This window comes from Pyrgilauda ruficollis, unplaced genomic scaffold (genome assembly GCF_017590135.1).
Source record: "Pyrgilauda ruficollis isolate IOZ18807 unplaced genomic scaffold, ASM1759013v1 scaffold9, whole genome shotgun sequence".
NCBI lineage: Eukaryota > Metazoa > Chordata > Aves > Passeriformes > Passeridae > Pyrgilauda > Pyrgilauda ruficollis.
Genome location: NW_024531043.1, coordinates 5305059 through 5419439, shown reverse-complemented (window position 1 = coordinate 5419439; position 114381 = coordinate 5305059). Strand labels below are relative to the sequence as shown.

Sequence of the window (114381 nt, the reverse complement as noted above, 5' to 3'; positions counted from 1 at the left end):
GGCCGCCGCCGCCGTGGCCGCCGTGGCCGCAGCAGCCGCTGCCGCCGCCACCGCCGCGGCCGCCATGTTGTGCGGGAACGGCGCCGGCCAGCTCGACCCGCCCCCGCCCGCGAGATCAGCGCCTCCCGCGGGAGCACGGGCCACCAATCACGCCACAAAGATGGCAGCGCCCAGCGCGGCTTCACTTCCGCCCGGTGGCCCGCCCTCCCTGCCCGTGCCCCTCCCTGCGCAGCCATCCCTCCACATATTTCCCCCCACCCACCTCCCCCCGGTCGCAATTGTTTCCTTAATGTCAATAAATACTATCTAGAAAGGCCCTCCATAATAAATAACTATGTTTGACTCACCTATGTTTGAATGCCAAGTCACTTCCTATTTAGATAACTCTCTGAACATCCCACCTCGAAATTCCTAAAGCAAGAAACATCCCTAGAGGATTAGAAAAACTGACTGGATGCTCAGTGGAATAGAAGGTTCTGGCCCTTCAACTGCCAGACCTCCTAATTTCAAGACCTGCAGGTAATCCTCTTGCTCACTATAAAATACAGCAGAGGAAATATGAACTTTGGAAGACGACTGCTGATACATGTGTTCCACATCAGATTACATGTGCAATAACATGAGTGAGCAACTCTGGCTAGATATGAGCTGTTACTATAACTGAACTGCTGTATTCTGCCAAATTGGGAAAAAAAATAAAATCCCTGGATATTTGTGAACCAACAGCAGGGCACAGAAAAATTATTCACCGTTGGCTGCCACACCAGCGGAACATTTCCAGAGCAAGAAATAAGAAAAGAAGGCTGCGACAGCGGGCCCAGAACAAGCACTATAGTTTTCAACAGCACAGAGCAGTGCTTTTTTCAGCTATTTAGTCACGATTGCTGCCTGATACAATCCGGACACGCTGGCACTTGGTGCCCAGTCCCAGCACACCCGGCTTCATCCCTGCGGCGGGCAGCAGCACGGCCCGGGGAGCGGGGCAGCCCCCGGGGGCACTGCCCACACTCGGATCGCCGCGCTTCTCCCTTCAGCTCACCCACAGCTTTATTTCACCCGGCACTGACTGCCTCGCCTGGATTTAACCAGATACGTGGAGGAAAGCCAGCCCTAATTAGGTTGCGACTAATTATTCCCACAAGACTTTATTCCACAGATTTGAGGGAGACGCAGCAAGACCCGGTTCCTTGCACCGAGGGTGCGCTGCTGACAGGGATTTTTGGGTCAAGCTGGCCCACACGAGCATCCCCGAGGCCCAGCTGCCCCGAAGGCAGGGCCGGACAAAGCGGGCTGACAGAACCCCCTCAGAGCCCACAGACAGCCCCGCCCAGGCACAGCCGCAGCCCCTGGGGCATCTCCCGGCCCGCGGGCACGCTCGCTGCCCCCACCCCGCTTCCCACGCGTGACAGTGCCAAGGCGGCGGCCGGACACCCCCACACGGCACGACCAGCGCGCAGGAGGGGCACAAACGGCGCCGAGCGGGCTGCTGCGAGCCCTCGCACACGGCGGCCACTCCTCCCGCGGCACGGCCCCCCCGCCACACGCGGATCCACGCGTGACAGCCCCGCAGCCTGCACGCACGCAGCGCCCCACGCGTGACGGCCGCTCCCCACAAACGCCCCTCACCTTCTCCAGAGGCGCCGGGTTCTGCACCGCCAGCGACCGTGCCAGTGACAGTACCGTGTTGAAGTAGAAGCCGCGCGCGGTGGCCGCGCTGCTCCCGCGCCCCGCAGGGCCCGCGGAGGGAGCCGCGGCGGTCCCGGCCGTGGCAGCCGCCGTCCCGGCGCCATCCCCCCACATATTTCCCCCCACCCACCTCCCCCCGGTCGCAGTGGTTCCGCCCAGCAGCCGCCTGTCTACCAGCGGCGCTGCGGCGCGCTCACTCCACCCCGCGGGGGGGAAGGCGGTCGGTGGCTGCGCCCAGCGCTTCCGCCCGGCGCTCGGTGCCGTGGGCGGAAGCAGCGGAGCGGCCGCGGCCCGAGGCGGGGGTGAGGGGCGTTCCGTGAGGGGCGAGGAGTCCCCGCGGACACTGTCGCGTCGGCGGGGCCATGTCGGCGCTGCCGAGGAGCTACAACCCGTTCGCGGAGGACGAGGAGGAGGATGTGGCGCCGGCGGGTCCCGGCGGGGCGGGCGGCGCGGACCGGCAGCGGTACCTGCAGCAGGAGGTGCTGCGCCGCACCGCCGCCACCGCCGACAGCACCACGCGCTCCCTGTCGCTGCTCTACGAGTCCGAGCGCATCGGCGTGGCCGCCTCCGAGGTGGGTCGGGCCGGAGCGGAGCGTTCGCCCCGGGGAGGAGCGGCCGCGGGCCCGAGCGCTGCCCCTGCGCTCACCCCCCGGGAGGGGAGCTGCTCTCCCTGTCCCCCGGACAGTGTCCTGGAAAGTCCCCCTTTCCTCGGGGTTTTCCAGCCAACCTGTCCCTGTGTTTTGTGGGTGGTGGCGTGTGGGTTTTGAGGGAAAAATCCCATTTACAGCCTGTGTGCCTGAATAGTACTGAGGCTGGGACTCGGCCGTGTTTCAGCTGCTTTCAGCAGTTCTTACTAATTTTTAGCGGACTAAAAAGTTTTCAGTAGTTCCCTTGGTTAGATGAAGGGCTTCTCTGTTAGTTGTTTATGATGTGCTTCGGTTCACCCTGATTAATCATTTCCTTCATTCCTCGGGCTCTGTTTCAGCACTTTGTGCTCGGGCTCAGTCTTGTCCATTGTGTCACCTGCAATAATGGGATGTTCCTTGGGTGATGTGGTTGCCTAAATTAACCCCAGAGCATCCCCAAGCTGCAGCCAGTCCTTATGCTCAGAGGGTTCTCGGTGGGACTTCTGTGAACTTTCAGACTCGTGATTTGTTTGTCCTGGAAATCACAAGTGAGGAATCAAGAATTCAGGCTTGACACACAGCCTGTGGTAAAACTTGAAGTCTGTGCATTTGTACTTTATTGAGAGGGGGAAAAAAAGAATATTCAACTAAAATTTTCCAGACTTTAGCAAGAATATGAACAAAAGTTCTTTGTTTTGCACTGTTGGTAGCTGCAGGCAACTTTCCTGCCAGCATTAATCTTTGGATTACTTTAGAATAGTGCTTGTGCTGCTGAATTAGAAAAATTCCTAAATCCTGCACTGCTAAAATATTTCTGAAGACTGAAGAAATAATTCTATTTGTGTTTATTTCCTTTGGTTATTTCTAATATATCAGAAGCATCGCACTAAGGTGAAGATAGAACCCCTTCCCTATGAAGGTGCCATTCCTAACTAGGAGTTGTCCTGCTTGCTCATTCCCTTGCCATAAACCTGTGCATTTCCACCACATCACCCATCTGGTGGTCAGCCATAGATGAAAATGTCAGCTTGACAAAAGTACAGAAAACCATAAAACTCCTGGATTGTTTGTGGTAGGTGCCAGGAACCCAGCATGTCACAGGGATGAGGATTTTAGAGCTGCTTCGTGCAGTGGCTGAGGAGCAGCTGTTGATGGAAATGCCCTGGAGGAAGAGGAGCGAGGGAAAAAGCTGTTTGCCCTCAGAAATAATCTGCACAGATGAAGGAATGCCAATATTTCCTCAGTGTCCCCTTCAGTGCCCGTTGTGTGGTGTCTCAGTTTATCCTGGCTGTGTGACCTGTTTTCTGTCACTGCCCCTCAGGAGCTCGTCCGTCAGGGAGAGGCTCTGAAGCGCACGGAGCAGATGGTGGATAAGATGGACCAGGACTTGAAAACCAGTCAAAGGCACATCAACAGCATCAAGAGTGTTTGGGGGGGCTTGGTAAACTACTTCAAAGCCAAACCACCAGAGAGCAAGCCAGAGCAGAATGGAGCCCCTGAATATTACGCTAACAGCAGGTAAATAATGTAGACTTTTTATTTGGGACTTGTCTCCCACAGCATCTCTGAAATGTCATCAGAAAATCAGAAAACAAAACATCTGTTGGTTCTTTCAAACTCCTGTAAACTCCTGAGGTGGTCTAGCTACCCTTTTTCTTTAATGCTGAGGTCAACAGCAATACTTTCTTTTTTTTAATTTTTTTTTTTTAACTAGGTTAAAAGAAGCAATGATGTCTAGTAAAGAACAAGAGTCAAAATACCAGGAAAGCCATCCAAATTTAAGGAAGCTAGATGATTCAGGTTTGTTAACTTTATTTTACACTGAATGCCTGTCATCTATGTGGGGCTAACTTGCAGAGTGGTGAAGGCAGAGCCCCTTCAGCCTGCCCAGCTGCTGACTTACCTTGCTGCCTAACATCTGGAATTTTGTATTCCAGCTTTCATGCTTTGAATTCTAAGGAATTGTTTCCATTAAACTCTTTATCTCCATAGTGAGGATGTTATACCTGCTAGAGACTAAAAGCACCCAGTGCTTATATTTGCAGAGAATGCACACAGTGTGCAGACAGGGTTTCACTAAGTTTGCCAAAATGTTGCATGCGCATGGGGTCTCCTTTTAACCACTGTTTGTCATAGTTTTCAGATACATTGTCCTTGTTATTTCAGACATGGATTCTAACCCTTCATACTGAAGCTATTTATTGATTCTCAGGAGGTGGTGTATGCAGTTTGGCCTCATTCCTCCTCCTCTCAATCTGTTAACTTCTGTGAGGGCTTTTCCGTACTAAATAACTGTTTCGTTATCAAGTGAGCCTGGGCTATCTCACACAGTCAGAGCGGGAAGCCAGCGGGATGTGGATGATGAGGATGATGATGTGTGAGTAGGGGAGTGAAGGCTCTGGGGGCTCGGTCGCAGCCCCTGCGTGTGGTGCCGGGCTCTGTCCAGCAGAGGGCAGAGCGGCTCCCGCCCAGCCCTTGGTCCCGCTGGGGGCTCGCTTGGCTTTTCTCTCCCCGCTCCTGCAAGCGGCAGCCCAAAGCAGCATAATTGTAGCTTAAGTGTTCATCTTGGGAGCTCCTATAGACAGTGGTCTCGGACTACTCCCATTACTCTGGGTATGTGATTACCTGGCAGCTGTGTGCAAACTGATTTTTAACAGCCTTAGTAACACCTCAAAACCTCTTCTCACATGCTTTTTCGTTATATAATATTCTGTACTCTGTACTCTTGACAGACAATGACTTCAACAAAGCAGATTTAGTTTCTTCAGTGCAAAGGGATGCCTACCCAAAGAACCAACAGCTGCGAGCTTACCACCAGAAAATTGATACCAACTTAGGTGAGTGAGGAAACTGAAGCTGTTTGATATTATACAATTGGGAATTTTTGATTCCTAAGCAGATAGAATTATTAAGTGATACATTGCCAACACTTTTTTGTTTAGTTAATGTGTAAAATTTGATGATAATTTAAAAAGTCATTTGCTTCTATTTGCATTTCAAAACTATCTACATGGTGCATCGGTTTAGACCTAAGTAATTTAAAACAATGCACAGCTTTTGAAACACATGTTTTGCTAAAAATTGCTAAGAATTGAAAGGCACTAAATATTTAATTTGTAGATTTGCTGCATTTCTTTTATTACTCCTCAAAATCATTCAGCTGAGTTTGCCTTCCTTTGTTCTGTAGCATATAGACAAAGTGCCTGTTTGCTTACATGTGTCACTGTGTTGCTGACCTAGAAAGAAGAGGTTGGGAAAAAATCAGAAAGGAATAAATCAAAGAGAAATAGTTGGTCATAAGAGCTAGTGGAAGCCCATTTTTTCTGTTCACAAGCTATGGAAAACTTACTAACTTCAAGAAGCATTTATACCAATCAATCATGCAATGAGATTGTCACCTTTTGGTCAGTTACAAAATCTAGAAATGGGAATTTTTCATATATGATAAATAACTGCTTTAATCTTCAGTGCACTGGTATAATCTCTGCATGAAATTTAAAGAAAAACAGTTGAGGTAGTGAGCATACTGTGTATGCTGAGCAGAGATAATATGTACCAAATTTTCTATGTGTTACATTTTTTAAAAATGTAAAAAAGGTAAAAACTACATTAGAGGGTATGTCATTTGATAAAGACCCAATTTGGTGTTAAGCAAATGTTTAACACCAAATGTAAAATGTGAAAAAGGAGGAAGTGACTTTTTCTGGTAGTAACAGTACAACTATGAACGTACCAGTGCTTCCTCTATTTCAGAGGAATGCTCACACTTGAGGAATTGTATCTAACGTTTTCTAGCCCAGGCTTTTGGAGAAGAAGGAATCCTGATAGTGTCCATTTAGATAATCTGTGTTACAGCACTGTGATTCCTTATGGTCCCTCTCTGCCTGACAGATGAGATGTCTTCTGGGCTGAGTCGCCTGAAGAGCCTTGCTCTTGGCCTGCAGACGGAAATAGAAGAGCAGGATGATATGTTGGATCGGCTCACAAAGAAAGTAGAGACACTGGATGTCAACATTAAAAACACTGATAGGAAAGTCCGGCAGCTTTGAAGGATTTTTAGAATTTCTTTTGTTCAGTTTTGGTTCATCCTGAATGCCTCATCTCAACCGATCTCTTAAAAAAAATCTTGGGCGGTATCTGTTTCTCCTTTTTTTCTGCTCTGTTACTGGTTTTGTTGTCATTAAAATTACACAGCCTTAAGTCAGCACAATACATTTCCTCTTAGTGTACATGGGAAAAGTGCATGTGGAGTGGAATCCCTCAGCGCTTGGTCAGGACGCCCTGCTCAGTTGTGTAACTGCATCGTGTGCGTGGAGGAATTCTCACTCCACAGAGCTGCAGTGCCCTTGGCCTGGGAGCTGTGATGAGAAAAGGAGCTGCATTTTTGCCTCTGTTTTGGGGAGGGGGCAGGGGGAACAGAATGTGCTGCTTTGTTCAAAAGAAATGTTGCCAATTCTGTTTACCTACAGATACGTTGAATTCAGAAAAAATGCTGATTTCCAGCTGTAAAAATATTTTTAAGTGACTGTTCTGCAGCATTTCTGGGGCTTAAGGAATGAACTGTTCCATGGAAGTTGTAAAATATCAAGGGTGTCATGCAGTAATGGTAATATCCTGTGTGTGTTCTGTTTCCTAAGATGACTTTGCCCAAATGGTGCATCCACAAATTGTGGTTTTTATGTTTGGGTAACTAAATACTTTTGCCTTTACAGTCTTGTCAGTAAAGATCTCTAAGGGTATCTTATGGTCTGTAAGAAATGTTCATTGACAGTGACCCAAAATGTTTGGGTAACAAAATCAGGATTTAAATGTGTGTGCTCTTAAAGATTCTTTTGCAGAAGTGGTCACCATCTGTTTTTAATTTTCTGCTCTTTCTCAGCTTATTCATTTAGGTGGTTATTTGAAAAAACAGCTTCCATTTTAGAAATGGAGAGTTGATCTGATAGTGCACAAACAGATTGTAGAAGACTGTTCTTTAGCATTTATTTCAGATGTGATTACAGATGGAGCAGATGCTGGGCTTTGCTAGGTAATGTGACTGTTAAGAAACTCCACTATGGTTCACATGCATCTGCATTGGCTTAGCAGGTATGAATAATTCCAAATGAAGAAAAGCCCAAACCATTTTTGAGTCTTCCAGATAGAAAGTGGGCTTTCACTTTGTTTTGTTCTTTTGTGAGGGTCACTGTAGAACAAAATCACAGTTCTTCTCCAGCCTGAAGACATGACAGTGAGAGCTTGCTGTCTGTCATGAAAGCAAGCAAGGTGCTCCTGTTTGGAGAGGCCAAGGGACCTGTGTCACTATTGGGACATCACAGGTGACAGCGTGTGGCTAGGAAGAGATTTACTTCTTTTGAACTAGTGCCACCTTGCCTTAGGAATTAAAGAAAGACTTTGGTGTTCAGGGCTGTCAGGCTTGTCCCCTTCACAGATGTCACATTCACACCCCACTCATTCCTGTTTCAAGGGATGTGTTACCTTGAGCTCACTTGCCACAAGGTGCATCCAGTTGTTAAGGATATAAGAGAAACTGAGCCTTTCTTGTTTTACTGTCTCCAGAAAGTTCACTTGTAGAAAAATAAATCACTAAAAAAGCTACACTTATTGGACATAGTATTATGGAAAAAATACTATTTCTGGCCTACTGGCAGGGTTGAGTTGTGAATTAGATTTAAGGTGAGCCTCTGTTCCCTTTGTTACTGATGGCATTGATTTTAGTCCCCCCTCCCAAAAAAAAAATCTCTTGGAGGGACATAAAAATTAAAGAGCAATTAACCACCTTTAATTGCTTTTTAATTTTTCAGTTTGTATCATTTATGCACATAAAGAATTATAAATATCCTATTAATATTAATATATCATTTTACTATTTGGGTTTATACCATGATTAATTATCTTACTCTGTTAGAATATTTATTAATTATATAATTTGATGCCTCAAGACAGCTGATACATTTATTTTGTAAATTATACCGTTGTTAGTGTTCATATGTTAAGTACCTCAGTGAAGGAAGGTCGAAATTTTGATTATACCTGGTTTAGTTTCTTATTTGTTGAAATAACACTCCTTTTAGTGTAAAATCTGCCTTCACCTGTAAGCAGCTGTGTCACAACTCAGTGTTTGCTCTGATAACAAGGATGGGCACTGAGTGAGATTTTCTTGACTAAGTTATGGCAAATGGAGCAAAAATGTCACTGGAGAATCTGGTTCTGTCATGTGTAGTAAGAAATCTGGAGCTTGAATCCAAGCAAAAATTTTTGATTTAAGGGTGAACTCTGCTGCCTTTTAATGTTAAGCTATTCCATTTTTAGTCTAAATTGCTTCACAGAATTAACTTTTATTTTTGAGCAAATGTTTCATTGTTTTGGCCTTATGAAATAATCAGTGCATCCTGGATATCTTTGATGCTTTAAAAACACAGGCAGGGAAGGGAAATAAAAAATAAATCCCTGGTTTTACTTTGGGAATAAGAAACAAATCCATATTTTTTCTTTGAGAATGCCCTGATCCAAGCAGAGTAGAAACCCAGGATCTCAGCCATGTGGAATCTATACAGAGGTCTAACTCCTCCTAACAATCCCATCCACTGCCTCAGTAATGTATGCCTGCCTTTGCTTAGGTTTTCTTGTTTTATTGATTTTTTTTTTGTTTGGTTTTAATGGCCTTGTTTTAAAGGATCATTTCCCACACTGGGTTTCCTTTGCAGGGGGAAAAAGATGGTGCATGGGTATAAAAGACTTTGTGCTACAACTGAATTGCTTGTCTTTGCTTTCATATTGATTTTTGCTGATAACAAACTTAAGTCTAACTGACATGAGGAGACACCACTATTTTATAATAGTGATGATGTTTTTTATCTCTTAGAATAATTTTCCATCCTACAGGAAAAGGAAATTTAAAGGAAAATAATCACATGATTTTTGCTTTTCCAGGAAATGCCATTTTGCATGTATAGTGAAGGATTTACTTCAGTAGCTTTTCTTACTGTTTCCTCCAATGGACTTTTATTTCTTCTTGGATACTGTTGAAAAACTTAAACTGTGTAGAGTCCAGGACTTTCAGAAGAAGTTTAATTTGCACTCATGTGCTGATTTTTGATAAAATAAACTATTTTGCCTACATATTCATGTTGGCATATAAGCTGGTGTTCTTGCAGCAAAATAGCTCTGGTTAATTTTATTGGCTTGGATAGAAGCTTAATAAAGTCAGAAGAAGATAGCAAGAAAAACCCAACCATTTTTATTTATAAAATTCTTTATAAAAAGCAGTTTTCCAGTTTCTCAAAAAGTTTGCTAATCAGTTTTGAAGAGATCTTAAACATTGGGAAGTAGCTTATGCCCTTCATAACACAGACATAAAATTCTAAAAACAGCAAGGAAAAAGAATGGGAATAACCAGTATCTGATGACTGGACTCTTAGGTGATTTGATTTTTAAATTTCATGAGCATTGAATTAAATCTTGTAACAAATGATATGTAGCTGAATTTTAGACTGTACTACACAGATTTTTTTTGCTGTGCTGAGCTGAATGGGCCCTACTGAAATCATTGGGACATGCTGATGTCAGGGGTTCTTTTAATGTGTGAAATTCACCTGAAATATTTTGCTGCCTAGTAGTTCTTGTGAAGTGATGTCATTTGTTAAATGGTGGAATAGAAAATACTTTCCAACCAGTCTGCCTTCTGAACAAACATTTTTGTAGGCATTTTTACAAGCATAACATCATATGGAGGATATGTGTTAATTTTTACTTTGAAATACATAGGACTTAATTTTCAAATCACAGGTGGTGATTATTTGTTTATTGTCTATGGCTTTTTTAAATAGAACTTCAATTCTGTGCCACCCAGGTATAACACTTTTTGTACAAGTCAAATTGCATTATCTTTTATTTAAATGCTAAACTGGACTGCAGTTCATCAGTTGAAGAGATTGAATGGAATGAGTGTTGAATGGTAAGACAGTCAATAAAGGTGCTTATTGTTAATGAAGAGTTGTTGCATTTATTTCCCAAATTTTTTTTATTACAACTTCATTGATCCTCTTCCCCCATAATATCTGTTAAAACAGAGGACCTACTCTGTTAAGTTTGTACCATTATTATGGACATAATTTTGCAGCTGGTGGGTTTTGTTTTCTGAGAATGAGTGTGTGACATTTCTGTGTTATTCTTGAGTAGATTCTCTTAGATCCTGAGAGAGGAATGTAAACCAGCATTTATTTTTGCAAAATAATTTATTTGTGATGATAAAATAATTCCAGATGTTGCTTAAAAAGTAACCTTGCCATAGTATTTGGTATTATCAGGAATATCAATAACTGGATATATGCATGAACATGGGATAGGTGAAACAGGAGTAAGGCGAAAGAAGATACCAAGCTTTTTGAAAACCTTCTTGCGGTACTTGTGTGGTCCCAAATTTGGTAATGGTAGAAAACTTGTGAATGTCTCGACCTTCAGGTAGGTTCTTACATGTATGTGAAGGGAGGAACTTGGCTTCTGAGGTTTTTTTACAGTAGAGTTTAATTTTTGTTTGATACTGTAATGTAGAGATTCAGAAGTGCTATTGATTACTAAAAGTTCTGAAAAGGGAAGGTTAATAGAGAGACTGACAGATTTAATTTTTTTGAAATTCACATAACTTTGGTTTGCTGCCTTTTTGCTGAGAGTTCTTCAACAAATGAGAATTGAGAATGCTTCCATCTCTGCACTTAATTGTTGCGTATAGAGAAATCAAAATAGTACAAAGAGCACAGTAGGAGATGACAGAGAATAGAGCAGTGCAGTGGATTCTGGATCTCTGCTAGGAATATTAATAGTTTGCTTGCTCTGCTGGCATGAGAATCACTTTCAGAGTCTTAAGGATATTTCTCACATAGCTGTTTGTTTATGGCTGGTCAGGCATTTCAACCCTTTGTGTTCTCTCAAGGACTTCCTTGCTTACAGTGCAGTCCCTGCCCTCCTTGGGAATGAGTGAGGAAGGGGAGGTGAAGGACGCTCATCCAAGTGCGTAACACCAGGCAGGGCAGGGGCTGTTGGAATGCAGGACCCCATCGTTCTGCCTGCCCCTCTCCCTGCTTCTGAAAAGAGGTTTGGCTTTAAGAGGGAGTTCTGCAATTTTCATTTCATTTTGGTAGGTTGCTTGGTTTGTTTGCTTCCAAATAAATTTATTACAAATTCTCAAACTGGGAAGATATGAAGCCCAGCCCCACTGGGGCTAGAACTGAAGGACTGGTAGGGTTTAGTGGAAAGCAAGCAGGGAGGTGCCCCAGAATAACCAGGCTGCCAAAACAGGGAGATCCCCAAATGCCATGCACGGTTTACTAAGTACAGTGACTGTGCAGCCCTGCCTGCACTATAAAAACTCTAGATGGACTGTGACTTTGCTGTTGGCAAGTCAGAACCTTCTAGAAAATGGGCTTCCAGCTCTAGCTGTTGCTATTTTGTGGGAAGCAGAGGGCCTCCTTGGCATGTCTATGCAGGATGACTCCTTTTTCCTCCCCATTAACTGTAAATCTGCTCTCTCTGTTAATGACAGCAGTCATGGCCAGTGCTGAGCTCTGCCCCAGGCCAGCACTCTGAGGAGCTGCTGAATTTCTGTCACTTAAACAAACCTTTGGCCAGCCCTGGGGTGTCCCACAGCCTGCCAGGGTCAGTGAGGGCAGCAAGAGCATGGAGTGTGCCACCAAGGCCATGCACATGTGCCACCCTCCATGTGGGCATTAACCCTCCAGTGTAGAAAAATGAGAGTTAGGAATGGGTATGTCAGGTGCTGACAGCCCTAGAGTGGGAGCCACTGCCCAAAAGAGTTTATAATTTCAGATCTAACGTGTTAGGCCAGTTGGGAAGAATTACAGTTTGTCTTCTTTTGATTTTATTTCACAAAATTTCTTACTCACATTACGTAAACTGGTTTCTTTATTCCTGCCTTCTAATCTCTCCCTACATTTAGACAAGTTATTAAATCAGTTATCACTGAACATTTCCAATGTCTTTCCCAATTTCTTCCTTGCTCTTTCATCCTTTAAATTCACCTATGGGAAAGATAGCTTAGGGAGGAGTTTTCCTTCAGTATGCCCTCATTGGTGTATTGATTTTGCCAGTTCTAATTGAGTTTGAATTATGTAGGTAGTAAAATCTGAGCTGCTTGCCCTACAATTTGAGCCCTAAATTTCTCTTAGAATTTCTGTGCTGTTTGTTTGCATGTAGTGTTTGTTGACTGGGTACCTTTGAAGAAAAATTCCTGCAGGGATTGCCTTGTGTGAAGCAACTTCAAAGGGTGGTGATGCAGTCTGCTCTTGGCTCCCAGTAAGATCCATGGTAAGTTACAAGGATCCAGTGCTGGGTTACTGCATAGCAGTGCTCCCAACCTCAGCTCTTGACAGTCTGAACTTTATGGCTCTATTTCCACCATTTCCTTGTGCCTGGATTGGCCAACCTGTTTACATCTCAGCCCACTGATCCTCTTGGATGATGATGACAGGATGCTCCTTCCCTCTCTGAGTGAAGACTGGGCAGAGAAGCAGACAAAAAAATCCAGCAGTTTGATATATATGGGTCATGTAATAAAGCAAAGGTTGAAACCCACTTGCATCCACTGACCATGGAGAAAGCTTTGTGAGGAACGACATCAGCTTGTATTTTTTTCTCCTAGAATAATGCAAGTAGGATGACCAGGACTGAATGCCCAAAGACTTACTACTTATAAAATTTGACTTTTAGGGAAAGCCAAGAACTCTTGAAAGGCAGGATTTTGATGGAGACTCAGACAATTCCAGATTATTTTCTGCCCTGAAAATATATAGGCTGCTAACAGCACTGCAGAGAAGACCTGTGAGTCATTTTATCTGCTTCACTGTACATTGTTGTTATAGGCTGTTGATGTTTTTGGCATTTATTTTTGTTCCCAAAGCTCCACACAGTCACACAGCATGGACAGGAGCTAGCAGGGTTTGTGGGTGCCTTTGAGATCTTCCCTGCACGAGCTCAGAATGCAAGGCAGGCACAGTCAGTGACAATGCAGAGCCCACTTTGCTGCAGCCAAACTGCCACTGCTACCTCCCAGCTCTTCTCCACATGTTGCTCCCTGTGCAGGTGTGACTGAGACAGGTAGAAAATATTCATCAGTACATACTGTATCACCATATGGAGAGAAAGGTGTTTTTAAATAAATGACACAGCTGCAATAATTCAGTGATGGGTCAATTTTTGTTGAATGACCTAAAACTGAATTGCAACATTAAGCAAAGTGCAGGTGAGAAAACAAGCTCGTGAGGGGCCTCTTACGAAGGCACCAGCCTTGTTGAGACACAGAACAACTCTGACATGGCCTGAACTGGCATTTGTGGCACTGCAAATGCAGCCTTCTTCACAAAAAATTTAAATGGCCTTCTAGATACAGAAGTGCTTTAGCAGCTCTGATTTGTCCCTCTTCTAATTAGGTGTCAGTCTTCCCTGTTAAACCAAAATATCACTGGGAACCTTTGTGCTGAATGACAGCAGAACATATCGAACAAGGATCCCTCTGTTTCTTATGCACATGCCTCCTCTTAATGCTCACTTGGATTAATTTGAAGAATATCCTCCCATACCAGTGCTATTTTCAAAAGTCCATATAAATTGTAGTCCTGCTCATCTATCTGATCTTTCATCACTGACTTTGGAAAGTTATTTTCCTTAAGCCATATCCCTCAGCAATTTTCCATGCCATCCAAGCAATACATTCATTACTGAAACTTGTGTGATTTAATAATTTCCTGGCACAATAATTCCAAAACATGGGAGGAAAAATGAAGAAAGATTTTTCCATCTCCAGGTATTTATTTTACTACATGAATCCTTGCTCTTGACCCTTTTGAATGGCTTTCTGTTGAGCTGGATTTCAGCTGCTTGTTGAGCACTTGTCTGAGGAATACTTTCATCCTTGCAGCCAAAGGTGGTGGGAGGGAAGCTCATTCAGAGGAACCCCATGTACATGACTGCTGTAGCATTTCCAGCTTTGGATTTCTGGAGCTGTTTTCTTTTCCACAATCTCCATAAGCTAAACAAACACCTTTTTTTTAAAATCACCTGCTTTACTGATCAGTGTTTCAAATGCAATATTGAGGCTTTACTCTCCACTCAAGCCAGCTGTGCTGGGTTTACAGTGGCAGCCTGCCAGGAGCCCGAGGGCTTCACCTGTGCCCAAGTGAGGTAGGGTGAAGAGCACAACCACAGCAGCTCTTCCGTGGGACACAGCCCCACATTGCTGGTTTCCATGTGTTACTGGACACCAGCAGCTACTGGCAATGACAGAGCAGTGGGGTCTGGGTGCATTAAATTAGGAAGCCTTAAATTAGGAATGTACTTATTTAGGAAATAGGTGTGTATTCATGTTGAGCACCACATTAAAACCATTAAGCTTCCTTGTGTCTTTGCAGTTGGGCACATGCAGATGTACTGCTGAGTCAGCCTGGCTGTGTTAATGACCCCAGTAGATCTCCAGGGAATGTCTCTGCTTCCCCACGTGTCTCAAGTGTCAGGGTTATGAAGCTGATTCCTGTGAGAACAATTTTCGTTCGTTACTTGAGAGAATCATTAATTCCAACATATTCTTTCCTGGAGTAGTGATAAATAAAGGCATTAGATAACATTTCAAGATACATTTGTTAAGCCTCTACCACCTTTTTTTGTACCTGCCCAAAAGTATAAAATGAAAAATCAAGAGAAGGAAGAGAACTTCTGATGAGTCTCGGACGCTCTGTTGCCCAATTGCTCAGTCATCTGTAGGCCATGTAGTACAACATAATGTAGTTTTATTTTAACTCTCATCAACTGCTCTGCTGTTTTAGTACCTCTATAGTATGGAATGACTGGAAGATTGCCAAGGAAGGGGAAGTCTGTGTGTGAACAGCCGGGAGGGATAATACATAAATCTGCTGGAAAGAGGCAATTAAAGGCAGCATTGAGATATAATGAAAAATAGACAATATTGAGCCTCATCAGAAATAGCAACATAAACAGCAGCTACTGTACTGTGAAGTGAACTTTGCTGTAAATAACTGCATTTTACAGAAAACAGATGGATTATGAAGTCTGTGAGCAGACTTAGAGAAAGCAGTTTGGTCTTCAGGAACACATCCACACTGATGTTTGGCATGTCCTCCTGGCCCAAAGGGGACAAAAGGTGGCTTCTTCCTGCTGTTGCATTTACAGAGTGCAGAGGGGAGCTGCAAAGTTGGATTACATGCAAGCCAAGTAGAGCTGAAAATAATTCTGCATGTCATATGTAACTATGAACGGAGATGACAGAGGAAGTGATATCTGAGATCAGCAGTGTAATAGACGCTGCCTTGTTGTTTTGTAACCCAGCAGCTGAGGAGGTAACACACTAGTGAAAAGGTCTAACACAGTCTCTGGTTAGGCAGGACATCAGAAAGCCCTGCCTAACCAGAGACCATGCCCACAGCTGACCATCACCAGCACATCCAACCACATCATTTTTTGACATGAGTGGGTGGACTGGGAAAGGACAGACCATTCCAAAATGTTTATGTCACAAATGAGAGTGGATTCAGGCTGTGTTTTAATCCTATGGCCTAGATTTGACTACCCTTGTTCTAGAATAATTGATCAAAAAGCTCAAGAGTTCCCTGTATTCTACTATGTATTCTGCTATTTTGCTGTCTTTGCGAAAGAGTAAGACCAGTCCCAGCCCAGCTATATCAAATCAAGCTCCTGTTTGCAGACACAGACTTGGCAATATGCATTAACTGAACATAGTTCTTGCATCAGGCACATATCATGTGCTGTCTCAGTCACATTCTGAGCCAGAAGAGAAATATGCACATATTTAAAGATCTTTGGGGCCCCGTGAAAGTTTTTAACACCAAACTTGTTTCTTTCAATTCTTTAGTTTGCCTCTTCCAGCATGACCAAAGAAACAAAAGAAGAGCTGCTTGTTATTAACATGTTTCAGTCTTCATAAAATGGGTAGAAACACACAAAGATTACTCATTTTTGGTGTGCTGTAGCTTGAGCCTTACTCCATCCAGAATTTTAAGCACTAGACTCTGGTTGAGTTGGAGCAAATGACTTGTGGAGAGCTAAGATGAAAGAGGGAAAATTCTGGCACTGGGGGTACAAACCATCCCTTTGCTTCCTGGATGCAGTATGGCTTGGTATAGAAAGGAGACAACTAAAAGCTACTCCATAACAACCATCATATATTCTTTTTGAAATTAGTACTTAATTAGACCACATTTTCTCCATTATAAGGACCAAACATCTGCAAAGAAACATGACAACAAAATGCTAAATAAATCATTTAGCTAGCACTTTGTATGCTTGCCCTTTTATTTTTTGTGTTTGCTTAAGATACACTACATGTCTGGAATAGCACAGTTTGCCAAAAGTATGATGTAATTGTTTATGTTTCAGGGCATCCCTCGGGCCTTTAGAAAAGTAGAAAGTACCAAATACTCTTTAAATTCAGGAAGATCTTTCTAAAAAGATTAATTATACCCTAAAAAGACAGCATTGTAAATTCCCTCTGGTGCTTGTTAAGGCCTCTGCACAGATTTTCTCCCCTTTTTCAACATTCCTCACACAAGCAGCATCAGTTACACTGAAAGCTCTGGCAGAAAGGGGCACGGCTGTCTTTATCCTGTGTCATCTAAATTCATTCTAGTGGCAGGGTTGCACAGTGCTTCTGCCTTGTAGGCACTGAGCATAAGTAGGATTTTTTTTTTTTAGGTAGACATTTCATTATGAGGACTTTCAGTTTGTAAGCCTGTGCTTGCCTACATTTTATTCCAGCTCAGCCATCTTGCTTTTTGTCAATAATCTAAAAGACAGTAAATGTGTGATTTTCCAACCTCACTGGGAAATATCTTTGTGTTGTGTTTGTATCTTGAATATTCTAGTTAAGACTGAAGTTCCAGAAAAGCCAGTCTGTTACATTCAGAATGTATATGTCATTAAGAAGCAAGAAATGCAGAGAATATCCATTAAAACCTGTTCCACAAACAACTCCAGACAGAGAAAGCCAGGAGTAAATAAAAAAATGAGTGACTTTTATCTTCAGCAACCTGAAGTCCTACAAGCTGATAGAAAAAAAAACCCATGGCCTTTGTGTTACATAAAATAACATTACATGGCCTAACAAAAACCTGCTTTTGAAGGGGAAAACACAGCTCAGACAATAATGGTGGTTTTGGGAGAGGATTTTTGAACCTATATTTAAAACTGATGCAAAGGTACAGATTCTTATAAAAGCAAGAATTTGGGCATAAGGAAAGGGAACAAAAATATTTCATGGACAGTAAAACTAATTCAAGAAGGTACTGTCCTTGGAAACAGATTTTTTTTTCATGATTTGCACTGTCTGCTTCATAAATTTGCCAATAAAAGCTGAACTCCCACTTCAGCCATTCCTTCTAAACAAAAGTCTCTCCATTGTGGCCGCCTGTTTTCATGAAACTTGCTGGAATCCAGTATCTTTGAGCTTATTCCTCTCTATCACATTGGTTGAATTTGGCCAATGGTCACAAAACTGACTGTGTGGGGAAAAAGAAACAGGCAAACATAATGAAAGCACACTCATGAAGACGTGCTTCCTTCTGAGGATGAGGGAAATTCACAGATGATGAATTTAGACAGTACTTCTCTCCAGGAGTAGGAGAATGGGAAATATATTGTAAATACCCTTTAGAAAATAAAAGCTCTGTTTACCATCCCTACGGTTTACCAGTATATTCTCAAATGTAACTCAGTTTCTGCTTTTCTTTGCTTCATCCTCTTTCCTGGATAATATAATAATAAGAAAATGAACATTGAGGTTTTCCCTCTTGAGGGTCTATTTCAAAGGAAATAGCTAAAAGGCCCTAACAGTCAATATATTCAGCATTTCTCAAATCACCCTATTAATCTGCAATTGTACAATATTGGCCTGGCTGTAGGACACTCGTGACAACCAGCAGACCCCTCCAGGTCCTTTCCAGCCCTTTCTCATTCCCTGTTTATGCACACTGACTAGTTCTGCTCCTAAATAGTAATTAAGGATCAGATCCTTTAGGCTAAAATTTTACTTGGTATGTATACACACATAGCTTGGTTTCTGTTGTTCCAAACCTAGTGAAATTAGCAATATTGGATTTATACAGGCTACCTCATCTCCTGCCATTACTTGTATTTTCAAAGAACACATTCACTTTCTTCCCACCTGATGAATGAGCTACCAGACAAAACACTCTGGAGGAATCCAGCTTCTAAAAAGGTTGATATAGGATGCAGCCCTGATCCATCTCTCAGGATTTTGAAGACAGATGTTGACTCCCCTGGCCTTTATCCAGCTTTGTATCACTGACCACTATACCCCTGTTTTTACAAGGCTGGGCTGAAGGAGTTGCAATTTCAGCTAAGAAACTGCCATGCAAGGAATTCAGCACCTGTGTTGCACAGCCTGAAGAACACCAGTGTCCAGGGAGGAGCAAACAACTCTACGAATGCACAGAGAGCATCAGTGCTGCTGTCCTGTTCATGAACAGAAACGGTTCCTTCAAATGGAAACGCTCCTGGAAGGCAAGACAAGCATATTGTTTGCACATTGCAGATAAATTGTGTATCACCATGGCATTCTCTGTGGGGAACCTAAAGATCTCCAGCCTGCACTGCTTTAGACACTCTGTTCATTTTGACATTAAATGCTATCAGACTGATGGAGATGTTGAAGAGATAGAGATGATAATCTCCAGCAGAGCTTTCATGTGCAGGGAATACAGGATGGGATCTCACATACAGAAGTAAACTCATAAAGTGACCTTTATGAAGAACACGCCAGGACTAAAATCCACCACAACAGGACTGTCTTGAAATGCTAAGTGTGTACAACACCATTCTCCTGGCAAAGAATGAATTAGACATTAAACAATTACATATTAAACAACTCTGCAACATAATCTTTACATTTCAAATAACTTCTTCAAAAACATTACAATTTTTACCAGCTTACTCTCAGGAGCTTGCACAATTACTAACAAAAACCACAGAAGAAACTCATCCAGAGCCTCAGAGTGCTTTGTATGACCCAGAGTTATGCATTCAGTAGGAACAGATGGAAAGGGATAACTGAATTCCAGATGAAAAGAGCATTATTTGAATGGAACTTTGCAGTAAAATGAAGGACTGTGGGACATGTACAAGGAGTCAGTTCTGGATGGGAGATAGTGATAGAAGTTCTTGTCTCAGCAGCAAGAAGTTTGCTGGAAGGAGAGAGAAGAGACAGGGAAGGAAAGGGGCAGGCTCCGCCGTCTCCAGGAGACAAGCTGGAAAGAAGTCCAAGGAGCGAGGGTGTGGTTTGAAAAACAAGGAGTACAATTTCAAACTGGATTCTCAAGCAAACAGGGCAGTCAGTGAGGGCCTTGAGATGCATGAAATGCAAATTTTCTCCACGAGAGACCGAATCAGAACTTTTTGAGTTGTTGTGACACTCTGTCACTGCTGCACCAAAACATCTTTGTGCTGTAACTGCTGATCCAGCATTCCTAAGGTTTGCATTTATCTGTTAGGCAAAATGTTGATGCTCTGACAGTGCCAGGCAGCACTCAGCTGAGAACAGATGTGGATCAACATCCTGCCTTCAGTGCTTTGCCACATGCAGCAGCTCTCCAGCAGTTTGCAGTGATCATGCACCAGGATGTGCAAGTCCAACCCACAGATTCCTTGTTTCCTGGAGCTGCAATCTGAGGAACACTCCAAGTGTTTGGGTGTTCCCACTCAAGCAGGTCTCCTGTAGTGGATGCTTTCTCATACAGGCCAGATGTGCCAGTGACTTTTTTACTTTCTTGAATCAAAAGAGGAAAGTAGCCAAACATTTGGAAATTGAGCACTTTGTGTAGTTAACCAGTGATTTGAATGGATGTTGTTGAGCAAGAACCCGAGAGAAACATTTAAGAGAAATGCACATCGCTTTTTCAGTGAGACTTCCTTGGCTGATTCTGTGGGAAGAGGACTGGGAACATACATACAACATTTTTCCATGTAAATAACAGTCCCTCCAAGACAAGAATGTAGCTCTTCTCAAACACTGGAAAAAGAGCATCAGGCTGCCATCCATAGGATGAGCCAGAAACCCAAATATTTGGATGAGAGCAACTTCTGAAAAAAATAGAGAAACATTTACCAGGAGCTTTTCCATTTGCATTGTTAAAGGATTGCTAGGGATTACACCCTTCTGAGCAGCTGAGTGCTGTGGCTCTGCCTTGTATAAAGGAGCAGGGGAGTAGCAGACAGCTAATCACTGGGGCACTAACACAGCAAAGCATTAGAGACCTTTTACATTCCCTTTTAACAGACTATAGACTGTAGGAAAAATACCTTAAATAAGGCCAGTAGTGCCTTTTCATTGAGAGACCCCAAACCAAATATAGAAGACGAGGTTAAAAGACTCAGTTAAAACATCCATGCACACAGCTGACAGTACAGAGGTCAGTTTCTTTAGCTGTGGAAGCTCAGCAGGCTGCAGAGTGGAGAAAAGATGGCAAAACACTTTTCCTATTTTTTTGATTTGTGCCAAAATGTCCAACATTTTCAGCTCACTCAGAGCCAATCACGCTTGCAAAGAATCCAACCCTTGGGATCAGCAAAGCCAGGTCTTATAAAGGACAGATATTTAAACAGAGCAGTGCAAAGAAGGTACAAGTGAGAAAGACATCAGCAGACAGAAGTGTGGCAAAGCACTTTTACATAAAGTGAGATACTTTTTTTACTACAGAAATTATGGGATGTTGTAATTAGGATTTGGCCAGCTGGGAGTGGGCATGAAGGATTATATTATTAAAATTGGAGTGAAGAAATATCACAGACCTTTAATTTTAATTACACTTTAAAAGAGCCTCAGCTTCCTTAGCCAGTGATCTTTCTAGTTCATGGCAGCAGCCTAGTGCCAGACTACTGAGATTGCACACAGTACACAGTGACTTTTGTGCATTTGTAATTCTTAATAATAAAAATATTTCAGAGACAAATCTGTTGCTTCTTTGTCACAATTTTCTTTAAAATATTAATGATATAAAAATATATCTCTTGTAACTATGTACACTACTTAAGAGGTACTACTTAATTTGTACAATAAGTGATGAAAATATGTGGTTTGGTTTTTTGGATTTTTTTAAAGAAATATATATAAATTAGCAAAAATAGAAGCTCTAGATGTAATTAATTAGCATCTATAAAGTGAATGTGAGGGAGGGAAGTTGACAGAACACGCTCACTGTACCAAAATGGGCTGGTGACAGATATGTCCTGATGTCCCACTGGTAGTCTGTCTCTGCAGCACTGCTCACTTGCCCTCATTTAGAAACTCATAACCCACCAAAATTAAACTGCAACTAACAAACCTACAGAGCAGATGCTACTCAAACCCCTTTGGACCACATAAAGAAAAAGTTGTCTCCACTTTACCTCCAGTTTTTCTTTGTTCTTTTGAGAAACCAGACCATGGTGCATAATCCCAATCCTGAGTCCTCTGGGGAGAGCTACAGATCCCAGATTTCTGCAGGGATGGGGCTTTAGCAGCATCTCATTCCTATCTACCAGTTCAGTGGGCTGTTCAGTGTCTCCTCAGTCCCAGTGCAGACCATTCTGCACCAAGGGATCCCCATGGCTGCAGCCTGTGACCGTGTGTGCCAGTAGGAACCCAGGTGTCTCAGCAAGCCATGCCTATTATCCCTTTGGAAACTTAACCCAGTTTTGGTAATTCCCATGTATTAAAAATGAATGAGGTTAAGTGAAAATAATGAGGCTTTAAATTGTAATGTACATGAAATTGTTTTAATCTGCCTCTGGTTTTGAGTCTTTGGGGGACCTTTGTTCAGCTTTGTATTAGAGATTCTCCTATATAATCTTATGTTTCCCAGAGCTGAGCTCTCTGGGAAAATGTGAACAATACAATGCTCTGGATAAAAGTGCTGGAGCCAGCACCACTGCAGCTTTTTCCACCTCAAAGGATTACTGTAATTTAGGAGAAGTATAATAGCACTAACATTAACTTCACCTCCCTCATCTAATGCTAACAGGCTGACTAGGAGTGAGAGTGAAAAAAAACGTGTTGATGAATCCCTTGCATGTTGGACCCTTCACTTCTAAGTTATTGAATGGCTTCCAACTCACAGTATCAACTCTTGGGGAAGGAGCCCGATTTCTATTTAGAAATTGAACAGGGCAGAACAGTTGGATGCCTTCCATAGCTGGCAACTGGTCACAGACCCCCTCACCTACCTTTGGGCATGACTGCAGGGAGCAAAGCCCGCATGGTGCTAGGATAAGTCGGTGGATGGTGGGGCCGAGAGCAACATCTGACCCAGCCAGAACCCAGCGCCTCTGGGGGTTCTGGGGCTGCCAAGGAGGAGAAGGAGAAGTGTCACACTTCGGCACAGCCAGCCACTACGGCAGGTGCCAGGCAGGCGGCTCCCGGCTTCCAGTGCCCACCAGGCAGGTCCTGGATGCTCCCCGTCTTAGTCCTCACCTCCGGGGGGGAGCATCGCCCCGGCACCGCCGCGCGGCTGTGGGGAAGGGAAGGGAGAAGCCCTGAGGGTCGGTGCGAGGGTGGGTCGGGAGGAGCCCCGGGGGATCGGGTGGGTCAGGGGGCAGCCCCGGGGGACCGGGGTGAGGGTGGGTCAGGAGGAGCCCCGGCCCGCGGCGAGGGTCGGCCGGGGGCAGCGCCGGAGGGAGCCGGGGAGGGGGCCACGTCACGTGAGCGTGTGTGGCAGCAGCGGAAGGATACCTGGACTCTGACAACCCTTCCCGCCCCTCTCCGCTGGCCGTAGCCTCAGCGGCGACCACACTCTCCTCACAGCCCCATGCCCAGCCCGTACCCTCAGTGGGAGTGAGGGATAACGGGGCAGAGGAAGGCGGGAGGGTGAGGGCGGGCGAGAGGCGGCGGCGATGGGCGGAGGAAGAAGCGCGGCAGGGAGGGACTATTTGAGGAGACCCTGGCAGGCTGGTGAGGTGCGGAGTGATCCCAGCGAGTGAGCGGCCCCGCACTGAGGCCGGGGAGGGCGGCGGGCGCGCCGGGCGCCATCCCAGCGAGGGCTCCGCGCCTGCGCCGCTTCCGCCGCCGTGAGGGGAGCACCGGCGGCTGCCCCCTTTCACCGCCCGCCCCTGCCCCGCGCCCCTGCCCCGGGGTAGCTCGCCCCCAGCCATGGCCCAGATACTGCCCATTCGCTTCCAGGAGCACTTCCAGGTGAGCGCAGGGGGCAGCAGAAAAGGCGCGGGGTTGGGGTCCCCCTCTTCTGCTTCACCCCGTCTTTAGCAGAGGGGGAGGCCGCGGCCTAGCGGCGGGGGAGCGCTGAGGGCGGGGAGAAGGGGCCAGGCCTCGGGGGGACATTCTCTGTCCCCTCCTTCCTTCCCTGGGGAGCGCGGCCGCCGTCCCGCTGGGCGCCGCGGGAAGGCGTGCGGGGCCGAGCCCGCCCGCGATGCGGACTCTGCGCTACCGCTTCTGTTCATCCGTCCGTCCGTCCGTCCATCCTTCCATCCCCGGAGCTGCGTCCCCGCGGCGTGCGGAGCGGCCGCGATTTGTGCAGAGTCACTCGTCGCCTGAGGGACCTCCCGCTCCGGGGAGGGGGCGGCGCCGCGCCGGAGCCGCGCTGCTCGCCCCGGGCACCGCGGGCGCTCCCGCCTCGGCTCGGGTGGACGCCGCAGTCTTGCAGGCGGATTGTGGTTTTTCCCTTTCACCTAAACGACCATCAACCTCTGAATCGGGAAGGTTCCTGGGAACCTCTTTTTGTGCAGCTGTGAGGAAATTGGTGAGATGAGGTGCAAGAAACCATTTGGACTTGGAAGCTGCACAGCCACCGTCCCTCCTTCCAAACATAACAATATTAAAAACACTCCTCCCCCCAAATGACATGGTTCTGTTCCTAATATCCTGTGAAAACCATAATGCCAGCATTGGAAAAGATCCATAGCTAATGGATGCAGCACAGACAAACCGGTTTATGTGTTTCCTTGTGACCTGGTGGTGAGGGAGGGTTGTAAATGGAGTCAGAGAACAGCAGTCTCTGAACGTGCAGTTTGAGGCAGGAATTAAAGGAATTTGCTAAATGAATGAGAGAACAGGAAATGGACTTGGCAAGTCATCTTTCTGTCGCTGTACCGCCCCTTTCTGTCAAATCAGGCATCCATTTCAAAATACGAACTAGATACCATCCCCCAGTGTGGACTGCATCCACTGAGCATTTCAGCTTGGGAAATGGTTATGGCCACTTCCAGCTCCCTTTAGTAAGTATTTTTTTTTTGCTTAACTGGAAGAACTGTCCCGGTGACCCTAGAAGGAGCTCTGCTTGGGGAAAAAACAGTAATTGGAGTGAATTCCAGAAATGCCTAATTTCTCTGTCCAAGGGAGGAGACAAACCTGTGTCCTCTGAGTTTTCATGGGTTAGGAGAGTTTAACATGGTAAAGAATTCTACCACCCCTCGCTGCCAGTGTTCACTATAGGAGTGATTATAGTAATCTCAGATAGGTTTGTAAGAGCTGCGGAACAGCTGTCTGAGTGAGAAACTTGGGATCAAAGGGATTTTGATGTCAAACTCTTTTTAGAGAGCATAGAGTTTTTACCATTTAAAACTGGCAAGCATAACCAATCCTGCTGATTGTGTTTGATCTATACAATGACCATGAGAGGACATCACACTTAATATGCAGGAGGTGTCTGTGCTGCTGTGCATGTTAAATGACCGTTTCTGTGATTGCCAGTGTTGTGCATCTTGCAACACTGCCAATGCCAGCATTGTGCTACCTCACGTTTGGGTGAGGGGGCTGCCCACCTGCTTTTCAAGGGTTTTGTACTGAATCATACTCTATTTTTTGCTCTTAAGCAATTTGATCTTATTGAAAAGGCTAAACCTGTGCTTGAGTTACTTTTTCTCAGCATGAAAGCTGCATGGAGGAGCAGGGAGAACCCTGGGATGTCCGTTGCTAACATGTAGGAACAAACTTCTTCAGCATTCACTGTTTCCTGTTTCTCCTCCAGGCTGAATGCAGAAGCCCTAAAGCAGTACTCTGGTAAAGCGAGAGTGAAATCAGTAGTAGCTGGGAGTAGGCATGCAGTAGCCTCCTCTGCTTCTGCAGTTGTCCCTGCATGGTGGGATAAATAGGGAGGGAAAATGGAAGGAATGTAGGAACAAACTTCTTCAGCATTCACTGTTTCTTGCTTCTCCAGGCTGAATGCAGAAGCCCTAAAGCAGTACTCTGCTAAAGCAAGAGTGAAATCAGTAGTAGCTGGGAGTAGGCATGCAGTAGCCTCCTCATGCTGCTTCTGCAGTTGTCCCTGCATGGTGGGATAAATAGGGAGGGAAAATGGAAGGAATGTAGGAACTCATAGTCTTTGCTCTGGCTGGATATCTGCAGTACAGTTATATTAGCTCTAAGTCACTGTATGTTGTAAACTGTGACTCTAGAATCAGGAGTCATGAATTAATGGGACTTCTTGTTGTCTGGTAGAGAATTTGTGAAAACATCAGGCCTTCTCTTCATAATACTACACTGTCTCACATATTTAGCCTTATCAGATTAATCTCTCTTCCTCCCCTCACATTCCTTCCAAGTAATTGTCTTGACTATGCTTAAATTATCATATTTTAAATTAATATGGTAAATCTACTGTGCTGCTTTATGATAAAGCCAAAAAAGTTACAATTCCATGTAATTGTTGTATGTTTCAGTGAGCCCAAGTTGTAAGATCTTTCTGTGCCTTAATTCAATCTGTGTACTGTTTCTACCTGTAGCCTTTTTAATTAACAGAGCTGTAAGTGATTAGAATATCAGTGCTATAAATAATTCCAAGTTCACCCTGTTGATGATGGAACATTATTTCCCTCAAGTTCAGTGTCTTCCCGAGGTAGTTGTATGTACTTTCCTAAAAGAAGAACTGAACCGTGCAGAAAGTGCTCTCCGGAGAAGCTAAACATAAGCTGCAGTGCTAAATACTGAACTCTTCTCTCCCACTCTCTCTTGCTGGAAGTGGATAAATGGTAGTGTGAAGTGAAACTGATCTTGGTCCATGCAGAATTGGAGGAGTGCTAGGGATAAAGCAGACTGTTTACATTCTTTGTGCAGCTCATTTTGTCTTATGTTCATCATCCTTCTGACTGTAGTAGCTCCAAGCCTGTGCAGGAGGAGTGACTGCCAGTCACAGGGCATGTTAAATTTGAAGTTGTTACAGCTTATGTGTTCAAGTCCTGTGTGAGCTGAAGGATAGAGAATAGTTGCAGTGAAAAAAAGATATCCAGGTCTTGATGTGGTAGAAGGAATTCAGTCTGTTTAGCTCCATTTAATGCAATTGAACAGTTATTTTTAGATATGAACTCTGTCACTGTGAGTCTTCACAAATTCATAAAGAACTTTCATCTTGCTCATTTTTTCCCCAGAGGATATTGAAGGTTTAAGTTCCATAGCAAGGGAGGGGAATAAGACAAGGACTTAGTTTTTATCCGTCTGGTGACTGCCCAGCTGCAGCAGGGCAAACTATGCCAAGTCCTGCTGCAGTGAGTTACTCATGCATACTGCTTAAGATAATGTGATTTAATCAGGTTCTTAGCTCCAGCATTTCAGTTGGAGCAGTGAAATATCAATTATTTACCAGATTGAACTCTTCCAAGGGAATTGTAGTTTACAATGGAAGTGCAGTAAAAGACTAAATACACTGATAGATAGACTGGAAGCAGTACTACTGGAATCCAGTGTACAAAGTGTTCCTGATCTAAAATTAAACTTTTCCTTCACTTAGTCATTGCTTTTGTCTTAAAAGCATCTCTTTGTGCCTCTTTTAGCTTTTTTCTCACTAGCAAAAATCTTCACTTGTCTATGGGGAAAACTGTTGCTTAAGCAAGATCTCGGGTTCCAAGATTGGAGCCATCATCCCTTCGATGCACAGACGCATAGTTCTGCTGCCTGTTGAGTAACTGATACAGCCTCTTGAGCACAGCCAGCTACTGTGAGAAACTTGTGTGCATGACATGCTCTCAGTATGTAAGTGCTGCACATCTTGGTGCAGCACTGACAAGCTAAAATGTCCTGGTTTAAGCATAAAGGATGTAGATTGATTTCCATCATTTTCAAGACAAAACCACTTTCTGTTTGGATAGTCTGACTTGTCTTAAGAATTACTATCTATTGTGCAATAGGTGTGACTGAGCTGGATGTTTTTCATAAGTTTGCTTTGGCTGGACATGTGCACTTAAGAAGCACTCAGGATATTTGCAAGCTGTAAGTGACTTTTTAGATTTGTATTCAAATGGTAGGGCTAAATATTATGGCTTGATTCAGCTATTCAGTGATGAAGAGCCTAAGAGCTCAGTGGATTCAGAAGTGCCCTGTACATGATAGTGATAACTCATTTGATAGATGATCCAATCCTCATCACAAACATACAGAAATAGATTTTTGTGTAGGGAGTAAGTGTCACTGTCGATGAAAGCCTAACTGCAGCTGCAGCTCAGACCAGTAGTCTTGCATGTTTTAGGTCTTATATACTTCCTTGGTGTCCCTCAGCTGTCAAAATGGGAACTATAACAGGAGATGAGGTGAGGGTGAGCAGTTGAGCAGCAATGTCCAACAATTACATGCACATCCTTACTGGGGATGATTAGAGCTTTATGTAGTCACATGAGTAAGAGTTATGGGAAACTATTACTGCATTCTTGGTTTGTATTATGTTTAAAAAGATGTGTGCTTACAGGGCTTTTAGCAGGCAGTTTTTATTTGGGTGCAAACAGCCTCTGTCCAAGCCTTACTCTTTTCTAATGGCCTTAGAAACAATAGTTGATCACCTCTAACAAGAATTTATACTAGAATTATGTGGCATGAAGCTGAAATGGGATACTTACACTAAACTCTGGAGAGATATGAAATTCACGGTGTTCTGACTCCAGCATTTAACTGATGGTAGGTCCCAATTACTGGAGTGTCAGTATTAGACAGTAAGGCTTAATTATTTCCCATTAGAGAAACAGACTTAATTTGAAGACTAGAGGTATCAGTATCTGAGTTGGTCTCTGCTGCTCAGACTGGATTGCTGTACTCCACAGTAAGGGAAATGCATTAGAAAGCTCAATATTTAGTAGAGTTCTTGTGTAAAAGACATCTTGACTTCATTTCTTAGCAAATGGTACAATGCTTGTAAAGAACAGGGAAAGACTAAATATCAGAATAATAATGGTCTTTATTCTTGAATATCTTTGTGTCTTCATTCATGTTGAGAAACAAATACTACATCTTAGTTTAATCTTTACCTTGTCAGTAAGTTCTCAATATCCATAAAATGCTTAAAGGTCTTACAGTATCTAATCCACTCTGTAGTAGTACTAGATATCTGTGAAGCAAAAATCTTTGTTTATCTGCTTCATTCAGGTTGGTAGTGAAAATGGTTCTACGCTGTGTGTGTAGCTAATGGGTGTTAGGGCAGGAGAGGCTGTTACCTGTGGAACAGAATGTTACCCTTTCCCCTACAGCAAGGCTTGCTGTAACCTACCTGGGGATTAACTGGATTACCCAAAAGTAAGGTGTGGGTGAAATAATGGAGATGATGGTAAATGGAATCATGGAAATCATAGTAAATACCTCTGGAATGACTGTATAATGCTGAATCTTTATTTTCAGAAGAAAACAACCTTAGTTTGAGAGAGGGTACTGCTTGCCTAAGAAGCATAATAAAAAAGGAAAATTTATTGGTAGTTGAGAGGCCTGTTCTTCACTCTGTTATGAAAATAAACAGAAAAATTGCTAATTAATATATATAAACCTCAGTAATGACCTGTAGCATCTTCACCTGAGGCCTTTTAAGATAAATAGCTAAATGCTTGCTACCTCCTGTAATAAAGTTATACTAATTTTATTCTTGAGAAATCAGGGGAAGGTGCTTTAGAGCTACGTTGTTCAGATCATCATGGAAGATTTGTCCCATCCACGGTAAAAGTAGTGCTGGCTGAAGTCCTTTATTTAATGGTAGAGTGATTCTGCTCATATTCTTCTGATGAGTTAGTAAGAAATATGCCTCTTGCACTGCCTCACATATCTCAGGAGGATACATACCACTCCCCTAATGGTAGGAACAGTCTTCAGTGTTTTGAGACTGTGAAACTGTGAAGTGTTGTCGTCGTTGACTGAGGCTTGCAGTATTCACATGACCATCGTTTAGGGAGTACTGGCATTTAGCCTTTGAAAGATGTGCCGAGTTTCCCTAATAATGATGGCAGTGATACTTGAGCAGAATTTATTATTACCTTTTCTGAAGCCTTTGCTAGATTTTTTAATAGGTTAAAGCAGGAAATTTTAATACCAGAGTGTGATGCAAGTCATACTTGTCTTAGTGAAGATACCCAAAATGTTTTCTTCAACAGGGACCAGACTTTGAAGTGAATAATGGTGGGTTTAAAGCTGAACTTCAGGGAAATGCCTCAAGGTTCTCACTTTGCAAAATGAGTGGCCAGGGGCTGTCTCTTGGAGTAGGTCAGACTGAAGCACACTAATTGAGAAGAGACCTTTAAAAAGCTGTGCTTCTGCTTCAATACTCTGGAAATATATCTGAATTTGGATTAATTAAATAAAATTAGGAATTTAGCTGTGCTGCAGTTAAATCTCTTGACTACTCTTGTTACACTTAATGAGTCTCTTATAATGGACTGTACTCTGTTGGCAGATGGACTCGGAACATACTCAACATCAAAGTGCTTAAGTGTCAAATATGAGAGCATGTAATTTGTGGCAATATGTGGACATTGTCTAGTGTAGAGCAAGCTAAAAAGAACAGTGGAATTAAGAGCCTATCTGTTATTCTTCTGTTGTTAAGTTCACAAAAGCTGATGGAGCTACAACTTGCGTGTTTATTGGATGCGAAAATATTGTGTGTTACATATGAAAAGTATGCAAGTTGTCTTGGCATGAAAATTTCTTTCCTTACTGACACAGAAGCTTTAACAGACACCTACCTGGCAGATTTGTTTTCAAAACTCTGGGTGCAAGCATGATCTGATGACCTTCTGCCTAAACTTTGATTCTGTTTTGGAATGAATGGCACCTGCTGAAGTTTACTGTTGTGTATTAAGTATTTACTCCTGAAGTGAGGTGTTAGCTGAATAGCTCTCAATTCTGCTGAGAAACACTTACGGGAATGAGTAAATGTCTTTTTATGCATTCGTACATTTGGCTTATATTACATTACTGAAACTTGAGTCTGTTGAGATTAGCAATTACTAACTGAATAGCTCTTCATTAGTCAGCTCGACAGAAAACAAAAAATTCCTGAGGCATTCTTGGGCACAGTCCCGACACATCACACTTAGAGGTATCTCTGTTACATGCCCAATTTACAATTTAGTGAGTAGCATTACGGAAGCTGTAACAAGCCATGATCAGCCAGCTCAAACACACTAAAGCAGTGTCTGTGACACCATCATGGGACTTCTTGCCCAAGGGATTTAGTCTGTTGTGTGAAGCTCCTGGTGGTATGTATCAAAGGAGCATAATGACTCAGTGATGCTGGTGGTAGATTCTATCCTGTCTTCTTGGGGGCAGTAATTTTTCACTTGCAGTGCACTGAAAAGCAGTATAGGTTAATCCTTTGAGAAGCCTCAGTGAAGCTGATGCAGTTCCTGTGCTTGAAAAGCATCACTCTGGGGCATAAAGCAGGTGCTCAGGCTTGTCACAGTTACTGTTATACAAAATGCAGCTTACAGATGTACCAAACCAGCCTGTGCTGCATAGGTAAGTCTGATTTACTGTGGACCAATGGAACAGTGATGTTTGTTCACTACCACCTCCTCCTGTTAACTGAGATTGAGAGTGAATGGAAATAAAGTTAACACAAAAGCATGAAAATATTATATTTTTATATATATATATATTTCCGTCTTGTGGGGGTGTCTGTTTGGCATCTCAAAATGACTCCATGTTACATTTAGAGTAACTACTTTGTTTTTACTGTTGTGTGGTTGAGCAGAAGTTATGTTTTTAGGACTGGACATACAGCTGGAAGGGGTCTGCATTACAACCCCTGCCTTTGTTGTTGAGCCTAATGGCATGACATCTTGGGCAAGGAGAGATGAAATGATTGTTTATTTTAACACATCTTTCTTACCTTTCACTGGTAAGAGTTAGATGTTTTGTGAAGTAAGATGACAAGTCCACTTGTAGGCTAATTGAGACCTGTTGTGTAGACTTCCTTCTACACTGTTGCTAGGAGTGGGTTGCATAAGGGTAATTGATTCTTTCTGTACTACCTCTGGTGCTGAACGTTGTCATTCTGCCACTTAAGTTTTGAACATCAAGTTTGCTGAAACTGGAATAGTGGTGCTAATGCTGGTGTAGTCTTATCATGTTACTAGAGCCCAGTTAAGTAAAAAACACATAAGTTAAAACTCTTTTAGTTTGCATCAATAATACAACTTCAGAATGTCTTTAGGACCTGAATGCTGACAATTGTGTAGTTCTTTACCTGTGGAACAAAGAGTCTCAGAAGATAAATCAGAGTTCAGTAGTGTACACTCTAGTCAGAGAAACTTGTCAGTCTTTCATTTCCATCTGGAGGAGATGTTAGACATACAGGCTTGAGATAGACCTTCAACATGGGAAGGATAATAAAGTACCCTTTTTTGTCTTTCTAGCTCCAAAATTTGGGCATTAATCCAGCAAACATTGGATTCAGCACGCTAACAATGGAGTCTGACAAGTTCATCTGCATAAGGGAGAAAGTAGGAGAGCAGGCACAAGTAGTGATAATTGACATGAGTGATCCAACAACACCCATCAGACGTCCGATTTCTGCAGAAAGTGCCATCATGAATCCAGCCTCTAAAGTAATAGCGCTCAAAGGTGAGTCACCCTTTATGTTTAGCTGTTCTACTTATTAGTACTTCTAAAATTTATGTAAACTTTCTGAGAAGAATATATATAGGATAAGAATTCTCGCCTGATCTTGCATGCTGTATTTTTGGTAGTAGATCTTTCAGTAATCTTTGGATGATTTGCCTCCAAGTGGGTGTGAGATGCTTGGACCTGGCACTGCAGCCTCCTATCCTCACTGAGGACCAGGTCAGCATCTGGCATACTTTCTCTTTAAACAGGTATTGTAAACATAATGGACACTTGTATAAATGAAGAGGGGTGTAAAGCCATATTTTCTGCCCTGTCCTGGCTTTTTCTTGTAGCTCTGAAGTGTTTACTATATAGTGACAAAAATGTCCTAAGGATGGCCAGGAAGTGTAAAAGTCTGAACATAACAAACTTGTTAAGTTTGATAATCATGAGGTCTTGCAACTAGAAGACCTCTGCTTACTGCTACCTGTGGTGTTGTTACTGCCTTTAAGTAGCACTCTGAGCTCAAAGAAGCAATTTTTAATTCATGTCTGGCTCTTTTCTCAAATGACCAGCATCTGGTATTTAATCTCAATAACTGTTACTGACTGTGTACTTTTCTTCCTGCATCTTATCTAAACAGATGGTGAGTGAACTTTGTCCTGACATTGTATGTTTGGTAGTACAGAATGGTCCCATCTCATAAAAAGTACTGAACTTTAAGGTAGCCATTTGACAGTTCACTTCATGGCCAGGTGGGGGAATCTTAATCCTCAGCTGGTATTACAATGATCATGTTCTCCATTGGCTTGTTTCTAACCATTTGGCTGTTTTGACTATTGACTGTACCGAGTGAAGGAGAGTGTGCTTTTAATGTTTGTGTGTGTATGTGATGGAAGTACAGTTGATAGACAAAATGAAGTTGCAATATTTTTATGAGAGACCTGCTAGCATGTCCTGTGTGCTATTCATTTCTGCCTAAGTGTGGTTTTTATTGTGAAAAATCATGGTGAAGTTACTTGGGGGTCCAAGAAACTGTCCTCAGAACTGGTGCAAAACCTTTAACTTCTCTTCTTTGATCTCAGGCTTATACTGACATCACATGAGAACTAGAGTGAATGTTTGACTTCAGCTGAATCTGTGATTCAGCTGAGAGAGTTATGCATCCTGCAAAGGACTGCCTTACCCTGGGTATGGGTAAAGGTAATAATGAAAAAAAATTCAGATCTGTTAAGAGCTTACTGTCCCTTATCTTGGACCCCTTTAAACAAACTGTATTGGCAAGGAAAGCGCCTTCTCTACTCTAGCAGAGTTTCATCTACCTCTTAAAATGAAACTGCATATTCAGGTTTGAAAACTGATATGCTAACTAAATGGATTGTCATCAGCTTCAAAGAATATATCTTTATTCTTGCCAGTTAAGATTTGTTCAAACGGAATATTGTTCTGTCCATTCAGAGTGAATAAATCTGTCCTCTGAACCAACAAGGTTGAGTTAAAGGTGTTATGTTGACGTGCAGAGTTGTGTTGTCAAGTGTTGCAAACTTGATGATCTCTTCTATAAGTAATCTAGTGATCAGAAGGTTGGGTAGAAAAGAGGGTTGATAGAGCTACCTAACCTATACCTTATCCATGATAACCTGAAGACATGGATTAAGTCAGGCACTCCAGATTTTTCCCTGCTGATCGAGTGAGGCTTCAATAGTCAAAATGGTTACATATTGTGACTCAGTGTGCCATGATGGGGAGTTGCTCGTAATCCCAGGATTATTGAGCAATAAATGTAGAAACCCACCCTCAGAAAAAGAAATGAAATGGTTCTTGATTTTAGCTGATGTACAGTATGCACAATTTCATTTCTGGATTGCATGTGGCATTCTCCTGGTGTACCAAGATTTATGCATTGTCTTTGTGTTCTTGGTCCTCTTGTACTGCTCTGTACTGGGGGTGCTCAGCAGTGGGTGTAAGTGGAGAATGCAGCACTTGAGGGTGCTTCCATTCTTTGTGTAATGGAGAAATGTCATGCTCCAGTCACTGTAATGTAAGTTCTTGTGCTGATGTTCAAAAATCGAATCTGCTTACTTGATTACACCTGTATAGTCTAAATAGATTCACCAGGCTGGTAGTTTGATCAGAAAAACCTTAAGTCTTTTTGTCTTGAATCTTGGCCTAATAAAATGTTCAAGTAGACATAAAACTCAAAAGCACACTTGCCCTCATTATGACTGTATAGCAAGTCCTGCTTTCTCAATCCAAATAACATAATTTTTTTATAGTTTAATTACAGTTTAAGGCTGTGAAGTTTGAATATATGTTGCCACACTTAGGGAGTTGTAAAGCAGGGGTTTCTGCAGCTCCCAGCATCCAGGGCTAAACTGCCTAGTGAAGCTTGTAGAAGCCATTTCCAGCTGTGACATAACAGTCAAATTTAGTCTAGAAAATAGACAAACATGAGCTCTTAGCTGTTTGTCAGTTTCTCCTATGTTCTTAAACATAGGAAAGACATACTGTTTCCTACTCAGGAAGACTGTCCTTGAGAGCAGTTTTTCTGTATGCATATACTGGGATTGTTTTTTAAATGGTGACCAGAGCCCTTCCAGAACTACTTGTCTCCTGATTGCATGTGAGGCTGACATTGTGGGAGTTCAAAATCTATCTTTTGATAGCACCAGGCTGTTACTGGACAAATTGTTGTCCTAGAGAGCTCCAGCTATCAGTTTACAGGCCTGGGCTTACTGCATCTGTCTAACACAGTAAGTGCCTGTGCAGAGCAAAGTGTTCATTAGCAGGCTGCTTTTGGTCCCAGGGAAGCTAGCAAGCTCTCTCTCCTAGGATGTTGTTGATCAGGTTGACAGTTCTCAATGCTGTTAAACCAGGCAGCAAATGCTGCATGTGATAGCTCTTAAGTCTTGCATTGTCTCTTGGCATTGCATTAAACTAACATGATCAATTTGTGTATAAATTATGCTAAAACATTACAGAGTAGTTCAAGATATGTATTAACTTGGGATTAGTAACTCCTGAATATGATTTCTCCGTGGCCAGCAGCCTTTATCTATCAGCAAACCTCTCCCAGTTTGGCAATCACAAGTGTTACTAGCAGGAAACACTTCTGAAATGGGATAGAAATAATGGCATTACAAGCCAATATTCCAACAGTCTGAGTGGGTGTCTTGTGAACAGAAAAGAATATTCCTGGAGCTGGGTTGTCTCATCTGCGGTAAAATAAAACAGCACTTTGACTTCATGAAAGGAAAGGATTCCCTTGTTCTTTATAGTTTTATAGGTTCAATTAGCATTGGTTTTAAGCCTGCTTAGCAGGGTAAGGCTTCTGGTTGTTTAAAAGGACTACTAAAATCAAGCCTAAACCTGCAGTATAGTTTCCTAAATCACCAAGAAGTAATCTTAACTGGACCTAAAGCTCCAAACCTTCCTATAGTCTTTCTGAACTTTTGACTGTCCTCTTCAGTAGGTACTTGTAGCCCATCTAGTTGTAGCCCATCTAGTTCAGTGTGCAGTTCATCCAACAGGAAAACAAAATGGGAGCTGTGATCTTTGGCTGTCTGAAGCTGTTTCTAGTCTTACGCTGTTTGACTCAGTCCAGGTCATCTACAGCAGCTACTAAATTGACATAAACTGGAGCCATTCTTTCTGTTAATTATACTGAGTGACATCTACTAGACATCTGTAACTTGTACCAGTGCTGCCAACTGGGAGCACAAGAGTTTACACAAGCCCTGTAGCTTAGACTGTCTTTTTACCACAGCTTATAGTAAATTGAAGTGTCCGTGCTTGTCAGTTGTTGGAATGTCTGTGTGAGTGTCCGTAAGGAGATCTTTTTTTTTGGTTGTGGGATGGTACAAGTGTTGGGGGTGGAGAGGGGATTCTGTTAAGAGTCAAGTGTCAAAGGAGACTGAGATGTGACAGGACACTATAACCCTGTCTGTAACACCACTGGAAGAGTGGGTTAAACTGGGTGCTTGTAAATGGGCAAACTACAGGATGGCCATTGTGGTAATTGATCTGTGATGTTTCTTGGATTTTGTCATACTAGCCGGGAAAACACTTCAGATCTTTAACATTGAGATGAAAAGTAAAATGAAAGCCCACACAATGGCAGAGGAAGTGATCTTCTGGAAATGGATATCTGTGAATACAGTTGCCTTGGTGACAGAGACAGCAGTGTACCACTGGAGCATGGAGGGAGAATCACAACCCCAAAAGATGTTTGATAGACATGCTAGTCTTGCAGGCTGCCAAATCATCAATTACAGAACAGATGAACACCAAAAATGGCTGCTGCTAATAGGAATTTCAGCTCAGGTAAGTTCCTGGCAGCGGTATGTTATGAAGATAATTGGGAGAGCCCTCGCCCCTCTTCACTTAATAGCTGTTGTAGTTTAACTTTGGTTTCTGTAAATAAAAAATTCAAAACTATCTTTTGTGTAGAAATAGCCTGATTTCTAGTTCGGTTCAAGTTTTGGAGGAGGGGATGAGAGGCATCTGCTTTTTAGTTTACTGTCCCAAAGGTCTTGCTACAAACATTTGAAATCTTATGTCTAAAAGCTGACCTTTCTTTTTTTCTAGCAAAATCGTGTGGTTGGTGCAATGCAGTTGTACTCGGTTGATAGAAAAGTCTCCCAGCCTATAGAAGGCCATGCAGCAGCTTTTGCAGAATTCAAAATAGAGGGAAATGCCAAACCTTCTACCCTCTTCTGTTTTGCTGTGAGGAGTCCCGCAGGAGGCAAGGTAAAGTCTACAGCTACGTTCCTGTAGTGCCATACATAGGTTGTTTGCATCAGACTGAATGTGGAATTCAGTAGCATTGGATATGCTACAACTGCTGAGCAGTCTGTGCAGGGCTGAGGTAACGCCACAGTAAATACCTTGGTCTTGCTAGTCTTGTCCTCCAAAACTGATGAATTGACAAGGGTGACTCAAAACATCTTGAATGGGTTGTCTTGAGTAGGAATAGTCACTTTCATAAAAAGAGTGGTTGTTTTGGGTTTTTTTATTCTTCTCCCAGGTTTTAATTTATCAGGTTCCAGAAAATTTAACATTCTGAATATGTGGAGCACAGCTCCCCAGACTGTGTAGGCCAAATGTGGCAGATGACTTCAGTAGCATATCTGAGGAAAGGAACTTCTTTCATGTGGCTGTACTTGCAGGCAATCTTGTGACATGAACTCTTTTCTTCCTAGCTGCACATAATCGAAGTAGGTCAGCCAGCTACTGGAAATCAGCCATTTGTTAAGAAAGCTGTTGATGTGTTTTTCCCACCTGAGGCACAGACAGACTTTCCTGTGGCAATGCAGGTAAATGTTTGACCCCCCTAAAAAGTGAGCTTTATAGCCTGGCAAGGAGCTGACGTCTGTTGCAAAGATTGCTTTCTATAGTGCTTTGCTGTCATTCTTCCTAGTTCTGGGAGGGGTGTTAATCGGTTTATGGGAGGTGCATGGACATTAAAACAGTAACTTAAATATATAGACTGTTCCTGTATTTTAAAAAATAATTAACAAAAAGCCCCAACAAAACTTCTACAAAAAATGAACCAAACCAATGAAACAGACCACAAAAAAAAAAACAAACCAATGAGAGTGTCTTCAGGGAGAATGTATAAGACACTTTGTCTATTCAGCTTCCTACTAATGTTCCAAGTTCTAGATAAGAACATTAGCATACCTCCTGTAGTAGCAGCACAGAAAAGGCAATTTTGGGCATTATTGGGAAATTCTTGAGGAAAGAACAGAGCTGGTTGCTATCACAGACCAAATTTCGCTTAGCATGTCTCTAGGACTAGAAATGTGTCATGAAATCAGACTATCAGGAGCATAATACTGCTGACAAGTCTGATAGACCAGCTTTGATAGACCAAGAGATGCCCATAACTAAGATGCATGTGTGGCAGGTTTCATATGGCTCTGTACTTCAACTTAAGGCTTAATTAAAAAAACATCAAAAGACTTGTTCCAAGGGGAGAGTACTTCTATGTCTGAAGACCCTTTTGGCTTGAAAGCCTCCCCAGTTTCAGTGACTTGACAGATATGCTGGAGTACTCAGTCGATGAGTTTGGTTTAGATTCTGCTGGTGCTTTGGGTTGGCTTTGTTCGAAGAGAATGGGATTATCTCATTAGTATTTCTGAACATATCTAGACTAGAATGCTAATTATGCCCAAACTTTTCTCCTCAGCTTGGCTTATTAGGATGAGGAGTATGTTCTTTGCTGCAGATGAATTTTAATTTCCCTTCAACCTCAGTTCACTGGAGCTATGCCTGCAAATGGCCAGCAAAGCTGTTCATTGCTTTTGAGACTGAAAGGAAGAAGCCCGAAGCTATATTTGTTCTTAGTGTCAGTACAAAGGCATGTCACTGCAGTACTTTCTTGTGACTAGGCTAAAGGCAGCTGTCTTAAGTGTTACAATCTTACTAGTGTTTACTAATAAAAACCTGTCTTTTGGCAGATTGGAATTAAGCATGGTGTGATTTATCTGATCACGAAATATGGATATATCCACATGTATGATTTGGAGTCTGGAGTGTGCATCTACATGAACCGTATTAGTGCTGATACTATCTTTGTCACAGCTCCTCATGAACCTACCTCAGGCATTATTGGTGTGAACAAAAAAGGACAGGTAAAAAATCCACCATTCTGTTTCTGAGCCTTCTAAAGTTCTAATGGAATGTAACAAACTGAAGGAGTGACTTGATGCAACAAATGTCATGGAAGAGAGCAAGTGACTATTAGATTAATCAGTTTTTTATTTCTCCTAGTGCAGAGCTGCTTGAAGAACTTGTTTTTTTACTAATCTACTCCTTCACTGATGAGCTGCATAGCCATTTTGTTGTTGTATTTCATAGCAGTTGTGGAAAGGACAGTACTCCTCAATATGCCTCTTGTCCTTTCCAGGTGCTTTCTGTATGTGTTGAGGAAGACAACATTGTGAACTATGCGACGAACGTTCTTCAGAATCCTGACTTGGGACTGCGCATGGCTATACGTAGTAACCTAGCGGGGGCAGAGGAGTTATTTGCCAGAAAGTTCAACACACTGTTTGCTCAAGGAAACTATGCAGATGCTGCTAAAGTAGCTGCATCTGCACCAAAGGTAAGTAACTCCAAAGGTAAAGCTTAAAAATCATGGAAACTTGTCTAGGCTTAGTGGATTGCTTAGGTCACTTGCATTTCAGAGCTTGACATTTAAAACATAAATGCAGTGTTCGTTCTCTGCAGTCTGGTAGTGGTTCTCACTAATACACTCCCCTGTGTCCCTAAAGGAGCATCTGCTATCCATTTCTAACCAGACTGGACTTTCTGTGGCCACTGACTTCATGCTAGAAGGCCATTGATTTGATGGTCTCTATCCTGAAGGTTTAACAGTAGTTGCTTCAGTTTATCCTTCAACCTGCTTTTTTCACTAATGCTATTCAGTCTTCACTAAATAAACACTGCTTCTCTCTATCTTGTGCCTGTTCAGGGAATTCTACGTACCAGTGATACAATTAGGAAGTTCCAGAGTGTACCAGCTCAGCCTGGGCAGGCCTCTCCCCTGCTCCAGTACTTTGGAATATTGCTTGACCAGGGGCAGCTGAACAAGTTTGAATCTCTGGAGCTCTGTCGCCCTGTCCTGCAGCAGGGCCGCAAACAGCTTCTGGAGAAGTGGCTGAAGGAAGACAAGGTAGGCTTGATCATGGCATTAGCCTATTTCTGTTGCCTTCCAACAGTTGAGTGTGAACAACACTTTTGTTGGTGCTGCAACTCTGAATGCTTCTGCTTGACAAAATACCACTTCTGACTTCAGCTGGAGTGCTCAGAGGAGCTGGGAGATTTGGTGAAGACGGCTGACCCAACCCTTGCACTCAGCGTCTACCTTCGAGCTAATGTGCCAAACAAAGTGATTCAGTGCTTCGCTGAAACTGGCCAATTCCAGAAAATAGTGCTGTATGCTAAGAAGGTAAATCGTTTATCACAAACTGCAGGCTCTGTCTTATGTTCAGTGTGTCCATTGTGCAAATCATAGTGTATTATTACGGTCTAAAATGTCTGCAAAAAATAAACTTCAAAACATCCAGAATTTTATGAAGCATTAATTTAATGGACTGGCATAAGCTTATTCTACAGAATAAAGATAAGAGTCTTCCTGAATTCCTCAAACTTAGTTTTGTAATCCATAAAAAAAAAAAAAATTGCGTAATGCCTACTTTTAAGTTTAGGACTTGATAAATAGGGCTTTAGGACTGTTGAAAAATTTATTCCAGGCAGTTTTCTTACATAGCCAGAGAATTGCCCGGGCACAAGTTCAGTTACTAAGTAGGTGAATACTGATTTTCTGTGTCAACAGACAAGAAATGCTTTTGTCTGAGAATTCCTGGAAGATGGGGGATGGGCACTGCAAGCTCACAAAAGTTTATAGTCACTGTGCTTAAGAATCTGAAGCCTTACAGAAGTGTGAAGCTTCCTGAATATGTGACTGCTTCTGTAATAGGTTGGCTATACCCCAGACTGGATCTTCCTACTGAGAAGTGTGATGAGAGTCAGTCCAGAACAAGGTCTGCAGTTCTCTCAGATGCTGGTACAGGATGAGGAGCCACTGGCTAACATTAACCAGGTGATGCCTACAACAAGGGTACTGGTCTCTTTCTTGACAGAGGGAATAGTGTAGTACCATTCTGGGGACTGGTAAGGCTGGTTCACATCTCTTGTCATCTTGATTAGAGGAGTGACTAAATAGTCTAGTTAAGTTTGGTTATCGTTGAGTCTTTAGAGGCAAGTGTGTTCTCAAGTTCTTGTGGAAGATTTCTGGTTTATTTTTTTTTAATTTTCTGGATAGTAAACTTGCCACAATCTTAGTCTAAGCAATAAAGTGTTACTATCCTACTGTTTGCTTTAATGAAGCATCTATCTCCTCATGCAGAGAATTTACAGGAAGATGAACAAATAAACCTAAGTTCAGTTCTGGTTGCCATTGGTCACTTCTTATTAAATGGGTGGAGAAATAAGGGAATATTTTGCATTATTAAATAACTGAAGCTGCTTGGAAAAAGTCCTGGCTTTTCTTCTAGCAACTATCCCAGTGGGAGAAGGGATGAACTTTGCATGTTGTGTTGGAACTAAGTAAGAGTAGGTGGTAAAGTCTGGCATAATAGCTCAGAGTAATGCACTTCTTCCATTCTAGAGAAAAAGGAAATGTGAAACTTGTCTCTCTATTACCATGATAGTAATACTATGAAAACAAGGGAATGCAGCATGGTAGGTTGTGTGACAGCCTGTTCTCTCAGTTTGAGACAAGTTAGGATCTTGGTATAAAGCAGACAATAGGGGATGCAGTACCGTAACAGCACCCCAGGACACCTGTCTAGCCAGGCTTTTTGTATACACAGAAAAATGTTCATGTGTGTTTATAGACCCCCTCTTCTGTAACTTGTCCAATCTCAACAGATTGTGGATGTGTTCATGGAGCACAGTCTTCTGCAGCAGTGCACATCCTTTTTGTTGGATGCCCTGAAGAATAACCGCCCTGCAGAGGGCCACCTTCAGACCCGCCTCCTGGAAATGAATTTGATTCATGCCCCGCAGGTACGACCCAGTTCCTCCAGAAAGGGAGAGACAGTACTGGACTTGCACAAGAATAGGATGTCTGATACTGTTATCTGTAAGCCGTTTAGTAACATGAAAGTCTACTAAGTAAGTCACTGCTGTGACTTCTCAACAACTTGTAGGCTAAGCTGCTGTGATTCTCTTGACAGTCTTGGTTTCTTGACAGTGAATATGAAATGTAACCTCCTAGGTTGCAGATGCCATTCTCGGAAACCAAATGTTTACACACTATGATCGTGCTCATGTTGCCCAGCTGTGTGAAAAGGCAGGCTTGCTCCAGCGAGCTTTGGAACACTACACAGATCTCTACGATATTAAACGTGCAGTTGTTCATACTCACCTCTTGAATCCTGAGGTAAGTGTTGTCCAGAGTAAGACAGTAATGTGAACAGTCTTTAGCACTTCTGCAGCTGCTGTAAAATGGGTTGTACGTAGTGAAGTAACATGAGTAGCTGTGATTCAAGAACATTTGTCCAGCTAATGATTAAATTGTAATCTGTACTTTCAGTGGCTTAAGTCTGACCTCAGTTTCCCAGGTGGGCATTTCAAATATTGTTTCCAAACTGCACTTTTGTGATTGTAAATACAGTGAGTGTTTGTTTTTATATCTTTGGTCTCTGTTCATGGAAGGCTTCTCTCCAGTGGCTGTGGTAGTAACTGTCTAGTTGCCCCATCTTAGACATCAGTCAAATCCTGTGTGAGTTACTGAGTAAAATTTCTGTCTCTTTGCAGTGGCTTGTGAACTTCTTTGGCTCTCTCTCAGTTGAAGACTCTGTGGAGTGTTTGCGTGCCATGCTGTCAGCCAACATCCGGCAAAACCTACAGCTCTGTGTGCAAGTTGCTTCTAAATACCATGAGCAGCTTGGTACCCAGTCTCTTGTGGAGCTTTTTGAATCTTTCAAAAGCTATGAAGGTACAGTATTAGAGGGAAGCAGCTTACTTGGAAGCGGTGACTGATTGAAGCTAATAGTAAGGATTGTAGCTTTTGTGGGAAAGGTACTTTTCACATGGCTGGATCTTAGGATACATTTATGAAAGTGAGCTCATCACAGTGAGTTCTAGGGGTAGTTTTGTTCTAGATAGTTTCTTAACTCTCTTGAGTAAAGATCAGAAAGAAAGATGAAACCTGAAAGAAGGAAAAAGAATCCTTCTGATACTCCCTGCACTTGACTGAAAGCTGCTCTAAGTCACAAGCTGAGGCTCATACAGCCTTCACTTGCTTCACTTCTAACAATGTTAAACACTTGTGACTCTTTCCAGGACTGTTCTATTTCTTGGGTTCCATTGTAAACTTTAGCCAGGATCCAGATGTTCACTTCAAGTACATCCAGGCTGCTTGCAAGACTGGTCAGATAAAGGAAGTGGAAAGAATCTGCCGTGAAAGTAACTGCTATAACCCAGAACGAGTGAAGAACTTCCTGAAGGTAAATATTCCACCCAGGGGACTGAAGGGTCTTCTGTATATTTTGCTTAGCAGCAGAACTACAGCTTTCTAATGGAGGGAAACACAAAGAAAGTTTAGTTGGCGTGGCCATGAATAATCTTTCGTCACTTTTTTCTCTTTCACACAAAATACAGGAGGCAAAGCTCACAGATCAGCTTCCTCTCATCATTGTCTGCGATCGGTTTGACTTTGTTCATGACCTGGTGCTCTATTTATATCGCAATAATCTGCAGAAATATATCGAGATCTATGTACAGAAGGTAAGGACTTGCTCTTTACTTCTTTATAAGGAACCGCAGCATAATGTGCTGCCTCTTTTTTGCTGACTCTCCCAGTGCAGAGGCTCTTCATTAAGCCTTTTATCTATCACAAAAACATTATTCCTGGAATATATATACGAATGTTAGTTACTTGAAGTCCTCTGAAGCATTATTGAAATTGTTAACTAGAACTGGAAGACTAGGGGTGCATTACTAGTAATGCTCATAACTAATTTCAGTGATGGTGGCTTATTGTAGGTGAATCCTAGCCGTATACCAGCAGTGGTTGGAGGGCTTCTTGATGTAGATTGTTCTGAAGATGTCATCAAGAACTTGATCATGGTGGTGAGAGGGCAGTTCTCCACAGATGAGCTGGTGGCTGAAGTGGAAAAAAGAAATCGGTAATGAAAATGCATCTGTAGGCACCAGTGTCGGGCTTCCCTGACCCTGCTATACACAAATTGAATTGCATGCAGTTTTGTTAAATGATAAAGTACTGATATTGTTTTGTGTTTCTCTATAGAAAAGCAGTTCAAATTTCCTAGTTGGTCTTTTGATTGTTTGGGTCATGTAGGAATGCCTGGCAGCAGTGCATCATGTGTAATAACATGGCTTTTGAGCACTGCCATACAGCCAGCCATGGGATGTGCCTTCGGAGTAAATTTGGATCAAACTGTCTTGACAATCTAGCTGCAGGCCTACAGCGGCTTCTGTAATTAGTTTCTAACTACCTGTAAAGTGAACAAATGGCTTTAAGCGTGAACTGCCAGCTAATACAATAGGATTTGAGAGATTGTAAAACTAGGGGTATCTGCAACCTTCCCTGATGCTCTGCAGATCTGTCTTCCACTCATTGAAGACTCACTAAAAAATAACTGGCTGGTCTGTGTTTGCTTTTAAGTTTGACCAGCAGACTTGTTCGAAGGGAAGGCCAGGTACTGAATGGTAGCTGTAAAACATACCTCAGTCTGACTTACAAACCTAAAATGTTTGCTTCTTCAAAGGCTTAAGTTGCTGTTGCCATGGCTTGAATCAAGGATTCATGAAGGCTGTGAAGAACCTGCAACTCACAATGCTTTGGCCAAAATCTACATTGACAGTAATAATAATCCAGAGCGCTTCCTTCGTGAGAATCCTTACTATGACAGCCGTGTAGTTGGCAAATATTGTGAAAAGAGGGATCCTCATCTGGCCTGCGTTGCTTATGAGAGGGGGCAGTGTGATCTGGAGCTCATAAAGGTTAGCAAAACTGCATTTATAAGCATGCTGTATAGAACTACTTGCTGCCTGAAGTGGAAGCCTGTCTGGCTATTAGTCTAACGCTTGCAGAATCCTGTCTTGCAGTCTCACTCAGGAGTTGAGGCAGGTGGGATTCTTCTATATGGAGACAGTAATTTTTATGCTGAGAAGAAGAACTTATGCTGTATGTCCAAACTGGAATTGTAGAACTGGAACTTTGAAGTAGAATCCATGTCTTTCATCCACTGATTCTGCTTGAAATTCATTTGTTTATTAGGTCCAGATAATGAATATGCCTACCATTAAAGCTTTGTTAATTTGATTTTTTTTGAGCCTTAGGCTCAACAGGAGGAGCAGACTGTCATCTAGCCTGACCCCCTACAGTGAAAGAGTTTCCCTGAAACTAAAACAGAGCTTGTAATTTTACTTGTTGTGATTGACCTATAGATTTGCTCCAATACTTAACCAGAAATGAGGAAAATAAGTGTTGACAGTTTAACTACAAGGACTTACTCCAATAGCATTCCTCTCCTGTCTTTAAGCTTGTTTTTCTTAGAACATCACTCAGAATTTCAAGGGCAGGTGAAATTCTCAGGGTTCTCAAACACTTTCTGGTCTTGATGTGAACACCAGAGCTTAGTGTCAGATTAAGCCAGTAGTGCTTGTGGTTGCTGAGAAAAACATTCTCCCCCTACCTGCATTTCCATATTGGTATATGCAGAGAATGTCAGCTATGAACATTAGAATGGTAGTATAATCTAGGCTTGCTACTGGATTAAAGTGGATGGCTTTCCAGCCTGAAGTGTTTAAGTAATAGTTCCACTGTAGCTGTCAAAAAAGGGCTGGCTGCATTTTTCTCCTTTATTTCAGGATATGAAGGTGGCTTTGAGTTGTTGTTTGCTAGGAGACTGCTAGGATAAACTTCACGATTCTAGTTAGCCATTAAAGACTGTCTGTACCAGTTTCTTCCCTGAACTGATGTTCTGAGAAGGTGTTTCTGGTTGTGGAATAAAGATCTTCCTGTAAGAATGAATAAAGATCTTCTTCCTGTAAGAATTATTCTTGAGACACTTTTGTCTCCTGGAAGAAGGGTCAACTCCTGCAACTGATTAATGTAAAACATAAAGCAAAATTGTGCTAGTACTGATTTGCTTACAGCACAGTAATTGAGATTCCATGGTCTTATTTGGATATAAGCAATGTGAGCTGTTGCTGCAAGATGACTTAGGCCTTCAGATTTTCTACTCTTTTAGCTGGAAGTTGAAGCTAGTGGTATGAATAGGATCACAACTTGTAACTCTCCCATGGTGCACTTCTATAAGGAATTTCACATTTGTTGTGTACCCTTAACACCTTAACAAGAGAATCCAAGGCACTTGCTATTCTGAACACTCGTAAACACGTGTAAAGCTAATGACACCAAACACGTAACCTACTTCTAGCTTTAACAACTGCACCATTCCTCAGTTCACTGCTTAGCACTGCCCAGCCAAGTGGCTCCCCTTTTTAGATTTAAAACTTAAGTTCTTCAGGCTTCTGCAGGTCTTCACTTCAACCAGAAGCAAATAGTTACTGTGAGGCCACAGTCAGAGTGTTTGTGTTGGGCAAAACCAAGAGAAGCCATAGAAATTCTGCTTTTCCAGAGACCTTCTCCATGAGCCTTCCAGATCAGAGGTTGGGTAAGAGCTTGTCTGTGGCATTTAGCATTGGTCAGAAATTAGTTCTAGTCAGTCTTCTAGACTGTCTGGTTCATAGCTAGCTAAACCTGTCTTGTGGTACTGAGCCTTAACAGTAATGCCAATAATTGTAACTTCTCCTTCAGGTGTGCAATGAGAACTCCCTGTTTAAGAGCGAGGCTCGCTATCTGGTGCGCAGGAAGGACCCTGAGCTCTGGGCAAATGTACTGGAAGAAAACAACCCATTCAGGCGGCAGCTTATTGACCAGGTACAGCAAAAGGCTCAATTTCCAGTATGTGGAGACCTCAGGATGTCACAGAAACATTATGGAGCATTAAAGTAGCATTCTTCCCCCACAAGGTCCCTTAAAGCCCCCTCTCACCATATAGAAGTTTGTAAGAATTGACAGGTATTAATTCTGACCTTCGTGGTCAGAAGATTTAGCTACCAGTAAGATACTTTTTCTGTCCTGGAGAATGACCTTCCTCTACTGAATTTGTTTCCCATACAGATGTAAGATGTGATTTTACTTCTGTATAAAATACAGCTAATAGCGGTTTCTTGCTGTCTTTATTAAAATGCTCTCAAAATTCTGAAGCTTTAATTTGTAGTTCAGTGGACAAATAACTTGACAAATGGACAAATAGTTAATTTGGGGAAAACACTTAATAGTTTCCTGCCTTTGAATCTAGGTTGTCCAAACAGCTTTATCAGAGACACAAGATCCAGAGGAAGTTTCTGTAACTGTGAAAGCTTTCATGACTGCTGATCTGCCAAATGAACTGATTGAGTTATTGGAAAAAATTGTCTTGGATAATTCTGTATTCAGTGAACACAGGTAAGAGAAGAGCTTTGTCCTCAAGTTTAGCCTATTCAGTACCTTTGTTTAGGTTGTGAATGATCCAGGTTATCATGGGCCTCTTGGTTGCAAGACCTAAACACTCTTCAGTGTTTATAATAAGGTGAAAAGCTAGAATTTGGAGTGCTTTGTACTTGAAGAACAGAGCTAGTTCACACTGTGCAATTTGCAGTGATGTGTTGAGACCAGAGAACACTAATACTGGTAAGCAAATTCTTTTTGAAGCTAAGTGTCAGTGGTTCTCAATTTGGGGATGAAATGTTGTTTCTAGTGGCAATAAGTGGGTTTATTTTTTCACATGTACAATCCATGTCACTTAAGCAGGTGTTGCTGTGCACTGCTTATAGCCTATGCCTTCTGTTAACCAAAGGAATCTCCAGAATCTGCTGATCCTGACTGCCATTAAGGCTGACCGCACCCGAGTGATGGAATACATTAATCGGCTGGATAACTATGATGCCCCAGATATTGCAAACATTGCCATCAGTAATGAGCTATATGAGGAAGCCTTTGCTATATTCAGAAAATTTGATGTCAATACTTCAGCAATTCAGGTGAGTTGTGGTTCCTGCATGGTGGTGTAGAATGCTTCCCTGGACAGAAATGGCCGTTCTAAGAGCAGTTAGCTTCATATTGCTTACACAAAGCAGTGTATACACTTGAAGAAAGAGTTCTGTTGGAAGAGACAGTGTTACAAAACTTAGATTTTTAACTTGGAACTTCAATTTCAAACAGGTGCTGATTGAGCACATTGGCAACTTAGACCGTGCTTATGAATTTGCAGAGAGATGTAATGAACCAGCAGTGTGGAGCCAACTGGCCAGAGCGCAGCTCCAGAAGGACTTGGTGAAGGAAGCCATTGACTCCTATATAAAGGCAGATGATCCATCTGCCTACATGGAAGTTGTTCAGGCAGCTAATAGAAATGGTAAGGCAAAGCATCTTCAACTTCAGATTGCTTGGATGTGAGCTAGGTTATTGTATTTACATGGAGCATCAGGGACTATTGAGGCTTAGGAATTCTGTTTCAGAGAAAATGGAAACAGTCAGTACATGGAATGGATGAGTCAATGTTAAGTGAGATTCCTGTCAACAAGATTGTCTTGCTACACCAAACATAGACCTCTCAGTGGAGATAATTTGGACTGTTATCTAAAGTGTCACTAAGTGTAATGTATTTATTTAGCTGTACGTGGCAGAATTGTTTGCCAGTTGGATTGCAGAATGGTAGCAAGAAGTCTAGTTTTACCTGAAGGTGACTTGGTGTTGACAGGGAATTCCATAACTCAAGTGCAAATGGCTTATTGTCATGGTAGAGGAGAGATTTGAGCCTGCTAGTGAAAACTGTCCCTAAGGTGGGTAAGGTAAACAATATGGAATGACTAAACATAGGATCTTACATATCTCTGCTCTCTTCCAGATAATTGGGAGGACCTAGTCAAGTTCTTACAGATGGCCAGGAAGAAGGCTAGAGAGTCTTATGTAGAGACAGAACTTATTTTTGCTTTGGCAAAAACTAATCGTCTGTCAGAACTGGAGGAGTTTATTAGTGGCCCTAATAATGCCCATATACAACAGGTACGTCTTGATCCACAGTTTCCAGGTGTGACTTGCTGCTTAGCTGACCCCTCATTCTTGCTGCTGCCTTTGTTTACCTTGGACTCCTCATTCAGGTTGGTGATCGCTGTTATGAAGAGGGGATGTATGAAGCAGCAAAACTTCTCTACAACAACGTATCAAACTTTGCTCGCCTGGCATCTACCTTGGTGCACCTTGGGGAGTATCAGGCAGCAGTGGACAGTGGCCGCAAAGCCAATAGCACAAGGACTTGGAAGGAGGTAACTTAAACTTGTTGGTTTTAGTAGATTTTAATTCTAGAAAAAATATTATGGAAATACCTATTTGGAACTCTTAGTAAACCTCAAGTTTGATAAAGCTTTGTACTGTTAACTATTTGCTGACTGTCATGGCAGGTCTGCTTTGCCTGTGTGGATGGAAAAGAATTCCGCTTGGCACAAATCTGTGGCTTACACATAGTCATCCATGCTGATGAACTTGAAGAGCTGATCAGTTACTATCAGGTAACTGTTAATATTCTAGAAGACTTGTACAGCATACTAATAAAATGCTAATAAAATGGCCATAGAAAATAAAATATACCCTGGGAGCTAATATTTAAATTCATTTTTCCTCTATCTTCATTTCTTAGTTGCAACGTGTATTTTTTCTGTAGTAAATGGAGGTAATAGTTTCCATTTGTGCCTTCTTTTATAATTCTCTGACCTCATTGGAATCAAAATCTAAGCACTTTCAATGTAGAGAAAGTCAAATCATGTTGTATTTAAGTAAATAGGTGTTTTAGCAATCTTTTTAATCCTTATTTTCCTATCATCCAGGATCGTGGCTACTTTGAAGACCTCATTGCCCTTTTGGAAGCTGCTCTGGGCCTAGAGCGTGCTCACATGGGGATGTTTACTGAACTTGCCATCTTATACTCCAAATTCAAGCCTCAGAAAATGAGGGAACATCTGGAGCTTTTCTGGTCTAGAGTTAATATTCCAAAGGTATGCAGTAAGGTAGCTGCAAGTGAAGGTGGGAAGCTGCCAGGGAATCAAACCTGGTGCATTTTTTTGTTTTTCTTATTAGGTGCTCAGAGCTGCAGAACAGGCTCATCTCTGGGCAGAACTTGTATTCCTGTATGACAAGTATGAGGAGTATGACAATGCAATAATTACTATGATGAATCATCCCACTGATGCCTGGAAAGAAGGCCAGTTTAAAGACATAATTGCTAAGGTAAGTAACTTGGTAACTGAAGCAAAGTTCTGAAAGCTTCTTTCAGGACAGAGGCAAAAATGCACAACAGAATTGCTGTTTAGAAAACAGTTTGCTTAAGCTACTACTCAGTTTTTCTGCTGTACTTAAAACAACTTCCAATCAGTTTAACACAATTAATTTGATCTTACACTATTTCTTTTATGCTGTGCAGCACATTCTGTTGAGTGGCAGCAGCTAGCACAGAATGTTTTCAGAGGCTGTGCAGGATCATAGGTCACAAACAAGAGGCCTAACCTCCTTAATACCTTTGAGCTGACTGCTGTTTTAGTCTGAGGCTGTAACTGTTCTTGGAAGATTTCTGCATATGTTTCCAGCTGTTTTGGTGTGAGAAGTGTGGTGGGCAGTCCCATGAGTACAGCAGAGAATAGTGAGTTGAGGAATAGTTTAAACAAGATTTAAGACTGAGTGCACCCTTACTGCTCCTGGGGGTTTCAAGGAAACAATTTTAAGACTTTTTAAGGCTATAGTCTTCACTGGCTTCAGAAGTCGGCAAATGGTCATATTAACTGTCGTGGCTGCCTGTGCCAGAAGCTCTTCAGTGGATGGATTAGAATTGGTTACTAATGCCCCTGGTAGCCCGTGATTTCACTGTCTGGAAGCAGTCACAAGATTGAACAAGAATTCTGTGTAAGTGTGAAACTTCTGACCTCTGGAAGGAAACAGGCTGTTGTTTAGTAGGAGTCGCATAAACTTTGTGCTGAGTTAAGGGGTCTGAACTAAGCACCTTAGGCTTACTTCTGTTTATAGTACTAACTAGTATCTGATCATGCAGGTGGCCAATGTGGAGCTGTACTACAAAGCCTTGCAGTTCTACTTAGACTACAAACCTCTGCTGATCAATGATCTCCTGCTTGTATTATCTCCGCGACTGGACCACACCAGGACAGTCAACTTTTTCTCAAAGGTGAGTTTGGGAGAGCGTCGATCAACAGAGTCCTCTTGCTCAAGTTAAGATACTCCAGACTCTGGCTGAAAAACAGAGTTGACATCTGTTGGGTAGCTTTGCCATCGGTATAAAGGACCGAGGAGCAGCCCAGTCCTGGCTTGATAGGGGAAATGCAGAAGAGTTGCATAACTGGCCTTGGAGACTCATATTTTACTCCTGGCAATGCAAGATACCTTGTCTGAAGAGTTTTAACAATAAGCACAAACTCTTGTAGTAACAAATGCAGTGTCAGGATTGCTATACTTAATCTTGTATTGGAAACATCTTCTTTCCAGGTTAATCAGCTCTTTCTAGTAAAGCCGTACCTGCGTTCAGTCCAGAACCACAACAACAAAGGAGTTAACGAAGCTCTAAACAACCTTTTAACAGAAGAGGAAGATTTCCAGGTGAGCCCCAGAAAACAGATTGCTAAGCCTGAGGGATGGTCCTGTTCACAAAAAAGCTGCTGACACAGTAATGTCCTTGAGAAGAAGATAACAATTCTCCAGTACAACAGAGAGAGGGTGTGCAGTCAGGTCCTTAGCAGGCAGGAGTCTTGAGATGTCAATGATTTGCAAAAAAGCAGGTGCCACAGATGTTTTTCTCAGAGCGGACCTCACAAAGGTCAGTATCAGGTGTGTACTCAGTGGGACAGCACTTCTGTAAATAAATTTACTTCTGGCCCCATTGGCTGCTATTTGAAGACATTCTTTGTCTTTTTATGGTAACTAGTTCTTCTGTCTGGAGCTGGTGTGGCCAAGTTAACGTCTTGCTTTGTTAGAAAGTATCCTTTGGGGAGGTGCATGAAACACTCAGGTAAATCAGTTGTTGCCACAGTATCAACATCCAGCTGGCAGAACTGAAACACTTGTGCACTATGATTAGATGCTTCTCTACTCTAGTTCTCACCAACTGCCATCTGGAAGCACGTGTAACAACTCTCTCTCAAACAGGGTTTGAGAGCTTCCATTGATGCCTATGACAACTTTGATAACATAACATTGGCTCAGCGTCTGGAAAAGCATGAACTAATTGAGTTTAGGCGTATTGCAGCATACTTGTACAAGGGTAACAACCGCTGGAAACAGAGTGTGGAGCTGTGCAAGAAAGACCGTCTGTATAAGGTGAGTTAATGGCACTGCATAAATCTCCTGGATACTGAATGTTTGTTAGTTTCAAATCTGAAGTTTTAATTAGTAGTCCTTCACTTGAAGGAAAGACTCCTAAAGCAGAAGTTGTTGCAATTTCAAATGCATGTCTTAAATCTAATTTCATAATGTTGTCCTAATGTTGTCATAATGTATGTGGGGATGTGTCTCTATCAATCACTGATGTCTGTACAGTTACCTATATCAGTGTGGAACATTCTCCATAGGCCTCAACTCACAGGCTTTTGTAAGGGTACAGATGAAATGCCATTATGGTGGTATGCTCTTCGAGCCTGTAGTGAGTTCTCACAGGCCAGTTTGTGCATAGTCTGTAGGAAGCTTGTTGGATGTTAATAAAGTATCTGACTTACCTCCGAGTTGTTGTGTGTGGTGTCTTGCCTCCTACAGGACATGCCTGGTGTTGTTAAAGACTAACTTCATGGTATGGCAAGTACTCAGCTTATCTGGCTAGCAGTAACATGCATGGATGTAAGATGTAGGGCAAGATGTTGACAGGCAAAGGTCAAGCTTAACTGTTCTTTTCTGTAGGATGCTATGCAGTATGCTGCAGAGTCCAAAGATGCAGAGCTGGCTGAGAAACTGCTCCAGTGGTTCTTGGAAGAAGGCAAGCAGGAGTGCTTTGCAGCCTGCCTTTTCACATGCTATGACTTGCTGCACCCAGATGTAGTCCTTGAGTTGGCATGGAGACATAATATCATGGACTTTGCAATGCCTTATTTCATCCAAGTGATGAGAGAGTACCTTACCAAAGTGAGTATTGCATAGTCTAAAAAGCTAAGACTTCAGTCTGCTGTATGATTAGCATTATGTAAACCAGAGCTCTTTGCATATATTTGGATTACCATTCCTTATAGAGGAAGTCGTGTTTAAGTTCTGTAGGTTCCATCACTCCAGGCTAGCTAGCAAAGTTAATGAATAGATGCTTTGGCACTTGAAGAGGTCTAGTTAAACTTCTGCTTTTAACAGTAGACATGAGCAACTGTGCTTCTCACAACAGCTCCATAGCTGATAAACTGAAAACTTGGTGAGGACAGCACATATATCACTTTTATCTTTGTGTGACTATGAAAGTAAAGTCCCCTTATTTCCTAGATTAAAAAGAGCATAGGGCTTTTGAGTAACTAATAGTGCACATTTTTCCTATATCAGCCATAGGAGTAGACTGCTGAAGGTGTTTGGTTTTTTTAAATGGAAAACGGAACTTTAGATTCATAAGTCTGTTTGCAGAATAGTGATACTAAGAGCTGGTCCTCAAGTGAGGGAGAAGAGATTCTGATCATGTGTGGTCCTGAAATGCTTGTCTCAAATAGCTCAAAGATACTAAGCTAAGGTTCTGCCTTGGAAGGCTGTAGGATTGCATAGGACATCATAGTAAAGAACTTCATTAAAATGAGGAATGTAAAAGTGACTGCTTCAGGTTGCTTCTAATAAGTCATGTTAAGTATTCCCCTCTGAATTTTCTTGCAGGTTGATGGACTGTTCTATAAGGTGACACTCTGATTTCAAACTCTCTGTGTTTATTTGTGTCCCTCAATATCCTAGGTTTCTTTTACAGGAATCTAGCTGTAGCTTCTGCCAGAAGAGCAGTGTAATTTAGCTCTAACTCATTTCCTGTTCACTTTCTAATGCTAAAAGGATAACTATTCACAAGCGACTTGAAAATCCAACCAGACTCTTCTCCTCTTCATGGGACACAAAAACAAGTGCTTGAGGAGGCTTTACTTTGGGCTCCTTTTCACTGTATTAGATATTTTGTGGCAGGGAGGATGCTGTTCATGAACAAAGACAAGCAGTTGCCATGTAACAGGATGTGTTCCAAGGGCAGATTGCTTTTTACACTGTAAATTACTAAAGTGTGCAGTAATTCAGGCATGATGGTGAGTTTGTATAGTGCCATGAAGCTTCTGTAAACTTCTTGCCTGTTGGTATGATGAAAGTACTTGCACAGATCTTAAACATCTCCAGCTCATATTTCACTCAGGAGAAACTTGCCACACAAGTTTACCTGAACTCTTCCATGTGAGGTTTAGGTCTTAAATCATTTATCTTAAACTGCTGGTTGGATTTACAAGTAATCATGTGTACTAAATATGGGATAACTTGCCAGAAGGAAAATCTGCATGGTGAAAGTGGTTTACAGTGAAACTAATTTAGTCTGTTGAATTAACTGCAAAACATGAAATTGGAGAATGGGCTTTATAAATGTGGTATGTCTAAAATTGTCATGTAACTAACTTCAAAAGCACAAAAGAATAGACTAGTTTTGGTGGGGTGTGTACATCTTCCAGAGCTTATCTGTCTTTTCTGCATAAAAAAAATGTTAAAGCACAGAACAGCCTCTGTCCCAGAAGGAGTCAGGCACACAGAGTATAATGACACTCACCTGGAAACCTTTTGAACCAATTCTAGGCAGCAGAGCCAATGTGATCTGGCTTTCCCTTGTTGGGGATGGCTGCCTTAGGCATTCCCGCTGTTTGCCCAGCTGAGGGCAGGACTGTGCTGCTGGCCAGAGTCACTGTAGGACAGCCCCAGGGCAAGGCAAACCCAAGGGAGCCGAGGCTGGGGATAAATAGAGCAGGACAGATAGTTGGAAATGGGTAGCTGTCAGTTGCTTTGATCCATAGTAATTTGGATAGCATTTTTAACACCAATATTTAGTGTTATGCTGGAGAGCTCTTAGGCTGACAGCTGTAAATGAACCAGTAAAAGACCTGCTTGCCACTCACGTTTTCAATTTGAGTTGCAAACTTCACAATGTTGAGGAAACTGTTAAACACCATATCTGGATAACATCTCTAAAGTTTAACAGAGATCCCTGTTGAAGCAGTTCTCAGACACGATGTGATTCTTGCAGTGGGAAAGGAGGATGAGGAACAGCTGAAATACAGCATTGGGCTAAATGTAGATTTGCCCAGAATGTTAGTACTGCCTGTACCAGCACGTGAAGTTGTGTGACCTTTATGCCTTGTAGTCTTCAGTCTCAGTGGTTCTCTTCTGGAAGATACAACTTGTTAAACCTGAGAAGGAAAGTACTGTTGCTTGTCAGATTGCCCTCCATACCCACAATCTGAAGTTGTGCTTGGGGCTCCTGCATTACTGTGGTGCTTCCACAAATTTGTTTAGCATGAACAGAGCTTTATGTGGCACAGCACTGAGATCTGTATAAAGCTGATACTACTAGGCCACTTTCCATGATGGTTCTAGAGTTTCCGCTAGAAGTCTCTGTGAATACCACTACAGTTAAACCAGTATCTTGCAGCCAGGTTAGACTGTAGTCTTAGATGAGATCAAACTTCACGGGCCTGGAATATTTGCAAATATCTGTGAAGTGTCACTGAAGGGGAGAGGAATTGCAGTTTAATAGGTAAATGTAGATTAGGCCTATTTGAGATGATGGATGCTCTGTTGGGTTTGAGTTCTGGGTCATAGTTAGCAGTGACTAGAATAAGGCCCCAAAAAAATGCTTCCTTTGAAGGTAATGAGTACCTCATCTGCATTTGAGAGCTGCTGCTTACTGCAATACACCTAAAAGATTTGGGAAGTCAGTTTTACAACAGAGCTTGCTGGGAATAGGCAGACTTCAGTAGTCTCCAACTTGGACTAAAAAGGAGCACTTGATAGCTGAAGTGCCAGGCATGTAAAGCTTCACACAATGGTGCAATTCCTAGACAAGGCCTTCATAAATCTCCTGTTCACTTCAATGTAGGTGGATAAACTTGATGCTTCTGAAAGCCTAAGAAAAGAAGAGGAACAAGTAGCTGAACCCACTCCAATAGTATTTGGTAGGTTTTAATTGATTACCTGTTGTCACTCTGGTCTGTCTCTGTGGAGGCAGCTTACATGATTACGTTGTATCCAAGAAAACTGGTTTCAACTAGATAGTAATTGAAATGGTTGTCTCTGCTCAATGAACTGTGTAAGTTGTTGAAGTGACATCTCACTCTTACAGTACTTCTACTCTTCACATTAAAGTGTTGCTCCTCTTACTTGGCTCAGATCTCTACTTTAGGAATCATGTTTCAGTATGGTAATAGGACAGGGGATACCAGAGTGTTGCCAATCCCAGGAATAACTTATAGAGCATGAAAATTCCTCTTCTGATTCCTGTCTGAGGAATGTGTCTGCTTTCTGCTCTTCCAAGTAGAAAGGCAGACTGTCTTTTTAGCTCACGCATTTTAAGACATGTACAGCCACCATGGCTGTCTTCAAGTGTGATGCTATTTTAGAAGCCCTTCTGAAGAGGCATTCTGCTAACAAGCACCTAGAAGTGGCTGGTAAGGGAAGGATGTGACTGGTTCACTGTCTGATATAAATGTTAACCTGAATTTAACAGATGCATGAGGCATGTGTGGGCCTAGTGATGAAAACAAATATGTCAAGGTGTATTCAGACCTTTTGCAGCACCCTCCAGACTGTGAGACCTAACAGACCTTACTATTTGCTTGACTTGCTTTATTCTCTAGATTTGACCATGCATGGGTTAAATAGTACCAGTTTGGCTTTCAGTATGGTCTCTTCAAAACAAGATGTGTTTATTATGACCTCAAGATCAGTAGATATTAATCTTCCCCCTGCATCCTGCCTTGCTGTTTGTAGCTTCCTAGCAGCAAGAGCAGATGGCATGGGTGCCTTCTCCATGGCACATGCTGGGGAATAGTGTGACTTGCTGGTGTGTGCTTGCACAGGGGCTGATTTTTAGCTAAAGCTTAATAGTCTTATCACACTGTACAGCTAGCATTAGGGAAAGTTGGGATCTTAAACTAACTTTCTTTTTGTCTCATACTTTCCTAGGCCAGCAGTTGATGTTAACAGCAGGCCCCAGTGCAGTACCTCCCCAGGCAAACTTCCCATATGGATACACAGCACCAGGATTCACCCAGCCACCTGTTTATGGTTTCAATATGTAACTAGCTCTCTGACAGACCTTCACTGTCTCTGTTCTCTTTCTTCCCGTCCCTTTTTAACTTCTCCAAGAAGTGTACAAGGCACAGATGACCTTCTGTTGGCTGAACACACTTGCTGCCCAGCTCAGTGAGGAGACTTCAGCAGGATGCCTGTTACTGTTATTTATTGATTATTGTCCGGTTACATTTCAACCTCTGAAAGGCAGCTTTTGTTAATGACATTGTGAGACTCTTGTCTGAAGTTAAGGCACTATTTCACTTACTCATATAGCAATAACTACTTGAGGCCAGGGGAAGAGAGCATAATTTTCTTTCTTTTGAAAAGCCCATTGAAGGCAGCTGGGAAATTGCCTGGCACCAAGTTGTTAAAGCTTTAGCTGAAGCTACTGAGGTAGCAGGGTTGTTAACAATTCAGTGAAACATCTCTTTAATAATGAATTGTTGAAAGCTTGTGTACATCTGACCACCCCATTTTATTTGCATTCTTATGTGCAAAAGAAAATGGGCTTTTCTAATATTTGTGCTCTGAATGTTTAGAGGAATATTGGGAAAGTTTCCTTTTCTGGACAATAATGCTGTTGGAGTTGAATGCTGTTGGGGTTCAATACTGTTGGAGTCTGTTCTCTATTTTCTGGAGTAGATCTGAGACTTGAAGAAAATAAATCTTCTCATGCTAGAGAGCAAATACTTCCCAGATCCTTTTTGTTTAACAAGAAGAGAGCATGTTACTTATTGACGTTAAATGGTACTAAAACAAACCTCAGCTGTGTGTGGCAAGAGAACATGGGAGTGTGCATGGGCTGCCAAAGCACTGGAGATGCAAGAGCACAGCGTCAGGGTTGGGGACGGGGACGTACTGCTACCATATTGAGGCAGTTGGGAGGGCCATAATCCTGACTTTTTATTTGCACCTTTAACTGATTCTGGCATTGGCTTCCTGCCACACCATGTTCTGACCCTGTCTGGTGGGCAGAGTCAGCACCACCTGAGTGACCAGGGTGCACTGACTCAGTTCTGCTATGCTGCAGTAGGATCAACAGCGTGTCCATCACCCACCTCTTCCTTTGAGAATGCCAACAGGGATATATTATTATTTTGTGCCACTTCAAATACATGTATCATTAACGTTTTATGTACTTAGATAACAATGTATAATTTATGGTTATGAATCTTGTGCTAATCTTGAATATTATAAAAGTTCAATTATAAATGTAAAACTGCAGTATCCACCGTGTGGTTCTAGTCTTACTGTCTTGGGTGTGGGGACTGGCTGGTAGTAACACACTGCCACTCATAGCATCAGGTTTCTTAATCTGACAACTGAGCATGCCAGGCAGGAAAAGGGAGACTTGTGCCAAGGCACGTACCAGGGAAGGCCTAGTAAGTAACTTAAAGGGAGTTGTGGTCTCTTCACCAGACACATCAGCAGACGCTGTCACATGGGGACAGCGTGCTGCAGGAGGCAGTCACATGTTCTCATGCTTTCATTCATGGGGCTGGGAAAGTTTCAGTCCTCTGTGGAGTGAGGTGCTGCAATGAGAGAGTGAGTCTTCTCTGCTGAGATTCATCTGCATAGCAGTGGTTTTTGTAAGCTGTACCCTTTCATACAGTCCCACTTTGAACAGGGCAAAACACCTTTTAATGCAAACCAGTGGAGATTGTCAGGGTTGTGGAATCAGTAACAGCAGACTGCTTTGGCACAATTTTAATTGTGTGTGTTTAATTTTAATTGAGTGTATTGTCTCCTTGGTCACCACACCATGACAGCACTGGCAAGGGATGCAGCCCTCCTTCCTGATAGATGCCAGAATACCCCAAGTGTTGCTGTAATGTGCTAACCTCAACTTTGTACTGATCAGCACTCACAGCTCAGCTTGAAATGCTGAGCAGCTAATGAGTTCAGGCAAATCTCCGCTCTGTCCAGACTTACTCATTGCAGGAATTAGCCAGGTAGCTTGCCATTTTCCAGGAAAATAGTACTTGTATTTTGTAACCAGTTCCTTTTCAGTTGAAATAAATTGGGGTAAGTCAGCTGGAACTGAAGACCAGCTCTAGGATTAATATGACTTTCCAACCTGTCAACTTAAAAATGGGTTCTTACTTTATAGCAGCAAGTGCAAGCCAATGGTGGAACACAGTGAAGTGCTAGATCAAATACTGGAACAGCTCCTGACTAAGAGAATTGAGGTAGCCTGGGGATCCTTAATAGCCTCAGTCTAGAAATCTAATTACAGGAGTGACTGAGCTCTCAAGGAAAGCAAAGCTGCCAGCTCTGATCAACAGTCTTGCTTTAGTTACTCTCTTGGTATTTAAGCTCTTGCTAAGTAAAATGGCTTTTATAAATTTTGTGATCTTGCATTCAAAACAGACTCCCTGCCAATACAGTGCAGCTGTATCTAAAATGTGGAACAAAGCCTTGTATACCAAGGTACTTCACTGCTTCTCTGAAAGTGAAGTCATTCACAGCAGGAAATAACTCCTCTTTTAGGGGTTAGGTGAAGGATTTACTTCATTTCATGAATTTGTGATGTCCAAGTTTTTGAAAACTTGGATAAGCTTGTTTTGCTGAGAATCTGCTTTAAAGCTAAGCTTCTTGCTAATTCCCACCCCAGTGACAGAGGGCTGGTGCTGTCCTGTAGAATGATCTGCTCATGCAGAACTTGCTGCAGCCTGCAGCATCTGGAGACCAACTTCCAGGCTTACGTCAGAGGGTAACTTGCTTGAGACCACATACAGGCTTTTGCTGCCTCGTGCTTTCACTGTGAGAAACAGAGTATGGATCTCCTTCTGTGTAATGGCTCGTGGTATTTGTCAGACCTTAGGGGAATCTTCCCTGGTCTGTCAGACTTTGGGCATATACAGATCTGGCATCAGAAGAGACAAGCAATTCACAAGAGGAGTTCAGGAGGAATGCGTTGCTGGGGTAAGTCCTGTTTCTTATTTCATGTAATGGTGTGGTATTTTACAAGACTTATTTCCCTTCCCCCCTTTTTAGGACTCTATACTTAAATGGTAGGATAGCAGAAGGAAATTATCTGGAGTAACTTAGCTCCTTAAAAAATAAAAATTCTAGGCAGATGAAGTCTGTTGAAGTTTGTGCAAATAATAGGCATGATACAGTAAAGACAGTAGTAACTGCAGGGTCAAAAACCTAATTCTGATTTAATAGTCTTTTAGCAGATGCAGTGCTGAGAGCTGGCACTTCCAGCACAACAAGATCCTTAATTGGGCTGTGGGAAACAAGGAACAACTTTTTTTTTTTTCCCCTTTAGCAAATCTAGCAGCAGTTACTCAAAATCCAAGAAATTTCCTTGATTTATTGAACTCTAAAACTGATAAACAAACCTCAGATGCCTACTCAAATGAGTGTGAGTAACTTTAGTACTTTGGCAAAGCTAACTGTCAACTGCTTGTAATTAATGCTTATGCTTGGATGTGTGATATCCTAATTGGCAGGCTAGGACTTGGCCTCTGAGAAATTCTTAGTGTGACTGAATCAGCATGACAGCTTTTCAATCTGCTGAAAAAAAATGAGGCCAGAACTCTTGCAAATCTTGGGACAGGTACCCACTGTATGTTCCAGGTTCTCATAACAAGCAGTTTATCAAGTGTATGCATTACCTTACGACAGTGTTATTTCTCATCTGTAAAGCTTCTTGCAGTCTTTCTGGGTCCCTTCTGTTCTGCTGTAAACGGTTTGGCTTTGCACTTGGTTCTAAGCTGACGGTATTTCCTTTTTTGCTTTACAGAGTACCCCAAGGCTGCTTCAATCTCATTTGTTTCCACATAAGGACATACAGCTGGAAAATGCTTGACAATACCAGAGTGCTCTGTGACGGTGGTGTGTACTTAGGTTGTGGTTTGCCAAGTGAATGAGCCTTGCTATAGCAACCTGCAGGTGCACCAGTCCAGTTTAATGGATCTGGAGCCATTATTGTGCACCATCTACTTCAGCAGGTGTCCAACCTCCAGAGAGTTTGTCACTAGTCTAGCTTTCTCATTTTTCAATACTGTGCATTTTCTGTGGGCACCTTTCCAAAGGTACAGACAGATCCTGACTCATGTTTTACCAATACAACACTGCAAAATTCTTAGCGTAGGTGTGTGGTTCAGTTTGTCTGGAGCCTTTGCAATCCTTCAAAAAGGCAACAGCATGCATCTGTTTTCTTCCAAGCTAATATAAAATTGACAGGTTTTAAGCTTAAGATGAATTTGAAATACAATCAGTGAAGTCCTGTCTTTTATGTGTCAGAATTTAAAAGTCCTGAGTCAGGTTCTGAGCTTACTCAGTTATGCATTTCCTGCGTGGTTCAATGACTCAAGATTTTTTTTTTGTCTGTTGTTTTTAATCAAGATTGTAAAATTTGTTTGCCTAAAAATCTCCATTTTTCCTTTCCCCCCAGTGGTTATGAAAGGAAGGAATTACAAAGTCTTCTGGTATGTTGTTTTCCACAGTAGTAAGTTCTCCAATATTATGCAGAGCACAAATTCCCCAAGCACTGGTTACCCAGATGGGGAGCTAGGAGTGAGTTTGGGTGGGAAACGGTGCTTAATAAATCTTTGAATTGCTCTCCTTTTGTAAGGTACTTTTTTTTTTTTCCACTTAGGGGGTGGGGAAATGGCCTCATCAACTGCTAATAGAGTTTGTCGACTGGAGTTGCTTTGTTGAGTAATACATCCTGCTGTGAGGGATTCACGACCGTGGCAGGGCAGCAGAATGATAATCAGTACATGCTGTACATGGCTTTACTCTCTTCTGAGATGAGTCAGGCCCACGCAGATGTGAACATAACAGGGACTTCTGTGGTGCTTATGAGAGGCTCAGTCCTGGTAATCTCAGTGAATAATCTTGTGTAGCAACAGGAGCTCTTTCTGCATGTGTGCTCAAGTGGGAATCGTGTTCCTTGTTTGGAATAGCATCATCTTGCTTATAATCACAGTAGCTCCTGCAGCACACACTTCAAAGCTGGGGAAATGTTGACTCAAATCTGCAGTATTTTCATTTCTTGAAGCCAGTTATATGCAGGATCTGTTTTGCATAAAGGAATTGTTTTGTCTCGATAGGGAACCTGAGAGAAAATGAGTTTTTTTATTTTATCATAAGACCACAAGTGATAGGGATTAATAATGCATGGAAAGGTTTGTAGTAGTTGATGAGTTGTAACAATTGTGATAATACATCTGTTAATTCAGTGAAATGAAGAGGTTCTTTGATCCCAGAATATATAATAGGAAATTATGTGCCCCATACTGACCACTCATGGTCTCTGAAACCATGGTGTGCTATCTAATGCCAATTAAATAAAAGTAATAATAAATAATTTTAGGGAGGGGCAAGGGAGGAATAAGTTGGAACTAAGAGTTGTCCTGTAAGCATGTGCTTCTGAGGATCCAGAAAACTCTGTCTGCAATTGCTGCTTGTGTTTGAAAAAATAAATTGTGAAAGTTGCATTCATTTTCAGTAGCTCTTTTCAATTCTCATTGTTAGGGCCTGGAGAGGTGCCATGAGACACACAGGCTGCAGTAGCACCTGACTACGTATTTCACAATTCTTGTGTCTTTGTATGCCAGCAGAAACAAGCACCAGCCACCAGCAAGGGAAATGAGTTCAGATTGTCACAGGGTTGTTTCCATGAAAATTCCTGAAGCAAGAGCAGTAACATGGTGGGTTTGATATTGCTCTTCTATGCTTTGACCATGCATTTCTTTGGAGATGCTCTTGACTATGTGAGCCTGGTCAAGTATTTATTTTCACATAACTAATGGGATTTAAAACATCCTCTTGCAGCCCCTGGTATTTCAGGGATTGTTTATCTTGTTTCACTGTTTCTCCTTCAGGCTTTCTGCTGACAAGTGGTGTTAGCAGCTTCTTGGAGGTCAGGTCCTTGCAGGAGATGGCTTGCAATCTGCATGTGATTAAATATGAATAATCCTTTCCCTGTTCAGCAAGGTAAGCACTGCTGAGAATCCCATTGAGTCTGATTTGAATTAAGCATGTGGTGTGGTATTTTCTTGGACAGGATGAGGTTGTGCACAGGCCTTGGTGATTGGGGAATCTGTAAGAGCCAGTGTTTGTTGTGAAGGTAATCATGGCCTCACAGCACAGGGTGTACGTGTCTGCAGGCAGATGTGAAAGCCACGATGATTTGATGAAAAGGTATGAGGAGTTACAGAGGTTAATCAGAAATCCAAATGCATTTGTTTGTTTGCTGTGTTTGAAAGAATTTATCTTATCTTTACCATTCTAATAATGCTAATCTGGACATGAGCAGCATTTGTGACCAGGACTATGACTGTTTCTTCCTTCCCTTCACATGTTAATTCCTCTCCCTCCTTTACTGCCCTGTCTTAAAGGAGGGGGGCCTTAGACTTGGCATGAGACCACTCTATGCCTATTTTAACTCTGTTGTGAAACCACATACAGTTCTGATCTCACCTGGGGGTGAGTTTTGCAATGCAAGTATGTTTGCTTTTAACCCTGTCAGAATAAAGATGCTTCAGTTTCCCAAAGAGTTCTGCTGGTGGTTCAGCCACGAGGCCAGGGCTGTGTAGCTGCAGAGTGAGCTCTTGGATGGGGCTGGCAGCTGCCAGATTGCTGAGTCTCGTTAAGCAAAAACCATGTCACAAAGCACACAGAGAGCAAGTCTGGACAGGAGCATGTTTTATGCATAGCTGGAGGTGACTCCTTGCACAAAATATTCGTTCTTTTGAGTAATGTGGCTGCTCCAGATGTAAGAGGGAGCACAGTTCTGGAGTACAGCTCCAGTGGTCCCTGGTTTCTGCGAAATCCTGGATGGAAATGAAAACAGTGTTGGTTTCTTTCCCTGCATCCTGTAAATACAGCTTTTGGACATAAACTAAAGGAGTGCATCTTCCTCTGTCTGTAGATAGAGCAAAAAAAAAAAAAAATTCTAGTGCAATCTGTACAGCCCAGTCATTGAGGAGCAATAGATAATACACCCATCTCGCCCCCCCCCCAAAAAAAAAAAAACCAAAACAAACAAAAAAAACCCCAAAAAACAACAACAACAAAAAAAAAACCCCCAAAAAAAAAAAAATACCCCAAAGCACCAACCCACCTCGGCTCAGCCCGGAGTGTCATGCACTCACAGCAGCCTTTTAATTTGAGAATGTTTTTGTTTCTCTTCCGCCTGCGCTGGGCGTTCACATGCGCTTCCTACCCCGGGAGTTCCTGGTCAGAAAGGATTCAAGCCAAGGGCCCGAGATGAGCAAACCCTCCCCCTTCCCTCCCCTCGGACGGTCGTCTCCGCGCAGGAGCGCACTCTTGTGAATCCTCGCTGACCGAGGGCTTTGGGGTGGTTCAGAGCTAGTCCTGGCCTAAGCGTGCCCGGAGGTGCGGATGCTGCTCAGGAGAGGGGGCACTGCTGCCCACGACCCTCCTGCCGGGCCGGCATCTCTCCGTACCCACGCGGAGGCTTTTCCCGTGGATTCCTGAGAGCGGGCTGAGCAGCCCCCATTCCCGGAGCACCGAAGGCCGGGCGGGGTCACGCCGCTGCTCTGCTGCCGTTCAGCCCCTGCCCCGCTCCCCCCAGAGCCGCTCCCCACGTCCCCACGGGCCGCCCCCGCCCCGCCCCACGAGGATGTGACGCCGCCGGGGCCGCCCCTCGCGGGCGCGGCTCTGAAATAGGGCTCGGCCGCCGCCGCCGGGCAGCCGGAGCCGCGGAGCAGCGCGGCCATGCCCGCCCCCGCCGCGCCCCGCAGCCTGGCCGCCGCCGCCCCCGCCGGCAAGGCCAAGCTCACGCATCCCGGCAAGGCCATCCTCGCAGGTAAGGGGCTCCCGGGGCTCTCCTGGGGACGGGGCTCGCCCCGCCGCTGCCAGCGTGGGCATCTGGCTGGGCGGAGGCTGCCGGGCCCGCCCCGGGGCGGTGGCGCTCCCGCAGGTGCTGCTCCATCCCGGGACTGCCGCCTCTCCCGCTGCCCGCGGAAGGCGACCTCGCTGCACCGGGGTTTCCCTTCAGCCACAGCCAAAGAGCTCCCGCAGCTGCATCCCGAGCCTGGACGCTGGCTGCGAGCTCCTGCTATCCGCGGAGACCCCTGGCAGCGTCTTGCCAGGCTGTTTCTGCACCGGTGGTCCAGCCGGGAAGGTGCTGGTGGGCTCGGACATGACGCGCGGCGAGCGGCACTCGGGGGTCCAGCGGTGTTCAGCAGGAGGGAGCGGAACTGATGGGAGAGGCTGGTGGCAGCAAGGGCCCCACATGCTCCCCCGAGGGTGTTGAGGGAAGAAGCAGCAGCAGTCGGTTGTCCCTACCCTAGCTGTGTCCCACAGGCTGCGCTGATACAGCTCCTCCAAAGGCTGCTTGGTCCCTCCTTTGTGCCTGAGCATCAGTGTCTTGGATCAGGGCGTGTTTTCCCGTCCAGTTCTGACCACTTCCATGGGATCAAAAGAGTAACTGCACCGAGTGCAGCAGTAGCTGCAGAGTTAACGCTCTGCCTCCTGCTTGTGGCTGTTTCGAGCTCTGAGCTGAATGGAGTCCAAGACAGTCGCAGGCTTGTTAGACTCCTTTGTAGCTGTTCATTAGCTCCCTGGTTTCTCCTGCCAGTCGCAGGACAATTCCCAGAGTGGAGATTAGCGTCTTTGTTTTGAAATGAGCCATCGCAGCCTCGACATGATTGGCATGTTTAGAGCTTTTGTGTTTTCCAGCCAATTCCCCCTCCTACGATTGTGCCTTTGTTTGTCTGTCCAACTCCCTGCTCCCCTCCAAGGGCAGAGCTCCAGCCTCCAGTAGCGGGACCGGGGAGCAGCGGGGCTGTGCCCGCACGGGGAGCTCTGCCCACCGGCCCTGCCCCCGCCCCGGCCTCCCTCGCAGCGCCGGGAGAACTGTCGGAAGTGGATGCGACCGCTGGAGCGTGCAGAGGGTGCCGAAGCCTCCCAGTGTCACGTCTCCGGGAAGGGACTTTGCCATCACTCGGCTGCCTGGCCAAAGGGCTGGGGCACAAGGAGGAGGCAGCCTCCAACGAGAGGGTGACTTTTCACTCAAGTGAGCCCTTCGGTGAGACCGGGTTCCTCCAGAGCTCTGTGCCCCTCTCTGCTGCCCCATATCAAAATGGGTTGGTTTTTTCATGCCGCTTGACTTAAGGTGTTTTAAATAGGATTTAGTCCAATTTTAGGATGGAAAGGACAGGATGTTTCCTTCTTGTCCACCCTTTCCAGTCTTTCCCAACTTGCTGTCCATGTGCAATGAAAGCCTCAGGTTGTCACTGCCTGGACCAGCGTACCAGGATACTTTCATAGATCTTGTGTAGATCTGTGATCAGGGTCATCAGCTTACCAGAATCAGCCTCCTGCAAGAGAGGTTGCAGCAGACTTGCAGAGGTAGAAGAAGAACCCAATTGAGATGCTGGTCTTCTCCTCACAGGCTGTAATCAGAGTAATTGGTTAATGGGCAGAAGTCCAGCCGAGCCTCTGTGGCATCTAATTGTATTAAAGAACCACAGAAATGGGAGAAAGCTGCTGTTAACTCCCTGTGCTCTGGTCTGCTCAGCCCTCCAGCCCCTTGCCGGGGGATGCAGTGCTGTTTGTGGCTGTCTCTGCTGACTTTAAGGGATTTGCTGATGCTCTCAAGAGTTTCTCATCTGACATCTGTCTGCACAACAGGGATGTGTGCTCCATGTTCTGGTGAGCTGGAGGTGTTAAGATGGAACATTCCTGCTGTGCTTCATCAGCCTGTGCTGGTGGAGTTAAATAAGCCATCATCCCTCCCTGGGTGCATATCTGCTCCCAGACCCTTTGTGTAATTGGGATCCTCTGCCAGGGAGGCACAGCTCCCTCGGCTGTCCAGACCTCAACAGGCTGGGGTTGGCTCTTTTCTGAAGAGATGCAAGTAAAGCTCTGTCTGCCAAGAGCTCTTCTTCAATTTTCGCAACAGACAAAACGCAAGGTTAAAAATTAATTTGCTAATGGGCCCTCCTTTGTCCAAGCAGCTGCTGTGTGCCAAGGCAGCACTTCACCTTGCAGTGACAATGCTGCTGGTGCTGCTGTGGCCACGTGTGGCCTGAGCACATGAAGGCAGCTCGGCCTCTTCTGCTGGATAACAACCTGTTAGCAGGTGGGCCAGGAGCCCAGCCCTGTCTCTGGCCTCCCACAGCCAGCCTTCCTGTTTTGTGCTGTGGTTTCCAAACAGCCCACCAGACTCCTGTCCCTCCCTCCAGCATCCTGAAGGGCTGGGTGCTGCTGGTCTACTGTGCTCCCAATGCAGGGCCATACTTGAAATAAAGGCAGTTAAGTGGTGAGACAGGCATGCTGGTGGCAGTCATCAGTCACCTCTGAGAATCCTGAGAGTGCTCCTTCACTGGGTTTTTGGATGCCACGTTGGCAGCTCGTTTTGGTGCTGTTGGGTCAGCTCAAGTCAGCCTGCAGTGTGGGCTATTTCCAGCCCAGCACAAATGGTCTTTGCCATTTGCAGGCAAAGCCTCCCACCCTTGCCCTCCTCTTGAGAACTTTGCTCGTGATTATCAGTGCTCATTTGATGAAAGGCCCTGCCTGCCCTCGCCAGAGTTAAGTACAGCCTTACTCTGTTTCTAGCCAGCTTTGAAGCCTGGGGTCTGCTCCCTCCCACGGAGAAGCTCCAAGCTGCCTTGCTCTCTGCATGGTATCTCTGCTCACCCGGGGGCCGTTGCACAGTTGCTGTTTCTACCTACACCTAATCCTGCCTGGCCAGGGGGCAGGATGCCTGGATGTTATCCTACACAGTGCTGGATTTGGAAAGAGCTCACGGGGGTTGTGGCTGCTACCCTGGTGTTGAGTACCACTGGCAAATAACAGTGATGTGCACCAGGGTCCTAGGGGGAGCATGGGCTGGGGAGGGGGACTGCAGGGAGAGGGTAGGGCATGAAGCAGGGTTCAGCTAGGGAGCCCAGGCTCCTGAACAAAGCAGTAATTGGAGCTTCACTTTCCTCTTCTTTGTTAATCCTTGATATTATCTTTCTTAGGGAATGCTGTACCTGCAGAGGAAACGCGTCAGGGACTGGGTGTGAAAGCTGAGACTTGCCTTTTGCAGAGCAGGTCTCCTTTCCCAAAAGTCCCAAGTCCATCTGGATTTCCAGGGCCGTTGCTCTCCGGAGAGGGTGTGAGTGAGGGAGGTTGTGCTGCTGTGAATGGCTGTGGTCCAGCACACTCCCTGGTTTTGAGATAATTGCCTGGTGCTCACAGCAGAGTAGGGGATGTTTCTCCCTTCATGCTGAGCCGAGTGGAGGCCAAGTGCAACCAGGGGGAAAGATTGGAGAGTGTGGAGGAAGCCAGTCCTGCCAGGTCTGCTGGCCCTCAGTACATCACTCCTGCCTGTGTCTTCTCCCTGCAGGTGCCTCCTGTGGCTATCATCTCTTTGGGGAGTGGGCACAAGGACCATGCTTGTGAGTCCCTAGGGTCTTGAGTGAGTCCCTGGCTGCCTGGGAACCCTCATGGGCTGCAGTGGAAACCTATAAGAGCCCCAAGGCTCCTGGTGGGACAAGGATGTCAGCCCCAGGGCTGGGAAAACGTATTGGGGTGTCCCTTCGGTCTGAATGGATTCTGTATGAGCTGGGGTTAACCCTGGGCTCTGAAGTGTGAGTTTCTAAGATTTTCACATGCCTGATGTTCTGCTTGACATTCTGCAGGCAACCATTTTTTCTGGGTTGATGTAAATGATCGGAAGGAGTCGTCCGTCTTCCCGAGACGATGAGCACCATGAGCTGACAGCTTGGGGATGTTGCAGCGTCTCTCAGCTCTGATGGTGCTGTGTGGTGCATGTCAATGCAGCCTCCCTGCTCCTGCTTGTGCCCTGAGGTCTCAGGTCATCTCTTGACAGCAGGGATTGGTTTTTTTGGCCACCTCTTCTCCCTCTGTGCTCCATTGCTTTGTACAGCAGTCACTCCCCTGTGTTGGGGGCTAGGAGATCAGAGCCTGTCCCCAGGGAAGTCTCGGTCCTGGCAGTGGCTCCTTCATCCAGCTGTGCTGTGGGAGTCATCCAACAGACCTGAGCTCCAACATCAGCTCCCTGTTGCATGTCATAAGAGAGTTTTTGACACTTTGAAGGTTGGTGTCTGAAGTTGAGTGGTGGGATGGCCAGGAGGCAGCTCATGGTGACAAAACTGGGGCCTTGAGGTGTGCAGGGCAATGAGGAAAAGGTGACTTGAGCAGGACAAAGAACCTGGCAGTCCCCGAAGGTGGAATCAGCATCAAAGGCAGAGGCTGCTGTGACTGCGAGCGTGGGGAAATGGCTTCTGCCATCATACTCGCAGCTGAGAAGTTTAAATTGTTATAATGATTAATGGTCATATTGAGAAGTAAATGCAAAGAGGTGATGAATGAGCGAGTTGTGAAAGGACAGCCTGTTCAAACAGAACAGTTCCAGTAAGATTCAGGGCAAATGGTTTCATCCCATCCGTAGCGTTATCTGCAGCACTGTTTGCACGGGGCTGTTTACCCACAGTGGCACAGGGTACAGAGGGGCACCTCTCATGTTTGCCATCCTGTTTCATTGGGGGTTCAGACTGTCACCAGCCTGCCTGTAGCACGCTCCCATGACCAAAACAGCTGTGAATGTCTGCTTACTGCTGGGCATGCTGAACCCCTGTGCTCCCCACTGGTCTTGCCCCTGTCAGATGGGAGGGAGACCTGAGCCTCAGCATGGGGACAGACACTCTCTGAGGCTGCTGACCTGTTGCAGGACATGTTTTTTCTCTTTTAACCAAAGCACTTGTAAACTTCTGGCAGTCTGGTTTGGGGAAGCAGCCTTTTCCATCTCAGCACTGAGTCAGACTTTTGGTGGCGGAGCTGCCCCCGTGGTGGTTTTCCACAAGGATGTGGCTGTGGATGGGTGGTGAAGGACTGTCCGTGGCTGGAGGAGGTGCCCGGGTGAGGACAGCAGTGCTGGAGCTCTGCCAAGAGACAGCTGTCCTGGAGAGCTGCAACCCCAGCCAGGCTCCTGCCTGCTCCTGAGCCCCCAGTTTCACAAGATGGCCCGAGCTGGGAAGTGCCGGGAGGGTGGAGCTGTTAAACCCGTTTCACCGCTGCAGGCAGGCAGGGCAGGATTGCTCCATGGCAGTGGATGGGTGAAGAGCAGCCTGGATGGCTTCCGGGGGGGTTGGCCCCTCGGTGAGGGGAGCAGGCGGCAGTCTGGCTGGTTCGTAGCAGCCTGATGGTCTTTGGTTCTTGGGTTTTTTTCTTCCTTGTTTCCCCAGCTCCAAAAGCGGTGTTGGCTAATTAAAAGGACACCAAGTCCCCTTGTGAGAGTGCTGCATACTGTAAGCACAGCATCCAGGAGCTGGGCTGGATTGCACCCTGTGCCCGTAGTGTGCAGTCCGTGTCACCCATGTCACCCACTCAGCTGACCCTATCCAGCTGCACCTTCTGCACGTGGGCTGGGAGCACCCAAAATGGGGAACCTGGAGCTCAGCCTGCACTGAGAGCCTGTTTGTGCCTTCCCACCATCCTCAGCCACCTGGCTGACAGAATGGAGAAGCTCCAGGCATGGGCCCTGCGAGAGCTCTGCTGCTTTGCTTCCAGACCCTTAGGAATAGTTTCCTCTGGCCTGAAAGGATCCTAACGAATCTGAAGTTAAAAGGTGCTTTTTATATGGAAATCAGTTGCTGGTATGTCAGCATGCGAAATTATTCTTAAAATGGAGAGAGTGAAATTGCTCCCTAGGTGCTCACTTCTCATCAGAGCTGCACAGACACCTGCTGCTCCATCACTCTGCAGGAGCAGGATGCTTTTGCAGGCAGAGCCACTTGCAGGAGTGGCAGAGGGGCCAGTGCCACCCCTGCCCCTCTGTGTCTCCCAGACAGGGCAGTGGGTGTTCACTGGGGCACTTGCCTCTGGGTAGGAGTTTGCAGAGGGTGACACTGCCAGTCCTGGCTGTGCAGCCTTGGTTTGTGTCAGTCCTGGGGCTCTGCTTGTCTTCCCCATCGCAGCTGCATCCTCCCACCTTCCGTGCTGCCCTGGGTCTGGAGCTGGGGTCCCTGGGTCGGGGTGGCCAGTGGTGTTCCAGAAGCTGCTCATGGACAGTATGTGGAGCTGAACCTGCGTGTGCTGATGCCATCACGTGTTGTGTGAGCATTGCAGGGGCAGCACCCTCCCACTGTCCCCAAAAAACCCTCTTTTCCCTTCTGCCGGCTCTCCCCAGCCATGCCCAAGGGCTGCAGGCGTGTCCTCAAAGGACGGCCTCTTTGGGCCTCTCTGCTGGGGAAAACTAAACTTTTTCTAGGAAAACTATGCCAGGGTATTTTTCCCTTCTCTCCCTTCCCACTGAGCCTGCAATGTCAGGATAGCTGGCAGCTGAAGCACTTGCAGGCTTGCTGCAGGCAGGGAGCCATTCCTGGTGCTGGGAGTGGGATCCCCCTGCCGGGGGCACCTTCCCTGGGGCCGGGCAGAGCGACCTTCCCTGAAGGACATTCCCTGTCCTCTGGCTCCGCTGCATCCAGCGAGCAGCCAGAGCCTTGGCCCGGCATCCCAGCTGCCCCGCTGCTCTTTCACCTCCTGAGTGCTGCTGTTCCTGCTGACTACGCTGTGTTGCAAGAGCTGGAGCTGCTGTGTAAAGTCCGGGTAAACAGGTTGCAAATTCCCTGCAGCCCTGGAGAGGAAGGGGATTGGACAAAGCTGCTGCTCTTGAGCAGTGGGGTGATTTATTTGCATAGAATGAGGCTTCTGCTGGGGTAAAACTGTGTGGGGAGAGGAGATGACAGCAGAGCAGGACCTCTGGTCTTGCTTCCAGGGGGCTGCAGGGCAGGTGGCCTGTGCCACCCTGTCTCTCTGTGGGCAAAAGAAAATGGATTAAAATTGCCACAAGGCATGGAGTGTGTCCAGAGTGCCTGCTCTCTGTGCACCTTCCCATGGGATTTTAGGTCAGAACAACACTGGGGAACAGGGAGGGGACCTGGCAGCATGGGTGCCCTGTTCCTTCATCCTTGGCTAGGGCACCCTCATTGCCCCAGAGACTGCCAGTTCCCAGGAACAACATGCTGTTCCTTTGCTGGGCTCTGGTGGATGGCTTTGCCCTTGGGATGCTGAGCAGAGCCTCTGCCTCCCCTGCACGCAAGTGTGACCACTGAGGCTGTGAGCAGGTTGCAGGAGGTGCAGCACCTCTCCCTGTAGCATTTGGTGTGGCTGCCATGAGCTGAGGTGCTGGTTGCCCCTGGACTGCTGCTTGTCCTGGGTGCTCCCCTCCTGTCTGGCTTCTGGGTGTGCTGGGGGAGGAGCTGGTGCTGGGGGACTGAGAGAGAACAAATATTTATGGTGCTTAAAACATCCAGCACTTCAATTCTGCAGTGTGGGAGGGAGGAAAGTGGCCTTGGCAGCACTCGGGGTGTGCGTGTGGCTGTGGTGGCACAAGGCTGGTGGCACGGTGGTGTGTGGCAGTGCGGAGCGGTGCCAGCTGGTGCTCAGCTTTTTGGGGACTGTTGCACCCGACTGGAGAACATTGCTCCTCATCGAGCTGCTCTCTGGGGCCTGCCAGCTGCTCCTGCAGGAGCTGTTTGTCTTTGCAGGAGAAATGAGCGTTCGGCCACCCCCCTGCCACGGGACCAGCAGTGTCTGCCACTCTGACGGACACGCCAAGGGCAGGAGAGGGTTGAGGGGGCAGCAGGGGTGTGCTGGGGACCCTGGGGATGGTGGCTGTCCTCCTGTGATGCCCCAGGGGAGCTGCTGGCTGGCTGCAGTGCCGTGAGCTGGCCCTGTGTTTCCTGCCATGCCCCCAGAGCAGCGGGAGCCGCGGAGGCGTCAGGGCTGGCAGTGGTCACCCAGCACCGCCTCCTGAGAAGCGCCTGCCTGGGCTGGGCTGGGCTGGGCAGCTCCAGCCCCCCTGGGAACACAGTGGGAAACAAGGAGCCTTTGTTTGCTGTGGCAGAGCTGGGCTGGCCTCATGCCCTTGTCCCCACGGGGCCGGGATGCTGCCCAGCTGGGCTGGCGTGTCCTGCCTTGGGTACTCATTGCCACGGTGTCCCCGTCTCTGCCGTGCCTGTGGGAGGAGTGGGATGCTCTGTGAGCACGAAGCTGAGCTTTGCATTGCCCCAGCTGTTTTGAGGCTGGCCTGGCTTCTTGGCTCCCTGGGTAAGAGGTGCAGCCTGGTGCTTTTTGTGCCTGGGAGGAAAAACAAGCATAAGGCTGTTTTAAGATGGGTTCTGCTCCGCTGCTGGAAGGAATGTGGGGAGGCTGCTTTTCCCTTCCCTCTAGAAGGACTGGGCTGAGAGGAGGCAGCAGTGCTCCTGGGGATGCCAGTTGCCAGTGGCACTGACAGGGGGAAGCTGGCAACACCAGAGAGATCTCTTGCATATGTGGGGGCCATGCAGAAGAAATACGACTTTGTGAGAAAGTCTGCTGGTCCAAGGAGCAGGTGCTGCCTGCTGTTGTCACAGGGAGCAGCCATGGGCTGTGGTGGCCCCTATCAGCATCCCTTCATGGGGGTACTTTGGGGGTGCTGATAAGCAGAACTGTGCCACGTGGCACCAGCCTTTGCTTCACTGCAGAGCAGGATAACAACCACTGCACCCAGTCCCAGCCTCTCCTACAGAGGCAATGTGTTCCCTGCTGGGGTGTCCCCTGGGCTGTGGGGCTCAAGCCTGGCAGTGGGGGCCACAGCCCTGCTGAGTCACACCAAGGCCATGGCCAGACTGGAGGAACCACTGGAGGCTGTATAGGAGACAGGGAGCTGGCAGCCCCTCTGACCACACGCTGTGCCCCAGCCTGTGGGCTGGAGCATGATTCACCTTCCCTGGGCAAAGAGCAGGGAGATCCTCAGGCTGCTCAGGGTGGTGTTGACCCCAGTGGCAGCACCCTGTGCCCTGTCCTGGGTAGAGCAGGGTTGGCCCTGTGAGACCTGAGGGAGCTCAGCCCTGTGCTTCCTCCCGGTGTCCTGTGAGACCTGAGAGAGCTCAGGGTTGGCCCTGTGAGACCTGAGGGAGCTCAGCCCTGTGCCTCTTCCCAGTGCCGCCGGCACCCAGGGCTCCTGCTGCTCGGCGGGACCTGGCCACACTTTGATGCTGTGTGATCCATCGTGGCTGGATGGGCTGAGCCCAGCTCCCCCAGCACAGCTAGGTCCAGCTGCAAAGGCTCCATCCCTTTTGAGGGGAGCCCCAGAGCTGAGAGCCAGCATCCCTTGCTGCCCAGGCCATCAGGAAAGGCTGCAGCCAGTGTAATCAGTGCCCAGCAGCCGCCTCTGCAGGAGCCCAGGGCAGCCAGACAGGCTTGATGATAATTGTGCTTCCTGCCAGCACAGCCAGGTCTGCAGATGGGCTCCTGCTGGTGTGGGGAGTGGTGTGGGCAGCACCACAGTGTTTGTACATCCCAGTGCTGGCAGCTCACCTGGAGGTGCGAGGCTCTGGAGAGGGAGAGGTGTCTTTGAGGGGTAACACACCAAATAGGCAGCCATGGGTGCAGTGTTTTGCCCTGTTTTCCCACCCCTTTGCCCAGTCTCCTCAACAGCTCTTGCCATGGCAGGGCAGTGATGCCCATTCAAAGAACCAGGTTGGCACAGGGCCGGGCCCTGGCACGGAGTCCTCAGGGTTTTGGTGAGGACAGGGATATCATGTCCCAGCCCAGACCTGGCTGCCAGAGGTCCCAGGCTCAGCCATCATGGACCTGGGACCAGCCATGTGGCAGTGAACGGGCACAATGCTGCTCCTGCTACAGTGTCCCTTCCTCTCCCGTGCAGGTGGCCTGGCTGGAGGGATCGAGATCTGCATCACATTCCCCACCGAGTATGTGAAGACGCAGCTGCAGCTGGACGAGAAGGCAAACCCTCCCCGCTACAAGGGCATTGGTGAGCAGCCCCTCTCTGGGTTTGGGGCTGCTGGGGAGCCTGGCTGGTGCTGGGGGGGTTTGGCAGGGCGGTGGTGGGTGGTGACAGCGGCCCCGCTGTGCTCTGCCGCAGGGGACTGTGTGAAGCAGACTGTCCGTGACCATGGCATCCGGGGGCTGTACCGGGGGCTCAGCTCGCTGTTGTATGGCTCCATCCCCAAGGCTGCTGTCAGGTATGTGCCCCCGTGGCAAGGGGTGAGTGGGGAGGACCCCCAACAGCAGCAAACAAGGGGGTGGCTTTGCCCTTGGTGTCTCTGTTGGTGTTTTACCAAAGCCATGTGGTCTCCCAGGCACGGAGGGTCCTCTCACAGGGTGTGCAGCTGCTCCTGGACCCAGAGCAGGGGGATGCAGACCCCTGTCCGGGTGCCTGGGGATTGGCACGGTGGCTCCTTTGCAGGTTTGGGATGTTTGAGTTCCTCAGCAACCAGATGAGAGACGAGCAGGGGCGGCTGGACAGCACGCGGGGCCTCATCTGCGGGCTGGGGGCTGGCGTGGCTGAGGCTGTGGCCGTGGTCTGCCCCATGGAGACTGTGAAGGTGGGTGGGTGTGGCTGCCACTGTCCCCTGCCTTGGCACCCCTTGCTGGGCTGGGAGGGGGAAAAACCCAGGGATGCCCAACTTTTGGGAACCTGAGGGCTGCATGCATTTGCCCAAGAGAGTTTTGTAGGGGTGGATCTGATGCTGGAAAGCCCTGTGGAGGTAAAGTCAGGTGGCCCTGGCCCCTTCCCCACTCCAGGGAGGAGCCCCACACCCAGGAGCCATCTTGTCACCCACCCATTTTATGAGTGTAAGGCCCACATGGCTGCTTGCAGCAGCAGTTTCCCACGTTTGCCTCTGCAAAATGCACTGCTGGCCATGGGCACAGGCTTCCCCCGTGATCTCTCCCAGAGCTGCCTGGCTGCGTGGGTTGGCTCTGGTCTTGGGACTGTACCTGGAACAAGGCAGGAGGTGGCCGCCAGTCCTTGGGGCCATCACATCTGCATTACCTCAGCCAGGACAAGCACATCATCTCCTTGTAGGTGAAGTTTATCCATGACCAGACCTCTCCCAACCCCAAATACCGTGGTTTCTTCCATGGCGTCCGGGAGATCGTTCGGGAACAGGGTGAGTCCCAGGAAAGTGGCACCCTGACTCCCTGAGTACTGCCATGCTATGGGGACAGGGTGGGAGGTGGTGGATGGGCACAGGCTGGAACAGGTGGCCTGGGGAGATTTTTCTCTGCCACTTGAGGCTGGTCTCCCCTCCAACACCCTCTTCTTGCAGGACTGAAGGGGACCTACCAGGGCTTAACTGCAACCGTCCTGAAGCAAGGATCAAACCAGGCCATCCGCTTCTTCGTCATGACCTCCCTCAGGAACTGGTACAAAGGTATGGTGCCCTTGGCCCCCAGGCTACCCTGGCTGTTCCTCTGGCTCCCTGGCCACCCTTGGGAGCTGGGATGGTTTTTCCTTCCACACACCCCCTGTTTCTCATGGTTCAGTCACTTGGAATGCAGGAAAATAAATACTGGGATGGGGTGGCACCAGCTTGTGGGGCTGATGGGTCCTAGTGCTGGAGTATCACTTTCACACCCACCCTGAACCCCACAGTGTGGTGTGGGCTCTGTGGGGAAGGTGCTCCTGAACAGTGCCCAGCTCAGCACTGCCTCCTGACTACAAGCAGCCAGACCTGGGGCCTTCCTTGCAGGCTCCTTCAGGAATGTATGTGGGAATCCCACCACCACTCCGCCCTGACCCTCTCTTCCTTCCCAGGGGACAATCCCAACAAGGTCATGAACCCCTTCGTAACAGGGGTGTTTGGAGCCCTTGCTGGAGCTGCGAGTGTCTTCGGCAACACCCCCTTGGATGTGGTGAAGACGAGGATGCAGGTACAGTGCCAGGGCCTGGTGTGGGACTGCTCTGCCTGCAGCAGGCCGGGGGCACCCACTGCCTGGGAGCTGTTTGCTGCAGTCCCTGGGGCAGGCACACAATGCCGGCAAGGTTTGGTTTGGGAGATGTCTGGGATTGCTCCTGAGCCATGGGGAGTGTTTGCATGGAGGTGGGGACATCCCTGTGGGGTGTGATGTCCTGCAGCAGTGGAGAGAGATCAGTTCCTCATGGCACACCCTGGGCTCTCTGCTTTGCCCCCGAAATCCCCCAGATGCAGATGTCTCTGGCCTCTGATCCTGGCTCTCCCTTCCCACAGGGGCTGGAAGCGCACAAGTACAAGAACACCTGGGACTGTGCCTACCAGATCATGAAACACGAAGGGCCCCTGGCGTAAGCTCTGCAGTGGGGGTGGCTGGTGGGGAGATGGGCAGGGAAGGGGCTGTGAGGGGACCCAGCCCCACGGTCCCCCTCTCTATTCCTGGCAGGTTTTACAAGGGTACAGTGCCTCGCTTGGGCCGTGTGTGTCTTGACGTGGCCATCGTCTTCATCATCTACGATGAGGTGGTCAAATTCCTCAACAAGGTGTGGAAAACGGACTGAGGGGCCGGGCCAGGCAGCCCCCGCCTCCTGTGCCCCACAGGGCTTCAGCTGGAGAACAGAGACCAAACCCACACCCACCTGCGGCACTGCTGGGGCCAGGTCTGCCCTGCACACCCCAAACCTGGCCACCTTTATCTTTAGGAGCAGGCTCTGGAGCAGGTTAAATTACTAGTTGTGTGCTGAAAGGAGCAGGGAGGGAGCTGCATCCCACCATCCCTACCCCCAGCATCCCGGTCATGCCCACCCCAGTCTCCTGGTGACACTTTCCCCCAGCCCCACATCAGCTATGTGTACTGGTTAACCAGGCTGAGATGTCCCTTGGACGGTGGCCTTGGGGCTCCCAGCAGCCAGGAGCTCCTGACTGCCTCAGGAGCAGCTCTTTTGGGGGTGCTGAAAGCCCCCTCGAGCCATGTGGGTGCAATGCCAAACTGTGCATCACAAGCTGACAGTGGGGCTGATACCACGGCAGGGTCACAGCAGCTCTTGGAGGGGGCCCAGCAGCCCTGCACCCCCTGGGATGGGAGAGCAGTGACCCCCTGGTGTGACCCCAAGCTCCCTCCTCCCTCCCTGGCAGCTCCAAGACCACCGGCGTGCAACATCCCATCCCATCCCATCCCGGGGATCCTGCTCAGCCCCGGGCTGCTGAGCAGCAGTTGCCCAAAATTGCACATACAGCCAGGCCTTTAGTTCTGCTCACTGTGGGCTGGGGTTGGGGTGAGCCGGGTGCCCCTCACCTGCCGTTTACAGCCGAGTCGTGCGTGCGAGCCAGGCCGAGGAGGTGCAGCCCCAGGCTGCAGGCTTGGCCCCTCGGCCAGGGGTGCAAACCCCTTTCTTCTGCCACATTCCCCGCATCTGCCCTCCCGCCGCGTTCCTGTGGTGCCGTAGGTGATCCCGTAGCTTTTGGAGCTTTAGAGCTTCATGCTGACTCACTAACACCCATGGCCGTGGGGCTGGAGCCCTGCCCTGCCCGTGCCAGGCTGGCCCCACTATATTTGTGCCAAATTTCTCCCTGAGGGAGCTGGGGGTGCAAGAGCCAGGGCTCAACCCATCCCTCCTCCCTCTTGTAGCCAGCGATGAGCTCAGCCTTAACACTGGAGGGTGAAGGAGGAAAGCCTGGGCACGGTTTACCTGTGGCTTTTGGCTCTGTAGCCAGTGAGGGTTGCATTAGTTTTTTTTTTATTGTTATTCTGTTTTACATTCGCAATCTGAATAAAATCAGTCTGGCTTTAGCGGCTGCGTTGGCGTCCAGCTGTGCTGAATGGGCAGTGAGTGGCTCCTGCCCTGTGGGTGGGGGACGGGGCTCCCCATCATGCCAAGATGGTGCTCCTGGGGGAGCATCTGCTCCAACCCAGCAGTGCCCAATCACAGATGCTCCCAGGCAGGGTTGTGTTGTCTCGTGCACGGTGCTTTATTAATAACCCTGGTTAATTGTATGAAGTCCTTGCCCTGCCGTGGAGCCGAGGGGCGGTGGAGCAGAAGGGAACGGGCTTTGTCCCCCCGCCCAGCCCGGGGGCGGTGCGGCACGGCCGGAGCTCCCACCCGCACAGCCCTCGCTGCTCATCGGTGTCCGCTGGAGCGGGGCACAGCCGTCATCCCGCGGGGCTCGCAGGCTCCCGGGGCCATGCGGGGCCCGCTGCTCTGGGCGGGCTGGCTGCTGGCCACGGGCTGCCTGCTAGGAGCCGCGGGCAGCTGCCGGCACCGCTGCTGCCCCGGCAGGAACAACGCCTGCTGGGCCCCCGGCGCCCGCCGGGCCCGCTGCTACTGCGACTCGTACTGCCAGCGGACGGGAGACTGCTGCCAGGACTACCTGGCCGCGTGCCGCCGTGCCGGTGAGTGCCGGAGGGGATGGCGCTGGCCGGACCGCGGCTGGGGACACCGGCCTGTGCTGCTGTGCTCGGTGCGAGTGTTTGCTGTTACCTGTTAGCCCCGTACTCTGAGTGATAACAGGTGTGTCTGTGGATGCTGGCTGGGCTGGATTTGTAACAATGTCCCAGCTGTTCCCTTTTTTCCACGCTGAATGTCTCTGGCTGGCCCCAGTGCAGTGAGAGAGCTCGAAGGGGTGGTCTTTGGTCTGCAGCTGATGGTAGCGCTGTCACTGCAAGCCTGAGAGGTCAGTGTGGGACCCAGCGGGACAAGCCCCGGTGTCACCTCTGCTACTATCACGGGCAGTGCCTTGCACAGGGACAGGGGGAGCAGGGGCTGTACTGAGGGTGCCAAACAGGGCTCATGGGCTTGGGGAGTGCAGAACCAGCCTGCCCTGGGGACCCAAATCAGGGTAGGCAGGCGCTGGCCGTGGCCCCCTGGACAATTGCAGCAGTCAGCCCTTCCTAATCTCCGGGGGGATTAGCAGGGTCCCAGCTCAGCGCGATGCACACAGGGATAAAGTCCTGCGGAAGCAGCTGACAAAGCCCCTGCACTGGCAGGGGTCAGGGGAGAGGGGCTGTTGGGGTCACTCTGGCCTTCCTCCCCTCTCCCCATCCCCTGTGCTGCATCTCCCCTGCTCTGCCCTTTCCATTGTTCATGACACTGAAACACTTTCTTTCCCCTCTCCTCCATCCCTGGCAGCGGTGGGCTGTGCTGTGGGGCCCTGGGGGCCGTGGAGCGGGTGCAGCTCCCCGTGCGGGGTTGGCAGCAGGGCCCGCAGCCGCCAGGTCACCGTGCCGCCCCGGCACGGCGGGGATCCCTGTCCCGACCTCAAGCAGCGCCGCGGCTGCCTGGGGCAGCACCCGACCTGCGGCACGGCCAAAGGTAACCGGGCTGCCTGCTGCCCTCCTGCGTGCTCGTCCCCGTGTGCTGCCGTCCCGGGGTGTCTTTAATCATCCCCTGCCCCTCACAGCTGCTCTTCTGCCAGAGGTAGCCAAGATACTCCCCAGCTCCTTCAGCCAGGACTTCAGAGATCCCTGGCGAAGAGCGGGGCTGCCACTGCCGGAGGAGCCCTCTGGGTATGTGTGGAGTCGGGGCCCCTCTGTAACCCCCGTCCCCAAAGCCGGGACCCCTCCTGCCCTCGCTGCAGTGATGGCATCTTTGCACCCCCAGACCCAGGGCCTTTCTGCTTCCCCCACAATTACTTTTCTCCCTGCCCCAAACCATGGCCCCGTTGCACCCCCATACAAAACCGTGGCCCTCTGCATGCCCCACAGAACCACCATCCTTCCTGCCCTCCAAACTAGGATCCCTCTGCACCCCACGGAGCCATTGCCCTTCTCACTTCCCCCACCCAGGCCCCTCTGCCACTCCCCAAACCCATATCCCCTTTATACCCCAATCCACCAACAAACCACCACAACCTCTGCCCTACCTTCCGACCATCATTTTCCCTCTTTTCTCCTCCCATGTTCCCCCCTCCCCAGCTCCTGCGGCTATTTCCGCCTGGCGCAGGTGGGACCCCCGTGCCGCGGGCGCGCCTGGAGCCGCCGGCTGCAGCGGGACAAGCAGGTGTGCGTGCAGTGCTGGGGGAATCCGTCCCACCGCCGTCCCCACTGCACTGGACACGGCCTGCAAGGAGCCAGGTGGGTGCTGATCTGTGCCATCCGCACCGTGGGATCTCTCCTAAGGAACATCTCTCCCTGTCTCTGACATTCGCCTTTTATATTCTAATTATATTTGTATACAAAGCTGTAATTATGTTAAAATATGCCACAATGTTATAGTATGCCATAATATTATTAAATGAATCAATAATATGTCCTATAAGCAGAGATTATAATATAAACATATTTAAATAGGATAGAATATCTCTGTTGGAAGGGACAATGATCATCTAGTCTGCCATTATTATATATATAATATAAATGCATATATAAAATTATATTTGATTTTTTAAAATTGTATATATTAATGGTGCATGCTAGTTCTCACTGATTTTCCTTTCTAGGACATTTTGGGTGGCAGCTTCTGTGGTGGGGTGCCAGGGCTCATGGGTGCAGGAAGGCCTGCAGGAGGGCTGTGTCTGCTCCCCACCAGCTCTCATCTTCGTGTAGGATGCCCCTGGGAAGGTGAGCTGAGCCTCCCCATGGCACCACTCCTTGCTGGGGAGGTAAGGAATTAAATTAAAATGTGCTCTCTTTCATAATTTCACCTTCCTGCAGGTTTGCTGTTCACCCTTGGTGCCTGCTCCCTGTTTTCCATTAAATATTTTGCTGAAGAATGGAGAAACCCTTCTTATAAAAACTAAAAATAAGGGAATTGCTGAAGTGTGGTGATTAATGGCAGAAGAACAGCATGATGAGGTTAAGGCTGGGTGACATGATGTGATGATGTTATGCTCAGCCATGACATCATACTTTCAAAGAGCTGCAACTGGCAAGAAACGTGAGGATGGAGGCAGCATCCCTCCCCTCTGAGCTCACTCACTGCAGTAGCAGGTGAGCCGTGCAGGCAGTTCAGCCCTGCTTTGCAGAGAGGAACTAAAGACACCCAAAGTCTGCGCACAGGCGATGGTGCCAGCGCCCAGTTCCAGCCGTGGGGCTCAGCAGCTCCCACTGGAAGGAGTGAGGCTGGGCTGGGTGCTGCTGCTGCCCTTCCCCAGTCCTTGCCCAGCATTGCATGAGCTTGCTGGTGGGGTCCCTGCTCTAGCTGTGGGTGGTGCTACCACAGCACATGCCGTGCCAGGGCTGGATCTTGCTCCACTGTAGGCAGGGGCTGTTGTCTGTTTGCTGCCCCAGGACATGTTTGGCTCCTGCAGCCCGCTCTCACACCACCCTCCTGGGCAGGGGAATTAAAAGTCTTGAACACTAGGAATGTTCTTGGCCTCTTTATTTGGGATAAAAGCCCAGGTCGGCCAAGGACCAAAGTGCTGGTTAAAAAAACAGGTGGTGGCAGGTGAGCATGAGGGGGTGTGAGAGTTCTGGAGCACAGGTCCCCTCCTGCCAGCCAGAGCTGAGGGCAAGGAAACCAAGGACATAGGCCAAGGCATTACTGCACTGGAGTCCTTAGCTGCAGAGTTAGAAACTGGGAACAAAAGTGAGTGTGTCCCACACTGTGAGCGGGTTCCCCTGAGTTACACCACCAAACCTCCAGGCCTGGCTGCTGGTCAGAGCGAACATCCAGGAAATGGAGGGAGATGGCTGCAGGATTTTGTGTCATACTGCTGCATGCCTGGAGCTGTCAGTCCCCAACAGTGGTCCCAGCTCTCCTGGTGCATTGTCCTCCTTTGGCACAGGGGCCAGCCCGTGCTGCACCAGCAGCCCCTGTACCAGCTCCAGCTCCTGCTCCAACTCCTGAGAGCCACAGTCCAGGCCTGGCATGGTGGTGGCACCTTCCCCCAGCACCTGCAGCACCCGTGCCACCAGCCGGGCCCTCACCAGCAGCACGGCCAGGGCTGTGTGGAGTTTGGCACAGCCCAGCGCCTTCATCCTCCAGTGGACAGCAGTCCCTGTGGAGAGAGCAGGGAAGGAGCCATGAGTGTGGCAGGGTCTCCCTGGCAGAGCTGGCCTGGGGAACAAGGACACTGTTTGCTTGTCCCAGGCACTCCATACTCGCCATACCTTGGCTCCAGCAGTGTTTGCAGTACTGCAGGTCCCTCAGCACATCGGGGCCTGTGGCTTCCAGCCACTGCAGAGCCGAGGCATGGACTGGGCTGCCAGTGGGAGCCTTCTCCAGGAGCTGCACCAGGACAGGGAGCAGCTGCCGTGCCAGGACAGCTGGCTCTGCAAAAACATTGGGTTCATCCTCCTTGTACAGGCTGGCAGCTCTGGGGGGAAAGCAGAGGTGTGAGTGAAGCCAAGGGCTGGCCCCGTGGTACCCCACACTCCCTCATGGCAGTCCACAGGTCCAGCAACTCACTTGTTGGCCTGCAGCTCCTCCACAACACTCCTGAGATCTAAGATGGGGATATGTTGAAGTAGTGAGTCAAAGGTCTCAGGGTGCTCCCTGAACTCTCCCAGAAGGAGCTCTAGGAGGCTCTGGAGCCCCACGTTGTCCTGCACAAAGATGCAGCCATCTTGGAGCAGCTCCCCTGGGCTCTGCCGCAGGAGGCTGGCGAAACCTGAGGCCTCATGCCGGACCTCCCGCTCCTCATCTTGCAGAAGATGAATGGCCATGTTTATCAGCCTGAGGAAAGGGAAGAGAAGCATACTGCATGCCCCAAAGCATCCCAGCCTGCTTGGAGGGGAGGATGAGACCTCAGAATGCTTCTCTGAGGGGCTTTCCTGGACCGTGAAAGACAGAGCCACCACCCAAGAGCTTGGGAGGGTAGGGGCTGTGCTGGGGATTGAGGGACTCAGCAATGCCATCTGCTGCTCATAAGGGGCTCGCTGCTTGTATTAAAATGCCACCCACAAGTTTTTTGTAGGGTGTGAGCTCGAGTGCCACTGATTTTTGAACGAGTGGGGTTTTCTTCAACACCCTTCAGTTTTTGCAAGGGACGCCTTTTACAGAGTCCATTAACCTGCAGCAGGCTGGGGCTGCAGGGAGCAGTGCTGCAAGCACAGCCATGTGCTGAGTGACCTACCGCAGAGCCACGGGGACGAGGCGGGGCCGGGCAGCACGCAGGGATGGCCGCAGCACGTCAGCCCCTGCCAGCCGCAGGGAGCGGGCGGCCGCCAGCCGCAGCAGCTCGGAGCAGGCGGACCGGCTGCACTCCTCCAGCGCCGCACACCAGCGCTCCACCAGCGCAACGTCCTCGTCCCCACACCTGCCAAGGCCACGGAAGGAGAGAGAATTCAAGCACACCTTGCTGCTCCATTAGGGGACCAAAGGCTACTGGCTGCCCTGAGATTGCAGGAGCCAGGTGCAATGCTGTGATTTATGGGAGAGAAGTCATGGCTGTTTCTAGTAAGGACTAAGGAAGAATCTGCTGGAAGAGTTGGGCAGCAACCCAGCAGCAGCAAGGACCTACTGGTAGGCAAGCAGCAGGCTGGCAGCACACAGTGCCTGGAAGAGGAGATCAGGCCCAGGACACTCAGCCTCCACCATGTGCAGCAGCATCTCCAGGCATGATCTTGAGGAGCCCTGGAGCTTACTGGAAGCTTCCTGGGACCATAACGAGGGATCTCTGTAAAGATGCAGCAAAGCCTCAAGGTACAATCTCAGGAACTCTTTGTCCCTTCTCTCTTGCAGCACCGACTGCAAGCTCTCCTAGTTGACAATGGGAAAGAAGGTACATGGTTAGTGGTCCTAGCACTGCAGGACCAGGCAAGTGCCCTGCACCCTCAGCCTGGGGAGCTCCAAGCTTCTCAGCAATGGAATCTCAGGGGTCCCATCTGCGTGGTGCACTGGGGCCCCCCTGCTTTACTTGGTGACTTTTGAGCCCCATCATACCAGCAATGTCAGCCCAAGAGCGTTCTCCACTTCCTTGCACGTTCCTCCCTCCCCAGCAATCACCCAGCTCAGGATGGCAAGCTGGATGTCGGGGTTGGGCTGCTGGAGAAGTGAGCAGACAGCAGCAATCTGCTCACTGTCTGCCAGCCGGGCTGCCTCGCTGCACATGAAGTGGGCCATGGTTTGGTGGAGGATGGCTGAGCCCACCTGCAGGAAAAAAACAGGATTCCCCTTCCAGTGCTCAGCCTGGAGCAACGGCTCCCCCTCTGTCCCTGCCCAGGCTCACTGCCTGTCAGACATGCCCATGACTTTCCTGGCAGGAAGCAGTACCTGTGGCTCGGCACAGCCTGACTTTCCCCCCTGCAGGAGGCTGCCCAGCTCGGTGCTGATGGTGTCATGGATGTACAGGGCGAAGCCAGGACTGAAGGATGTGGGCAGGAGGCTGAGGACCTGGAGGAAGGCGGCACGGACGAGGGGGCAGCGCTGGGCAGGGGTGAGCAGCCAGCCCCGCGCCTCCAGCTGCAGAGCCACGGGGTGCAGTGCCTCAGCTGACAGCCTGCATGGAGACACAGCCTTACCACGGGGCAAGCACCGAGGCAGGCGCCCTTCTGTGGCCAAAAGGCTGCGTTTGGCACAGAGTGACCCCAGCTGGGGAGACAGCGTGGCAACACTCACCCCGCGGTGCCCGTGGCGGAGCCCAGCAGTGCCTGCATCTGCAGCAGGTGCCCGTGGACAGCGTTGTGTGAGCGGATCTGCCCGGGTGCTGCAGGGAGCTGCTGGGCCAGCTGCAGGAGGAGCCTGCAGCGCTGGGGAGGGGCGACAACAGGCACCAGAGCCTTGGCAGCCATCGCTCGTACGGCGTAGATGGGGCTCTCTGCCAGCCCCAGCAGTGGCCCCAGGAATGGAGCAGAGGGACTGTGGAGCAAAAAGGGCACCATGTGGTGATGCTCTGGCTGGAGTAAAGTCTCACAAGAACCAGGGCCAGTCTCAGCACCATGGGAGCCCTTCCCACTGCAGGAGCCCTTGGCTAAGTCACAGCATCCCCACTGCCTTCATACCTGTCGGGACTGTCAGTGCCAGGCTGCAGCTGGGCCAAGAGGGTGAGGATGGCGTGGAGTGCAGGGTGCAGGCGGGGCCCCCCTGATGTGGGTGCTGTGGCCACCTTGAGCTCTCCGAGCAGCACAGCGCCCAGCTTTGGGTGCTGCCCCAGGAAGGCGTGCAGGCTCAGCCCCTCCGATGGGCAGCCGTCCCTGTGGCTCCACGGCTGTCCCAGCAGCCGGGATGTGAGGGCACCTGCAGGGACAGAGAAGGCAGTGTCAGGTCCCATCCAACCCTGACAATCCCCTGCACTTCACCCCACACAGGCTCCGAACCCTGGGGGCTGTGGGATCTCTCAGTACTCACTGAAGAGCTGGATGGCCGCGTTCCTCATGGCCCAGCAGGGCGAGCCCAGGCCCCGCAGTGCCAGGGCCATCATGGGTGTGGCGTGGCACAGCACTGCTCCACCCAGCCCTGCCCCACGGACCAGCGTCTGCAGCACGTGGAGGGCACACACCTGGGGAGAGCACACGGGGCTCAGTGGCACCATGTCACAAGGGGGCTCATGCTACCATGTCAGGGGAAGGGGGTGGGAAAAGACAGGGGAGCCAAAAGGCCATCAGCTCCCAGCCTGCCAGGCTGGACAGCGCGACCAGAACTGTGGGTTTTTGCTCACTCAGAGTTCTCATGGTCTCACACTGGGTACCTGGCAGAGCTCAGGGGACCCAGCACAGATCACCGTGTCCCCAAAGGGGCTCCAGCAGCCAGGAGCACCACACTGACCTGCGGGAGGTCGAGGGTCTGGTCCCAGTCCTGTGGCAGTGCCGTGGCAGCCAAGGTCAGCAGTGTCTGGATGCAGCGGGTCAGGAGCGGCCGTGCCAGCGCCGGGGCCTCCCCGCTGACGATGCAGAGGAAGAGCATGGGGAAGCCAGCAGCACGGCGCGTGATCGAGCTGCTCCGGGGCCCACTCAGTGCTTCCAAGCCCTGACAGAGAAACAAAATCCACCTGAGATGTGGCTGGAAACCTGTCACCTGGAACCTGCAGCTGCCCTGCCAGGAGGGCACCAGCTTGCACCAGCATCTCAGCTGCCAGGAGGGTGCTTGGCCAAGGGAGTGCAGAAATGCCTCTGGAGCTCCCTGGGGCACACGGGAAACAAGAGGCACAGTGAGTACTGTACCTGCTCCAGCACAGCCCGTGGGATGGCCTGCAGCTCCGGATCCGGGTGGTTCAGCAGCGCAGCACAGAACTTGGTGAAGCCCATGCTGCAGCCCTCCACTGCTCCCTGGGGCAGAGCAGTGTCAGGACGAGCACCCCAAAGGCTGCACCCACCAGCCCCCCATGGCCCCAGACAATTCTTTGTGAAGGGGAAGAGCAAGTGAGAAGACATGATAGTGTGGGGATGTGATAGGGTCTGGCACTGGGGTCCCAGCCATCCCCACGTCCTGCCCCAGAGCAGACCCTGCCCCACTGCACTCACCCTCCCTCCAGCCCAGCATGCCAGGGCAGGGACAGGGCTGCAGGGATGACCAAGGGCCCAGATACACCCTTACCCAGTGCCGGCACCGCAGCAGGATTTCCTGGAACACCTTGGTGGCCATCTGCAGGGTGGGGAGTGGTAGGAGGGGCCCCACTTCAGCAGGCAGTGCTGGGGATAGCAGCAGCTCAGCCAGGCCACCCAGGAGCAGCCCGATCTCCTGGGAAGAAGAGGAAGGTCAGCAAGAGTGTCCATGAGGAGAATCTGGGATGGGTGGCAGCAGGGCTGCAAGCCAGGTAGCCTGGCTCTGCCACAGCAGGGGACTGTCAGTGTCTGGGAAGAAGCTGGGCTCCATAAGGACAGGGAGGGGGCTGCTTTTGGGGAGCCTGCTATCTGCATCCTTCATGGAAGGGGGTGAGGACATCTGTGAGAGCACTGAAGTAAGGACAGAAATTGTCCTGTGCTCATCCCAGTGAATGCCCTGCAGGGAGGTGAAGCAGCAGCTGGGGCAGGCTGGATGATGGGTGCCATGCTGGGCTGCCCCTCTCCCAGTGCCATGAGGAGGAGTCCCCACCTTCACTGACACCCAGCAGCACGTCAGGATCAGGCTGTGCTCCTCCGACAGCAGGACTGAGTCACCCTCCTCTTCCTCTTGCCCCTGGCCCTTCCCCAGCATGATGAGGGAGCCAATGGCATTCCCCATTTCTGCAAATGATGGGGCAGCAGCTGCAAAAGGAAAAGCCAGGTCTGAGCAGGGTGCTGTAGGGCAGTGGGAGGGGGATGTTGCTGGGGTTTGGGAAAACCTGCTATCCTGTCAGAATGCACACAAATGGCAATGGTTCTTGACCTGCCATGTGCCCCACTCAGGAATGCACCTGAATTTTTCCCACTGCTCTTTCCAAGGCCAGTAAGGGCTCTGCCAGCCCCTCCTTTCCCAACTGTTTTCACCTGGCAGGTGCCTTACTGCTCCTGGAAGGCTTTTGCCTCTAGTGCTCCTGTTCTCCCATGGAGCTGAGAAAGGGACTCAAAGCCAGACCCAGCCCCATCATGGTCCCCTGCTAGAGGAACTGAGCCCAAAGCAAGTGCATTCCCCTGGGGCTGGAGGGCTGCTGGCCCAGGAATGACTGTGATGGAGTAGTCAGTGGCCCCCAGGGAGGGATCCCAGGGCTGGTTCTGCTCCCACGGGGACACGCTCACCTTGCTCATCAGCACCGGGGCCTTGCTGGCTCTGCAGAGCCCCCAGGAGGAGGGAGGTGATGTCTCTCACTGTGGTCACCAGGCAGGTGAGGAGCTCCTGCCAGCTCTGCACCAACTCTGCTGCCTGCATGGAGACGGCCACCTCTGGCACGTGGAGCAGGCACCTGCGCAGGGCTGCGATGGCTCCTGCAAACACGCACCTCTGCTCACTGCGCTGTCAGCACAGCCCTGGCTCTCCTGCCTGAGCCCACAGCTGACATGGCTGGGGGGCAGGGGAGTCAACAGGGCCCTGGGTAAGGGCTGTGCAAGGCAGGGGCAGTGCCAAAACAGGGAAACCAAGGCAAGGATGTGGCACCAGCACCGAGCTGTGGCTGGAGTCCTGCCATGATTCTGGCCTGCTCCAGGTCCCAGGCAGCTGCTGCTGGAGCTGCTCCCTGCCCTGCCCTGCCCAGCTGGGGCCATACCATGCATCGGTGCGGTGGCTGCTGCCCGCAGCAGGTCCTGGCATGCCACCTTGTACTGGGCTTGCAGCATGTGGAGAAGGTGCTGTGCAAAGCACAGCCCTCGGCTGGGCAGCGTCAGGGCTGCTTCAGCCTCCAGGCACAGGCTCTTCATGGTGCCACTGTCTGACCTGGGGCAACAGGCAGATCCTACTGTGAGTACCAGGGAATTTCTTGCCCACCTTGTGCTACACAGCTCCTTCCTCCCCCAGTGCAGATTCCTGCACCTCAGCCCTCCCCAGCTTCCCACTGCAAGGCTATTGCAAACTCCACCCATGACCAGAGACTGGTGAAGCACCAGTGCTGCCAACACACTCTTGGAGGGTCCTGTGCCACTACAGGGAGAGGGAGGGGCATGCCAGGAGCTCATACTTCTGCAGGATGGTCTTCATCAGCACAGCTCCAGCTTCAGCCTCCTGCACTCGGGGGCTGCCCAGGGTGTCCTGGGCCAGCTGGAAGAGAGCCAGGGCAATGGGCTCAGGGAATGTGGTAGGGAAGTAGCGGACAAGCAGCTCCGAGGCCAAGTCTCTGATCTGCCAGGACAGAGAAGACATGGGGAAAAGTGGGACATGGGAGAAGGGAACCATGGTGGGCTTCTCCTCTGAACCTGCCTGAGGCCAAGGCAGGCATCTTTATGACCTCCCCTTGGCTTTACAAGGCTCACCTCGTTAGTGCTGTCCTGCAGGCAGCTCAGCAGGGCCAACAAATTGGGCTGGGAGAAGAAGTCCCAGCAGCTGCTCTGCCTGGCGTAGCTCAGCAGTGTGGCCATGGTCCCTGTGACGGGGACAGGGGCCGGTGGGGTGGGATTGGCTGGGAGTATCCCCACAGCTGCAGGTGATACTCCAGGTAGCTTGCCTGTACTCACGTGGGGGCTGGCCTTTCTTCCTGTCAGGGCTCCAAGTGTCTGTGCAGGTCTCCAAAACAGCGGCCAGCAGGAGCAGAGCTGTCTTCTTCCTCTGGTAGTTGGAGCCTGGGCTGAGTGAGGCGATGCTGAGCTGCAGCAGCCATTCCACAAAGCCTGTGGGCAGAGAGCATGGCAGCAAGGGATGCTGAGCACACGTGAATCTCCCAGGGCTGTGGTGAAGGTGCTCAGTGGCCGCCTCACCTACTGCCTGGGCAAGCTGCTCAGCTCCCTCTGCCAGCCCAGAGCGTCGCGGCGCCTTCCCCCGCAGCCGGGCCAGCGAGCTGTCCCGCAGCCGGACCAGCGCCTTCCTCACCGCTGCCTGCAGCAGCTGCCGGAACGAGGAGGAGTCGCAGCTGAGGTTGAGGGGCAGGAACTCCCGCAGCAGCTGCATCTCAGTGCCCGAGAGGGGCTGGTTGGTGTTGGGGCTGCAGCAGAGCAGACCCAGCGCTGCCAGCCGAACGCCCTCCTCGCGGGTGCCCAGGCAGCGGGAGAGCCGCTCCAGCGCCTCAGCCCCCAGCGGCAGGGCCCCTGCCACACTCTTCTGTGCCTTCAGCACTGACACCCATGCCCGGAGTGACATCGTGTCCTGGCCACCAAACTGGGCGGCCAGCAGTGCCTGGGTGGCCGGGAGCTGCCGCAGGGTCCAGGTGAGAAGGTGGTTGGCACAGTTGCTCTGCAGGATGGGCAGGGGAGAGCAGAGGGCCTGGGAGAGCAGGGGGAGCCAGCACAGTGCCCACTGCTCTGCCAGGGCCACCTCTGTGCCCCGCTGCCCCTCCCGCCACTCGCTGCACTGCTGCCGCACCAGGACCTTGTAGACCTCGGCAGCGGCGGGACACAGGTGGTTGGTGGAGAGGCAGCTCAGGAGATGCTGTGGCAGGTCTGGGTAGGCATCCAGCACCTGGGAGAAAGGCAGGTGATTCTCATTTCCCTGTCAGGCTGAAAGCTGCATTTGGGGGAAGACAGATGGATACAGGCCACACTGCTGTCACCCCTGGCACTGAGCATCTCTGGTACCTCAAAGCTGCTTTTGGCGAGCTTTTGGAGGGCACTGACAGGCAAAACTTCCCTTCCCACTGGCACTCCCCAGGGATGCACTGCTGTAGCTCACTACCCCAGGGATGCTAAAATAGCCCCTCTGGGTGGGAAGGCTCCCTGCCCACACAGCTGAACTGGGTAGAAGGTGACAGGTAGTGGACAGAGGCTGTGCCACCTCAGCAGCAGAGCCAGCTGACACCAAGACCCCCCACAGCCCTGCCTTCCCTACCTGCTGACTGCCCATGTAGGGGACGATGGCACACAGGGGCACGTATCTTGCTTTGATCTGCCATGGCATTGAGACCACCCTCTGCAGCATCTGTTGGTAGAGGGGTCTCTCCTGGTCCTGGAAGTGCTGGCATTCCAGGTGGTAGATCTCCAGGAGCAACCGGAAGGAGTTGTGGATGAACTCAGACACACCTTCCACCTGTGGAAGAACAACAACAAACGGGGGTTAGGGTGGGCTCCCTCTCATGTCTTGCTGTCCTGTGGCAGGTGAAGCACTGGGACTTGGCCCTTTAGAGCCTGTGTGTGACAAATGCCACACCCTCAGCAGTGTGACTGCCCCTGCCCTGGCAGCTGCAAGCAAGGGAGTGTATTTGGCTGGGAGTGAAACAGGCAGGGATGTGTTATGGGCTGGGAACAGCAGCTGAGCCAGGTGAAGGAAGAGCTGTTCCCAGCTGCCACATTTGGTGTGCTTTGGCACTGTGTCCTTACCGGGGTCTCTGCGTTGTTCCACAGCAGCTGGGTGACCTCCTGGAGGAGCTCAGAGTCCTGGGTCAGGATGCGGGTCCCCATCAGGTGCCACAGAACAGCCAGACTCTCCCGCAGGCGCTGCAGCCACAGTGCACAGGCTGCCAAAACAGAGAGCTCTGCTGCAGCCCTCGCCCAGACTCACCTGCACCAGAGCCAGCACAGGCTGTGGCCTTAAGAACCCTGTGTGCAGGGACAGCAGTTTCCCTGTTAGGTACACAAGACCCCAAGAGGGCAAGTGTCCATTGGGCAGGAACAGAAATTAACAGCAGTTTCCAAACCAGCTACCAAGACCCAGAAAAGCATCTTCCCTGGGAAGCACAGTCCCAGCCCTCTCTGCATGGCAGGGTCACTGTCTCCTACCTTGGAAGCAGTAGTAGTGGCAGTCCTTCTGCTCCCTGGTCAGGGCACACACAGCAGGAAAGACCATGTCCAGCAGCAGGCAGGCCTGCAGGGGCACAGTGGCTCAGGGAGAGGGCAGGCACAGAATTTCCAGGGAGAAAACCCTGCCGTGAGACAGGCAAGGAGAGTGCTGCCTGGTTCTCCCGCTCCTACAGAGTGCACCTCTGCTCCCTGCCTGGAAGTCCTCAGCTGGTGAGGATGCGGGAGAGGCTAGAGGTGGGCAGAGATGAGGCTGTGCTCTGCAGGGACAGCCCCATGTTCATGCCATGGGAACACAGGGTGAACACTGCTTTGCTTGTGTAGGGGCTTTTGGCACCTCTTTGTTTCCCAGCCCCCCAGGAAAGAGAAATCCCTGCTTGGCTGTCTTTGGAAAAAGCTCTTAGCTTAGGAGGATGCATGGAGCTGCTGGTGTGGAGGGGTGCAGCGTGGCTTCATCCCCCAAGGATCTGCAGGCACCACAGGCAGCTGCCAGCCCTCTCCAAGGGCTCCCTCAAGCCCTGTCCACCAGGTTTGAGCTCTCCTACCTTGTGGGAGAGGCCCTCCAGCTGGCAGCTGAGGATGTCCATCTTGCAGCACGTCAGCAAACCTCTGGTAAGCACCAGCTTCTCCAGCCCGTCTGGTTCCAGGACAGGGGACACTTCCACCACCAGCTCCCCAAACTTCAGCTCCCCAGTGCCTGCTGGAAAATGGCTGCGCTGGATGGAAGGAAGGTGGCAAACCCAAATGTTGCTCTGAGAGCAACTGCCTTGGCTCATTCCAGAACTTCCATGGGAGGTGGCTGGAGACAGCTGGAGCTCCCAGACCCCGAGAGACACGCACAGCAGCAGAGTACAGCTTGGCACCAGCCTCTGTCCCCTCACACCCAGACAGGCCTGTCACCTGTGCCAGAGGCCCTGCTCAGCTCAGGATGGAGCACGCACCTCGGCTGGGGAGCTGGAACAGGGTCAGCACAGTGCTGGCCCCATAGTGGGGCTGGGGGGCCGTGTTCACCAACATGCTCAGGGCTGTGCCTGCCAGCAGCCTCGTGTCCTTGTTCAGGGCCTGGACTCACAGGGAGACAAAGGCACAACTCAAAACATCCTTTAAACCCCGAACACATTTAACTGCCCCTGCAAACAGCTACATGGGGTCTCTCAGACATGCCAGACACTGGGCTGTCTCTGCAGGCTTGCCTTGGGGAGGGGAATGGGAAAAGCACGCGGGAAGGACAGCACTGCTCTGTCCTTGAGACAGGCAACTCCATCCCTCCCAGGGCTGTACGCACCTTCCCCCAAGCCACCTCGAGCAGCAGACCCAAGAGGCTCTGCAGGGTCTCACTCTTTCCTGAAGTGCTCCACACCAGGGGAGCCACGTCCTTTGGCAGCACCTGGAAGACCTGGAGGCAGGCCTGGAGGAGCAGGAGGTGCCACAGGGATGATCAGTATTCCTTACCTCTGAAAAAGCAGCAGTGCCCCAGGAACGGCCATTCAAAGCAGCTCGATGCGTTACATCCCTCTGGACACTGCTGCCGGTGCCCAGCCTGTCCTTGCAGGTACTGATCCTTCCCGCTGCCCAGTCTGGCTCTTACCTTGATGACCAGGTAGCCCCACGTGCTGCCAGGTGTGGGCTGGCCCTGCAGCACCCAGCGCAGGGTGCTGGCCAGGCGCTGCAGCAGCGGGGCCAGGTTCTGCTGCCAGTGCTGCCGGCCCAGGCTGCTCTCCTCCAGGAACATGGACACTGCGGGCAAGGGGACAGCATCAGCCCGCGGCCCTCCTGCTCCCAGTTCAGCCAAGGGCATTGGTAAGTGAGGTAAGAAGGGGCTGGGATGCAGGGGATGCTTTGGCTTGTCTGGTTTCCAGCTGTTGGTGGGCAGAGCTGGATGCTGCTGATCTCTGCAGAGATCACATGGATCTGGCTGATCCCCGCTCCCCTCCCATGAGCACAGAGGACCCAGTTTGGGTTGGCAGGAAATGTTCTGTGCACTCTTGGTGTGAGCTTGGAGAAAACCCCTGAAGGTAAGGAACAGAGGCTGACCTGACTGAAGGTCCTCAGGAGACAGCACCTGCAGGGACAGAAGGATAGTTTGTCTTGTGTGACAACATGCTGGGGCTCAGTGCCTTCGGCAGGAGGGTTCTGCCAGTGCCAGAAGCTGCCCCAAGGATGAGCAAAGGGCTGGTGTGATAGGCAGCCACATGTTGCCAGCTGCAAGGAAGGGCAAATCCCCAGAATCATGGGAAGTGAAGTGAAGGACTGGAGGCAGCCCAAATCAGGAGGTCCCCGTTACACATGGTCTCCAGACAAGTCCCCATGAAAGCAAGTGACACTGCACAGCTGGGGTTCTCTCACCTCTCCCTGCAGAGCCAGGCCAGTCAGCAGTGTGTCCACCTCCTGGGCCAACAGGGCTTCCTTCCCCACTGCCAGCTGGGTCACCATCTGCCAAGAGACACCCCAAGTCAGTTGCTCTGCCCAGACCCCTGGGAGACACCAGCTGCCAAGTGCTACTGGGGGAGCCTGCACCACCTCTGAGCCCCTTTGCTGGTAAGAATGCCAGACAGCTCCAGAGCTGTGCCAGGAGTGGGCAAAGCCAGCCCAGCGATTGCCTTACAGACCTGTTCCAGTTTCTGGAAGGAGCTGCAGCTGCCGGTTGCCTCCATCTGGAAAGCCAGGACACAGCGGAGCAGGGGTCGTGCCTCTGCCTCACCCAGCGCCTGCAGACCCTCGCTCAGCACCCGTGTCAGCTGGAGAGCCTCCTCCAGGTGCTTCTCCTTGCATCTCTTGGCAGTGCTCCTGCAACAGGACAAGGACAGGGGTGAGGATACCCTGGCTCGGTGAAGTCTGTAGTGGGGGAATACCCCGACTCAGTGGGATCTGGGATGGGGGTGCCGCAGCCTGCGGCGCTCCTCTCTCCCAGCTGCGCTCTGCACTGCACTGCACTGCAGCGGGGACGGGGGGACGGCGGCGGGCGGGGGCGGGGGGGGGAGCTGCACGAAATCCTCAAAGCTCAGCGCATCGCAAGCCCTTGGTGGGCAGAAGGGCACGAAAATCCTAAAAACTGCAGCCCTGCTGCTGCTGAGCAGGCTGGAAGGGAATGGGCAGCACCGTGAGCGTGGCTCGAACCCCTCGCTGGGTACCGATCTTCCCACACTCCCTTCTTCCCTCCCGACCCGCGCCCGCGGGTGCACGGGCGCTACACACCGCGGGTTTCCCGATGTAGCCGTGACCGGGGGACACGGGGAGCTCTTACCCCGCGAAGTGCCGCAGGCAGCGCAGGCAGGAGAGCACTGTGGGGGCGAGGCCCCGAGTGCCGTAGAAGGCGGCGCAGGCCCGCGCCTCCCGCTCGGCGCCCATGGCGGCCGCACCATAGAGCCGGGCCCGCGGCGGCGCTCGGCGGCGCCCCCTGGCGCTGCCCCGGGGCAGCACCGCCCGGGAGAGCGGCTGGGACCCGCGGCGCTTCCTTCCTTCACCCTGCCCCGGGACCCGCTCTCCTTCCTTCATCCCGCCGGGACCCGCGCCGGCTGCAAGGCCGCAGTTAAAAGGCATCATCATCCCGAACTGTTTCCGTAGTCGGGGAAAAGCGAGATAAGCCAGAACTTGCTAAAAGCGGGTGCTGCCTGCCGAGCACAGAGGGATCTGGACAGCATGAGGCGGTGCAAGATCTCTGAAATGCCAACTGGATTGCTTCAGGGTGAAGCAGTTGTCTGATTCCATCGTGGCTCATTTCGGAAGAGGAGGTTTGGTACCCCACAGTCCTCCTGCTCCACCACGGACACCATCTCTGATAGCCAGCACCGCCACTGGTAGCATCCCTACTCGCAGTATCACTAACAACACTACTCCCCAGTGGAGGGATTCCACTTCTTCCTGTGCAATGAAATGGCCTTTGGGGAGAGACAGGTTTATTGTAATTATCGTCTAATCAAAATGAGTTTATTGGAGCTCTTAATCTTAGTTGGCACAGGGTTGAACAATTTTAATTGGCACAATTTTAAGATCATCTTTAAAGGCCCGTTCAATCTAAACCATCCAATGATTTTACGACTTCTGGTTATTTATTAAACATAGTTTTAACACCTGACTAGCACATCCCACTGAATTTCAGCTACACAGAATATGCTTCTTGTTTTTGATCTTGAACGCTTGTTTTTACTCTGGATTCTTTCTCACAGGGGTTCTGGAGTGAGTGATGGGCATCCTTTGCTTGGATGGGTCACGGCACAGGCAGCCCAGGAAAACACAGCTGGCGTGCACCAGTGGCTCCACTGGGTGGCCAGGAGGGCACTGACATGTGGATCCTGGGCTGAGCACTTCCCTTGGGGATGGAAAACCCCCAGACTGTAGTTTTTGGCAACATTTGTCAGCAGCCTCCATCTCTGTTCTGCTTTAGAAATCAGCCTGGAAGCCCAAAGCCAGCTGGGGTCTCGGTTTGCCCTGACTGCTGTCAATATCAATGAGTGAAAGAGCCCAGGATTTGTCCCAGGTAAGGCAGAGGAGTGCAGGAGGATGGTTACATCCCTCAGATCTGATCCTCCTTTTCCTCAGCATCACAGCCACCCACACTGGTGATAGGGAGTGGGGAGAAGCACTGCCAAACGAGAGCTCCCACAGGTGCCAGCACACAGGCAGGGGCAAGGCAGAGGAGGGTGCTGCTGTGCTGTAGGGTTTCCAGTGCTCCTGTTCCCATCACCTTGTGCTGCCTGCAGAAGGGAGGGGCACAAGAGGGAAAGGGGGATTTTTTTCTTGTTTCACCATAGGAAGGATTTTCAAACCCTATAAATTCACTTTTGACAAGTGAACAGCTAAAGCAGATTAACCTTTTTGCTAATCCTCTATAATGGCTTTGGAATCTCCTTAACCAATAAGAAAATTATAAGAACCTGTTTCTTTTCTTTTTATCTACATCTATATTGTCCTCTCTTGTCTGCATGTTTTTTCTTTCTTGTTTTATTTTCCTTTCCTTTTCTAATATGAAATAGCCCAGTGATGCTATCTCCCCGAGGCTCAGTAAACAGTACATCAGAAATCCCTTTCCTTTATTCCTCTCTGGTAACAGGGTGCAGAGAAGTGTCTGCCGATTGGGATTTGATTACCAGCAGCTATCAAAAGTCTCTTTGTACAATCTGGATCCTAAATCCCATAATTCTTTGATAAAAGAAGTATTACCAGTCCATTTTCTGTAGTGAAAGGTATGGGAGGAATGAAAGAAAGCAATCAGCAGAGATCCTAATAGGCTAAGTGCATGTGTGGTGGGAAGGCAGGGCTGGGACAGGATGCCCAGGGAAAGACGTCCTTTGTTAAGGATGGGGAAGGAGAATTAATCCTCTTCAGGCATCTGAACAGAGCTGGTCAGATCCTGCACCTGCCCATGGCATGTCCCAGCTCACCGGCCCTATGGCCCCTCTGGACCAGCAGAGTGGGGAGCAGAACCTGGCCCCACATCCACCCCTCGTGTCAGTGTTTGGGTACATGCACAAAAGCTGGGAGCAGTTTCAGTGATCTCTGGAATTAGGGCATCCCCAGTGTCTCTCTGGAGCACTCACACCTTGGCAGGGCAGAGTGAACACATCCAGACTGAGCGGCTACAAGGGTGTCTTCATCCCAAAAGGTAAAGATTCACAGAGCTCAGTTATAATCCAAGGTACACCATTGGAACAGCTGAAGGAGAGGCAGATAACGGGATGGAAGGAAAAACAGCAGTTTGTGAAGTGAGTCACAAGTAGAACAGCTATGGGGCATCTCTTCCCAGCACTGAGGGACCTGCAGGGAGGAAGGGCAGGCAGCGAGCAGGGATGAGGAGAGCAGAAGGGAGCTGGGAGAGGCTGTCTGGGGAGTGGCTGTAAGTTTTGCAGGGTGCTGGAGGCATGGCTGGGCTGTCCAGCCTGAGGGTCTTTGGTGTGCAGTGGTTTCACAGCACCCACCCGTGTGTCTCCTTGGTGCACCATGGGTGGGACTGCAAGGAAACACCAGGTGTGAGTGCTCCCCACCTGAGCCCCCCAGGCCTTGCTTCTCACCTTGGCTTAAACTGCACTGAGGGCAAGGGAACCTGGCTTTCAACTTTGCTAAGCAACCTGATCTCAACTACACCTTCTCTATTTTATTCCTAGCTATTCAGTCAGTTAAAAACACAGGATCCAAGATGTTCTCTCTCCTCCTGTGGATTGCAGCTGTCAGGCCTTGCTGTTTGACTTCAGGGGGGCAGAGCCAGGCTTCCCTTCCTGTCCTGAATCTTGGCCATGGCCTCTCCCAGTTTCTTTGGCAGGGCAGGAACTGGGAATTGAAGTGGCTTTGGGAAAGTTGGCTGTGGTACTGAGTCCACACTCCTGGATATGTGAGTCCACACTCCTGCCTGGATGGCTGTGGGTCCTCACTGAGAGCACACAGAGGCAGCAGCAGCAACAATCCTCCCCTTCCCTTCTCCACACAGAGCATGGCTCAGCTGCATGGGAGGTGGTTACATGCCACTAAGCTGTGGTGCAGAGCTGCTGCAAGCAGCTCATAATCTAATTTATTAAGGGCTTTGAATCCTTACAAAGAGTATGTTGGATACATGCAAAGCATCTGCATTATTACAGTGATTAGGGCAACAGAGATGGGGGAAAGGGGAAGGAGGGAAAATACAATTTCTCTGCTTTCAGCAGAAAATAAATCAACTTTCACAGAGAATTCTGCCAAAGCCAAAGGCTGTGCTGTCATTAAAAATGATTTTTTATTAAGCTCAACTCTCTCTTCTCTCATATTGTATGATATGACAGCTCTCTTTTGATGGGAAAGCTTTCATTTGGCCAAAGAAAGGGATAATTTGCTTCTTTTAAGGAGTTAATCCTCTGGTCCATTTCTGGGCTGGGAACAGCTATCCTCCCCCTTCCTTGGATAGGAGGCTGCAGCACAATGGAGATCATAACCACCTCAAATCTACACCCGAGATGGAGAAATCAGATTTCCTTCTCCAGTCATTTTTGTGGGATTAGCTAAATCTTAGATCCACACTAACCCTTCACAAAGCTGCCAAGATTAGTTAGAATTTATTTTATTTGCAGGAGGGTTTACGGTTTTCTTTCCAAAGGGATTATATCTCTCTATATATATATATATTTAGAGTGGCTTCAGTCATAACGCAGATAGGTCAGAGGGAGGAAAAGAGTGCGTGTGTATAAAATAAAAACTCAGCTGCAAGAATGACAGTCACTTGAAACGCCAAGACAAAGCCATGGTTCTGGATGGCTTTGCCAGTCCATTTTAAAAACCACAAAAGCCGTCCTTTCCCTAGCAAACCCCCACTAGGGAGCCAGTGAAGGGAGAGCAAAGCCCCCCAGCTGGGCTGCCTGTTTCCCCAGCTGCTGCTGCTGGCACAGGATGTCTGCAGAGGCAGTGCCAGGGGCTGAGGCTGGCAGGAGAGGCCTGAAGAAGCCACGTCCGTTCAGCATCGAGGACATCCTCTCCAGCCCTGCCGAGAAGAACCCCCAGGTCTTGGTGCCACTGTGCCTACGGAGCATCTTGGACTGCACACCCCAGAGGCTCTGTGAGCTGGAGACCATCCCAGCCAGCTCCCTGCAGGAGGAGGAGGAGGAGGAAGAGGAGGAAGAGCTGGAAGGGGCAGGCTGCAGCTGCTGCTGCTGTTCTCACACAAGTGCCCGCTCCCTGCAGGACCTGCCAGCCTGGCTGGGTGAGTGTTGGGCTGGGTGAGGGTTGGGTTTGGTTCAGGTGTGGGGCTCGCAGCGGGGCTGGTGCCAGTGCTGTGGGCAGGGGAAAACCTGGCTGTTAAGTGACAAGATGGCATCTGGCCACGGTGGTCTTGGGCCCGAGGCCCAGCAATCCGAGCTGTTCTCAGCAGGGCTCCTAAGAGTGGGCACTTTCACCTGAAATGCTGCCAGGCTTGAAAAGCAGAGGGTGCTGACTGTTACTGGATATTACTGGTCAGTGTGAAACTCTTGAGAGAAGGATGCTTCTCTGTGGAGTGTGGGGCCCCATGGCCACGCTGGCCACGCTCCCACGCTGCCCATGTGCGGAGCTGTGCCTGTGCTTCCTGACATCACCAGCCCTGGGGAACCTCACTTATTCTTTAAGGAAAAAAGTTTTGGCTACGTCTAGCAAAATTACTGTGGAAAATAAAAAGGAGAAAACCCTTAAAAATGCAGTTCAAGAGCATACTGATAGTTCAGAATTCCCTTGTGTCAGGGCTGAAACACAGATCTTTGCTGAGCTGTGAGTTTGCAGTTATTTTTCTGGAGCTGGCCATAGTGCAACTGGTAAGTAAACAAAGACAACCCAGCCAGTGCTCACCACCTGCATCCTTCTCCCAGAGTCATGCCCTGAACTCTTCTCCCACTGGCACAGTGACCACTCGGCTTGCCACCACTCCAGGTGACTGGCTGCCTCCTTCCAGACAGTAGCAGGGACGCAACTCGTGCCTGAGCTGCCTTGAGCGTGGCGAGTGTTTGAGCCGCACACCTGTACCGCTGCTGCTGTCCCTGTCCCCTCGCAGATGCCCGGCTCCCCTGGCCCGTGCGGCTCCTCCACCCGGCACTCAGGGCGTGCAGGAGCTCCCAGGAGAAGCCGGGCGAGCTGCAGGCCCTGCAGCAGCTGCAGCGCCGCACGCGCCGGCACCGCACCATCTTCACCGAGGAGCAGCTGCAGGCGCTGGAGACGCTGTTCCACCAGAACCAGTACCCGGACGTGGTCACCCGCGAGCACCTGGCAAACCGCATCCACCTGAAGGAGGAGCGCGTGGAGGTGAGATCCTGCCACCTGTGTTCCTGCAGTCCCCCGGGAACACACACTGCGGCATTGCGCTGTCTTTTTTTGGGGAGCTGCAGACCCACGGCCTCGTTTTAAAATCCATCCTTGTGCATTTGACAAAAGGGAGTTTAAGTTTGGCGAGCAATGGAAGAATATAAACCATTTCAGCTGGGCTAATTTGTACTGGCACCCAGTCCACAGACTGACATGATGCCTCTGCCAGAATCTCGTGTCACACACAGACATGCCCAGCTCTGCTGCTCATCCCCTGCACCCAAGGGTGTATTCCTTACCTAAGTGATCTGCGTCACTTCTGAATTTGTCATGGGGGGGTCCCAGCTCCCTTGTGCCCCTCACATGTACCAGAGCAAGATTGCAGCAGAGGGACTGATTACATTTTGTATCGAGCCTTGCTGTTACAGTACCTTACAGCCCACACAGTACAGCCCAGGAGGGCCACTGCCTGTCCCACTCCCAGTAACACCTGACATGCAAAAGCCCTTATTTGTTTTGCACTTTCTAGGTTTGGTTTAAAAACCGCCGGGCGAAGTGGCGGCATCAGAAGAGGGCGACTGCCTCAGCACTGACCCTGCAGGCCAGGCAGGCCCCCAAGGAGAGCTGCTAGTGCCCAGAGGCTGCAGAGAGCACCCAGAGCACTGCCCTGGCTGACAGGCTCGGGGGTACCCCGAGGGGGCTGTGCAGCACAAGGGAACCTCTGTGGTTCACACAGGAGGAGGACAGGTAAAAGCAGACACGGCACTGTCACATGCCTCTTCCAAAGTTCACGTGGCAAATGACTGGGCAGGCAGGACGTGCAGGGGACAGAGCTGTACCGGTGTTAAATGTGTGTGCTTTAAGAGAAGGAGAACTCCCCTTCTTGTCTTTGCTCTGTGCACGTAGTATTTGTACTTGTTTTATTGATGTAGATTTGCAAAATATCCTGCAAATGAATGTTTCCTGTTTGCAGCACCTCAGTGGCATCTAGAGTTGCTTTTGGGGTAGAGCTTGCTGGACAAGCGATTTGTTCCATAACAAAGAAAGGCGGGTTTCTCCCCATAGCCTGGGGAGAGGCGCCGAACGTGCAGTGGTGAGGGGCCGGCACAGGCAGCGCCCGCCGCAGCCCTGCTGCCAGCCAGCCCCGGCCACAAGGAGCCGTGTCCGTGCTCCCGGCGGGGCCGAGGAGAAGCTGGAGAGCTGGGAAGCAGCGACATCAATAACACTGCCCGGGAGCCGGCCGGGATCCCGCTCCCCCAGGCCCGGGCTGTTCCTGAGGAGGTCTGAAGAGACCGTGGGGGCCTTGGGGGGATCCGCCCGCCGCCCATCCCTGTGTACCCCGCCTCCCATCCCGTGTGCATAGCCCGGTTCCCATCCCCGCTCCCATCCGTGTTCCCAACCCGCTCCCATCCCGTGTGCATAGCTCGGTTCCCATCCCGGCTCCCATCTCCGTTCCCATCCCGGTTCCCATTCCGCCTCCCATCCCGTGTGTATAGCCCGGTTCCCATCCCGGCTCCCATCCCGGTTCCCATCCCGTGTGTATCCCGGTTCCCATCCCCGTTCCCATCTCGACCCGGTGCCGCCGCTGTCACGGCCCGGGACCGCCCGGGTCCTCCGGACCGACAGGGGACGCGCGCGCGCATTCCGATCCCGGGGCGCGGAAATGTGACGTCACTGCCCGTCGCGTTCGCGGCGGCGAAGGAGGAGCAGGATCAGGAGCGGGGCGGTTCCGCCACCATGGAGGCGATACCGGCGTCCCCGGCCTCTTCCGCCGCTCTGGTGCCGGCTCCCGCCTCGGGCCCCGTCGCCGTGACGGGGAAGGAGGTGGTGTCGCCGGCCGCGAGGCACCCGAAGAAGATCCTGGATGAGGAGGCCTATATCGAGGTAAGGCGGCGGGCCCGGGCCCAAGCTCGGGAGCCTCCGCCGCGCCGGTGCTTGGGCCGAGCGCTTCCAGCGCGGCGGGGCTCCGCCGGGCTCCGCTCGGCGCGGTCGGCCCGCGGCCGGTGCAGCCGCAGCTGCGGATGGAAGTAGCGCTGGGGGCGCCCCTCGGGCTCCCGCCCGTCCTGCGGCGGCAGCTGCCAGCGCTCTGCCCGCCTGGGCTGCCCGGCCTGCCCGTGGCTTTGCGCTGCTGGCCCCGAGCTGGGCCCGCGCTCCAGGTGTCCCAGCGGGGCGTTGCAGTTGTCTCTGTCTTTGTAGAGCTTAGAGAAGATCATCCAGCGAGACTTTTTTCCCGATGTGGAGAAGCTGCGAGCACAGAAGGACTATCTGGAGGCTGAGGAAAACGGAGACTTGGAGAAAATGAGACAAATTGCTATCAAGTTTGGCTCTTCCTTGAACAAATCTTCGAGGGATACACCTGCACCCTGTAAGAACTGGCTCTGTGGGGCATGAGGGTTTTATATCTGATATTGCTGCTCTTCTTTATCTAACTTTGTGCAGACAATGCTTATCTTAAAGATTCAAGACTGATGTTGCATGAGAGCTAAGTGTACCGGCTTGGGCAGCAGCCAGTGTCTGGTGGCTCATGCTGAATTTCTCTTTGATGGTGTCTAATAACTCCTCAAGGGAAAGGCTTTGGGACAAGCAGCCTTTTAATAACCATTCCTTATGGGCATCTTTTGCCAAGTTCCTGCTCCCTAGGAAGGTTATGTGCTCTCTTCTATGAGAAATCCTGAGCTGTGTTTTGAACCCTTATTTCAGTTTGTAGTTTGAGATTTTCATGTTTTAGGGACAAAAGGTGTGGGGAGCTTGTGGTTATCAGAGGTTCCCACAGCAGGTACCCAGCGTTCTGTTTTATGTTTTCTTTCCCTTCCAGTTCAGGTGTTTCCTAAAGCCCAGCCCCTGGCTGAGCTCTTGCAGTGGGGTTTGGGTGAGTGGCTTTCTTGTGACAAAGGGCACGTGTCACCAGGTGATGTCCCTTCCTCCCCTGCTGCAGGTGCTGGCCCTGGCCTGGGCTCAGTTTGATCTGCTGCTGCTTTTGTTGGCAAAAGCAGGGTGTAGGGTGACAAATATACTGGGCTGTGGCTCTCCTGGGAATTTCTCCCAGCAAGAGAAAATGTCTTAGATGAGGCCAAAATCTTGTTTGGAGGTTGAGACAGAATTTTCACAAGTTTTTAATTTAATTTTTGTTCTCTTGATGTGCCTCCTATGACTTGTTTGGTACATCAGCCTTACAGCAAATCCTGTTGTATGCTCCAGTAACCAGGTGATTTTATTTTTATTTTTCTTTGTGACAGATGTTACCCCAGCCACGTTTGAAACCCCCGAAGTGCATCCAGGTGGCCTTCCAGTGGGAAATAAATCCAAAGCTGGCATCAAGACTGGAGAGGAAGGTAGGAGAATTATGTTTCTCTAGCTGTATTCTTTGAAAAATAAATTGTCTACCAGCAGCTGGCCACTTGTACATTTCACCTTTAAAATAAATTGCTATAAATGCCATAAAAGGGGTTATTGAAAGCAGGTTATGTGTTCCAAACCTGATTTATTACTGCACCACTGTGTGTGGATCTGTGGCCCAGCTTGATGGTAGTTATTGGTGTGTCTTGCTGCCAGGAGGGTTAAGGGGAGATACAGTGCTCCCCTAGAAAGGGAGGCATTAACCTTCCTCAGGCTTCTTCCCTTCTCTCGGTAGGAGAAGCAGAAAAGGATGATAAAGATGCTCTTCCCAGCCTGGACGCGTTCTTGGCACAGCACACGAGTGAGGATAATGCTTCCTTTGAGCAGATCATGGAGGTGGCCAAAGAGAAGGAGAAGGTCAAGCACGCCTGGCTGTACAGCGCAGAGGAGGAGTACACCCGGGTAGGGAACGGCCTCAGCTCTGCCTCTGCTCTTCCAGAGGGACTCAGCAGGAAATGCCATTTCACTGGTTCTGCTAAGGCTCAGTTCCCTGCGTCTGTGACTGCTCTCTGCTTCCTTGTGCAGTCCTGTTTTTCCCCCTTCTGTCACGCAAGAACAGTGCTGACTTAGTTGCTGAGGCTTTGTCTCTTCTGAAAGCTTTGAGACTGCAGAGCACTGCACAGAGTGTATTGCTGTCCTTGGCAGCCTCTTCTGTAAGCAGCAGCACCAGGGAGAGCAGCTGAGCACAGTTCCTGCTGTTTGTCCATCAGCCTCTCATTTTTTGCAGTTTGTCTGTCTTATTTCAGTTTTCATTTTCTGTTGTCAGCAATAGCCCACTGAGCTGCTGAAGCACAGAACTGCACGAGCATGGCTGCCTGTGCTGCCTTCCTCAGCTGCTGCAGGGGAGGTCCAGGTGCTGCTCTGGGCCTGCCTTGCCAGTCTTTAACCACCAGCAGTGAGCAGCTGGCACAGATGTGTCATAGATGTGTGCCTTTCCATGAAGTTTGGCACTGACATGTGGGTGTTTGCTGCTGTTGTTTTGAGGGAGTGTTATTTTTTTTAATCCCAACTATCCCTCAGAGTCTGTTCCATACCTTATGCAGAATGTTCTAGGGCAGGTGGCTGAGCTTGTGACCAAGCTCTCCGAGTTTTGTCTGCCTGAATAAAAGATTGTAGGAAGCTGCTTCAGACTTTTTTTTTTTTTTTTACCTTTAAAATTTTTTTCCATTGCCCTTTCAGCGACAAAATGAAAACCTGGCACTTCCTTCAGCTGAGCAGCAAGCTCTGGAGAACGTGAAAGCTGGGCTGGATACCTGGGAATACACAGCTCGAAACACCCTCATGTATTATCCTACAGGTGAGGCACTGGCTCCAAACAGTGCTTACAGCATTTCTGTATGTGCCTGAGCAGCTCTTACAGCTAATGCTGTGCTTTTTCTTCTGTAAGGTTGTGTTTAAAAAGTGGGGGGTTTCCTTTTTTTTCTTGCCCTCTGATTCCAAAGCTTGATTGTGTTCTATTTGCCATTGAAAAGCTCATCTGTATTACAGAAGTACTTGTTTTCAGTAGCCAAAGCTCTTTCCTGGTCTGTCTTCTTTATGAGCACTTGTTGTCATCTTCATCATTGTTTGCTTCCGCTCAAAAAATCCTCCTTGGACTTGTTAGTCTGTTTGTTGCTATAGAAAAATACATATTTTTGTAAACATACCTTTCTTTTTTGGCTGTAAATATATAACTGATAATTTCTGTGAACCAGTGAAGTAAAGAGCTCTTTTTAAAAACACATTTTGCTTTTCAAGGTGTACCTGACGAGAGTGAAGTTTTCAAGAAGCCCAGGGAAGTTGTGCATCGAAACACACGTTTTGTGAAGGATCCTTTTAGCCAAGCTGTGAGCAAATCACAGCTCCAACAAGCTGCAGCCCTCAATGCTCAGGTAGGATAATTTTACTTCTGACTCAGATCTAGTCAGGCTTTGCCCTGTGGTGTGGTTCATCCCCCAGAACTGTGTGTGTGTGCTGGATGCAGCTGACCTTTCTCCACATAAGTGACATTGTCATTTTTATTTCAGTACAAACAGGGCAAAGTGGGACCCGATGGGAAAGAACTCATACCCCAAGAGTCTCCAAAAGTGAACGGGTATGGATTTGTGGCTACCCCCTCTCCTGCCCCAGGTTAGAGGATTTTCTTATTTCTTCTGCTTTAAGAGGACTATTACTGCATTACTTTGATGCTCTGTTCAACATTAGGGTGTCATTACAGGGTTAGATGAGGAGGTAAAACCTCATGATGTGTATGCTAGCTCATGCAGGGCTTAAATCCTAGTCCAGTACTCTGGTAGGAGAAGTCACACTGCACCAAGAGACTCTGAGGAAGTTGCTGTGCCGTTGTTCAGGAATCATCTAGCTGTGGGGCACTTTCAGTTAGAGCAAACTGATTATTTGTCTACCAGTTGAAACATGGTATCTGAATTTGTAGCTGTTCTGCACCAGCCGCGCTGTTTCTCTGTGCTTTTTGTGGTTATGCCAACACCTGAACACACTGGGGCTCTCCCTCTGGGAAACCTGTAGGTGGCGTTTGGAGCACCTCCTTTCTCCATCGGAAATGCCTTCTCCAAACTCTGGACAGTGGGGTTTTCCAGCCAGAGACTTAATTGGGCTCTGAGAACCCATTCTACCCCTGTTAGACAAGGTGCACTCACTGTTTGGTGCAGGCTGCCCCTGAGGTGATTGGAGGGTACATTTGGCTATTGCATGTCCTTAAATCCTCTGCCTGTTTTCTTACTTTTAAAGAGTTTCTTGTGTTCAAGGAGTTTTCATACAGCAGCAGAAGGGAGGACTAGTACTGTAGAGGGAAAAATGAAAGTGTCACTAATCAAAAGCTTAGAAAATGGAAAAATGAAGACATGGAAAGGGTGGTGCTTGGTTGTTGTAACTGAGAGGGTGACACAGCTACAGGCAATCCCTTTTAATGGAACCACATGTTACTATTCACATTGGCTGTGATTTCCTCTGCAGTGGCTCCTTTGTTGATGAATTTGCTGCATTTGCTAATTTGATTCTCTCTCTCTCTCTCTCTCTCTCTCTCTCTCTCTTCTTTTTTTTTTTTTTTTTTTTTTTTTTTTTTTTTTTTTTGTGATGAGTGAATAACTTGTTGAATTTGTTTTTAGGTGTGAATGAGTCACCTTTTATGACATGGGGTGAAATTGAAAGCACCCCTTTACGTCTGGAAGGGTCAGAAAGACCGTATGTGGACAGAACACCTGGACCAGCTTTCAAGGTATTTCATGTCAGCATGACATTCTTTTATGGGGGGAAGAGCTAAGAAGGGAAAGGCAAGTGAGTAAGTAACAGATTAACATGGAGTGTGACACATCTCTGGGTGGTGTTCCCAGTCCTTGAAACTAATAATCTAGTTTGTGCTTGGAGGGTGGAGGTGAGCATGGATCCACATGAAATCTTCTTGGTGGAGCTACCTGAGGTGGAACACACACTGCTGGCAGGAGAATGAGATTCTGCATTTGGTGGTAGGCACAGACAGAGGAGCTTTCAGAGGAAGCTGAAGACATGCTCAATTTTTCTGATTTTAATGTGTGCATAGGTGGAAATTTTAGCATTTCCCTCTGTGTTTATCTTCTGGCTGTTGCAGCCTGAGGCAGATGTATCAGTTGAGAGTAGAAAAGACACTCTGGCTTTGCTAATGGCACCTAACCCTGCATGCTACTTGTCTCCTGCTGGTGTCTTTGAATGTGAGATGTCTGAGACTCTTAGTTTAAGAAAGGCGTAATTTGCTGTATGTGCCTTTGTTTTGTCAGACTCCAAAGGCCTTGACTGGTTCTCCTGCTGTTTAACAATGTCTGTGTATGCCTGAGAGCTGGCTGGCTACAGGCCAGGCAAGACACAGGTGACATTGTTTGTCTAGGAGAAACAGCAGGAGGAAATGCCAGAGGTAATGGCTGCTTCCTTGACTGGACTGGTTTTACAATTTTTGTTACTTGCTAAGGCAGGTTGAAGGTCTCTGTGTCCTCTCTGGCTTTTATGCAGCAGCAAAGAGGTGTGGGCTGACCCCACTGCTCCCTACTTTAGATCCCTGTACATTGAAATCCAGCTTTCAAGGTGCTTTGACTCATTTTTTGAGCACTCTTGAGTGCCTTGGCAAGTGAGCTGTGTGATGCATTTATAGATCCTGGAGCCCGGACGCCGTGAGAGGTTAGGACTCAAGATGGCCAATGAAGTGGCAGCTAAAAACCGAGCAAAGAAGCAGGAGGCACTTCGAAAAGTGACAGAAAACCTGGCCAGGTGAGACTTCTGTTTGGACAGCAGAGCTGGGGGTGGGTATTATCTGATGAGATGTAAATTCAGCACATGTAGAAAGGGAGGAATGATGGTAAGGAAGGATACTGGAAGCAGGAAGAGGTACATTTGGACTGAAAGCTTTAAGAAATTAAAGATTTAGAAATCAAAAAACTTAATTCTTGAGGGAAAGTGGCTGGTGGCTGTCCCTCACACTCTTTGTCAGCATTTCTGCTCTGCCCTACAGCCAGCCTCACAGGGATGCCTCTGTATAAGTGCCTTGCCTCATTGCAAAGAGGAAACATGACAAGAGTTGCTGGGGGGGGGTCACAGGAAGGACAGAATGGGCTCAAAGGAAAAGTCAGGCAGTGCCACTCAGGTTTGGGAGGGGTGTAGGAGGTTTTTCTGTCACTTGTTTCTCTAGAGAGACAGGCTGCATTTACCTGCAGGCAGAATGGCTTCTGCAGGCACTGGGTCTGCTCTGTGGGGGAGCTCATGTCGGGAGGCAATATTGCTTTTCCTGATAAAGACAGATTTTTTTACTGTCAAATCTCTTTTAAAACTGTTTATTCTGTTTCAGCCTTACTCCAAAAGGACTAAGCCCAGCAATGTCACCAGCTTTGCAAAGACTTGTAAACAGGACTGCAAGTAAATACACCGACAAAGCCCTGCGAGCCAGCTACACTCCCTCCCCAGCCCACACAGGAACTCCTGGTTACAAGACCCCAGCCAGTGGGCCTCAAACCCCCCAGAGCACCCCACAGTCTCGGACAGTGTCTCAGACACCAGTATCTCAGGATACTACATCCATCACGGACAATTTGCTGCAGCTTCCCAAAAGAAGAAAGGCATCTGATTTCTTCTGAGCATTCCAGTCACCACCAAGGTGATAGTGATCTGGCTGTGCTCAGTGAACTGCAGACTGGTTACTGGAAACTGGGGAAATGGAGATAATTTCTTAGATATATTTCTGTTTTTAAGAGAGCCGTGCATTTAAATTAATTTCTGTACAGCTACGTCTGTTTCTTCAGTGGGGTAAGCCTTTCTTAAAGGCTGAACTGGGCTTGGCTCCAGCTTGTCAAACTTGTTTGAGTTTGTAGTTTGCAGAAGAGGGGACACAACCATGTGTATACTGAGGCATGAGACAGAATTTTAGAGAGGTTCTCTTTAACTTGAATTTAAACTGATGCAGTTCACAAGTTTGATTAACTTTGTGATCTTGTTAAAACCAGCATTCCTTAAGAGGACCTCATTTTCTCCTCCACTGCTTGCACTTTGCAGTATGGGATTTGCCTTCCTGCTTTTGCTCAGATTCATCTGCAGGTTTTGGGCTTGCCCTGTTCTGCAGCTGGCAGAGGGAAGGGATCAGATTTGTTTTATAGCTGCTCTGTGTGTGACCCCAGAGAGTTGATGATCATGATGCAGGGGCCAGAGACAGTCCTGTGTCATCCACCAGGATGACAGTGCCATTCTGAAGGACAGAAATGATACTTCTGATAGCCACACTGGGGCTTTTGTTTGGTGTTTTCCTCCCATTCTTTGAAACTTTTTGCTTTAGTTTTTATAATTGGCCAAAAAAAGGAAAAGCAATTTTAACCATACATAGCCTGCACTTGGGGCTGTGGTTGCTGCACATGAGCTGACGTTTGTGTGTGGGATGAGCCCGTGTGTGGTGTGATCCAGCCTGGAGAAGCACTGTGCACCCTTCAGGAGGAAGCAGGTGTAGCCAGATGTTTTCATTTCTTGCACCACGCCTGAGTACAAGACAGCCTGTGTAACACTTGGCAGTGTTGGCATTTGCTATAGTCAGGTGATGTGTTACTGAGGGAACATCTAAGGAAGGTCTTACCCAGCAACTTGAGGAGTGTCTGCAGCATTCTCTGAGGTCTGGGGCATTGGGTGCTGTGTTTGTCTTGGTGGAGAGCTTCCTTTTGTGTGGTTTCCTCTGCCACTTCCAAAACTCGTGTCCCTGACTGTGAAAAATCCTTCTGAGGGACTCAGTTTTTATAGTGCACCTTGTAAAAATAAATGTATCAACCTGGCACTGCTAGGAATCGTGACTCAAAAATTCATAATTTTTACCTTTTTAGTTCAGAAATACTTGAAGGCTATGTTTTTTTCTTTAAGCAAAAAGAATTATTCTCAGGTACTCATGAATTAATGTAAAAGGAGTGCATTTACTAAAGTTTTCAGGCTTTCAGAATTGTTCTTTAAGGACCAAACTGACTAAATATGAACCAAGTTCTTAGGTAATTTCAAATCCTAATTATTTATTTCATAATGAAAGGCTTGTCTCCATGAAGCATAGGACCTCTCTGTTAGGTACACAGGCAGGAGGTCAGACCCTGGCCTGCAGTTTGGGTCACTGAGCAGACCAGGGATGTGGGATTCCTGCCCATTTGTGGGGGCAGAAGCTCCTCTGAGTGTGGATGCACAGAAGGGCTGGGCAGCATTCAAGGGACTGCAGATGGGACTCCTGACACATGGATCAGGAGTGGGATCTCTGCCACAGCATCAGACTGGCTGTGCTCATACCAAGGTATAGCTGGAATAACTGGGGAATGTGGTATCTGAGGGTGGTTAGTTCCACATTGTGCAATTCATGCTTAAAAGCAAACTGCATTAAATATTCTGTGGACTGTGTTGGTTTTGTGTCTGCCCTCAAGTGAATTAACCTAGGCAGCCACACGAAAATCACAGTCTTGATTCTGCCACTGACGGGCCTTCACGTGTTTGTTGGAAATGGAGCTTATTTTCAGTTACATGCTGTAAAAGTGGATCTGTTGAAAGGGCTGTAGTGCTCTTCAGATTGGCTGTTCCTGTAATGCCTGCTGTAATGTCTGTTTTCTGCTTCCTGCTGCAGTTTAGCCCCTGCTATCTGTAATTAGCAAATCAGTAAATTCTTCATTGCCAGATATTTTTGCTGCTGTAGCAGTAGCAGATAAAGTGCCTTACAGGGCCAAATCCAGTGTGAAAAAACATCTTGATTCTTGATGACTGGTGATTTCTTTTCGTCCCATTTTCAGCACATTATTTTTCTTTTGCTCTTGCAATATATTTGCATTTTTCTATGTGCAAAACCCAAGCACACTTGCTCCCTCAGCCCTAAGAGCATCTGGAGCTCTCCTGATGCTGCAGAAGTGGCTGGCAGTGAGCAGTGCTGGCCCCAGGCCTCTCCTGGATGGCCGGGCTGGCTGTGGTGTGTCACTGCATTCTTGGAAGTCATGCTGGACCTGTGTCCAGGTGATATGAACACCATCACATCCAGAGGCTGTGGGGGCCTGCCCTGTGCAGCCTGGGCCTTGGCTCCTTGCCCCGGGCAGGAAAGAAAATGGGAGACCACAGGAGATTGTTGTTCTTGTAAGACTAATCCCTGAGCCCCAAGCTGGTTCTCTGAGCCCTTCACCTTCAGGGCAGGAGCCTCTCCCTGGCCCAGGGGTGACCTCTGGTGCTAGGGGGTAATCTGCCGTGGTGCAGGGACTGCAGCTTTTCACCCATCCAAAAGCAGGTTCCAGTAAGGGAACTGATTATTTAGGTCAAAAGAGAAGCTGTGGTTGGAGATACTTTGTTGTTTTGGAGGATTGGGCTATTTCTCTGCAAAAATAAAGGAAATGGGTCCACTTGCTCAGGGGAGAGGGAAATGGAGCAATTCTCACTTCCTCATATTTGCACGTGTTGCCTCAGTCCCAGCTCATGGCTGCTGGCCTTACAGCAGCTGCTTACAAGCCCCAGCTCAGGGTCAGGCCAGGGCCAGGGATGGGTTCAACCATCCTGACCAACCTTCTCCCACTTGTCCCTGCCCCAGCAGCTGTCCTGGCACAATCTGGGGCACTGGGCACCTCTCCCGTTCCCTTTGGTGCTGCTGGGCCGTTGGTTCATGGCCAGTTTGCTCAGGGGTGTGAGGGGCTGCTGGGCACACGGGTGGGCTCCGGGCCCCCTCTCTTCAGAGCTGGGGTGCTGTGGGACGTGGCACGGGGGAAACGAGGCCTGCCTTGCCTTGGGACAAAAGCCAGGGATCAGCACTCTGCTCTCGTGGTGGAGGCATCATAGATTATTTATTTATACATCACCCTTATGGTGTAATGCCCTGGCCCTGGGTGGATAAGGATTCCCTGGATCAGGCCTGTGAGCCTGTGCTGCAGGAAGCCGGGCTCAGAACAGTCTGTCCCCACAGCATCCCACGGGAGGGGCAAGCTGAGGGGTTTGCTCACACTTTGTGCTGGAGGATGTTGTCATACTTCAGGTCCCCACAGGCTCTTGGATCATGGCAGTATTTGGCAGCACACGAGAGCTGGGAAAGTGGGTTTTGGCCTAAATCTGCAGGCAGTGCCCTGCTGCTTGTGACGCACTCCAGCGGGTCCCCGAGCAGGTTCCTGGGCACACAGTGCTCCTGAGCCCCAGGGCTCACTGCTCTGAGCTCACGCCTGCTGCTACCCCGCTCTGGGGAGCTCTTGACAGGCCCCAATTTCTCCTCCCATGTTAAACTGCACTTTTAGGTTTGAAAGAAGCACCGCCCTGGAGCTACTGACCTGAGCGCAGCAACAGCTCCTGGGGGGACAGAGGCACCGAGTGCTCCAGAAATCCCACAGAAGCCCCTGTTCCCTGCCTGCGGGATGGCAGCTCACCCATGGGGCAGCCAGTGACTGAGAGGGGACAGGAGCCATGAAAGGAGAAGTAGCTCTACATCCATCTGGAAAACCCTTGAGAAAAGTTTGCTGCTGGGTGTAGTGAGTAATTGGTATTAATTGGGAAACAGGGAGTGGGTAAAATCAGGTTAAAATAGTTCTTATTGGAATTGCAATGTTTTATTTGAGAACTACAAGTTGTAGCAAGAGAGTAGAAAACACATCATTGTAAATATTAAACATATATAAACATTTCCAAGGTAGCTTCTCAGGTTTTAACTTTGAATAGGTTGTACTAAAAAGCTGGAATTCCCTGCAGAGGAAAGTGACAGATCTCTGCTGACCGAGGGTCAGCCATTGTGCCTGGCCCCTGGCTGAGCCTATGTCCTGGTGCTGCCCGAACACATCCCCTTGTCAGTGGAAATTCCAGATGAATTTGGGAAGTGGATCTTATGCTAAAATTGCCTTTTGATCCCAAATGCCACCTGGGCTGAGCTCCATCCAGTGCCAGGAGAGTTGTGGCACCGGGCCACTGTCTCCAGCCAGGGACAGCCACCACCCTGCCCCGCTGACGTGCAGCAACACCCAGGGTCAAATTCCTACAGGACCTGTCACTTGCAGGGCCACTAGCAGTGACCTGAGCCACACAATTAGTTCTCTTGATGCATTTCCTCTCTCTCTGGTCCCGGGAACTGGGAAGGCAATGTTTCCACGAGCTATGGAAACACCCGGCTGGCTCTGGCACTGTGGGGTGCTGGCTGTGGGAATGTCCCAGCCCCGGGTGCTGCTTGTCCTTGTCACCCTGCGGACATGAGAACAGGGACTGTCTCATCCTGCTGTGGGCAGGGGCGACCAGAGTAATGAAGAAGCAAAAGATGACCAAGCTGGGAGCGTGCTGGGGCTGGGAAAGGCCAGAGCTTTGTGCCTCTGCTGTGGGGCAGGCGAGGCCGTGGCCCTGGGAAGTCCCTGCAGAGGCAGGGAAAGGCCATGGCAGCAGAGATGGAGGGGATCTGGGAAGGCTGTCCCGGGGTGCAGAGGAAGCTGGTTGGGGCTGTGCCAGCGGGAATGGGAAAGGCTGTCAGGGCGTGATGGATGTGAGCAGGAAAGGACACTCCGCCTGGAGACAGGGAAATGCTCTTCTGGGTGGGAGACTGATAGAGGCTGCGCTGGGGTGGTAGAGCGAACTGAGCAAGACTGTCCTGGGGGTAATGGGGCTTCCATTCTGGTGAGGCCTGGGGGTCTGACAGAGGCCGCGCCGGGCACTGCGGCCATCAGTTCCCGTCCCGGGCACCAAGGCCGGGGGCGCGCTCCCGGGGGTCGCGGGTGCGCGGGGCCGCCCCGCCAGCGCCCCCTGCCGGCGGCCCCGCCCGCCCCGCCCACCGCCGTAAGCGGGCGGGGCGTGCGCTGATCCGCGCGTACGGCCCCGCCCCCTGTGTGTCGATTGAGCAGGCGGCGCGCGGCGGGAGGGGGCGTGGCGGCGCGGGCACGGCGGCGGGGAGGCGCGGCCGCCATCTTGTGCGCCGGCGGAGCTCTGCGAGCCGCCCGAGCGCG

General features: G+C 48.7%; 8 protein-coding genes across 16 annotated transcripts in view; 6 read left to right on the top strand and 2 right to left on the bottom strand.

Annotated features, from left to right (window-relative positions):
• The window catches only part of PI4KA (phosphatidylinositol 4-kinase alpha), a 54055-nt gene extending 52273 nt beyond the window's left edge, over positions 1 to 1782 (bottom strand). For both annotated transcript variants that reach the window (XM_041488437.1, XM_041488438.1), the window contains exon 1: positions 1627 to 1782. The gene's annotated coding sequence lies outside the window, so the exon portion shown is untranslated. The remainder of the gene's footprint in view (positions 1 to 1626) is intronic.
• Positions 1783 to 1893: 111 nt separating this feature from the next.
• Positions 1894 to 10301, top strand: SNAP29 (synaptosome associated protein 29). The gene is made up of 5 exons (XM_041488610.1): positions 1894 to 2258; positions 3634 to 3830; positions 4027 to 4112; positions 5045 to 5149; positions 6204 to 10301. Exons 1-5 carry the CDS (start codon positions 2049 to 2051, stop codon positions 6359 to 6361), a joined length of 756 nt encoding a protein of 251 aa, XP_041344544.1. The 5' UTR covers positions 1894 to 2048; the 3' UTR covers positions 6362 to 10301.
• A 12987-nt stretch (positions 10302 to 23288) lies between these two features.
• CLTCL1 (clathrin heavy chain like 1) lies at positions 23289 to 58279 on the top strand. Of its 5 annotated transcripts, none has more exons than XM_041489155.1 (34): positions 23289 to 23535; positions 31953 to 32160; positions 36197 to 36465; positions 36730 to 36891; positions 37344 to 37457; positions 38604 to 38777; positions 39053 to 39250; positions 39620 to 39820; positions 39944 to 40096; positions 40628 to 40750; positions 41581 to 41718; positions 41930 to 42094; positions 42472 to 42652; positions 43000 to 43163; positions 43318 to 43443; positions 43702 to 43844; positions 44448 to 44682; positions 46505 to 46627; positions 47052 to 47197; positions 47589 to 47772; positions 47954 to 48146; positions 48639 to 48796; positions 48892 to 49056; positions 49192 to 49299; positions 49615 to 49782; positions 49865 to 50014; positions 50829 to 50960; positions 51278 to 51388; positions 51935 to 52105; positions 52679 to 52900; positions 53618 to 53638; positions 55857 to 55932; positions 56341 to 56424; positions 56942 to 58279. In XM_041489155.1, exons 1-34 carry the CDS (start codon positions 23494 to 23496, stop codon positions 57055 to 57057), a joined length of 5124 nt encoding a protein of 1707 aa, XP_041345089.1. In that variant the 5' UTR covers positions 23289 to 23493; the 3' UTR covers positions 57058 to 58279. The 5 variants fall into 5 exon arrangements, 4 of the variants coding, with proteins under 4 accessions (XP_041345089.1, XP_041345087.1, XP_041345086.1 ...); XR_005956962.1 differs by having other exon boundaries at positions 23290 to 23535; positions 56295 to 56424; positions 56942 to 57074; XM_041489152.1 differs by lacking the exon at positions 56341 to 56424 and having other exon boundaries at positions 23291 to 23535.
• Positions 58280 to 59137: 858 nt separating this feature from the next.
• SLC25A1 (solute carrier family 25 member 1) lies at positions 59138 to 78535 on the top strand. 4 transcript variants are annotated; one of them, XM_041489159.1, is made up of 10 exons: positions 59138 to 62718; positions 62893 to 63004; positions 74700 to 74807; positions 74919 to 75018; positions 75243 to 75381; positions 75864 to 75948; positions 76108 to 76212; positions 76596 to 76711; positions 77029 to 77102; positions 77198 to 78535. In XM_041489159.1, the coding sequence occupies exons 2-10, from the start codon at positions 62977 to 62979 to the stop codon at positions 77310 to 77312; spliced, it is 870 nt and encodes a 289-aa protein (XP_041345093.1). In that variant the 5' UTR covers positions 59138 to 62718; positions 62893 to 62976; the 3' UTR covers positions 77313 to 78535. The 4 variants fall into 4 exon arrangements, with proteins under 4 accessions (XP_041345093.1, XP_041345092.1, XP_041345091.1 ...); XM_041489158.1 differs by having other exon boundaries at positions 59138 to 63004; XM_041489157.1 differs by lacking the exons at positions 59138 to 62718; positions 62893 to 63004 and adding an exon at positions 64678 to 64841 and having other exon boundaries at positions 77198 to 78534.
• A 35-nt stretch (positions 78536 to 78570) lies between these two features.
• LOC121365156 (somatomedin-B and thrombospondin type-1 domain-containing protein-like) lies at positions 78571 to 81924 on the top strand. Its single transcript, XM_041489131.1, has 5 exons — positions 78571 to 79141; positions 79878 to 80060; positions 80104 to 80248; positions 80642 to 80821; positions 81187 to 81924. The coding sequence occupies exons 1-5, from the start codon at positions 78571 to 78573 to the stop codon at positions 81290 to 81292; spliced, it is 1185 nt and encodes a 394-aa protein (XP_041345065.1). The 3' UTR covers positions 81293 to 81924.
• Positions 81925 to 82050: 126 nt separating this feature from the next.
• On the bottom strand, positions 82051 to 95794 carry LOC121365167. Its single transcript, XM_041489151.1, is given in 31 exon segments — positions 82051 to 82686; positions 82799 to 83004; positions 83097 to 83363; positions 83764 to 83946; positions 84151 to 84389; positions 84573 to 84779; positions 84903 to 85128; positions 85248 to 85487; positions 85631 to 85865; positions 85977 to 86127; positions 86394 to 86594; positions 86789 to 86893; positions 87162 to 87305; positions 87660 to 87811; positions 88283 to 88468; positions 88747 to 88913; positions 89155 to 89368; positions 89371 to 89556; positions 89648 to 89800; positions 89888 to 90584; positions 90951 to 91148; positions 91439 to 91575; positions 91838 to 91922; positions 92401 to 92555; positions 92797 to 92917; positions 93141 to 93263; positions 93444 to 93592; positions 93890 to 93917; positions 94202 to 94288; positions 94465 to 94642; positions 95100 to 95794. Coding segments are annotated over 31 exon segments (6015 nt in total). The 5' UTR covers positions 95402 to 95794; the 3' UTR covers positions 82051 to 82393.
• Positions 95795 to 98727: 2933 nt separating this feature from the next.
• Positions 98728 to 101467, top strand: GSC2 (goosecoid homeobox 2). Its single transcript, XM_041489161.1, has 3 exons — positions 98728 to 99515; positions 100335 to 100582; positions 101112 to 101467. The coding sequence occupies exons 1-3, from the start codon at positions 99206 to 99208 to the stop codon at positions 101211 to 101213; spliced, it is 660 nt and encodes a 219-aa protein (XP_041345095.1). The 5' UTR covers positions 98728 to 99205; the 3' UTR covers positions 101214 to 101467.
• An 810-nt stretch (positions 101468 to 102277) lies between these two features.
• Positions 102278 to 110249, top strand: ESS2 (ess-2 splicing factor homolog). Its single transcript, XM_041489156.1, has 10 exons — positions 102278 to 102466; positions 102779 to 102947; positions 103819 to 103914; positions 104214 to 104380; positions 105158 to 105275; positions 105716 to 105849; positions 105985 to 106087; positions 107083 to 107192; positions 108096 to 108211; positions 108786 to 110249. The coding sequence occupies exons 1-10, from the start codon at positions 102320 to 102322 to the stop codon at positions 109069 to 109071; spliced, it is 1446 nt and encodes a 481-aa protein (XP_041345090.1). The 5' UTR covers positions 102278 to 102319; the 3' UTR covers positions 109072 to 110249.
• Positions 110250 to 114381: the final 4132 nt, after the last annotated feature.

Bases quoted from the DNA above. Each gene is read 5' to 3' on its own strand.
- SNAP29 (XM_041488610.1), top strand. From the start codon at position 2,049: ATGTCGGCGCTGCCGAGGAGCTACAACCCGTTCGCGGAGGACGAGGAG. The intron at 2,259-3,633 runs GTGGGTCGGGCC...ACTGCCCCTCAG, and splicing joins TCGGCGTGGCCGCCTCCGAG to GAGCTCGTCCGTCAGGGAGA. The intron at 5,150-6,203 runs GTGAGTGAGGAA...TCTGCCTGACAG, and splicing joins GAAAATTGATACCAACTTAG to ATGAGATGTCTTCTGGGCTG.
- CLTCL1 (XM_041489155.1), top strand. From the start codon at position 23,494: ATGGCCCAGATACTGCCCATTCGCTTCCAGGAGCACTTCCAG. The intron at 32,161-36,196 runs GTGAGTCACCCT...TTGTCATACTAG, and splicing joins TAAAGTAATAGCGCTCAAAG to CCGGGAAAACACTTCAGATC. The intron at 38,778-39,052 runs GTAAAAAATCCA...TGTCCTTTCCAG, and splicing joins GTGTGAACAAAAAAGGACAG to GTGCTTTCTGTATGTGTTGA.
- SLC25A1 (XM_041489157.1), top strand. From the start codon at position 64,751: ATGCCCGCCCCCGCCGCGCCCCGCAGCCTGGCCGCCGCCGCCCCCGCC. The intron at 75,019-75,242 runs GTATGTGCCCCC...GCTCCTTTGCAG, and splicing joins ATCCCCAAGGCTGCTGTCAG to GTTTGGGATGTTTGAGTTCC. The intron at 77,103-77,197 runs GTAAGCTCTGCA...TATTCCTGGCAG, and splicing joins AAACACGAAGGGCCCCTGGC to GTTTTACAAGGGTACAGTGC.
- LOC121365156 (XM_041489131.1), top strand. From the start codon at position 78,571: ATGGGCAGTGAGTGGCTCCTGCCCTGTGGGTGGGGGACGGGGCTCCCC. The intron at 79,142-79,877 runs GTGAGTGCCGGA...CATCCCTGGCAG, and splicing joins GGCCGCGTGCCGCCGTGCCG to CGGTGGGCTGTGCTGTGGGG. The intron at 80,061-80,103 runs GTAACCGGGCTG...CTCGTCCCCGTG, and splicing joins GACCTGCGGCACGGCCAAAG to TGCTGCCGTCCCGGGGTGTC.
- GSC2 (XM_041489161.1), top strand. From the start codon at position 99,206: ATGTCTGCAGAGGCAGTGCCAGGGGCTGAGGCTGGCAGGAGAGGCCTG. The intron at 99,516-100,334 runs GTGAGTGTTGGG...GTCCCCTCGCAG, and splicing joins GGACCTGCCAGCCTGGCTGG to ATGCCCGGCTCCCCTGGCCC. The intron at 100,583-101,111 runs GTGAGATCCTGC...TGCACTTTCTAG, and splicing joins TGAAGGAGGAGCGCGTGGAG to GTTTGGTTTAAAAACCGCCG.
- ESS2 (XM_041489156.1), top strand. From the start codon at position 102,320: ATGGAGGCGATACCGGCGTCCCCGGCCTCTTCCGCCGCTCTGGTGCCG. The intron at 106,088-107,082 runs GTTAGAGGATTT...ATTTGTTTTTAG, and splicing joins TACCCCCTCTCCTGCCCCAG to GTGTGAATGAGTCACCTTTT. The intron at 108,212-108,785 runs GTGAGACTTCTG...ATTCTGTTTCAG, and splicing joins GTGACAGAAAACCTGGCCAG to CCTTACTCCAAAAGGACTAA.